The sequence below is a fragment of the Panthera onca genome, chromosome C2 (assembly GCF_046562875.1).
Source record: "Panthera onca isolate mPanOnc1 chromosome C2, mPanOnc1 haplotype 2, whole genome shotgun sequence".
Classification (NCBI taxonomy): domain Eukaryota; kingdom Metazoa; phylum Chordata; class Mammalia; order Carnivora; family Felidae; genus Panthera; species Panthera onca.
In genome coordinates, this window is record NC_138347.1 from 61,789,933 (window position 1) to 61,934,111 (window position 144,179).

Consider the following 144,179-nt stretch of genomic DNA (forward strand, 5'->3'; position numbering starts at 1 on the left):
CTGGAGGAGGAAAATTAGGAGAATGAGTGTCATTGAAACAAAGATAAAAGGGAATTAAAGAATAAACCAAACAAACACAAGGAGTGGTTAGTTTTGAAGCTGCAGAGAAGCCTTGTAAGGTAAGGAATGAAAAGGTGTGTGTGTGTGTGTGTGTGTGTGTGTGTGTGTAAGAGAGACAGAGCGAGTGATGGCAAGTATGAGGTTCTTGGGGACCTAACTGGAGCCAATGAACTGGTGACTACAAAGGCAAATGACCAATAACTGACAATTGAGAAGGAGGTGAAGAAGTAAAGATGATGGGCAGAATATGATGCAGGGCCAGGTTTGAAGGAGAATATTTTATCTGTGAAGACATGGGAGAAGCTAGAGTCTTTTAAAAGATAAGGCTTAGAGATTCAGTTGAGAGGAAGAGCGTGATACTATAAGAGAGGGACTAGGAGAGCCAAGATCTTGAGGAATTATGAGAAGACACTGTTCCAGATATAAGGGGAAACTTCCACCTCCACTTTGCCAGGCTCAGATTAAGTCTGAAGATGGCAAAGCAGCAAACGAGTGAAGTCTCACCCGAATGCATTCACTTCCTAAGTGGTACAAGATCCTGGTATTGGTCATGCTGAGAATAGAGGCGGGGGATGGAAGAGTAAGCCCAAGAAAAGTGGGCAAACTGGAATGTGTAATATTTCAAATGGGAAACAAAAGCAGAGTAGATAAGCAAAGGTTTTTCCGGCACTGTGTATATGCTATGTTTATATGCTGGTGGGATGGAGGTGGAAGAAGAGGCAGATTGAAAAGACAAAAGAGAGGAGGCATAATTGATGAATCGTGGAGAAAGTGATCAGCTTTGCATTGGGGGAGGGTAAACCTTTTCTCTGACATGGGACAGAAGAAAGTGAGGGTTTCTGCACTTTGTAAATAACCTCGTGAGTCTTACAAACAAGGTGGAGAGATTTGGACTGGATGCAAAGGCTATTATTAAGTAGACAAATATCTCATTGAATCGATGTTGATTAATGGTTTGATGCCTGTGTGGAGAGAGAATTCTATTTGCATGGCCAAGGATTCTGTCCTTGGCCCTGTCCTGTCAAGCATTTTTTTTTTTTTTTAATTCAGCACCTTGGATAAAATACATAAGACTTGCTCATCAAATATGTGGATGACATGAAGCCAGAGGGATAAAGATGACAGACATATGGGATGACAGAATTAGGATCTAAAGAGTTATTGACAGGGTAAAATAATTGGTTGAATCTAACAAGGCACAAATAAGTAATAATATGTATACAATATTTTACCCAGATGAAAAAAGAAAAGTCAACAATGGAACTAGACAATTTGAGGAAGGTGTGGAAGGAACTTAGTTTAGCAGGGTCACACATAAATAAATGTCACAAAATTTTAGTTGGAGTAAATAAGTGGTATGATATATGGCTGGATGAACTTTTGCAAACTAATTATTGTATTTCCAGGAATTTTGCAAATCAGTTTTTAAACACAGCCATTACTAAAAATTAAACTGTATAAACTTAAATTATATTAAAAACAAAGGTAACGAATACTGAAAACATATCTCTTCCTTTTTTTTTTTTTTTTTTTTTTTTACTATTATCTATACTCTTCAGATTATTTATTTCTATTGTATCTCTTGGGTGGAAATACTATATAATGCTGTTTTGCTGTTCATCTCTTCCCAGCTCTGCATTGAGTGATGCCACATTTGTAGCTTGTAATAGGACATGGTAGGAGTATTTACACCATGGAAAGTGGCAAAGGCTACAAATCATGTCTCCCTCACCCTTAGCCCCTTGAGAGCAAGTTGTTAAACATTTACCAGCACACCATGGAATAAGTTCACAATTTAATGGTATGGTGGTGGGACACACACAGAGATCTTTTACACTTCCATGATGCACTGATTGATATTTAACATCTAGAATTATGGCACTGACTTATTTCTTTCTCACTTCAAGTGTAATTAGTAGGTAGGGATGCTACATTTTAAGAATATGGATAAATTGTAGTATATTGAAAGGAGATAGGAGAGTAACCAGAACAGAAGGACTCAAAACATTGTTAAATGAAAAATGCTCAAGGGATACTTGGTACCCAAAAGACAGGGAGTATGGGCAAGTTGTAGTTAAGCCCTTGCTGAAATAGTATGTGAAAGAGATATTATCCTTAGTGGCCCAAGGGAATTCAAACATGATTAACAGGTGGACCTTATAGGGAGACAAATATCAGTATCTATAGGAAAGAATGTCCAAAACATTGTCAAAAGTTAAAAAATGAAAAGGTTTAAAAAAATTTTTTTCCTAATGTTTATTCATTTTTGAGAGAGAGAGAGAGAGAGAGAGCACAAGACGGGGAGGGACAGAGACAGAGATGGAAACACAGAATCTGAAACAGGCAAACCGTCAGCACAGAGCCAGACGCAGGTCTCCAACTCGGGAATGGTGAGATCATGACCTGAGCCAAAGTCAGATGCCCAACTGACTGAGCCACCCAGGCGCCCCAAAAATGAAAAGGTTTAGAAGTAACATGCTTTCCTTCAAGCACAGGATGTTTTAACATTTGGTAACATCAAATGGCGACCTGGGCCAGATGACCTCATAGGTATCATCCAAACCTTCTGGAATCTTTGAAGTTCAGGAGCATACAGTGCAAATGACTGGAGGCATGCACAGCCCAATTTCTATGAAGCTGATTATTTGAAGATTTGTTAAGAGGGGGCCCATATCCTCATTATTCTTCAGGCCATTAAACACATCCACTCCGATGAAGGGCTCCAGAAGATGACAATATGCTAACATACGGGGAAAAGACTCCTAATATATCAGACACTAGGAATGAGGATGATAAAACCTTAATGAGAGACTCCTTCATCTTAAAAAAAAAAAAGTAAGCAAAACTTTGGGGTCATTAGTTAGTGGCAGAGAGATAGATGAGATGACATTTTTGAGCTCCAATTTCAGGAATTAAAAATGCACAATGCTGTACAGTCTAAATAAATGTATTAAAATATACATAAAATAATATGAATATAATATCATATTCTTGTGATGGGTTCTTCTTCTGTGGGTTAAAGAGGCTATGGTGTGAACTGAAGTACAGTGCAGTTGTAGATGGTGTGCTATTTGGCCTGGAGAATTCAGAGAGGTGTATTTCAAACAACAAAGAATCTTTGAGAAATGAATAGTGGAATTTTTGTTGTTGAATTTTAGAGAAATTGAGGGCTTTGAGATGAAGGGAAGAATAGAGACTTGGAAATAGAAAACCAAATAATCAGCAGAAGAATTTTCGAGGACCTAATAGGTACTATAAGGGATTTGAAGGAATAGCAGATGAAGATTGTTGGAAATATATATCCCAGAGTTTTAAGGAGAGAGAATGGGGAAGTCTGTTCAAGAAAATTCTGTGGACAGAGTACATTAGCTCAATGTTTTGGATGGCTTCACTGTGAAGAATTTTAATGTAAAGACGAGTAGACTTGGATTTCAGATGGAAAAGGATCAAAGTTGTTTAAGCAAAAAAGCTCAGTTCTAGACTTGACAGAATCATGGTGGAGTGGGGAGAAGGAATAAGGAGAAAAATAAACCAAGGGATTGTATTACAGGATGAGCTACCCTGTTTGAATGAAGGTTGAAATTAATAATGTTTAAGTGAAATCTATCAATGCTTGAAGCCAAAATGAGCAAATTAAATAATATAAAGCTATATATCTGAAGTCTCTCTTACTGTCCAACTATACATTGGATGGTATACCACACCGCCTAAAATTCTGTAGTCTATCGGAAATAGTGAAAGAGGTATCACAAGACATGGGAGAAAATACAAGGTGGTGAGTTTAGCTATATAGTCTTTGGAGAAGGACACTTCTCTGATTCCCCACATAGTGGGAGATTAACATTTAATGGAACACATATGGGGAGTCTCCTATTTGGACCCTGCCAGGAAGGCTGCATTTTGTTATTTCTCCAGAAGGAAGTTTAGAGTGGGACAAACTCAGGATGTGAGCGGAGATGGTGAGTAACAGCCATGTCTGTGTAGAACAAAATAACAATTGCAGATTAAAACAACTGGGGATCGGGGCACCTGGGTGGCTCAGTTAAGCATCTGACTCTTGATTTTGGCTCAGGTAATGATCTCATGATTTGTGAGATTGAGCTCCACATAGGGCTTTGCACTGACAGCAGGGAGTTTGCTCGGGATCCTTTCTCTCTGCCCCGTCCCCACTTGCATGCTTGCTCTCACTCTCAAAATAAATGCATAAACTTAAAAAAATAAAAGAAAATAAAACAACTGGGGAATCCTTAAAGTTAATGTTTAAAATTTAGTTCGAGTAGTTTTTGAATATTTCCTCCCTCTTTTTTTCCCTTCTTGCCTTTTTCCCCCTTTCTTCTCTCCCTTTTTCCCTCCTTCATATTCTTATTTAACAACTATTTATTGAAGACTTAATGGCTCTGTATCAATACTAGAAATGAGAAGCAAATTTACAAAGAAGCTAATTCAGCTTAAGCTTTAGGGGACCTCACTTACATGGGCCATGAGCCATAAGTTTGTACGTTTGTGTAAAATAAGAAATAGTAAGATATTTTAATAAGAATCCATTAGACTTGTGTCTCTTTCCACTCAAATTTCCCCTCTGCAACATATCCCCTCAATCAGGTTGTGTGGAGTGGCAGTTCTGGGAACCAGGTAAGATGCGGTTGTATTGGTGTTACATTTAGATTGGGTTTAATGGGATATATTTAGGTTTCTTCTTGGAGCTTTTATGTACAGGTAAGTTATTGCTAGCCATTTATGGCTGCAAGGAATACAGTGAGCCAGCTCACTGGGCATGGTAACCTGAAGTACCAAGCCAGAGGTTGAATTCAAATATAAACATCACTTGGCCTATATCACGTCGCTCCTGAGTCATGTGGTAAAGATGTGAAACAAGATTTGAAATGTATGAACCAAAAGCTCGTCTGTGGGAAAGTTTTCTAATCATCAGCTCTATAAAATTTTAGGTGAGAGATTCAGTTTTCACCAAAGCCTAACCAAAACCAAATTTATTCCTGACAGGAATAAATTTGATAATGCCACATAATTAATAATTCACAATTTATAAATGTATCATGCTATTTTTTCTCTGAAATTTCTCAGAATTCCTGTGTTTTTGCATTATTGTTTGCACCCTTTACCGAAAGTACCTCTGTATGTGGTCTCATGTTTTAAGCACCCCCAACTGCCAAGAATAAAAACAAATCCAATCAACTGTGTGAGAGGAAGGACTAGATTATCTTTCCATTCTCTTTTAGAAGATTACATTACAAAGTCATTGTTATATAAAGAGATGATCAAAGAACAGGTAGCCAAAAACATAGAAATTGCATAGATGTGTCAGGCAGAGATGTGTGGTTTCTTTTTCCAAATAAATAAATATCCACTTTCATACTTAACTTGTATTCTTTTTCTTAAAGAAATCTCCCCTAAATCATATAAGCTTTAGGCCCCATAAAACGCACCTATGCTCCTGCTGGAAATACCAGAAACAAATTAAAAAGGCCAAGACATGGTGCTTGCCATCCAGGAATGTGCATTATAGGGAGGAGGTAGGCTGGCAAACAAGCTATCACAAAACTTCAGGGGCAATAGAGAAGAAGTATGTAGCAAGTTCCGTGGTCCCTTCAATGACCAAATCAAATGAAACTCTCATTTCAGCCTCTGATTATGTGTTGGTGGTAGAGGTTTGTGTAACCTGATGGAATTTTTCACATAGGCTGCTTAACACATTCCACAAGCTACTGAGTTAGATTTGTCCACTCAGGCAATCACACTTCCTCATGAGCTGCATGGTTACTGAGTCTTAGCTTATGGGCCACATGCCTTTCGTCTTCTCCTGTGCCACCAGCACACGGTTCCCTCCCTGAGACTTCCCTGGCTACTCACAGATTCAGATGGTCTCCAGAGCGCTGGAGAAACTCTGGACATTTGAGGCATGTTTGGAAAGATGGATAGACTTAGAGGGTCCTAAGAACCATCCAGGTCTTTGTCCACAAGAAGCAGGATTAATTCTGGCAGTGAGGAAGTACTGAAATGCTATCAGCCTAATTAATATGGTGACATCATTTCATAGAAGCTGGCCTCTCCCTGGAACCAGATGGAGCCGTGTCTGCCTGGAAACCTTTGGCAGGCTCAGACACCTTTTGCACCTTCTTTCTTACAATCTGATCCTGCAATGCACTTGAACCTTTCAATGCTTCCTTAAAATGAATGCTTTCCAAATGGGCTCATCACCTCCCTCACAGTACCAGCCCTTTTTCTGGACCTCCTCACATCTGGATTTCCTATTTTCATTCTCCAGGCTGCCCAGGCCCAATCTCCAAACCACTTTTGGTTCTTCCATTTTTCTCTTCCCCCAAGATATTCTTCTGTGAGGTGAATGAGACAAAATATGGGAAAGTACAGAATATGTGATACCTGAAACATACTGGGCAATCAGTGAATGACAGTTCACTTTCTCTCCACCTTTCCTCCCTGACCTAGGCATTAGAATAATTCTGTAATTCTCTCACCAGGCCCCAGTGAACCCTTCTCACCATTCCATACCATACAACATTACAATAGGCATTGTCTAAACTGTTCCGGTAACAAATCTTATGTCTAATCCTCTCTAGTAGGTTGACTTGTGTTCTTCAAAAATCTGTGTCTAAACCCTAACCCTCAGTTTGAGGACTGTGGTCTTACTTGGATAAAGGCTCTTTGGAGATGTAATTAATTTAAGGATCCTGAAACGAGAGCATCTTGGATTTAGAGTGGACCCTGTATTCAATGACAAGTGTTCTCATAAAAAGAGGGAAAGACTCAGAGACTGAGGAAGGGAGCCCATGTGATGATGGAGGCAGAGTGGACTGATGCATCTTCAGACCAAGAAATGCCAAGGACTGCCATAGCCACCAGAGGCTAGGAGAAAGTGATGGAATGGACTCTCCCTCAGAGGCTCCAGAAGGAACTAATCCTGCCAACACTAAATCTGGACACCCGGAAATTTGAAAGAATAAATTTCTGTTGTCTTAAGCCCCCACGTTTGCAGAAATTTGTTATGGCCGCCCTAGGACACTAATACACCCTCTTTGCCCGACCCTTAAGGCTCTTCCCAATCTGAGTGTGGCCTGCCCTTCTAAGGTTCACTCTTTCTACCCTCCTTTACAACTGCCCCTCTTCCGCATATTGACAGTCTCTTGATCATTCAGTGATTAGTTGTACATTTTGCCTTTTCCAACATGACCTCTTTCCCTTCTCTAAAACTCATTGTGTCTTCTGTACTTTTTCAAATCCTAATCATGAAATGAAAGGTGTACCCTATCGTGATTTCTCTCATGTTCTAAATTCTTGTAGCTCACATTTGACATTGAATCATGTCAGCATTCGTTTCACTTTTCACATATGTGTGTATCTCCTTGAGGGTGGGATGTTTTAGTAAAATGTTGCATAAGTAAATGATATGCAAAAGTACCAAAGGAGAATTTAGGTGTTAAGGGCTGAACTGTGTTTTCCGAAAGACATATGTTGAAGCTCTAACCCCCAGTATCTCAGAATGTGACTGTATTTGGATCTAGGGCTTTTAAAGAGGTAATTGAGGTTAAATGAGGTCACATGAGTGGGCTCTAACCCAATATGACTGATGTCCTTTAAGAAGAAATTTGGACATTAGGGATTTGCGTGCACAGAGGAACAACCATGTGAAGAGGCAGTAGGAGGGTGGCCTTCTGCAAGCCAAGGAGAGAGGCCTGGAATAGATACTTCCCGTAGAGCCCTCAGAGGAAACCAATCCTGCCGGCATCTTGATCTTGGACTTCCAGCCTCCAGAACTGTGAGAAAATAAATTTCCATTGTTTAAGCCACTCAGTTAGTGATATTTTGTTATGGCAGCTGTAGCCAAAGAATACAGTAGGTAAAAAGCTAAGACTAAAAGTTAAGAAAAATTAGCACCTGAAAGGGAAAATAAAAAGAGGTACATTACTGACACTCTTCTCTCAAGTGCCAGTACTATTCCTAAAATGGCATACAGCTGGACAAAGCCCTTAGTAAAAGCCAGAGACTTCTGCGTTTATTATGAAAACAGTATCACTTTAGTATGAAGTTCAAAGAGATCTGAGAATGGAACTGGCACCTGTCCTCCACCACTCTTCACCCTTTTCTAGAATGATGTTACTGCCTAACCTATAGTTAGGAAGTTACCTGACAGTCTCATTAGTTATTCTGCTAATTAAATTTATATAAGGTTTAACCATGGGGCTTAAGCCTAGGCATTTACTGGGATTGATTGTAAGGGGATAAGGATTAGTGAGTCCACTGAATATACTAGTAGGTATCAGGACAATACTGGTATCTCATCCCATCTCATCTCATCTCATCTCATCTCATCTCATCTCATCTCATCTCATCTCATCATCTTACCTTATCTTATCATTCATCTGTCTGCCAAGATCGGATCAGTGTGCTTTTCTCTTTCTCATTCTTTTACCATCCTATAACCTCCATTGCTCAGGGGGGAAAAATGTACTGGAATTGATTCCATAATATTTAAACTAAATTTGGAATTTTGAGCTCCCTTCTGGAAAGTAATTTTAGAGGCTCATTGACTGAATGTAGTATGTCCAAAGGGTGGTATTTCAAATGGTGAGGACCTTAAATATTGAGGCACCTTAGAGTGGTTGAAATATGTGATATTTGGTCAGAAGTATACAGAGGGCTTCCCGTTGGATGAGGGTATCAGCTTGTCCTCCATGGGTCTTAAGGCAAGGGCTGGGACTGTTAGGTGGACCTTGCAGAATGCTGATTTCATTTCACCACAAAAACTTCCACTGCATCATCTAATTCCCTCAGGACCAGAGGTAATGAGGTGTAGAGGACCACTGAATGCCATGTAGCTTAGTGGTTAAGAGGGTTTTGGAGTCCAAGCTTTACCTGTTATTAGCCGTGTGACCTAGTCTAGGTACTTAATTCACTTAGCTTTAGTATCGCTATCAAAATGGGATTAAAGATCATACCTACCTCATTTTGGGTAATAGATGAAAGCCTGAGTGTAAACCTGGGTGACTCAGTCGGTTAAGTGTCCAACTTCAGCTCAGGTTATGATCTCATGGTTCGTGGGTCTGAGCCCCATGTCCGGCTCTGTGCTGACAGTGCAGAGCCTGGAGCCTTCTTCAGATTCTGCTGTCTCTCTCTCTGCTCCTTCCCTGCTCACTCTCTCTCTCACTCTCTCTCTCAAAAATAAACATTAAAGATTAAAAAACAAAACAAAACATGGTTTAATGTATTTACTCACAGAGTTCACCCATGCCTATGCCTGGTTTTGAGCTCTAGGCTCTGTTTGACTTCATTATATCATGTTGTTTCCAAGGTTGCTTCCCAAAACAAGATATAATTGGGAAGGCAGAGGGGAGTGGATTGAAAAGGATAGGAGTTAGCCCCATTCTATGGCCAACTAGGTTGCCATAGTTGACAAAATGATCTTAATCAGTGAAGTCATGTGTCTATTTAAACACCAAAAGAAGCAATTTTCTTCTCCTTTGCCCCCAGTCTTCACCTCCTCTTCTTCCTTTCATCTCTAATCTCTAGTCCCCAGCAGGCAGGCAGGGTGGTCCTCACCCACAACTGGAATATCTCTGATGGAGTCATTTCTTACCCATTCTTTGCCCTCTTCACCAGTTACATCCATTGTTTTTGAAAGCTGACCCTGACTAGACTCATTATTACATTAAAAAATATTAAATTCAGGGGTGCCTGGGTGGTTTAGTTGGCCAAGCACCCGACTCTTGATTTTGGCTCACGAAATCATCTCACGGTTTGTGAGATAATAGCCTCATGTTGGGCTCTGTGCTGACAATGCAGAGCCTGCTTGGGATTCTCTCTCTCCCTCTCTGCCGCTTCCACACTCAAGCTCTCTCTCTCTCAAAATAAAAAAATAAACTTAAAAAAATATTAAACTCAGGATTTAATTGTTTCATATCATAAAATATGAAAATTAAGAAGCAAATACGAGTAAAAGAACAAGTAAGGCTGGATTTGAAGTAGATCATTCTCAGAAAGACCTCTGGGGATACTTTATAACCATCACCCCTTAAATATCTCTTGATGATAGTCCATTCTGAGATGGATGTATCTTGAATTTTGTAAAAATGTATTAAGCACCTATTAAGCTCAGTAATCCCAATAATATGTATGATAATAAGCTGTCTGGTTGAAATCTACTAAGTAAAGTTGTGTCTAGGAGAGACTGGAAAGAATATGAGGTGTTTTATTGGGGATCTTTGTCATCACTAATGAACAACAAGAAATAGTTTGAAAAGTTCCTTGAGATATTCACTTAAAAATGCCACCAAAACTTCAGAAAAGTACAGTCTCTAAGGTAAAGTTACTATGTATTAAGAATGGCTCCATTCCAATTTATGTACATTATATTATTTGGTCCTCACAACTTGTTGGCATTATAATTCCTGTTTTACAGATTAGAAAATTAGGTACAGAGAGGCTTAGTAACATTCTCAAGATCACACAGTACCATATATCTAAAAATTTGTGTATACTTTTTCTTAAAGTCATATTTTCCTCTACCAAATTATGAAAGGCCATAGAAGGAATTGAAGACATAAACATCACAATATAGGTGTTTTTTTTTTTTTTTTTCTCATAACAATTAAGTTTACTTTTATTCTTCTTGCCCAAACTGTAAACTATCATTTTGGGTACCATTGATATTACACAGACTTATTTTTCAAATGTGTTCTACTTCTTTAGTAAAATTAGAAGAAACCCCAATTTTCTTTTAAAAAAAAATTTTTTTTTTAACATTTATTTATTTTTGAGAGACAGACAGAGCACAAGCAGGGGAGGGGCAGAGAGAGAGGGAGACACAGAATCCAAAGCAGGCTCCAGGCTCTGAGCTGTCAGCACAGAGCCTGATGCAGGGCTTGAACTCACAAACTGTGAGATCATGACCTGAGCCAAAGTTGGATGCTTAACCAACTGAGTCACCCACGTGCCCCTCCCTTTTTTATAATATTTTTGAAACTCCAATTTTCAAACAGGTGTGAGTGCATTCAGAAAAGAACCACCATGTGATTTTAGATACGGATGCTAATTCCTAAACATTGGTTATCATTTCTTAACTCATGTGCTTAGAATGTTTAAAATGCTACATATTCATGTGGATTTCTCAAGGATATTGTAAGATACGTTTTTTTGTGCATACTTAAGCTTATATATGTATTTTAGATTATATGAATACTGAGAAGCATACGCATACAGTATATTTACATATTGTTTCATTTTTTTTTTTGAGAGAACTTCACCCTCACAATTATTAAATGTACATAAAATCTAAATAGCAAATATAACTTATATTGGAACAGGTCTGACTACTCATTGGGAATAGCTGTTCTTTGCTTTTATGATATCAGAAAAGAGAAGAGTTAGTAAAGAAATACAAGCGTTTCTCAAGCCCCTCTTCCCTAAAACACATTCCATCCAATCTCCAGAACAGGCTGGAATATCCGTCTCTACCCCCACCCCACCATCCTCTCAATGCAGTGGGAAAGTCGGTGGGTAATTGGGTCCAGATTGGAGATGTTTAAATATTCATGAGGCTGGCAGGGGACTGGGAGGGGGGTGCCTGTCTAGAAGGGGGGTGGGGGCTGGGGAAGTGATTAGTCATTGAAAGCTAGTGAACAATTCTCAGAAAGAGAAAGGGAAGAAAAAGACAGATAGACGGGGGAAAGGGGAGAAAAGAGGGGAAGAGAGGACAGAGGAGAGAGCCGGAGAGGGAGAGGGAGAGAGAGCGAGCGAGCATGTGCGTTGAGCAGTAGCTGTGGACCTTACAGTTGCTGCTAACTGCCCTGGTGTGTGTGAGGGAGAGAGAGAGAGGGAGGGAGGGAGGGAGAGGGAGAGCGCGCTAGCGCGAGAGAGCGAGTGAGCAAGCGAGCAGAAAAGAGGTGGAGAGGGGGGGAATAAGAAAGAGAGAGGAGGAAGGAGAGAAGGCAGGAAGAAGGCAAGGGACGATACAACCATGCTGTGCTGTATGAGAAGAACCAAACAGGTAGAGCTAAAGATTTTTACTTCTTGCTGTTGTGAAATTACCAGACTGCAATATTTCCCTGTAAAAGCAGGGGGGAAAAATATTTTAACTGCTTGTGCTCTGGCCATGGTGCCCGCGTTTCCTTAGCATATGGTAACTGATGGTTGCATCCCAGCTTTTATTCCAGTCTGTCTTTCATGCTCTGGTCTGGGAACGCTGCTACTAATTAGGATGAGGTTAGAAAAAAAGATGCCTGTTTGGCTAGAAATAAGATTTTGGGGGCTCTTAGTGAATGTTCAGCGTTTTAGGTCTCTGGTTTTGCGGGTGTGGATATAGAGAGGGGTGTGGGGAGAAGATGTGGACTCTACCTACAAGATGGGGAGGCAGTCCTTTAAATTATTTGCAAAAAAGCGGGGTGAAGGAATAATATTCAGTAATAAGTGTTGCTTGTTCTGTCGTACAATTTTCTCACATGTGCTGCGGAAGAAGCCTTATTTCGTCCATGCAGGAGCTTCAAATGGGCGCAGGTATTAATGGAAAAACATGGGAAGGATTTATTTATTTATTTTTCAATGAATGAATGAAACTGTGGTTTGAGATTTTTTTTTTTTTTTTTTTTTTTTTTAAGAGAAGCTAAAGACGACTGGGGCTGTGAGGGAAATTGGCCGTGTGGAAGGGGAAAATCCCCTTCCCAAGAACGGTAGCCGATTGTGCACCAGCTGGTCGGAGGAGAGGGTGGACCACGCCCCTAGGAGCTTTGGGCTGCGATGGGATGGGAAAGACGAGCCGAGTATTACCTGTTGGAAATCAGGTCTTTTCCCTTCTCCCTTCCCTTGCATCTTTCCTGGGGTTGTCAGTGACCGGAGACGGGCTCACATTTTGGATAATAAGCATGGTGACTCATTTTCATCAGGAAGAGGGACACAGACGGGATTAGCGAGAATCCGAGTCCCCTCGTTCCCTCCCCCACTACCCAGGTTTCTCTTCTATGGCAAATTGCTCACTTATTTCTTGAAAGACATTTTAGAAACTTGATTGGGCTGAAGGTGGGGAGGAATGACGAGTTCAGTATTCTGCAGCAACCGGCAGTGCCCTGGCATTCTTCAAATGAAGCTTTCAAACATTTATTGGAACGTGTTTGAGTGATTTTGGCGAAGGTGAAAGAAAAAAAAAAATGGGTGTGAGGTGTGGGGAAGTGTGTGTGCGCGCGTGTGTGTGCATACTCGTGGGAAGGGAGGCCGTCTGGGTCAAAAAAGCCCTTTGCAGGTTGATTGCCTTAGGGGTGGGGTGCAAGAGATAGGATTTGGGCATTATTCCTGTACAGGTATTGGGTATTGGGCAATTTGTAATACACTCGCTGAATCCGAAGGGGGTGGAGGGGAGTGGAGACGAAACAGCCTGCCAGCTTTGCACATTTAGCCATCGCCCTGGAAGGAGGGGTGGGGGGTGATAAGGATGGAGAAGGAAGAGGGAGGGGAAGGGAAACAAGCAGAAGAGCAGATCAGTGGGTGCAGAGGGTGGAGAGGCATGGGGAAAATAAGTTAAATAAATAAATAAATAAATAAATAAATAAATAAATAAAGCAGGTACCCCAGGGGTTTTGTGTGTGGATCCTATAGGAGTGTTTGAAGAAGAGCATGAGAGTCTTACATGCACCACTTTCCTAAAATGTTCTGTGGTTCCAGAGATTGATGCCTCCATTGGCTCATTTTTCAAACCAGGACATTTCCTTTCCTTGTCTTCCTTCATTCTAATACATAAATGCAATAGATACAGGTGGCTGGGTTAAGCACACTGTCAAGGAAAGGTTCTGAGGTTACCCCACTGGTGAGCTGAGGAAATAAAATTTAGGAAGGCGGAGCCCTAAGGAAGCCAATGCTATTCATTAGAAAAGCTTTAATTTCAGATAGAAAAATGTACCGGTTTATAACTTTTTGCCATCGTATGTATACACATACAAGTATACACACACACCCTTCAACAAAGGAAACCAAGTATAATTTTAGAAAGGGAACTGAAGCTAAAAGAATTCCCTTCCCAAAAGGGGACAGCTGCCTTTACTTGGGTTCTATCTCACTAACAGCCCCAAGCATTCACTGGGATGTGCAGAGTGATAAAGCTGAAATGGTGTGTTTAGGGAGTTGTAGAAATTCGCATGTAAATGCGTGTAGCATCCGCATACTCCATGTACAACAGTCATGCATGTACTCTGTATAGATTCCACATGCCCGCATGTGTCTTAGCATAATTCATATTCGAGAGAGAAAATGAAAGGTACAGATATTGTATTTACCCATGCATTTCATACATGTGTACTTCTGTGTGAAATGGTCATGTGCCCTCTTGAGTACTGTTGTGTATCATTCACGTAAGTCAGTATTTAGGGTACCATTAAATCAGACAGAAGGAAATGGTGTATTCAGGGCGTGGGCTCCATACTACACTGACTGGCATTTATATAGCGTGAGTACTTAAGTCTCACACAGGTTTCCTGCTTGTGCGTGAAATGATCCTATATCATTCAAGGCAGAACCCGATTGTGTTTATCCTTCTGCCATCTATTCATCATCCTCGTCCTTAACAGGGAATAAAACAAGGGCAAAAACCTGCAAAGGTCTAAACTCTGCCACACCCATGAAATCCAGCAGAAACGTGGGAGGGGGTGGAGGGATTGCACTTCCTTCCTCTTCCACTTGAGCCGCATAAAGAAGCAATCTTGGATTTCTGAGTTGTAATACATGGCCAGTGGGTGAGAGGAAAGCGTAAATGATCTTTATTAGCCATTAATTACCACTCTGGAATATTAGAGCAGGAAGAGAATGGGAATGGGGCGACAATGAGAGGATGGTAAAGGAGGAATAAAATAAAAGAATCCCGGAGATTGTATTGGTTTGTGATTTTCAAATATCTTGGGGCTAACTTTAAATAGCTGAATTACCACGCATATTGCAGATGATGAAAAACTTGCAAGACGGGATCTGAGTCCACAAAGCCAGAGAACTGAGGTGTTTCCTTTGTTTAAAAATAAGGATTTTAAATTGCAATCTAAGTGTAAAGAATACCGGGGCAAGCAAGTAGCCCCACCCCCGGCCCCCACCTCTCAACCCCACCAACATCTGCTTTTTTCCTCGTAAAACAAATAAATCTTATCTGAGAGAGTGTGAGCTGTGGTTTGGAATTCCAGCCTCACTGCGCCTTTCCCTTGCAGTGCTGGAAAGGTGTGGAAGGATGCCGCCTTGCCGCTTGGTGCAGAAGCTTCCTCCTAGTGATAAATTGGATTCCTCCTAAATCTCACTGAGCCACACCCAGTGTCACCCAGGGACTAAGTGAATTAATTAAATGGAGGCATTCTACTTAATATAATTGAAACTGGTTGTTTTTTTTTTAAATGGTGATTTCTATCACACATATCCAAATTTAAACAGAAGAAGCAATCATTTAAGGACATTTTTTTTTTTTCCTGCCAAATTATCTGGACTTGCAGGGAACCTTAGAAAATTCATGGTAAATCTAGAAATGAGTTCATATCTGGTGACTCTAATTCCTTCTAGCCCATGCCAGGGTGCATTCACAATGAGCCCTGTGCCCTTAGGCTGTCAGCCTGCAACTCAGGTCCCCCCTCCACACCCATGCGGAGGCAATTGGGATAAGAAAATGTAGGGTTAATTTTCTCTCTTGCTGGGTTGGCAAAACTACAGAAACCTCCTTTCATGTTTTATTCGAAAGGGCAGAGCTCCTGTTCAGAGAGGGAGAGTGGCTTAGGGTCTCCCTTTGCCTCCGTCATGGTGAAATTGTCAGTGTTGTGCCTGGGGCTGATTAATCCACAGACTTCAGTTTTACCTGGCTTCATAAAGAAGGGGGGGGGGGTGGTTCTATCAGTCAACAGTAGAGCATATATATATATATTAACCAAATGTTCCCTTGTTCTCATTGACAGAGTAAGATAAGTCTAAAATCTTCCTCTAATATTAAAGGAACATTTCAAATGATGCACATAGCAGGTCATCTCAAGAGAAGATACAGCATTTAATTATTCACTTCCTTATTAACTATCATAGAAGCATTCAGGCAGCCAAACGTGTCTGTTGTCCAGCAAAAAAAGTGATTATGGGCAGCTCTCCCTTTTGAAGTGTGGTCAGGTTGCCTCCGCAAAATTGTATTGAAGTCTGCTTAACATTCTCTGAGGTGTTGGGAAGAGCACTGTGCTGAGAGTCCTCAGTGTATGCCAATTAATGATTCTGTGATCTTGAATGAATCACATAATATTGAGCTTCAGTTTCTTCCTGTGAGATGGAGTCTAAAAAATAAAAAATAAAACCAAACTAACAAAAACCCGACTTCCTGACCCTAAAGAGTATCTGTAGGGATTAAACCAAACTCACGTGAAGACAAAATCAATACAAAAGTGAGAACATTTTCTCTCCAAGTTTTGTGATGTTGACTCTTGGCTTGGAATTGCCAGTTTGTCAGGATTGTTGTGTGCCTATTGTTAGCGAACAGTTCCTTCTGGTCATGGGTGATTCCTCTTCTTCATCACTCCTCATTTCTTATTCCATTTACTTTAATATAGCTTCTGTTTTCATATTCTGAAAAAGACACCACAAAAAGTGACTCTTCAGTTTCCATCTTACTTGATATCTCTTTGGTATTTTGTATTGTGGTCCCTTCCTCTTCCTGAAATTCCTCACTTGTCTCCCCTGGCAGCTACCCTGGCTCTCCTCCCTCTCAGATAAGCTTTTCTCAGTCTTCTTGCTGGCTTTTTCACTCTCTTCCCCCCAAATATCAATTATCTTCTGGTTAATGATCTTGATCCAGTAGATGGCATCCATCGACACACTAATTGACACATCCATTGATACATTAGATGATGTCATCCATGTTGGGAGTTTTAACCACTGGGTGATTTCCAAATCTGTAGACTATAGATATCTTTCCTCAGCACCTAATCCATGGATATAACTAGGTCTAGGTATTTCCAGACACCCGCAATAATGTACAGAACCAGTCTCAGTATCTTCTATGTTGTACCACTTAGTCTTCCTGTAGATTCCTACTTTTATGCTATAATACCTTCTATCCAGTTTCTGAGTTCTAGGAACCTGGGAGAAATCTTGGAGGCAGTCCATTCTATCAGTCCTCACATCCAGATAATATTTTTTTTGATTCTAGGTAAAAAGCTTTTGAATCCATCCTCTGCTTTTCAACTCCACCACAAATAACCTGGTTCTGACTTTCATTCCCTCTCATCTGGACCAAGGCAATAGCTTCTTGCATAGACTTCCTATCTCCCTCTTGGTCTCCTCCAATTCTTCTTGCATAGAACACCACACTTAATCTTTAACTAATGCAAATCTGGTCATTTTATTTTCCTTGTTGAAATACACCAGTAGTCTCTTGTTAATTGTAAACTAAAATATAAAGTCCTCAGCATGGATGACATGATCTAGTCTTGCCTACCTTTCTTTTTTTTTTTTATCAAAAAAAATTTTTTTTAATGTTTATTTATTTTTGACAGAGAGAGAGAGACAGAGCATGAGCAGGGGAGGGTCAGAGAGAGGGAGACACAGAATCCGAAGCAGGCTCCAGGCTCTGAGCTGTCAGCACAGAGCCCGAGGCGAGGCTCGAACTCACAGACCGTGAGATCATGACCTGAGCCAAAGTCGGACGTTCAATCGACTAAGCCACCCAAGTGCCCCCATCTTGCCTACCTTTCCAATGACATCCTCAAATACCTGCTCACACCTTATGACACCACGTCAGTATTTCAGGCCTTGGTGCCTTTGCACATACTGACATGATACTTTCTCCCTGCCTGGAAAATTCACATTTCCTCTTTCAGAGTTAGCTCTTGGAAGCCATTCTTGACCTTCCTAAGTTCCACTTTATTTGTGACTATGCTATATTTTATAACATCACAACATATCACCTGTTTTTTACTACATAGCATTTTTTTTTTTTTTTTCCCAAGCTGTCATCTCTACTGTGAGCTACTTGGGTGGAATCTTAATTCTTTCTCTACTTCCAGGCCTATCACAATGTTTGACACATACAGTAACTGGTTTTATCAGTGCGTTGTATGTTTCATAAATTAATACAAAACCAGGCTTACAAACTTTCCATAAATTGTGGCATATCTAAATGGATAGAACCACTAGTAGATTTTTGTTTAATCTGTTGGCATCCAATTTTAAGGTGAAGCTAATCATCATTGATTCTTAGTATCGACCTATACATAGCACAATCATCAGTTTTTAATGAAAGCAGGCAGAAAATAAGCCCATTTATATTGCAATTCTCCAAACTACTATAACTGGTACTATTTGAAAACCTCCCTTCAGTCTCCTCTTCCACCACCAGCCCAGCAAACTAGTCTACCCTCTGAGGTTAGCATAGTGCCAGGTTAGACATATGGCTACCAATCTTGGATCTTCAAGTATCCTTCCTTTAGGACCCCACAGTGCTTACTTACACATGTTGACTCAATCTCTTGATTACTTAGTTGATTTATTTCATTGATACACAAACTTCCAAAAGTACATGTAGTGTTGGCTTGTGCTCAGGGGGGGCCTGTGTTCAAGAATCAATTTTGTCTTCTTTTGGGTTTCTTTCCTTCCCACTGAAGTATCCACAGAATACTGTTCCACAAAGGGAAATCTTTCATGGAGGTAAAGGGGGGTTAAATGGTAAGTAGCTCCTCAAATGTCTGTTACGTGAATGAGAATCAGATCAACTTTGTCTTACATTTGAATAGACTGAAGGGATTTGGATTCTGAAGTCGACCTATTGTGGCTACCATAGGGCAAACTGCAACCACAGCTTTCTATGAACATGATCTTGGCCAGACTCTATGTAGTATATTTTCTCTGACTGAATTGGCATGGCCTTCAGAAGAGCAATAAGATAAAATGATTTATAGGTGATGTTGGTCTTCAGCTCCTAAAGCTAGGTAATATTTTCTAATCTCCACACCCTTATTCCATATCTTGCTCATTGCTTGCAACCTCTTTCAATCTCTTTCTTTGAGTTTTTCTTTTGTTCTTCTTTAGGTCCGGGTGGAGTTTTCTGATTAAGCGACATTGGCCCAGGCTAGTGTTTGATGTGTGAAGCTATGAAAAGAGAACTTCAAGAAAAAGTGTTCTTTCCAGCTTTCCAAATAGGTGTTTTAGACAAAATAGATATTTTAAGCTTTGTCTAGCACATAGTAGCTTCTCAATAAATAATATTCATTGGTAAAAGTAGGAAGGGAGAGATACCATAATGGGTCATTAGGGGAGATGTTTTGGAACAGAAGACCATTCTGTGGACTTCTTCAGAGCTGGCTTTGTGTAAATGCACACTCAATTCTACTGGTCCTCCTTACAAGGTGGTTGTGGTCAAAGTTACAATTCCCTTTCCTGTCTGCTTAGACCAGAGTGGCTCACTTGCAGTGAACTCAGGTTATAGTATGGGAGTGTGACCCTCCAGATTTCCTGTCCTTAATTATTTACAGATCTTATTCTCTTAGATGTTCTTTGTTTAATGTCCTGTTTCATGTCTTTGTAGTGAAATAAACCCTTCCCCTGGGTTCTAGACCTGGCTCTGCCACTTGCTTGTCGTGTGACCTTGGGTAAGTAGCTTAATATTTCTGAGCCTCAGTTTATCCATCTATGTAGTGGGCACATAAAAAGAACACTCCCAAATCCTGCCTTGCCTTTTTTACTAGGTTGCTGTGAGGCTCAAAATAAAGTGATAAAAATAAAAGTGTTTTGCGAACAATGTGTTTGTCAAGTGGAAGGCATTATCAATTGAGAAATTCCACATACTGAAACCCACAGTATTCATGGTTCTCTGCAAAGAGGTACCCTTGCTCTCTGTACGGAATGTGTCTATATATTTATCTGCCATTCCCACCCCTCCTCTCTTATTCTCCAGAGTAAATATTAACCATGCTAATGGATGGAAGCATAGTATATCGTTATCATTTCCTTCAACAACTTCAGTGACAGAATTTAAATAAGCCAATGTTCAAATCGTCATGAAACCCGAAGGATCAGTTCAAATGCATTTAGAAATATCCACTATTTTTCTTTTTCTTTTTTCCTGTTTTAGTCTTTCCTTCACATTTGGGTTTCTTCTCTTCTCCATTTGCTAAGCTGGCTCCTTCTCCCTCATCCCCAACCCCACCCCCACCTCACTTCTAAACTGGGTTCTCAGCACTAAGATAAGGCATGCTGTGCTCACATCCATCACATGAGGGCCCAGTCAGACAGAAGAATAGGCATATGAGGTTGGTTGGGAGACTGCAAATGGGGATGAAGCCTGACTTGGGGAAGCACAGTTCAAAGATTATCCCCTGAGCACCATTTTCATACAGCTTCAAGATTCCTCATTGCATCAGTTATTAACTGTGACCAGAAGAAGTGATATGCCATCCTGAACCTTTTCCAACCCAACTCTAAGGCCATGTATTATCTTTTAAACTCTCAGGATCTCTACAAAGGACATTTCTGTTTTCCTGTGTCCCTGATTGACTGACATAAGTTACCAACTTAATAAAATAAATTTATCAATTCTCATATAAGCAATTGAACTTTATAACCCAAAGAATTTGATTTCTTAATATATGGATATATTTGAAAATATTTTAAAGTGTAATAATTGAATAAGTTTGTCCAGGACTAGAAGTCTAATGTAGAAAAAATGTGCATATTTTGGAAAATCTTTTATATGTTGGTCTTATATAGAATTTAATAGAAAGGCATATTAACTACTAATTTTGAAATAAGTTGGTATAGAGAGGGAAACAATTATTTCTTTGATGATGTTTCTAGTTTATTAATGGTCAGTATCACCCCTTAATCCTTCATGCTAGCCACTGTCTCTCTCTTGTCTCTATCTCTCAGTCTCTCTGTCTTTCTCTTTACACACACACACACACACACACACACACACACATTTCCATTATTTATGTATACTCTGATGGGTTACAGGTAATAGAAATCAACTTTAAGTGTCTATGAAAGGGATCTATGGAAGGGAAACTAGCTATCACACAAAATTAAGAAGTTGAATAGCCAAGCTTATGGAAACTAGATTAGATCTGGTAATCTCAAGAGCAGGAATTCATAGACTTTACTTCTGGAGCCCTGCATTTAAAAGACTCAGTTACTAATAACCTTAACTATCTCACAATTCAAAATTCTAAATGAGAGATAAATACACATGTATACATGTATGTGTATATATATCATCTTTTCATACTCACAACAGAGAAAGACTGAGAATGAATGAATATGATGGATCCTTCTTGGATCAACTAGTTACCAATAGACCACTTATCTCTGATTGAAGGAAGGGCCAAGTCACACAGTTTAGACACAATTTGTGGAAGCCCACACCTGTGAATCTAGTAAGAGAATAAATTGGCTGAGAAAGATATATATATATGTATATATATGTATATATGATAGGGTAGCTACCCAGATCAGGAGAGACTTATCTCAAATGTGGTGGATCACTAATTTTCCCCATTGGTTGCTTTCAAGTTGTCTTGTATTGCATATTCCTATTTTTGGTAGGGTTGTCATCACTGATGATTCAAAAAGGAAGCAGCAACCACACAGATAACTGATCCTATGTGTTTTTATACATAAAAAAAAATAAAAGTTAAGGCAAATCTCCACACCTGGAGTTGATAAGCACCGGGTTTCCAAGGTCTTCCAGGAGCTGAACTCTGGCAGGTACTACCTGTCTAAGAGGAATGTCAGCTATCATATATTCTTGCTAATTTGACCTGGGCTGGCTTTGCTCTAATTTTTCTTTTTTAGTTTTTGGGATTTATTTCTATGAAAGGATTGGGCAATAATGGGTGTAAAACATCTCCCTTGGATTTGTATCAGGGAAATGCTACCCCTTGATATTAGTCATCTCATTTTGAATGTCCTTGAATCAATTCCAGCAATAATCATCATATTTATCTATTTTTAGCAAATTGGCACTTTCTAAAATATTGAGCTGTTGTCTCCATATGCACCAGTTTGCTCTAAATGTAGAATTTTGGTAATTAGCCTTACATCCATTATTTATAAACCCAGTTCCAATAACTATTCAGAAAATGTTATTTTTAAATGAATATTTGAAAGACCCTAATATCTTCCCATTAATGACTATATAAAAGAACTAGATGAGGCAAAAATAAATAAATAAATAAATAAAGTGATCTCCAAAGGTTAAGCAAAAATTGACTGCTTCAGAATCTAAATCTAAAGGGCTTCAGTGGTGCCTGGGTGGCTCATTCGGTTGAGAGTCTGACTTTGGCTCAGGTCAGATCTTGCTTGTGGGTTCAAGCCCCGTGTCAGGCTCTGTGCTGATGGCTCAGAGCCTAGAGTCTGCTTCAGATTCTGTGTCTCCCTCTCTCTCTGCCCCTCCCCTGCCCATGCTCTCTCTCTCTCTCTCAAAATAAATAAACATTTTTTAAAAATTTAAATAAATGAATAAATAAATAAATAAATAAATAAAGGGCTTCAGAATCTCTTGGCACAACTAGCCTAGGAACTAGCTAGAGTAGGAGCTATTAGAATTCAAATCCTCCTTCCTACTGTTACTTTTCTTTGGTTCGGAAACCAATTTACCTGCTTGGAGTATAAACTGAGAAGTACAAATCTCCTCCTAATCACCAAGTTGGATCCTTAACAGCTGTTGCAAAGATGCATTCCACAATTCCATTCAAACTCCAGTATAGGCAATTGTCTCCATTATTTCTTTACCTCCCCACCCCACCAGTCAAAACAGAATTTCTTTAAAAAGAAAATTCTCAGTTTCTTATTCTCAGTTTCTTAATGATTAACTTGTAGTTAAATGTCTAGGTACATGTATTGAGACAGCTCAGTTTGGCTATCCAGACTCTTACATAAATAGGTATTGGGTATTATTTGGTGGACATTGCACTTGCAAATTCTTTCTCTTCAAATCATGTTTAAAAAGGTATTATTTTATTTGAGAGATGTAAAGCAGTAGTGAGACTTTCTAAGTAGTCCATTGTAAACCTACCCCATTTCTAGGCATTTGGAGAATTTTTCTTCCAAAGTTTTATCTGACTAATATTTCTAAGAACTTCAGAGATTTTCAAAAGGAAGGAGAGAATTATATTATCTCACTTAAAAAATGTTGGCTTTTTCTTTAGTCAGATCTGACCTGGGGTTTTGATATATTCAAACTTTTTTTTTTTTTTTTTTTTTTTTCTGAAGAGTACCTTTTGCAATCTTTCACTAACTCTTGAATCTCAAGGACTTGTTTACTCTGATCACCTGGGAAAGCTACTCTGGAGAAATCAGGTTGGTATTTAGTATTCATTTGAATAAGTCTTTAATGCTAATATAAATTCAATGTTCCTCTACACTTTGATTGCTTTTGATTGAAAGATACAGGGTGGGGGTGCCTGGGTGGCTCAGTTGGTTGAACATCAGACTCTTGATTTTGACTCAGGTCTTGATCCATGATTGTGGGATGGAGCCCCTTATTGGACTCTGCACTGAGTGTGGAGCCTGTTTAAGATTCTCTCTCCCTCCTTCTGCCGCCACCCCCCACCCCCAGCTTGCACTCTCTCTCTCTCAAATGAAAGAAAGAAAGAAAGAAAGAAAGAAAGAAAGAAAGAAAGAAAGACAGACACAGGGTGGTAGCTTTTGATAACTCAGCCAGATTTGTGTTCAATACTGAGAGCTGTATGGAAAACATGAAGACCTAGTTTCTTGCATGTTCTTTCTTCCATTTTGAACTTCACACCTTACACCTCTGGGGTGAAACCAGTATAGAAGAGGAAATGAAGATGATTATAAATGAAAAGGGAGGAGGAGTTGTAAAATAGAATTACTCAGTTTGGAATTGGGCCATAACCTTCTAGTAAAAACTGTCATGGGAACTTTAATGACCACAGATGGCTCTGACTTCACTTCTGAACATCAGCTGAAAGATGCAGTAAGCCCATAATAAGCCCAAGAATATGTGTATTCAGGAAAGAATCTAAGAAGTTTGGGCCCTAGTATACTTTAAGTATACTCAAGCATCCTCAGGACCAAATTCAGGTTTATCCTCACTTAAGTGTGAAGAAATTATCAATCCTTGGCTTAAAAAAGAAATGCAATTTTGTCATCACACATATTGTCCCATTTTATGTAAGACTATATCTTTCAATACTTAAGCGTTTTTCTGCAGGCCTCTACAATTCTGCATTACCATTCTAGCAACATTGGAATCTGGCCCAGGTACAAACCAAAGTTTATTTTATTAAATATATTTTATCAATATTGTTACTTTTACTGATCTGGGTATACTGTAAAAATCCATCCATAAAGATCCAAACTGCAAGAACTATAGGTAAACCGAAAGAAAATTTAATTTTCCCATAATCCAAGATTTCCAGGTACTAAAAATATTTTTTTCCTTTTATTTTTTGTTGGTACCTCAGAAAGTCCCGTGTTAAACTAATTATCTTCTCCCTAGATTAGAACTCCAACTCCTTTACTATATCTTTTAGTGATACCAGAACATTCCCAGTTTCCCAGCTCATAACATGGGAATATTCTTCTTTCCCTCACAAAGGCCATAATATCAGTTACCAAATTCTATTTGCAGTATCCTTCACATCTGTCCTTTCCTTCTTCTGCCAGCCTTTTTCAGCCAACCATCTAAAAGATAACCAAGCCCTAAGACCTATGATTGTACATAATGAATTAACCTCTTTCCTGTGCATCTGGACTGACACAAGTTACATACCATCCTTGTGAGAATGGAGAAAATCATCACTCAGATCATTTATTTGTGTTCTGTGGTTCAGATGAGAAGATCCAGGTGAGAGGCTGGAGAGTCACCAAAATTCCTTGCATTTGGCATTGCCTTTGCACTCTGCCTGTTGGTTAATCTTACATTTCACCCCCCCCCCCCGCTTTTTCTCAAAATGTCAATGGTATTTCTTTGTTTACAGGGTTAATTCCAATTTATTTATTTATGATTGTTTTTTGGGGCTCCTCAGAATCTGGTACCAATCTCCTATTCTTGCCTTGCCTTTTAAAGGCTCTGCCATTGACTAGGCTTGTGAATTTAAACAAATTTAATCTCTCTGGGTTGTCATCTCCTTTATAAAACAAGAGTATTAGACTAAGTTGTGTCTAAGGCCTTCCAGCTTAGGAAGTAACATGTTCCATAGCTAAGCTCCTCTTCCACTTTTGCATCCTAGCCCAGCCAGACTTAATATGAATTTAAGTGTTACTTCCCCTATACTTTTGTTCATTGTCGTCCCCACTATTTGCAAAGTCCTCTTTCTGCCTAGCTCAGTCTCACCCAACCTGAGTCCTGAACCAAGAGTTCTCTTATTTGTGAAGACTTTTCTGACTACTACAGTTCTCTGTGACTTCTTCCCTGCTTAGATCTTCAGTAGCATATATTACCTGTCCCATTTCTTCAGCATTCATTTAAACAGAGTCTTACTTAATTGACCATGTATATTTATATGTACCTGATTTCTCCAAACTGGTTGTAAACTGTTTGAAGTTATCACATCCAGTGGCTGGCTCAAGAAACACATATTGATTGATATCTGGGTATCTATTCTGTAATAGCTCTGCATTCAACTCTGAGGTAATATATAATTCAAATAGAAGTCTCAGTAAACTCTCAGAAAGACAAGTATAGCTATCTTGAGTGAACTCTCTGGGACATTTGAAACCATGAAATATATCTTCTGTCTTGAATCTCTTTACTTTCTTGGCTTCCATAACACCTATTTTAGCTGATTTTTCTCTACTGCATCTCTGGTTACATACTCTTTCCCCCCCTCCTCTGAGTACCTTTTTCTCTACTGACTGAAAATTTGATATTACCCAGGTGTTTACCCTTATTCTTGCATGTTCTTCCTCAGCAGAAACTCCAGCAGTTTCTAATTCATCCCCACAACTCCTACATGGACTAGTGGGTCTCAAATTCTCCACGCTCTCTAGCCAAAACTACCTCATGTGCCCTAGAGCTTTATAAATCTAACTGTCCACTGAAAATCTTTGTCTCATGACCAACAGGATCCCCAATCTCCACATACCTTAAAAATCGGTCATTTCTTGTTCCAATGTCTTCTTTCTTATCCCGTCATTTAAATGGAAACAGAATCCTGCTTCATTCCCCCCATCTTTCTTGTATCACTAGATACTACTACTTTTCCCAGTTTCTATAAGTAAAAAGCAAAATATCCTTTCATTCCTCCTTTCCCTCACTCTCTACCTCAAAAATATGTCTTGGCTCTTTCCGCTTTTCTCCATCTCCTCTGTCATCTCTAACACACTCATCTTTCATGGAGACAAGTGCAATAACTTTCCTTTCTAATTTCTTTTCTTTTAACCTCAGTACCTTATAATTTTCTCCCCTCAATAGCCAGAGTAGTCGTTTTTAAAGTGCCTATAAGATCATGTGACTCTCCCACTTAAAAACTTTTCATAGCTTTCCATTCCACTTAGAATCAAAACCAAATTCATTATCACCAAGACTTATAAAATACACGCTTCGTTGCCAAGACTATTGGCCTTTTAGTTTTTTAAAACTTTCCCCTATGTTCATCTGTTGTGTTTCTTAAATTCCACATATGAGGGAAATCATATGATATTTGTGCTTCTCTGACTGACTTATTTTGCTTAGCATAATATACTCTAGTTCCATCCACATTGTTGCAAATGGCAAGATTTCATTCTTTTTGATTGCCGAGTAGTATTCCATTGTGCATATGTGTGTGTGTGTGTGTGTGTGTGTGTGTGTGTGTGTGTGCATCTCACATCTTCTTAATCCATTCATCAGCCAATGGACATTTGATAAAAAACAGAGATGGAGACAAACCATAAGAGACTCTAAATACAGAGAACAAACTGAAGGTTGCCAGAGGTAGGTGGTAGGGGGATAGGCTAAATGGGTGATGGGCATTAAGAAGGGCACTTGTTGGGATGAGTGTTATATGTAAGTGATGAATCACAGGATTCTACTCCTGAAACCAATACTATACTGTATATTAACTAACTTGAATTTAAATAAATACATTTAAATTAAAAAAAAAATTCATCATGCATATTCCTTTTTCAAGGCCTTTCTCTGGCCTTCACTTGAGAGGCCTTCTGTGGCAAATCCATCTGAGTGGTGTCTGGAAAATCACTTTCTCTCTTGCTTTTTTTTTTTTTTAATGTTTATTTTATTTTTGAGAGAGAGAGACAGAGTGGTGGAGGGGCAGAGAGAGAAGGAGACACAGAATCCAAAGCAGACTCTAGGCTCTAAGCTGCCAGCACAGAGCCCAATGCGGGGCTAGAACTCATGAACTGTGAGATCATGACCTGAGCCTAAGTCAGATGCTTAACTGACTGAGCCACCCAGGCATCCCTCGGAAAGTCACCTTCTAACACATCACCCCACCTCTTTTATTTTCTTTTAGTATTGCTCTTAATTTGATTCTTTTAAAAATATTTGTTAAGTTTCTGGTTCTTGTGTATCTCTTTGAACTTCAACATCCACCCCTCTTCACAACCTACACTCCACTGCAGTTGTATAATTTCATGGAATAACCTATATTGTTTCGTCTTTTCCTCCCTTCTAAACACCGTTCCTTTTGTCTGGAATGTCTTCCTTTCTCTTCTTTTTATATAACACATTTCTAATTTATTTACATAATGTGGCTAGAGTGGTTTTGTGGAGATTCCCTCATCCTCCAGGCAGATATGATGATCTCCTTTCTGCATTATTATGTTAGTATATACCTCTGCTACAACTTTCAACAGATTCTATTATAAATATTCATTTACATGAATATGTGGCTCTTTTGCTATACGAGGAGCTCCATTAAAGTAATAATCATGTTTCGTTTATTGCCTATGTGTAGCTGTAGTTCAATGCTTTGCACATACTAGGCTCCCATTAAATAAAAGTTGAGTAAATGGAGCCTACACAAATGAGCAAATATCAGGGTCTAGTGAGTAGTAAGTGAGAGCAAAATTTGGTTAGATCTAAGGCAAAAGTCACCCAGTTTCACTGATCAATCATGGAATCTGCTCACTCTGGCACAGTTTATAATTGGGCACCTAATAGATATCTCACAGAGCTAAGACTACACAGACTTGGATTTCACCCAAGTGGTGCCAGCTGGTTGCTTCAGCAAATAACAGTCACCATTTTGTAGAGAGATACTTCAACATAGACAGAAAGATAACCATACTTGACACTATGAACTTCTTATGATCTGGGCTAAGGGTAAGTAGCCATTTAAAATATACTGCTGTAGTCTTTTTAACCCATTCATCTGCCTCCTAAGCCTAGTGCTAAACATCCAGCCCTTTCCTAGTACCTAAAACTGATGTCTTCTGGTACTGTACCCACAGGAATCTTGGTGAGGTTTTATATCCTTCATCTTTGTTAATGATATGACCTATATCTGTATATTCATGTAGGCACTCTCCCTCTCCTTTCATTCTTTTAAATTTCTAGTTAGAGGGGCATCTGGGTGACTCTGTCAATTAAGAGTCCTACTTTTGGTTTCTGCTCAGATCATAATGATCTTGCAGTTCATGGGTTTGAGACCCACACTGGGCTGACAGTATAGAGCCTGCTTGGGATTTTCTCTCTTCTTCTCTCTCTGCCTCTACTCCACTTAAGCAGTCATGTACACTCTCTCTAAACAAACAAACAAACAAATAAATAAATAAATAAATAAATATATTAAAAAAATAAATTTCTAGTTAGAAAAAATGTGCATGTTTAATTGTTGTTGTTTTTCCTGGTCCCTGTATGTGTGCTATAGAAGCATCCATCTGTCTGATGTTGCTGTACCTATCCCCAAACTGATAAACAAACAGAAAGATACTAGTAGATTTACTTACAGGGGAATGAAGAAACAAATGGCCAGGTAATCATTGAGTTATCAACATCTAACTTACGTCTCTTACACACAAAAATAGGATTCCTTCTGGGGAATGAAACTGAGAAGGAATGGGCTCTTCTTTAGAATTCTGGAGAGGGAGAAATATTCTTCAATTTAGTCTGCCTCCTTTGTAAGTATACTTATGAGATTCAAGAAGGGAGAAGAATGAACCATGGTCATTAGTAGCCAAGTCCCTTTAAACCAAAGCTAAATAACATAGAGAGATTAAATATACATTTTTGGTCTGGAAAACTTAAACGCTCTTTCAAACACTCTTTCAATATCAGGAAATGATATTCTAAGTTTCAAACTGCTAACTTGCAAAACAAACTTTGGAAACACATCTCATTTATAGTTTGGGGTAATGCTCACTCTAAAATCAAAATTGGGAAGGACCAAAGAAATATAATTTGTCTGCTTAGGGAATGGATGAACATAAGGAAGGCAAGATGAAGCAGACTTCAGCTGAAAAAAAAAAAAATGAGTCACTTTTCTCAGTTGTACATTTTTTATTTCGGTAATGATGTGGGAGGTGGAGAAGATGCATGCGTAGTTTGGGTGGCTGAGAGAGTAGATGAGAGAAGCAAGTATTCAACATAAGAGAGGTTGGTTTGGTGGGATATGGTGTAACATTGGAAGACCCACCAGACATAGGTGGAACCACTTGGAACCATTTCTAGATGAGGATTTGCATTCCATCCCAGTGATCTAGTTACATAGTTTTTGCTTCCACTTTCCACAGACTTTTCCATAGGCTGCTCTCGAGAGAGAACCCTCAACAGGGTGGAAAACCATTTCTGCATCAAGGCTCTGGGTTCTCGATTGATATATACCCAGAAACCTGCAGTGTCAGGCTACTGTAAATTTTTAAGTTGCCAATAACTTATTTTATCATACTCCAGGAAGAGCTAATCAATCTGGGTTGTTCGATTAAACCAATTTCAGCCAAATTCTCTGAAACTAAGGGAATTTCTCTGGATTCCAGTGGGGGGTCCACAGGTCAGGCCTATGTAGGTACAAGAAGATTAGAGGATAGAATAGATGAGGGGCTAACAAAATATTCTAGGCATTCTACACACACAAGCTTTTATTACCTCCTAACCATAAGTGGTGCTATTTTTTCCACCTGAAATGCTTTCTTTCTCCTCCATTCTGCCAAACCATGTTTTGCTTCCAAAAATTCTTTTGAAGATCCCCTCCTTAATAAATCATTTCAGACTTTTCTTCATTCCCCATCTGGTCCCATACTGCAATCACTATAGTAACCTCCCTAATAATTCCTCCTCCCCCAGGTTGTTTGTGTGTATGGGTATATGTCGCATATATATACATATGCACACATACATAGTCAGAGAAAGAGAGCATTCATATATGTTTTATAAGTGTACTTGTGTATTGTCCTTTCCTATTTCCCTAGATGCTGCTTCAATGCCATTCATGAGTTCTCTTCTTCGATTTCACAAGGCACTGTCCAGTGCTTGCACATCCTGGGTCTGCAGTTTACCTTACTACCTTTTTATTTAATCTCCCAGGGAAAAGTTTTCATCCTTTTTCATGCTATGCCTGATGGTGATAATTATCATTGACTAGTAGGGCTAAGGGGATTTTACAATTTTTGTAGCCTTTTTGTTTATTTAATTTCTCTTTAGCCACAGAAACTTTTTGTCCCAGGTATTTCTTGGAATCCCAAATATATAAAACAGATGAAGTTGCCATTGTGGCCAAACAGCTTGGAGGCTCAGAGATCTGTCTGGTCAACGACGCCCTCCTTCCCCAGAGGCCCCTCTGAGGAAGCCTAGGGAGCAGAGTTTTGGCAACACTGATCTACATCCAGTCTTTCATGGTGCCAGTGTTGGCATTTGTGTGATCAAGGTCATTCAGCGCAGGAAGGGCTGACCAGGAATTCCTTCCTACATCAGTACTACTTCTTTCAGAGGATGAGAGAGTATCATACTCTCAATTTCCAGATGTACAAATTCCTAAATATTGTAAACCTGTGATGTCAGCATTTACGTGGTTCAGCAGTAGACAGGACTCTTTTACAAATGAAGACTAAAAGTTATTTTTCTCTTTTCTACCTTTTGACTCATTCATCTTATTTTTCAATTAGTCTTTTTTACCAGAATGAATTTGGGGAGATATTTTCTTCAAATATTATATGGAAGTCATTTATTCATTCAACAGACATTTATTAATCATGTCCTATGCCAGAAACTATGTAAGATACAGGAAACATAGAAGTAATTTTTTAAAAAGAAACACTCTTGGGGGTTCCAGTGTGGCTCAGTCAATTAAGTGTCCGACTCTTCATTTCAGCTCAGGTCATGGTCTCACAGTTTGTGGGATTGAGCCTCACATTGGACTCTGCACTGATAACATGGAGCCTGTGTGGGATTCTCTCCCTTTCCCTCTCTCTCTGCCCCTCCCCTGCACTCTCTCTTTCTCAAAATAAATGAGTAAACTTTTTTTTTAATTTAGAAAAAAAAAACAAAACACTCTTCACCCTTTAGTATGGCAGACCTATGTGTGTCTATTTTAAAGTCTGTGTTCTAGAAACTGCTCCTAGATAATTATTAATTTCAGTTGTATTTTCCTAATTGTTCAAGGAAGCTTCCCATTATAGGAATAAACAAGTGTTTTTTTTTCTCATTATGTATAACTAGCCAACTTGCCTTGGAGGCCTGGAGGTTGAGTTTTGTGAATATAAGAACATTCACAAGTATTAAGGCTTAAATGCCATGACTCTAAAAGATTTTTAAGGATTAAATGTGTTAATATGTATAAAATACTTAGAACTATATATAAGCACTGGCATATATAAGCACTTAATGTTAGCTATGGCTTTTTATAGTTGATGCTGTTGATAATGGTGTTGTATCTATGTTAAATGAATCTTATGTCTAGGTATCTTTTTGTAGGAATCCTTCAAGGATTAGTTTCTGGACTTTGGTGCATGTGTGTGTGTGTGTGTACGTGTATGCATGTCTGAGGTTTAGTGAACATACAACTAGCTAACTGAAAAATGAGTTATTAATGTCATTGATTTAGATTTTGTACACCTTGCACTCTCAATGCTCTTTAGGGCTAATCTGTATTGGTTCTTAGAGTCTAGAACCCAGAGATATAATTAGCTATCTTGCAGATGTGGCCAATAAGATAGGAATAGAACTTTGAGCCTGGCATACAGTTAGAAGCTAAAGCAGCCCATCATTTCCAGGTGACTGGAATGTGAGCATCTCAGGATCTAGACTCAGCCATTTTGAATCTTCAAGGAGCAATGCAAACATGCAGTGACAATTAGAAATTATCCTCAGCAGTGGGGGCATCCAGGATCTGGTGGCGGTGGTGTCCACAGACTGATGTCCTAACCAGTTGGTGGTCTTGGCTTGTCTGTGTTTCCTGGGTTCAGGTTGCTTTTCTTGCTTCCTGCCTGTTTTTCCAGCCACATTCCTGGCTTTCCCAATAACACTGTGAGCTCTGATATTGTCCTAATGCAGTCTAGCTTCTATTGCTTGCAGCCAAGAATTTGACTGATGCAACCCAATACTCAAGAAATCAGGCCCAAGCTACTCTTTTTCACCTGGATTACTGCAACAGCCTCAGGACTTTGCACTTGCTCTTCCTTCTGCCTGAAATGCTTTGTTTACACCTATTCTCTTGACTCGCTTCCTGACTTTCTTAGGGCTCTGCTAGAATCTCAGCTGTGTAGATCTCATCAAGGAGGCTTTCTCTCCTCACTCCATATAAAGCAACTCCCACCCCTATACTCCCTTTCTGGCCCCTTTTATTCTTTTCATTTTTCTCTCTAGACTTTATATCCACCCAAGATATTTATTTATTATTATCTGTTCACACCAGTGGCATGTAAACTTCCTGACTCTTAGCTACTGATATTTTCTGACACCTCGTACAGGGCCTGGCACTTATTAGATGCTCAATGAATCTTTCTTGAATGAATAATGAATTTAAATTCTGCTCAGATGCAGTAACAACAATAAGCTAAAAATGTGCTATAGCTAATACATCCATTCCTCTGTCCTCCACGTCTTTCTTGAGTTCTATCCCTTACTCTTGACCAGTAGCATTCTGTATATTTCTTTCTGCTGATTTGTCAGTCCCAGATACATGGTTAGATTACCTAAGAATAATTAAAGAGAAATTTTGCCCTGCCTACCACTACAAAATGCTTACTCATTTCTTCTTTTACATTTTAATTGTTTAAATATTTGGGGAGGATTTTCCTGCTGTGGTAAATTTATACTCATTAAGTTGTCAAATGTGACGGTATTAGTTATTTATGTATGGTGGGTGCTGTAAGGGGAAATGCTTGCTTTTGCCACTGGCACCATCTGGCTTTAACTGATTATTGTATTTTACCTGATAGTCTTTGGACAGGACTATCAGGGTGATGAATGGGTGAGAGTGGGAGGGGTTCAAACACTGGTTGAGAAAGGATAACAAACCTGTAGCAGAACGTCAGACACCATGAGGCATTCTAAACACTGAGTAAGATAGAACACCCATCGCATGTCCTATTTGCATTCCAGGTTAATCTTCCAAGAGCCAACATGGCAAAAACATTCCAAGATAAAAATAGCAAGATCTTCTAGAAAAGATTCAAGTTGCAAAGAAAAAGAAAAATCCTTTATGGTTGCTGAGTATGCCATGACTCCACATGATTGTGGTTGCAGCTAGAATTCTGTGTATATCTTTTAACAGCATTAGTGACTTATAAATGGATATATATATTTTTTTAAATGAATCTTTTAATGACATCCCAAGACATTGTAAGAAGAAATTTGATTCATAGGAATTGAAGATTAAAATGTATAATGGCAAATGGCACCATGTCAGGCACTGAATTCTGTGGTTATAAGCTGATCTTGAATCAAAATCTAGTCCCCCACTGGCATTCTCAAAGTCCAATTTTCATCAGAGGCTTTATTCCAGGCAGAAGTGTGATGATAACTCTGCTAATGTAAGGTGTGTTCAGCATGCCTAGGTCCATCTGACAGTCTTGTTGGAGCAGGAAGCCTAATGAAGCTATTATTCAATCTTATATCTTTCTCCAGAGAAAGATAACTTTAAGGTACATGTGTGGCTGGCCCTTACATTATTTTAGTTTATCAGTAGATCACTTACCTCTTTCATAGTATCTCAATGCTAGAAGGGATTTTAGAAGTCAACTAAATCATGCATCATTCATTTATTCATCAGGAAATGTTTATTGAGTACCTACTATAAACTAAAAGATGTAGGCTAAAAATATGAATCAGATATGGTTGTCCCCTCTCTAGGATTCATTAATTCCTTTTCATGATATCCTTGTGAGGCTGGAGTTCGGCCTTTGCTGGAGTATCTCTGATATTTCATGTGTTGCTATATATTTACAACATTCTTCAAATGAGAGAAATTAGATTAACCTCACTCACAAGGGTACAGAGGCCCAAACAAAATTTTGCTTACCCGTCATCATTCAAAAAGTCAGATACAGAGACCAAAGTAGAGTCCTTGAAGCTCTGAGCAGTTAATTTAGTGACCCCTTTTGCCTTTGTATTCTTGTCTTGATCCTGTCAACTATCACTGTGCCTGACCATTCTCTATGCCTACCAAGAGATGGGAGCTAAATACTCAATTTGGATATTTGTAATCCAATGAGTATTAGTCCCTTGTTGCCACAAAGAATGTCCCCAACCCCCTTAATGTATTTCAGACACTTTCTCTTATTGAATGAAGCCTCATTAATTCAATTTAGTTTTATTCCTCTCAAGTCATGATCTCATGGTTTGTGAGTTTGAGCCCTGCGTCGGGGTCTCCACTGACAGTGTGGAGCCTGCTTGGAATTTTCTCTTTCTCCCTCTCTCTCTGCACCTCCCAAGTGCACTCTCTCTCTCTCTCTCAATGAATAAATACTTAAGAAAAAGAGTTCCCAAAAAAATGAAAAACAAAATGGCATGCAAACACATACATAAACACACCAACCCAAACTATGGAATTTTAGGGATTACTGAGATTTCTAGTTTGTGTCTAAGGCTATGGTCAATTATCACTTGTCAGCATTCTGGTTTAACAATAATTTAGAAAAATTAAGCATTGGACTAACTTTTAAGGTTTAAAATTTGGTACTAAAACTAAAGCTATTAGATTATGCTTCTTGATGAGCTTAAGCCATGATTTCAGATTCTCCTAATATTTCCTCACTGTCAGGGTCCAGAAACTCAGGGCCAAGGGTAAGTCAGCCTTAGATAAACAGATTGTCTGGCCTAGGCCACCAATCTGTCCAACATTTGTGACCTATAAAGATTTTTCCTGCAAGCAGCTCTGCTTATGCCAACTGTTTATAGGCACAGTGGAAACTTCCAAAACTGTCATTCCCAGGTTTGCTTTGCTTATACAACTAATTACTACTGTGCTGGGTCATTCTTTCTGTCTTGTCTTTCTTTCTTTACCTTTTTTTTTTTTTTTCCTATGTATTGGAGCCAAGAAGGGCTCAGTTAACCCATGCGTTTTGGTCAAGGATAGAAGTCAAAGAAGCCATCAAGATTATAGTGTTCAATGGGGCGCTCAGGTGGCTCAGTTGGTTAAGCGTCTGACTTTGGCTCAGGTCACGTTCTCTCTGTTCGTGGGTTCGAGCCCCGCATCGGGCTCTGTGCTGACAGCTCAGAGCCTGGAGCCTGCTTCGGATTCTGTGTCTTCCTCTCTCTCTGCCCCTCCCCCACTCATGTTCTGTCTCTTTCTGTCTCTCAAAAATAAATAAACATTAAAAAAATCTTTTTTAAAGATTATAGTGTTCAAGCTTTGTATCATGTGCCTTGATCATGTAGCAAGGACTTAGGGATGGTTGCTGCCAATGGAGGTTCAGAAAGGGTATAATGAGAGAGGGAAAGAGAGTGAGCACATGCTTCAAATCATTCTGAAGAAATGGAAAACACTAGAAATAATTCAAGACAAAGGAGGGAAAGCTCAATAGGTATCCTGAATTAAACATAAGCCCTCAGAAATATTTGCAGTGCCCTAACTAGACTATCATTTCTTACAGTGAAGATATAATCAGGAAAAATCCCAATCACAGAGACCCCTCCACTGGGACTTATTGCCATTTGATACTATATTATATTTTAGAAATCCACTTCTCATATTTTTTTTTTTATATATCAAGTATCTTTTTCCAGGAAAATAGCAACCAGCTTGTATTTCCTGAGCTTGTACTGTGGGCCTAACTCTGAGGACATATTGTGACAACTGCGAGAATGTAAACCCCACCATTTAGGAGAGAAAAGACTTATGTTTAAGGAATCCGCACAAACTGTGGAATGGCACTCATGAAAATAATGAAATAAGGTAGTCTGTAATGAAAGGATACAGGGGCCATGACAGATGTGCACTGGAGGAGGCAGGGAAGCATGAGGACTTTAGGGATGAGAAAAGTAGAGTGTGGTCAAGAGGAGAGGAGAAGTGGCATTCTGGCTACACGGAGTGATAAAGAACAAATTGTGCAGCTTTGAGGGGAACATCCTGAGAAAAGTGCAGAGTGTTCAATGGTGAGAATTAGGGAGGAAATCGGTGTGTAGATGAGGCCTAGCCAAAAAAAAAAAACCAAAAGACAAAAAACAAAAAAAACAAAACTGGTTTGCCGTGGTAAGAAATTTGTGTCATTAGCAGCTTTTGGCTAAAGGCGTGACATGATAGAGGAGGTATTTAGGGCACATATGCATGAGAGGGATTGCCTAGGGAGACTGGAGACTGGAAGATGAGTTAAGAGGTTATTGTTACTTGGGGCGTCTGGGTGGCTCAGTTGGTTAAGCATCATACTCTTGATATCAGCTGAGATCATGATCCCAGGGTCATGGGACTGAGCCCATGTCAGGCCGTGTGCTGACAGAGCCTACTTAGGATTCTCTCTCTCTCTCTCTCTCTCTGCCCCTCCCCCTAACATGTGCGCTCTCTATCTCTCTCTCTCTCTCCCTCACTCTCAAAACTAAATAAATAAACACATTTTTAAAAAGAAGTTATTATTACTTTTGTAAATATGAGTGATGAAATGGTGTTCACAACTAGAGGAATTGAAATATAAAGCTAATTGTGGCCCTTTTGAGGAAAATGGACCAATTTCAGAGGCTAGAGGGCATGAAGCAAAGTCTCTGTCAATACATGTGGCCTGTGATTCTTCCCATTCTTCGGACCAGGTGACATGTGGCATAGGTTGTATGACAAAGCAAGTTATAAGAACAGCCCTTGTTTTAGGCATTTACTCTTCTACAGATAGACCTTTCTACAGATCTACTTGCTCCCCATTTTCAATTCCCTAGTTCTTGGAATGCTAGCTCTACTTCCCACACTTTCTGATTCTGACTCCTTCATGTGGACTCTATCAGGAATTCCTTCCCTTGCCTGAGACTGGGGATTCTCTTCTACTGGCCTCTTAGTCCTGTTGTCTTCTCTAGCCTTGGACAATATTTCTAACGTTGAACTGCATCGCCCATTTCAAACCCACTGAACCCGATAAGCCATGCCAATGCCCCTAAGTTGCCCTGGGATGGGTAGAGAAATAAAATATGATTGTAAGATTTCCAGCTTAGATAAATAGAGTAGAAATACTATTGGCAAAATTGATAAACTTGAAAGTAAGAGCTAGTTTGGTAAGGAAGATCATGGTTTTGATTTCCAGCATGGGTTATATGAGTGAGGTGTCCAGAAAACAATGCTTAGTTGAAGATTCGGAAGTGGTGGGGAAGGAGTCAGGAGCAAGTGACTCAAAGGGTGATTGAAAGTGTATTCATTTCCATAGGCTTCAGATAAGGGAGAGTTAGAAAAAGAAGAGCTGAGGGAAAGGCTTACTCTCCCTTCAGTGGCAGAAAATATTTCATTGAAAGAAAAGAAACATTGGTCAATAAAAATCTAGCATACAGAATCAAAGAAGCCAGTAAGGAGAAAACTCCAAAACAGAAAGGTCAACACTATTAAATCCGAGTGATCAAGAAGGGATTAAAATGGAGAATAGATCATTGCATGTGGGAGGACCATTGATAGCCTCCAAGCGGGTGATTTAGTAGAATGATGAAGACGAAAGCCAGATTGTAGGGGTGTAGGAGGGGACTGAGGTGGAAGAAATACAGGCAACTGGCAGAGACCACACATTCAAGAAATTTGGCACTGAAAAGAGGGAGAGAAATGAGATTGTAGTAAAAGGGTGCTATTTTTAGCTAGGGAGAGACCTATGGTAAAGCAGAGAAAATAGGGAAGGAGAGACAGAAAGGCTAAGTAAAGCGGGAAACAAATGTGATATCAATGACCAGATGGGTCCAAATTCCTAAATTTTACGAGAGGTTCTTTGTGGAGAAATTTCCTTTGAAAAAAAAAGGAGAAAGAAGGGGATGAGAGATTTGTTGGACTGGGTGGGTGTGTATTCAGCAGATCCTGTCAAGATTCTAATGCCCCTTCTTTTTTTTCCTGGTGAAAAACTGGTCAGTGGCTCAGAGTGAAAAGGAGAAACACTGCCAGAAGAGCTTACTAAGCAACAAGAGTGAGTTAAGCAGCATGCTCCCCAGTGACTTACAGATCACCTGACTTTGCATCACCTAGAGATTTTTAAAATGAAGTTTTCTGGAGGGAGAGAGACTTCATTTATGAGCTCCTCAGATGATGTTTAATGCATGAGAATTCAGGAGCCGTCCCTTACTGAGAGGTGAAGCCTCTATGTGAAAGGTGAAAGGTGAAAGCACTATGAATTTAGGAAGCTAACAGGAAGCTACAATGTCTCTTACCCTGTGGCCATTTTAATCTTCACATCCTTTAGAATGCTTCCTTCCCTAGGTGTATTTCCATGAGAAAGAGAGTGAAACTCATCCCAGCATAAACTGGCAAGAGCTCTTGGTTAGGTCCATAATATCTGGGAGAGTGCTAAGGTATCTCTACAACCAAGAAGAAAACCTAATATCAATTACGAACACATCTATGGTTTAGAGGGTGATGTAAACCACTTATTTTTTCCATTGAATTTCCTTTTAGTTCATTAGGAGTTTATTTCAGGTAGGCATCTGGGAGTCCCTTTCTCTCTCTAGCCTCCCTTATTTATTTATTTTTTTTCTTTCACTCATTCCCATTTTCTAGCCCTTTGTCCCTCCTCCTCCCCCACCCCAGTTCCATCCCAGACTTGAGGTGCCTGTTCTGTGCCTGTTCTATTCTGGGGGGGTGAGCATTAGAATCTTCAGACATTTGGTCCCTAAAATTTTCGAAGCTGCACATGTAGATCAACTGACATTTGCTTTGGTAACCTTGATCCTTTCTCTGTAGCATAACTCTGATGTATTATTTCATGTTTAAGAAGTCAGTGTTTCTTAATCTAGCCTTAACTCCTCATAAACTGTAAAAGGAAAGAAAAAGTGGGTGGAAGAAAGTAAAATTCAATTCTGCCACACTGGGATACCTTTAATTATGTGAAACCCATATGCCAGGAGGCCCACAAAAGGAGGAGCATAGGATTTGTGGTGGAGTTCTGTGAGTTGTAGCATTATTAGTTTCTTAGCAAGTGAAGTCTTAGTCTCTCTCTCTCTCTCTCTCTCTCTCTCTCTCCCTCTCCTCTCCCTCTCCTCTCCCTCTCCTCTCCCTCTCCTCTTCCTCTCCTCTCCCTCTCCTCTCCCTCTTTCTCTTTCTCACACACACCATGCACATGAGCTGTGATTTTATTTTGCTTGAAAAGTTAGGCTTAGTGTTTGAAGATTATCTCATTTGTTTTTAGTTTGGTTGGTTGGTTGGCTGGGTTTTTTATTTATTTGGTAGAAAAAAATTTACTACTGGGGCGCCTGGGTGGCTCAGTGGGTTGAGCGTCAGACTTCAACTCAGGTCTCATGGTTCATGGGTTCAAGCCTTGCATGGGCTTCCTGCTGTCAGTGTGGAGCCTGCGTTGGATCATCTGTCCCTGCCTCTCTCTGCCCCTCCCTCGCTAGTGTGCTCTTTCTCTCCCTGTCTCTCTCTCTCTCAAAAACAAATAAACATAGAAAGAAAAGAAAAGAAAAGAAAAGAAAAGAAAAGAAAAGAAGAAAGAGAAGAAAAGAAAAGAAAAGAAAAGAAAAGAAAAGAAAAGAAAAAGAAAAGAAAAGAAAAGAAAAGAAAAGAAAAGAAAGGAAAAGAAAAGAGAAAAGAAATTACTACCAATTACCTAGGGTGAGAGAACATCAACACTGAATGCTGGAAAATTGAATTGGACCCTGTCATCAAGAGTAAACATATCCTACATTCATTTCATATGTAAATTCTATATTTCCTTACAATGCATTCCATTTTACTTACGAACGCAGAAATGGGAAGTTTTAGTTTCTCAATTTTCTTCAACCCATATACCCATATCCTTAAAAGAGTATAGTAATTTCCTCCATTTTTATCTGGCCCATGCTTCTCTTAAACACATGTAATTGCCACCCTCTTCCCCTGTTCTAAAATCCCTTTCTGAGGTCCTTAGTGGCCTCTGCATTCCCATTTCCGAAGACTTTTTCTCAGGCTTCACTTAACATTTTCATTGCATTAGACTCTTCTGGACACTCCTTTTTAGGATTCTCTCTTGGCTCCTATTCTGGTTCCTTTCAATGCTTAATGAGACTGACTTTCACTGGATCAACTTTCTCCTTCTGTCTTCTATATACAGATATCCCCCACAGAACAAGATCTTAGTCTTTCTAACCTTTAATCTCTAATTTCTTTGTTAGAAATCTCATTCACCTTTTTAGCTTCATTGACTACCTTTTCATAAAGGGCTCTCAAGTTTATGTTTCCTGTATTAAAATGCTTCTTATCTCTAGGTATCTCTGGGTATCTCTAGTTGAACTCCCCTTCCAAATCTTTATGATTGAAACTGAATCCATCACCTTTCTCCAAAACCCATTTTCCCCTTTGAATTCCCCCCTATCTGTTGTTATTTCTTGCAGACTCAGTGATGATTTTCTCATCTGAATTTCTAAAGCACAAACTAACTGTGCCACCCACTTAATTCTGAGTGTATGCTACTTTGTGTTATTTAATTCTTTCATTTTATTTCTTGTTAGCATTTTATTGCTTGTTTACATAAATAGTAAATATTTTGAGGGCAAGAATTGCATTTTCTACATCTCTATATTCCTGATTCTAATCTAGTGTTCAATAAATAATTTTTATTGTTGACATGTTTCAGCTAAGTTGCTAATATTTTGTATATATCTCTTTCATTGTGGTCACTTTTGAAAGGTTAATAGATTTTGATAAAAATTAGTAGACATAAAGATGCAATTATGGTTCAGACCACCATCTTGAGACAAAATGGCAGCTAATAAATTTACTTAGAGGAGAATTTCTGTAACATTATTAACAGTGGATTCGTTACAATTTTATACATGTTTACACTGAATGTGTCCTGCGGTTCATAACCTCTGATAGAGGGAAGCTATGAGTCAAAACATTTATGAGTCAAGTTGAAGGATCTAGAGTTAGGTTAGGTTAAGCAGATAGCCAAATGAGAGGTGAAGCTGAACTAAAAATTGGCGACTGGATTTCTATACCTCATGTGAAAAAATACTGACATCAGGGATGCATTTTCTTATTTTTTTCCTTGACCAAATTATGGGATAGTTTTTCCAGTGTCAAAGGAGGCTAAGAAGGTTTTGAGGAATGGTTTCTGTTCTTACTTTGTGTCTACCCCTTAAACTCCTATTTCTCACAGGAGTAGGTTTAGAGATTCTTTAGAATTATCGAGCTGGAAAAAACTTGACCGCCTACTTCAAATCCCTTTTTTACAGATATGCAACCTGTTTCTTCTGGGCCTCATCTCTGAAGCCCGAACTTTGTACTAGTCCTAGAGTTTGGGTAATTCCATCCAAAATATTGCTATTATATTAAAAACAGCATTTAAAATTTTAAATGCCCTGTTTGTGTTTAATGGATTTTTCGATGAAAAAGTAGATCCCCTCCTCACTTCAGATACTTAACATTTGAAATTTAAAAAGTACTCCTAAAAAATATTTCCCCAAATATATGGAACAACAGTAGGAAGGAAATACTACTCTCTGTCTTTCTCCTGTCCACTCCTCCCTCTACCCCAAATCCACTGTATATAAGCATTTATGCATCGCCTCTGTGTTAAGATAATTCTGCCATTCTTAAAGCTGGGAAACTTAGCTCAGTTGACTCTCACTGGTTTGAAGTTTTCTGCTCTGTTGTGAAATAGCTTATATTTCAAGTTTTCCATTGTTTTCATTTTAATTTTTCAGTTGGCCACTATATGTATGAAACAGAATCGGTACTCAGAGGAAAGAACCAAGTGATTCAAATATTGACTATTCTATCCACTTTTAGTATGACTGTAAGCAAATCACAAACTTGTCCGCTTAGCCACCTACAGTGAATGAAACAGCAAATTACACAAGTTTACCTGAAAAGTTCTTCTCTGGAGAAAGAGACTTAGGAAATACAAACTGTCTCTTTATTGAAGAGCTCAGCTCTTCCCAGGAAGATCTGAGGAAATGGTGAGCAAACCCAATACTACTTCAGCACACCTCTCTCACAGTCTTTTTTTAAAAGCCCTATTTCATTTGAACACTGTGTTCCTGAGCCAAAAGAGTGCTTCAGCAAAGTCTGCCTTCCTGGGGGCAAAGCAATATCACACAGTAACACTCCCAGGAAAACAGATACTGCTGAACATAGACTGAACAAAAGAAGTTTTTTTGTTTTTTTATCTCCAGCAAAAATTACTCAAATTGCTTGAGAGTGAGACACAATATGATGTTTATCCCTGTTTACAGATGTTTAACCAGTGCCCCTTCAGAGGGTCATGTGCCTACAAACAGCATTGTGGTAATTATATCCGTTGCTGCAAAGAACAGATGTGTGAATTGGTGGTTTCTTGGGGGAAAATAATACCAAGTCCACTTTCCAGAAATGTACATAGTGCAGTGCAGCTGTAACACTCTGTATGGAGGTCTCTTTAGTGTCTATTACTGAATGTGCCTAAAGAGTAGGAAATTTCAGTGGGGCATCTAGCAGGGAAGTCCAGGAGCATCCAGAAAATGGTTCAGATTATTTGGTGTGTTTAAAAATTCCTAGTGATATTGGACAAATTTCCACATCCAGAGAAGGTAATAACACATCTCGGATTCTAAAGTTTTCAGGCAAGAAATATGTATTGAATAGAAAGTGGAATTAGGAAACCTCTGTGCATTTAAGATATAAAAACCAGATGTCAGTGAGGCCAGATTGCATTAAGGTGATCATACTTTTGACCTGTGAACACCAGAATATTCCTAAACTCACCACTGCAGGGGCTGGCAAGGATTGGGGGTCCCCAGATCCTCCCCTGAAAACTAGGATTCTATGGTTCCTTATTTTAAAAGCCTATGTTACCTTGGATATAACAAGAAGAATTCGATGAAACTATTTCTACTAATGAATTCATTGTATTGAAAATACTTTCTTTCCCTAAGGATGTATATTTGTTACTATATGAAAATTAGTGTTATCCCTAAAAATTAAAACAAAACACTAACCAAACAAGGTAAGCTTATTGCACTGGTAGAGCTTACTGAACAGGTCTGTTATCACAGATATGTATATTACTATAAGCTTTGCTACCTTCTTTCTGTATAAATTCTCTTTTCCTTTTAAACTATGTCAAATTTTGTGTGTAGAATGTTATACAGTGATTCAGTGTGTACCTAAAGTATGAGCTTTCTCTTGAACGCAGGCTATCTGTACCTTTGCTTGTACCAAAATTTTGCAGAAGATCACTATGTATCCCATGATTTAGTAAATGTGCTAAAACATTGTTAGTTAATTTGCTCACATTACAAACTATAATATGCAAAGATATCACGCCTACCTTTGGGAATTTTGCTTCTGGGGCAGAAGCATAATCTTTTTTTTCAGGCTATGCTTTTCTGCATTCATGATTCCATACTAACTACCCAGCAGCCCCAAACCATGGCTCTGTGATTGAAATGTAACAGGAACAATCTAGTCTGCTAATCTGGATCATTCAGGCCCAGAATGAAAGGATTATAAAGAGACCTGCCAGTTGCCTTAGGCCAAAGCATGCCTTTTGACAGTAATGATCTAATTCAATTCTCTACTTTGTCCCAAATTCAGCCTTCTCATTCTCTGTGACCTTGGGGACTCAAAACAAAAACACAGGAGGTGATGAAGGTTAGCCCCAGCTCTACCAGCGACTGCTTCACCTCTAGGCCTCAGTTCCTATGGCTGTGAAATGACATGGTTTGATGACCTCTTCTAGGTTTCATGTCTGTGTTCAGTGTGTCCGTGATGCTGGAATTTAGAATAGGAATTCCTGGTCATGTGTGTGGGTGAGTGCCAATTGTCTCCCAAATCAGCAGGCAATGGGAGTAGGAATAGAAAATTCTGACTGTTGCTTACTACCGACATTTTCAATAAAATCAAGGGAACTATTTCCAAACAGGAGTGTGGTCAGATTATAGTCCTTATTGTGGTCAAAGCCCACTAGGGGACTTATTAAAATGCATTTCAGGTGCTCTACAGCTGGTTCTACACCAGACTCCCTCTGTGAGCATGGTGGGAGGTGGGGCCATGAATCTGATTTACACAAACATCCTGCTGGTAATATGTATGCTGAGATTTGGAAACCCTAATCTCGATGAAAGAGCACTTTTTTGGGGGGCTAATCTGACATTGTCTTTGGGGCAAAATCATTGAATTTACCCTAAACCCCAGTTTTGTAATAATGGAAACAGTATCAATCTTTCCCAACTCCCCAAAAAGTAAAAGTATTAGTGTCTTAGTGGAAAGCCTTTTGGATAACGGCTTCTTGGAAAAAGCGAGCAATTTCCTAGTTACAAATGGAGAATATTCCTGGGGCACCTGGGTGGCTCAGTTGGTTGAGCGTGACTTCGGCTCAGGTCGTGATCTCGAGGTCTGTGAGTTCGAGCCCCGCGTGGGGCTCTGCGCTGACAGCTCAGAGCCTGGAGCCTGCTTCAGATTCTGTGTCTCCCTCTCTCTCTGCCCTTCCCCCGCTCATGTCTCTCTCTCTGTCAAAAATAAACATTAAAAAAAAGTCCTTAAAAAAAAAAAAACAAATGGAGTATATTCCAAAAATACAATGTTGAATTTGAAACTTAAAATGCTTTTGCATAGAAATAAAATCATCTGAAGATTTCTAGACCTGTCTATAAAATTCAGGTTAAGCCAATGTAGCTGAGATTCTGTACATGTGTAATGGAAGCAGAGGAGAAAACAATAATGTTACTGCATTTTGGAAGGGAACAGAAACAGTTTTTTATATTTAATTTCATTTAAAAAAAACATGTACAAACACACAACTTTTCTGGTAAGGTGTTTTGCTACCCCACTCAACAGTCGTGAGAATGAAAATTATAGCAAAATTCTTGTTTATCAAACAACTTTGGGTCGTAGTGGGATTCTCTTGAGGAATGAGAAGAGGGGGGGATAGAAAGGAAATTTCTCATGCTGATTGGGCAAAAACTAGAAGAAATGCCGTTGGGGGTGGGGGGAGTTTAGGGCAGGGACAAACAGCGAAAAAGAAGCTCAAGGAGGAAATAAGTGGTTTATGTGAGCAGGTGGTGACCTGAAGTGAAAGCATAGGAAAGGTGAGTTACTTAGGTCTACGGAGAAACACTTACTGGGTGTCTGTTCACCAACCCCAGACAAAAGGAACAGGGGGTAAGAGATTTTGTCAATTACCCAGATTTACCACCAGATGGCAAAATTGATCCAAGGCCTCTTGGGTACTGGTCAGTTTGTAGGGAAGAGGGGAGATTATGTGGTATGATTGTGGCAATTCACTTATTTCCTTCACAAATATTTATGGAGCTCCCACTATGTCCTATCAACTATGCTAGGAACTGATGTTGAAGTGGCCAACCAAAGCCCCTGCCCTCAGTGAACTTACTGTTGGGTATCAGGTTAACCAAGTGCAAGAGTGGCCTAGAATGGTAGTTGGTATATAATGAGGTGCACACTTGCTCCTTTGATGACCTGCCTCAATGTTAGCCCAGACAAAACCAAAGATAGGTCAATAATTCTTCTCCACTCAGCTCCCCACACCTGGGTGGCAATGCCTCCTGAGAGTTCTGTTCCAACCCCATCTCTTGGTCGTTCAGAACCACGCCTTCAGCCTTCTTTCAAAAAAATCTTACTAACCTTTTGCCTCTTGTCTTCAAAATATTTATCCTGGCTAGAGTGATGGGTATTAACCTGATTAACGAAAGAGAAGAGGTGTTACAGAATTCCTCAACCGTGGCACCATTTGCATGTTAGGTGTTTCTTTTCTTTCTCTTTTTTTCCTACAATGCCGCAGTCTAGTAACATTTAATCTCTTGCAGGGTAATGGTCACCTCTTACATTCTTAGTAAAGCTATGGACATTTAACAGAATAATCATATAAACAAACTGCATTGCATACTTCTTCAGATTCAGGAATCCATCCTTAGAGCACCCCAGACTTTTTCTAATATTTTATTTTTTAATATTTATTTTTGGGGGGAGCGCAAGCGGGGAAGGGATAGAGAAAGGGGGACAGATGATTTGAAGCGGGCTCCCCGCTAACAGGCTGAAGGCAGTGATCCCCATGAGGGGCTCGAACTCACAAACCCAGAGATCCGGACCTGAGCCGAGGTGGGGTGCTCAACATACTCAACCGACTGAGCCACCCAGGTGCCCCACCCCAGACTTAAAAAAAAAAATCATGCAATTCAAAGAACTGGCAAAAATCGTGGGAGTTTGCGGAACAGCATACTGGGGAGCACCGGGCAGGGTTTAAGCAAACTTTTAAAATTTTTCCTCAGGAGAGCTGCTCCTATCTGGTCTCTCCGCACTCCGTTTCTCCCAGCACCTACCACCGTGCGCCGGTTCTCCCTTCCCCAAGTGGGGCGTCGTAGCTCAGCCTTTGTCTTCCGGCCCCTCCCCCCAGCACTTGGACTCGGGTTTCCGTCCCACGGCCTTGCTCCGCTACTCCTCCTCCGCACCCTTTAGGCGTTCCCTCCGGCCTCTCTTCAGGGTGACCTCATCCCTTTGTTTCTCCCCGGCTACCGCCGCCGGCCCCGCCCCGCGCCCCCGCCCTGAGCCTCCGCCTTCGGGCAGGGCTGCGGGCGCGGCGGGCGGGGCCTGGCTACGGGGCGTGGCTAGGACCGCACCGCCTCTCCCCAACGCCCCGCCCTCGGGGGAGGCGTACTGCTCCTGGCTTCGCCGCGGATCGCTGTTCTAACCAACCTCCGCAAACTCCTGTTTGCGCGGTAATTGCTTCTTTCGGTGGCTCGGAGAACAAAAGCCCCGGGCCTGTCCACGGTGGAGGAGCAGCCAGGGGCGCCGCGTGGGCTCCCTCCCTCGCCCTTCATTAGTCTGTTGGCCTCCACTCCCGCCTGCCGCAGGAGCGGCAGCAGCCTGCTTGCGGGGACTGGGCCCTCTGTCACGTCAAGGTTACTCAGTGGGTGGGGAAGGACGGGAGAGAAAGCTGGGTCAACTGGAAGGCATTCTTGTCCCTCCCAGTTTTTCCTTGCTTGGAGGCAGCCAAGAGCATATTAGCATTCCTCGGGCGCGCAGCACCGGAAGAGGAGGAAGGCTTGTCAGCAGGCAAAGACCTTTGGAAAGTAAATAGGAATGCCTTGATTGGAGTGTAGCAGACATGAGAAAACCAGCTAGGTCAGGGCCAGAGACGATGATCCTAAATTATTAAAAAAGAAAAAAAAGTTTCTTAGGCTTCTTCATTTGAACTTTCCATTTCAGACCGCGATGAAATGCGGACTCCGTAGACAATTAAGGGAAGGAGGGTACCTGAAGCAGGTGGGAGGAAATGAGATGACTTCTGGAGGTGTGGCCAAGTTTAGACTTGGTGTGAGATTTTGTCTTAACCTGGAAATGCATGGTGCCGGCCGGTATTCATTCATTCATTCATTCATTCATTCAATAATACTGTTAAAAATGATTGAAGAAGGGGCGCCTGGGTGGCGCAGTCGGTTAAGCGTCCGACTTCAGCCAGGTCACGATCTCGCGGTCCGTGAGTTCGAGCCCCGCGTCAGGCTCTGGGCTGATGGCTCGGAGCCTGGAGCCTGTTTCCGATTCTGTGTCTCCCTCTCTGTCTGCCCCTCCCCCGTTCATGCTCTGTCTCTCTGTCCCAAAAATAAAAATAAAAAAAAAAAAAAAAAAAATGATTGAAGAAGTCATTTAGGTGTTACAAACAGGCTTTATTGAACCCTTCATGAGGCCAGCAGTCTCTGGTCTCAAGGATTCCAGGTAACTGCAAAATGGGGAGGAAAGCGGGAAGCTTTTACAGGATAAGGAATGAGGAACAAGGAAATAGACATGGATACCAGCCTTCGCTTTACGTTCGGAGATGGGCTGACTGGGTACACTGTTTCTGGTCAAGTGGAGCATTTACAGGGCCATAAAAACTGTTTGCTGACATGGCTCCAAGGGCAGGAGCGCCGCCATCTTGAGCCTAGAAATTTACTTTAACAATATGTATTGAACATTGAACACTTTGAACATTGAACATTGAACACACTCTGTGATGGACTTTGTCTTTGGCTGTAAGTGACCACAGATCCACCTGACCCGAGAGCTGCAGGGAAGAGAAAGGGAGAGCTGAGGTGGTTATTAGCTACTCTAGGGCCTGAATGGGCCCCGCCCTGGAGTCAGAGACTGTGAAGGGACCTGGAGAATAGAAGAGCTGCAGAAGACGAGCTGCACTAGTGAGGAGGGTAGGAAGCTGATGGGACTTAGAGTTCTCTCTTTCTCTGTTTTTCTGACCTCTTTTTCTTGGTTAAAAAGGTTGAACCCACTGTGGCAGAGGATGAGTAAACTGCATTTGTTTATTTTTAGCAGCGTTGGTTCCCCTCCACCCCACTAGTAAATTTCATTCAGATTTTCCACACGGACTGACAATGACGCTTTGAAAATTGTAAAGTAAGATGTTCCTTTAGAATGGCTTCACTCTCCTGCAAAAAGGCTTTAGGGAAGGTGGGGAAGAGGCAGTTTTTTGCTGACTGAGGAATGATATGTTCCTGCATTCTCAAAGGGTTGGAATTCGGTGCCTAAAGGAAGGTGGTGTCTGTTTTGATGAGGTGCATTGTTACTAGTTCATAGAAGCATGTAAGGAAAGTCATCCTGAATTGTACAGTTAAGAGTCTTGGTGCATGGGAGACTGGTCAGTGGACAAACTCTGTGCTCCCCTAGGTTGGTGATCCCCTCTGGGGATTAGCACATTTGAGAATGAACTTAGTCTCATGATATGTTCAATGTATATAACTAACTTTAGAAAGTAAGTGACAGTGTGTGGTGGAGACCTTGTCCATTGCAGGTAGTAGGACTGGATGATAGTCAATTCTCTGAAGGCTTTCTTTTCTAGGGAAATAGGAAAATGGAACATATATACATGTGTACACAACTAGGACGCTGAGACTTTGAATGTTTGAGTCTTAAATCTTCCTGTCAACTCCCTTAATGTACAGACACAGAAACTGAGGTCCAGAGAAGTGAAAAGACTTCCAGGAGGTTGCAAGTTTGCGATGTATCATGTTTATAGTCCTTGTCTCCTGATAGCTAAGCCATGGCTTCTGCTGCTCTTCCTGCTGCTTCTTATTTCTATGAGCTTCATAATAGAAGCACCTCTGAAATTATACTTTTGTGTAAAGAAATATTCAGAAGGAACTGTGGATTTCCTGGGACAGGTACGTTTCGTCTGGATGTCGTAGGCCAGTACCTTTCACACTGTGATGCGCAGAGAATTGGTGAAAATGCAGATCCTGATTGGCAGATCTGGGGCGGGGATGAACACTGCCACCCAGCTCTTGGTGGTCAAAGTTGAGCAGCAGAACTGTGAACAGCATTTCCTCCTTGTCTTTTCTTTCTCACTGATAGAACAGCCCTGGGGATTTAAAGAGCCCTTTCCCCTCCCCCTACCAAGTCGCAGTGTTCACTCAGCTAATCCAGATGTCTTTCACTTCCTTGTCCTCACTGAGACCTGAGACTTGTTAGAAACAGTCCCTGGAGGCAGGTATCTCGAGCTGGAGGGTGTGATCTTTTGTCTAGTGACTTAGCACCTTCTAACTTGGTTCCACAAAAGCTTTCACACATAAACAACCTGCTCAGTTCTGATGGTTAAAAAAAAAGTCTTTTTTTCTCTCCCACAAATGTCCTCCCAGCTGCAGCTCATTTCTCTTCTTCTGGGAGTGCAGCTGGTTTGCTGCTGGCTCACAGGCGAGGCCCTTCCCCTGGGGCTCAGCAGTTCTCCGTGCAGTGCATTTGCCCACCGCTCACTTCTGCCCTGTATTTCTGCTCAAGCCGCGTGTGATACCTGGATTCAGGTCTGAGTGTCTTTGTGCACCCTTTGAGTTGAGCAGGCAGCTAAGGGATAGCAGGACAGAAACCCTTCTAAGGTAGGCAAGCTTCAGTGCCACACATTTCTCAGTTCTCTGAAACTCACCTGCCCAGGAAGTGCCTCTGCCTTTGCGCTCTAAGTTGCCCTGTGAGCTCATTTTCAGTCTATGATTTTCCTCACTGTGAAAATAATACTATAGTGTCCTCACTAAAAAATAATAAAACCTGCCTTATCAAATTATTAGGGTATTTTCCAGGTAAAACATTTGGCTCAGTGCCTGCAACAAAGTGACCAATAAATGTTAGCCTCTTAAAGGGTCTTGAACCCAATTCCACTGTGGGGGTGGGGCTTCCCTATTGCAACCCCAGTTCTCTGGACACCAGCTGAGCGTCCTACAATTTAACTCAATTCTGACACTATGTATCCGGAGAGAGCATGGATTCCACAGGTAAAAGTTTCAGTCCCAAGAAATTGGCTCCCACTTCAGACACCAATGACAAGCTCAGGTTGTTACCTGCACTTCTCACCAGCTGTCTGCAAGTCAGAGGTTCCCTGACCCCCTCCTTGGGTTCAATTAATTTGCTAGAGTGGCTGGTAGAACTCAAGAAAACTGTTTACTCACTGGATCATTGGTTTATTATAAAAGGATGTAACTCAGGAACAGCCAGAAGGAAGAAACCCACAAGGCAAGGTTTGGGGAAAGGGCACAGGGCTTCCATGCCCTTTCTGAATGTGCCTCTCTCTGCAAACCTCCACACACTCAGCAACCTAGAAGAAACTCTTGAAACTCTGATCTTTTGCATATTTATGGAGGCCTCATTCCCTAAGCACAATTGATCAAATCTTTGGCCATTGGTGCTGGATTCAACCTCCAGCCTTGCCTCTTCTCCCCAGAGGTCAGGGGGCATGGAACTCAAAGTTCCAACCCTCAAATCACTTGGTGGTTCTCCAGGCAACCAGCCCCATCTTTAGGTGCTCTCCAAAAGTCATCTCAGTAACATAACAAAAAGACACCTTTATTGCAGTCATTGCAGGAAATTTACAAGGTTTTAGGAACTCAGTGCCAGAAATGGGACAAAGACCAAATATATATTTCTTAAATTTTTTTTTTTAATGTTTATTTATTTTTGAGACAGAGAGAGACAGAGCGTGAACAGAGGAGGAGCAGAGAGAGAGGGAGACAGAGAATCCGAAACAGGCTCCAGGCTCTGAGCTGTCAGCACAGAGCCCGACGCGGAGCTCGAACCCACAGACCGCGAGATCATGACCTGAGCCGAAGTCAGACACTTAACCGACTGAGCCACCCAGGCGCCCCTATATTTCTTAATAGAAGTCACCATATCACAGCCTCTACTAATAAGACAATCTTCCTGCCCTCAAAAAGCTTATAAAATAATGGAGTTTGGGGAACAAGTACTCCAATAACTGCAATACAAAAAATAATAATAGTAATAATAAAAATACAACCAAGGATGATGTGGGAGCTTAATGTAATGGTATATCTTGCCCCAGAGATTGGCAAACTACAGCTTATGGGCTAAGAGTGTGTTTTTCCTACATTTTTAAGTGGTTGAGAGAAAATCAAGAGTAACATTTTGTGACACTTTAAAGTTATATGCAATTCAAATTCCAGTGTTCATAAATAAAGTTTTATTGGAGCACAGCCATGCTCATTCATTTATGTAGCACCTATTGTTTTTTCACACTACAATGACAGACTGAAGAGTTGAGACAGACTCAACTGTCTCAGAAAGCCAAAAAAAAAAAAAAAAGAAAGAAAAGAAAGAAAAAAATTACTATCTGTCCCTTTGCAGAAAAAGCTCTGGACTGTTCATTTAGGATGGTGCAAGGAAATTCTCCTCCTGCCAAGGAGGTGAGGATTGGAATGAGTCATGAAGGGTGTGCAAGGTTTCAGCAGACACAGGACAGAAATGTTTGAGGGGGGCTACATCATATGTGAAGTCAGGGAACTCAGGGAGTGAGGTGAGTGTTCAGTAAGCAGCATGTGAATTAATTGGCTAAAGTAAAGGGTGTGTTCATGGGAGAAGCTGGAAGGGCAGACTGGGTCCATTGCACAAATTTCTTATGCTATAACAATGCATGACTTTCTAGTGTGATAAGCAACAGGAATACTTAATGTGTTTTGGGAGGGGCATAGGGAGGTTCAGACTGGTGGAAGTGGGCAAATGGTAAGACCTAATTCTATTTCTGCTTAATCTGCTAAAAGGTGTGGTAGAGAGTGGAAGGCAGACCAATTAAGAGGGTGTCTATGGTGTTAGCTTTCAGCGCATAATAATAAGGGAATAAGGGAATAATGTTTCAAGGTGGAATTTCAGACTTTCGATAAAAGGAGAATCTTTGTCTAGGTTCTCCTTGGGTACCCCCTCTGCTCCTGCTGCCAGCACCCCCATCATTACCTTAATTCTCCACAGGCTGATGACAACACACAGAGGCTGCAGAGGTACTAGCATTACCGTTTTGAGCTCAACGGGCTTTCTTTTCCCTTAAGATTTTATTTTTAAGTGATCTCTACACCCAACGCGGGGCTCAAATTTACAACCCTGAGAACAAGAGTCTCACACTCTACTGACTGAGCCAGCCGGGGTCCCCAAGATCACTGGGCTTTTATATGTGACTTAACTGTGAGTTCAGCCTGGATAGAAAGTAGGGAATTGTTCTAGCCTGGAGCTATTGAGCTGCCCCAGCCACAAGGGAAAGATGCTTACTGGACTGCCCTGGAATATTTTATTCCTAGTCTTGGGTCTTGTCCTGAGCAGACACAGGAATATGGGGAATCACTGACTTCCGATGGGTCTATGGGAACTGAGGGAAGAGTGGTGACATCCCCCTTCCTTCCGGGGAGCCTCAAGCTCAGGACCTTCTCCAAGGCCGCTCCAGGTTGTGACACATCTGTAAAGCTCTCTGTTTTAAAGCTCTCAGTTTCACACTGCCAGGCAGACCTGTTGCCCTGGGTGGCTCTTTGGGTCATGTGATATCACTTATGAGAGGATTATGGCACATCTCATCATTGTCTATGCCTCAAAAGGAAAGTAATTTTCATTTACCTCAAGATCAGAGTCAGACTTAATATTTCCTTATTTTTACCCAAGTCAGCCTAATTATTCTGGCTCGAAGATCAGATTATCATAAATCCCCAGACAGCTCATACAGATTAATTCAGAAGTTGTAGAATTTGCCTGCTCAGTTTCAAAAACAGAGAAGAGGGAACTTTCTTTCTTTGGTGGCTCCAAATGGTGCAGTGTTTCACCCTTCAGAACCACAAAGCGGGAGGTGTGCTGGTTCTTTGTACCATGATGAGCACTGTCACTAAATTCCTCCAGTGAACTACATGGCATAAATAGTATGACGTGTTTTTAGAATATAACCAAAACAACTAGTATGACATCCATGGAACATTCTAGATGGATTTCCCTGTTTCCCTACAATTGTGAGAAAAATAACAAGAATAGTTGGTTTGAGGAAAAGGCAATGTCCAATTCAGGAACGCTGGCTGGATTAAATCCTTAGATTTGGGAATAAGTCATAGAACCTGCTCTTTACCACCTGTTCAAGCCCTTCCTCCTGACAAGAATGCATATGGTTACTAGTTCATTCATCTGCTTTTCTTATGTCATTAAATAGCCCTAATTTATCCTAACCTGGGGCCCTCCCTTGCCACTTTCCCCAGTATTTCTTTCTCTGATCTCTGATATTTTCCCTCTCCTGTTTTCAGAATTAATATGGAACCTAGTCTCTGGGCTGTTCTCAAAATCTCAAGTGTGAATCTTCCCTGTCAACATCTTCACAAGGAAAATGAGTCATGGCATCAACTGGTGATGAGGTCATGATACCACAGCCCCTGCTTTGAAAATGTATTTGTACTTTTCTACTGTAAAGGAAATCTGAAAGGGGAAGATGAAATTGTAGTACAAGCTCTAAAGCCTGCTCCTTTAGACACTAGGAGCTATAGCCCAGCCCTAACAGGCACTGGCCCTGAGAAAGTCCTGCTGTGGGTTTTTCCATCTCCCTCTCCACGTTTCACTTTGCCTGGGAGCCTAAAGGGAAAACCTGTAGAGAGTAGATCAGCCCTGTCTCCCTGGGATGATCTTATCTCACATGCAACCTATGTAAGTAGTTTGAGTTCAAATCCTGGCTCTGTCGCTTACTAGCTATGTGATTTTGAGCAGTTATTTAATGTCCTTGTGCCTCAGTTCCTTTATCTGTAAAATAATAGTACCCATTGTATAGCCTTGTTAGAATTAAACTAGTTAATATATATATTTAATAAATATATTTGTATGTCTCTCTATAAAATATATATAAAGTACTTGGAAGAGTACTAGGCACATAGTAATATATAATTTTTTCAATTTATTATTAGTATTATTTCCTCCAAGGATCTGATGGTATTTTATAGTCTTTACCTTTATTATTTATTTATTTATTAATTATGTGTGTATAGTCTTTACCTTAAAGGGTTTTCTTTGTTCAGAGGGGGTATATTTTTATGAAATGTACATAGCCCTGAAAAAAAATTCCTTCATGAGATATCAAAGAGAAAATCGTAAAATGTTTGTCAAATAATATACTCAATCCCTAGCCTCCAGAAAGTAGTAATTTTCACTTCACTCATATTGTTTTCTTCCAAACAATTATTTATTGAGTTCTCAAGTATCAGGCACTTTGTGAATACCATTTTCTTTCATCCTAAAGAAAATTTTGCACAGTAGGTATTAATATTCCAATCTGAAGGTTAAGAAACTGTATTCTAAAGAAATTAGGTAGTTTACTCCAGGTCATGTATTTAACTAGTGGCCAAGGCAGGATTTGAACTCAAATCACTTGCCCCCCAAACCACACCAGGGAACATGTAATCAGTGAGTGTCAGTGACTGACAATCAAGAGAGAACAGGATGCCAAAAACAGAGCAAATGATAGGAAGAATGACAAAGACAAAAACATCATGAGCAAATTTTGACTCAGTTATGATTTACAGATTTTTCTAGGGTCTATGTATTTGTTCTTAAACTGTCTAGTAGCTTGGGAATAGAAACCCTTTAAAAAAATTTTTTTTAATGTTTATTTATTTTTGAGAGAGAGAGAGAGAAAAAGTGCGAGTAGAGTAGGGGCAGAGAGAGAGGGAGACACAAAATCCGAAGCAGGCTCCAGGCTCTGAGCTGTCAGCTAGAACCCACGAACTGCGAGATCATGACCTGAGCCGAAGTCAGATGCTTAACCAACTGAGCCACCCAGGTGCCTCTAGAAACCCTGTTAAATGGAAGTCTATTTGTCCTCAAACTGTATGCCCTTTACCTGACATCCCTGCTCCACCCCTAACAAAAACACTCCATCATTTTTTCCACACATGGAAGAACACAACAACATATCTTCTAGAATCAGAGAGAAAACATACTAGGCTTTTTAAAAGATTTCTCAGGTACTGCTGTAAATGTGCAATCACTTATGTGGTGATTGATAATAGTACATCAAGTACATGTGCAAATTATTGCTGATAGATAGATAGTAGTGATAGATAGATAGATAGATAGTAGTGTCTGCAAAATCATCCCATGGGCCTCCGCAGATAAATAAGCCTACTGTAAGAAGCTTGCCATGTTGGTGCAGTTTCTGGCAAAATCACCTAGCTCCCCCTTCCAAACATATCTCTGCCCCTAATCCCTCCTACATAGAGATTCCGGAGCCACCTCCCTTTTAAGATCTGAAATACAGACCAATTCTGTTAAGTAAAAAGTACTTCAGGTAGTCTTGGTGCTCATTGAGGATTGCTACTTATTTGATGATACCTTCTGAGTGTCTAGTGTTAAATTCTTAGATTGAATTCTTGGTTAAGTTCCTTGAAATGTGGGAGATTGGAGGCCTAGGGTTAAGACCCATTCTACCATTTGTGGGGCTTTCCATTTGGTTTTAATTTCTTTATTTTGCAAAAGGGATAGCACAGTTACTCAGCCTAGAGGAACAGTTTTATGAAGTTGAAAGTACTTCATAACCTGTAATATAAAAATTCAAGCTATTGTCTTTTTTTTTTTTTTTCTTAGCAAATGGAATCCCAGTTTTTTTCCATTTCCCATCAGCTAGGCTTTATAATGACATGCACTCTGACACATTCTGTACCCTCACTAGGTATTAAATACAGTGACATTCAGGAGGAGTTTTACTAACTATCCAGTGGGGGTGTGTTGGATAGAGTTGGAAATCCCAAATCATGAAGCCCTCCCTCCTCAGGACCAGAGGTTCCTAAGCTAACCCCCCACAAAATGTCTGCCAGCTGCATCCACAGTTTTACCAGGTATGAGTATTACCAAACACGAGTAACCAGAGTACTCTCAGAACCTATACAGACAGTTGTGTTCTCTGGATGTATAAGGTCTATCGCTTGATCCATGGGGTAGAGATAAGTGAAATAGTAGCTGAATGAGATTTGTGTGTGTGTGTGGGAGGGCTGGTGTCAGGTGAAGGCTATATGTTTTGAAAATGAGTAGACGTGTAGTTTAAGTGAACTTTCATCACCAGATGCTGGACCATGTGGAGGTTTAGGGCTGGATATGGTTAGGAAGGATTGGTGCATGTTAGTTGGCAGAGGAGAGGGATTATGGTTCATGCTTGACACTATGAACAGATCCTCCCCCTTCCCTAGGATGGAAAGAAGTGGATTGACTATTGTATACATTTTAGACAGACTTCTGCTTATCTCTTTGAGGATAGATAGCTCTGTAACACTGTAAAGTTAAGGAAATGGATTCTTCTCCTCCCTGGGTAGGGATACCAGCAATTGTGGAGATGAATAAGGTCTTAGGGTCAAACCTCATTTGTACTATAGGGAGGGAAAAATTCTTCCTCTACCCTTCAAGGTCTGCCAGCTGGACTAAGCATTAAATTTACATGAGACTGGAGAAAAAAAAAAAAGTTTTAGTACATGTGCATGGAGGCCCAATAATGAAACTGAGATCCAAAGAAATGACCAGGGCAGGAAGTTTTCATTACATTTTAAACAAAAAGACAATAAATTTGTGATTAATTGACAGGAAAAAGAAAACAAGCACTTGGAAACTTTAATTAATAAGGAATTCTAAGCAGAATTGAGGCTGACAAATTGGAAAAAAAACAACAACAAGATTTGTTTCTATAGCTTTCTCAATTTTAAAGTCACTATGGTGATAAGGATATCATTTTACTTCTTAATGCAGGGAAGGCATTTCTTATTTTTTTAATGTTATTTTTGAGAGAGAGAATGCACAAAAGCAGGGGAGGCGCAGAAAAGAGGGAGAGAGAGAGAATCCCAAGCAGGCTCCATATTCAGCACAAAGCCTAACACGGGGCTTGGGGCTCGATCTCAGGATCTCACCACCATGAGATCATCGCCTGAGCTGAAATCAAGTGAGATGCTTAGCCAACGGAGAGGTGCTCCAGGAGGGTATTTCTCATATGGGAAATTTGTTTCCACTTTTAAGGGGACAGAGTGTCCTTGAATTGGTTGTTTCCCAAGTAGCTTCAATTCAAAATAATATGCCAATGTGCTATGTTTTGGGGTGACCTGTCCTTGGCCCCTACAGATTCTATCTTATTAATATGTCTAAACTTAGTCTAATGATAATGTATAAGTTACTCTGGGATGATAGTGATGAGGACAGTGATTAAGATGAGAAAAAGTGGCAGCTAGCCCTTTTTGAACATGTGTACCACGACAGGGACTGTGCTAAGAACTCTATAGACACTCACTCATATAATCCTCATGATAATCTAGTGCGAGAGCCTTGTTCTCCCCCTGTCCTATAGGTAAGGAAACTGAAGCTGACTAGCCAAATTCGAGAGCTGGTGATTCAGTGGCAGGGTCTAGGTCCAGCCCGGCTATCTAACTCCATAGCCCATGCTCTTAAATGTCAGGGAATACTGACTTGTTGCATTCTTTAAAATGCATTGGGTGGGAAGTAGGATTGAGAAAGGGTCCTGTCATCTAGAAGCTGGATAACACGGGCCACTTTCTGTTTTCTCAGTTACCTAGATTATAAAACAGGCACAGTGATGTGTTCCTCACATGGTTCTGATGAGGACTGAATTGAAATACCACCTGTACATGCTATAAACTCATTATACATGTAAGAGGATAGATACACCCTGAGCATTCATTTCCCAGAGTGGAGAGAGGACACCTGGCCAGTTAGCTGGCTGCTGCTTACTGACATGCCGTCTGGTCACTGACACAGTGTGGCAGAGTCATTTGACAACAACTACAAATACATGTTTTTGGAGCATCAACTATGAACCAGCACTATTTTAGCTATGGAGGTTTTGAGGGTTGTATAAAACTGACAAGGTCCTGCTCTCAGAAAGTTTATAGTCCAAGGAAAGATTTAGTTAATAATGAAATAAAAATATGTCAGGTAACCATAAGCGCAAAGAAGGAAAAGCAAGTTAGGTAGACCAAGAGGAAGGGTGCGTATTACAGTGGATGAGGAAGGTCTTTCTCATTTACGTATCCATCGAACAAAACACATCAAGTACTGCTGACTTAGAAAGTAATTTATGAAAGAGGCTTAATCAAGAAATAAATCAATAATCACTATTCAGTATAATAGGAAGAATATTTATTTAAATACTTATTGTGTCTTGTGCTCCTGAGTGTCCAACAAGAGACATTTTGTAGTATCTTCTTCAGCAGCTTGGGCTGTGATTTGCTCTTGGGAAATCACACCTGGGAGGAATTCACCTGTGATGGTGGTACAAGGGACTGTCTGCTGGGAGACTGCTTTTCTATCTTTTCCCAGATGGATCGGCTGCGTGCTGTTCTCCTTCTTTGTCCAGTTGTTAGCAGAAGCCTCACAGTCCCTCTCACAGTCTCCTGTGTGATTCCAGCTTTTTCATCACTTGATGGGGAGTCCCTCCCTTTTGTTTCCTGCTCAGTGGCCTCTCCAAGATCAGAATATAGTGTCTCCCTCACCTTTCCTCCATTCAGTGTGTGCCACTTGTAGAGGCAGTGAGCACTTGTAGAGACAGTGAACTGCATTGGACAACACTTATCAGAGGGGCTGGTCCCGTTGCTCAAGAATGGCACCCCTTTTCCCCAGACCTGACTCTTAGTAAGTACTTGCTTGGGCATCAATGACTTCAACCCTTGATTCAGTCGGGCGACTTACACTCAAAGGTTTTCTAAAAGAGTTTTGTCAAATTCTGGCCAGCACATGCGCTGATAGATGGACCAGCATAAGTATGTGCTTCATCTCAACTTTAGGCTCTCCCCAGCTCCATTGTGTGGAGGCAGAACTTTCTTCTTTGAGTAACTAAAGGACTAGTTATCCCCAGCTCACAATCACAGGCCCTAGGGCTCAGTATACAGATTAAGTATAAATGGAGGGATGTGGGAGGGGTCTCCAACAATCCTCAATGAATATTTTCACCTGTTTTACAAATGGAGAAGCAGAGATTTGTATTTGAAAAATAATTTGATTGATATGACTTTAGCCAATTCATAGATAAGATAAATATAAGTCAGTTGTCTACCTTAGATTTATTTCCATTTTCAAGTGCCTTTTGAAATTATCAATGCCATTCTATAGGTTTGTGACTTCTCTTGTCTGATTTCTCCTCTTCCATTTCTGATTGGTTTTTGTGTTCAACCTCACCATATGAGGTCAGTCACTTAGGTATTGGGGAATATATATATACCAGTTTTAGTCCGAAACTATTGAATTCCATCCCTGGGAAAGGAAATATTTAAAAAAAAATTTTTTTTAATGTTTATTTTTGAGAGAAACAGAGCATGAGCAGGGGAGGGGCAGAGAGAGGGAGACACAGAATCCGAAGCAGGCTCCAGGCTCTGAGCTGTCAGTACAGAGCCCAAAGTGGGGATTGAACTCATGAACCATGAGATCATAACTTGAGCAAAAAGTCAGACCCTCAACCAACTGAGCCACCCAGGCACCCTGGGAAAGGAAAGATTTTAATGAAAGTTGATAAAATGGAACGCTGGACTTCCTTGTCTGTCATCATCTTTCTGAAATGACACTAATAGATATGTTCAAAGTTTGGATTTTTTCAATAAGCATTAATCAAACATCTATCATGTGCCAGACACCATTCTAGAAACTGGAAATTCAGCTGTAAGCAAAATGGACAAAGTCTTTCATATGCCGATTTAGGTCTGTTAGAAGCCACCAAGTACCATATGCCCTTTACCTCTTCTCTGTGTCTTTGTGGGACAAAAATAGTTACAAATATATAATACAAAATGGAAGGTAACTCTTTTGAAAGGAAACTGTGTCCTCTTCCACTAGGATACATATGCCACCTTGTATTCTTTTGGAAGCAGGTGGGCTGTACATGTTAAATAAATAGTATATGAAAGTGGGCTAAAGACCCATATTTTGATAACCAGCTCTTATCTGAAAAGTTAACGTTACTATTCCAGTTTCCAAAATGGGATATTTGGTTTTCTTATGTAGTCTGTCAACCAATGGACATGTCTTTCTCCTTCTCCTTCTCCTTCTCCTTCTCCTTCTCCTTCTCCTTCTCCTTCTCCTTCTCCTTCCCCTTCCCCTTCCCCTTCCCCTTCCCCTTCCCCTTCCCCCTTCCCCCTTCCCTCCTCCTCCTCCTCCTTCTTCTTCTTCTTCTTCTTCTTCTTCTTCTTCTTCTTCTTTTAATATAATTTATTGTCAAGTTGGCTATCGTATAGTGTGTACCGTGTGCTCTTGGTTTTGGGGGTAGATTCCCATGATTCATCGCTTATTCGTTTAGTATAACTCTGAAGTTGCAGCAATATGCTGCATCGTTTACTTGAAGGGAGAAAAAGAGTTGCCTCACTACCACTCTTCCAGGCTTTGCAAAATCACTCAATGTCCCACATTCCCCTGGAGATGTTCTTGGTCATTATATATTTGCTGTGCTCCCACCTGACCAGGAACTAAAAAAGGATTTTGTACTGGACTGAAAGTCAGAGTTTAAAAGTGTGATGTCAGGGGCACCTGGGTGGTTCAGTCAGTTAATCATTCGACTCTTGATTTCGGCTCCGGTCATCATCTCAGGGTCCTGAGATTGAGCCCTGCCTCTGGCTCCATGCAGGGCGTGGAGCCTGTTCAAGACTTTTTCTCTCTTCCTGTCTCTGCCCCTCCCCTGTTCGTGCATGTGCTCTCTCTCTCAAAAAAATAAAAATTTTTAAGTTAAAAGAAATTAAAATGTGATGACACTTGTTGGCAAAGGCACAGTTTCACTGCTTTCACCTCCATCTTGCTCCACCCCACCCACACCCTTAGATCTTCAAACCAGATTGAGTGTTGAGGGAACCGTGTGTAGCATAGCTGTGTCAATTCATCCTTTATTATTATTATTTTTTTACATTTATTCACTTTTGAGAGACAGAGCACAAGCGGGGGAGGGGCAGAGAGAAAGGGAGACACAGAATGAGAAGCAGGCTCTAGGCTCTGAGCTGTCGGCACAGAGCCCAACCCAGGGCTCGAACTGAGGAGCTGTGAGATCATGACCTGAGCCGAAGTCCGATGCCTAACCGACTGAGACACCCAGGTACCCCTTCCTTTATTAATTTTTGCATTTGTTTATTTATTTTGAGGGAGAGAGAGAGAGAGATCAGGGGAGGGGCAAAGAGAGAGGGACAGAAAGAGTCCCAAGCAGTCTCCACATGTCGAACCCCATACCGTGCTTAATCTCATGAACCTGGAGACCATGACCCGAGCCAAGATCAAGAAGCAGAGGCTTGATGGACTGAGCCACCCAGGCACGCCATTCATCTTTTAAAAACGACACTTTCTTCCTTATAACTGCCCAGAAAGAAACCCGAAGACATTTTATCTTCAGAACTGGAGGAGGTTGGTGCATCCTCCTTTTTTTCCTCCATAAGGGGCAGTTCACTGAATTTCTGATCTTTTTTTTTTTTTAATTTTTTTTAACGTTTATTTATTTTTGAGATAGAGACAGAGCATGAATGGGGGGAGGGTCAGAGAGAGAGGGAGACACAGAATCGGAAGCAGGCTCCAGGCTCTGAGCTGTCAGCACAGAGCCCGACGCGGGGCTCGAACTCGTGAACCACGAGATCATGACCTGAGCCAAAGTCAGACACTTAACGGACTGAGCCACCCAGGCGTCCCTGAATTTCTGATCTTTGACTGGGTTTAAAGAAATACAGAAGCTTCAGCATGACATCCTTTAATGCTTGGACATTTTTCTAAAGTATATGCTATCGATATATTTAAAATAAACTGCTTAAAAATAGAGTGAAATTTTCTATGTGAATTTTACCTCAATAAATTATTAATAAAACTAGAGTGAGCCATAGGTAGATGTCTGCCAAATTTTATATATATCATCACTACTTTATTTTGGTTCCTTTATGGATTGCATAAGATCCTGATAGGCATGAAAACTAGTATGAGAAAGAAAGGGTGGCTTAAGATATTTCTGGTCCTTCAATTTTGCTTCTTAGAAATATCTTTTGCTCAATCAGAAAATATTTTGATTAACTAAAGATGTTCTTAGAAGAATTGGTTACACCAATGAATTTTTAAAAGCATTTATAGTTCAATCTTGTTTAAGAGAAAATTTGAAATATTATAATAGTAGTATTTATGGCTGGCAGAAGTAGATATAGGGCCAAGTTTTTTGTGTTTGGAAGGTTGAGGCAGTCCTATGATAATTGGAAAACATTGAATGAATTGTGGTGTCCCAGTTGAACAGATGATGTTATTTTAGTTCTGGAAGTCAGGCATTCATAGAGTTTTGCCTAAAGTTTTTTTGTAACATAATTAATGCAAATGTTTGGACATCTTAGACTGGCTCCTAAGTTATACACTCCCCCTTCCCCAGAAGGAAAGGAAAATATTAACCAGAGCAACAATGTTGGATATTAAATAGCTACATCTTATATTTGGCTTTCTTACTTGTGATTTTTAAATACTGTTGAAAATTATTCCCCTTTCATCTAATCCATTTAGAAATTTGACTAGTTTCTAACAAGTTAGCAAAGTGGTATCCATCTTTTTCAGACCAGTATTCATCCAAGGTTTTAGCATTGGTTGAAAAGTAAAGATTTCACATACTTTGGATTCCTTTAAGACTTTAGAGCTCCCGAACAAATTTGTCAATAAAGACAATAAGCTATAGAAGTGAAGATTCCTGAAAAAGTGATTGTAACTTATAATGAGATTCTTCCTACATGTAAGGCACTGCATTGGAATGTCCTCCTCAATTAATTCACAGATAGCAACAATCCCATGTAAAAATTAAAGAGTTTTGAAATGATCTCAGAAAACATCAGAGGTCAGCCCAAAGCTTATTTGTTATAGGACTGAGCTGAAAAAGTAATTTTTTTTTAATTAAAAAAAAAATTTAAGTAATCTCCACACCCAATGTGGGGCTTGAACTCAAGACTCTGAATTCAAGAGTCACATGCTCTTCCAACTAAGCCAGCCAGGTATCCCAAAAGTAAATCTTTTTTTTTTTTTTTTAAGAATTTTAATTAAAAAAAAATTTTTGATGTTTATTTTTGAGAGAGAGCACATGCAGGGAGGGGGCAAAGAGAGAGGGAGACACAGAATGCGAAGCAGGCTCCAGGCTCTGAGCTGTCAATGCAGAGCTGGATGCAGGGCTCGATGCAGGGCTCAAACTCATGAACCACGAGATCATGACCTGAGCTGAAGTCAGACGCTTAACTGACTGAGCCACCCAGGCACCCTAAAAGTAAATCTATCTTGATGAGACTTATGAACTGACTCTTTAGCTATTAAATACCAAGATCCCCTTTTTCCAGACCTTCTGCACCTGTAACACTACATAGATTGTTGGCCTAACTTCTTTACAAAATGGGTGTAAAATCCGGCATCTACTGTGAATTCCTGAGAAATTAATGATTGTTAAAGCACCATGAGGTTTTTTCTCTCCCAAAAGCATACTTACAAAAGAATTTTATGGGGGCACCTGGGTGGCTCAGTCGGTTAAGTGTTCGACCTTGGCTCAGGTCATGATCTCACGGTTTGTGAGTTCGAGCCCCGCGTTGGGCTCTGTGCTGACAGCTCACAGCCTGGAGCCTGCCTCGGATTCTGTGTCTCCTTCTCTCTCTGACCCTACCCCACTTGTGCTCTCTCTCTCTCTTAAAAATAAATAAGTGTAAAAAAAAAAAAAAAAAAAAAGAATCTTATGTGGGTAGATACAGTACCATCTGTTCAGTAGTGTATCCGTAGTACCTAGCATAGGCACTCTGTATTGTTAAATGAATAAATGAATGAGAATGTTGACGTGATGCTTAATGGATTATCTGCCAGAAGAAAGGCTAAGATATTGCAAGTCACTAATGCAATAAAATTGGACTTGGGGTTGGGTGGGAGGAAAGAGGACCTGAGTCAAGTATAACCTGGGCCACTGACTTAATCACTCTATAAATTTAGGCAAGTCACTTAACTTCTCGGGGCCATTTTTAGAAACTGAAGGAGCCGTGCTGCTTTTACTGAGTGATCTCTGGTTTCTCTGGGCTCAAATAGCCTTTGTCTTGGGTAAGTTATTATATTTCCAATTAGGAAAAGGCCTATGTGGCTTGACACATTAGGTTACCCCGTAGCCGGTCTTGGGAAACGTCCTCTTCTTGTTTTCTCTCTCACCAAAATGTACTCCTAGTCCAATTACCTCTAGTACTGTGAAAGGAATTTTACCAGAAAATAACCTGTAGTTTAAGCCATATTAATAGAATCAATTAAAGGTACAAAAAAAAAAAAAAAAAAAAAAAAGGATATGCACACTTACAATCCAACACTGTCTAGCATAAGACCCAGTTTTTACTTAAAATATTTTTGTCTTTGGATGTTTCTATTCAGTCATTTAAGTCTGACCTTATGTTAGGCTCGTTTTTTTCCCTTGCCTCCCTTCCTTCCTCCCCTTCCCTTATTCCCCTCTCCTTTCATCTCAATCTGTCTCTTTCCCTCTATCTGAAACATATATTAGTGGTCTTTTTTCAACCAATCTCTAAAATCCAGTTTCCCTAAATCTCTAATGATGTTAAGTGGTCCAGCAGTTTCTCCAGAATGTGCTGCATGCCCATGGAACACTTTGATTATCTCTTTAGGTACACCTGCCTATTTGTTTGCCTAGCTCTTACAAGATTGCCTTCATCTCTCTCCCCTAACTTTGGTCTTACATGATTCTCTCCCTTCCTAGTACCCCTTCTTCTCTTGTGTGCCTTATACTCTTGGATTGTTCAGTTGAGGCTGGTCCCACAATCTTGGCACTCAAGCCCAGTCTGAGCCCTCTAAATAGATATTGTAACATAGATGCTATGTATAGAAACTTAAGTCCTGATCATTTGGAAAGCTAAAGTGGCAGATAATCTGAAAAATTGGAAGAGAGAGAGAGAAAGGGGGAGAAAGAGAAAGAGAGATGGGTGGGGTGGGGGGGGGAGAGTACAGAGGAGCCTTGATTTATCCATGTAAAGTTTCTTTCTTTATAGCACGCAGTCTCAGCTTTCTTCTTTTTATGTTTTCCAGATTTTTAAAAGAAGTTTCATCCCCTTTGCTTTGTGTTCTTGAAGAGAAAAGGGAGGCTGTAAAATTGTAGCTTTTTTGAATCATCAGAGGGTCTTTTCTGCACACCTGCCCACTCTGAAATAATTGGTTTGTCTACTTTCACAAGAAGCAGTATTTGTATTAAAGGATCACTTGGCATCAATGCCCAAGTACAGATGTCCTATCATATAAGACTGTGCCTCATTCAGAAAACTCAAGATAGAGTAAAATAAATTAACAACATCTTGGCTCTGTGCTCCATTCACAACTGTTAATTTAACAGGGTTATGCTTCCATCTCTGAGCAGAGAGTTCCTGGCGGGGACAGCTGCTCCCGTGCCCCAGATTGTGCTGTGTGCATCCCAGTAGGAGTTATCAAGGGCAGCAGGATGGAGGGAAGGTGGTATTGCCTTAGAGAACTGAACAGTGTCGCAGCATGGCATTGGGGGGAGGGAGCCCAATGGGCTCTCCAAAGTGCTTTTCATCCACTCTTTTGTTCTTTGTGTGGATACATGCACAGTTAACTGAGGAGGAACTTATCTTAAAAATTTTAATGGAAAATTGTTAACCCTGCTTTTACTCTCACATGTAGTTAATTTTCAAAACTACCATCCACTAGCATGTTGATGAACCTACATAGCAACAGGCCCATATGCCTGTCCAAAGAATGTCAAATAGACCTACATTATGATTAGCAAGATCTGGGTCACTGGGACAGAGCTGGTATGACAGATAGAAAATATACTCCTGTGTTGGTCTGCTGTGGCTTACCTCCTAAACTGGTGTAGAGGCCAAGATCAGGCCAAAGTCAAGATTGGGGCCAAACACAGGATGTAGTATATGATAAGCACTCTTCTATTGTTAGTCTTTAGAAGGACATTGGCTGCATTGTTCACTGTTGTATTTCCCCATTGCCTAGAACAGTGTTCACAAAAGTGAACAAAAGTTAAATGTTCAAAAGTTAAAGGAAGAATGAATGGAGACTATATCTAACCATATGAGGGCACATTGGCAAGCAATGGAGCTATGTAGAATTTTGTGTACTTGCTTATACATTTCTTTTCATGACTATACTTTTTTTGCCTATCTTATGATTTAATTTCCTTATGGAAAAAAAGTTATTTGCAGCATATTTTATTCTATAAATGTTACAACCAAATGTTAAAAATAATTTTTCTGTTCTAGTCTCTTGCCTTCAGTACCAGGATGACTCTATTAATGATAATATCAAACTAATTTTAGTTTTAAATTGCTTTGGGAATAAGAAATTGTGATTTAGTGAATATATGCTACTCTTTCAAAAGTGGAAACAGTGTTTTCCATTCTTTTTTTGTTTTTCACTAAAAAAAAAAAAAAAAAAAAGGCCATTTTCTGTATTCAAATATTGAAGGTCTCTGTGTTGACTATTGATATTAGACCACATACAGGTCAAAGTAGACATCATTTTGTGACCAGCATTCTGAGTTGTCACGTTCCGAACAAATCCCTCAAAGCCCTGAAACTCATCTGCATTTTGCACTAAACTCTGATGTATTTGTTGTCTAAACCTGATACTCTTTGCCTCAGTCCTACTGGTTTCCTGACCAGACTTGAAATCTTGGGGAAACAAATAGACTTTTCCATGATATGTGTGTGTGTGTGTGTGTGTGTGTGTGTGTGTGTGTGTGTGTATATCTATATCTATCTATATCTATCTATATATATATATAGATATAGATATATATAGATAGATATAGATAGATATAGATATATATAATGAAATTTATTGTCAAATTGGTTTCCATACAACACCCAGTGCTCATCCATGATATTTTTTGAAGCCATCACGTTTTTCACAGAGTCCCCTTTCCGGAACTCTGAAAAACCAGTATCTTTCACAGCTGTTTGATGAAAACCTAGGATGAATGTAATTTGAATTATCAAGGGACATCTTTAAAAAGGCTGGTTTAAGTTTGGTAATGAAGAGACATTGATCTGGGGAAAGAAATACATATAAAATAATGCCAGTCATTCTGGAAGGTCAAAAGGACATTGGTTTTCCCATCAGATAATGTGTTCTCTACTTAATTCTCCATCATGGAGAGAAAAAAGACTTGATTTGAATTTCCAGGGTATTGTTGACCTCTTCACTTCAACTATGGAGCCTGAGTGAAACTAAATCATTTGATGAATATTTGTTGAATGCTGTGATTTGAAGGAAAAGAATATCACTCCATCTCTTCTGTTTGTTTTTTTTTAAACCCCCCTTTTCTCCACAAAGGTTGAAAAAAATGATGAGGACCAAAAGATCGAACAAGATGGCATCAAACCAGAAGATAAAGCTCATAAGGCCGCGACCAAAATTCAGGCTAGCTTCCGTGGACACATAACAAGGAAAAAGCTCAAAGGAGAGAAGAAGGGTGATGCCCAAGCTGCTGAGGCTGAAGGGAATGAGAAGGATGAAGCCCCTGTTGCTGACGGTGTGGAGAAGAAGGAGGGAGAAGGTCCCACTCCCACTGACGGGGCCCCTGCTTCTGGCCCCAAGCCTGAGGAAACCGGCAAGGCAGGCGAAACTCCTTCCGAGGAGAAGAAGGGGGAGGGCACCCCTGATGCTGCCACAGAGCAGGCAGCCCCCCAGGCTCCTGTCCCCTCAGAGGAGAAGGCCGGCTCTGCTGAGACAGAAAGTGCCACTAAAGCTTCCACTGACAACTCGCCGTCCTCCAAGGCCGAAGACGCCCCAGCCAAGGAGGAGCCTAAACAAGCCGACGTGCCTGCTGCTGTCACTGCTGCTGCTGCCGCCACCACCCCTGCTGCAGAGGATGCTGCTGCCAAGGCAACAGCCCAGCCTCCAACGGATGCTGTGGAGAGCAGCCAAGCCGAGGAGAAGATAGGTGAGTAACCTCGAGGGTCCCATGCCACGGGTGGGTGGGCCAGAGGGGGCCTACTGGAAAGGCCAGGCCACCAGGGTCATTGAGGGAGAGGGGAAAAGTCTAGAAGGGTTTTCAAGAAATGAAGGGAAGCTGTGCTTAATTCCCCAAAGTGGCAAGACTACGAGCTAAGTCTGGCCACTTACATTCCCAAGTATCTCCAAGCCTTCGAGAGAACGCTGGCAGGTCTGTGTAGCTGCTGGTACTAGCGAGATGTGGCAATTATCTTGTTAACTGCATTGACATAAATAGTAAAACTAGGTAATCCTGGTTTAAAAAAAAAAAAGATTCTGTGTGCTGGATACACTTAGTTTAATAAGTAATTACTGAGGCTACATATATTTTATAGATGGGAATTAGCTAATGTGATTATTTGGCTCTAGGAAGTGCCTGGTTATAAGTACAGCCAACTCCCTATTGATCCAGATGATCTAGTCTGTGAATTGCTGGCAGCAAAAACATAATCTCAGACCACCTTTGCCTATCCCACAGTATGTTTCTGGGCATTCTCCCCACCATCAATTGGTGAGTAGTGTGAGTATGTGTGTGTACGCTCAGAGAATGTTAATTGTAACATTGAATCAGGGTCAAACTAATTAGGAAAATAAGTCTGTTGACGTTGCCAAAAACAAAAGAAAAACCCCAAATATAGAACATGGCTGTGAAGTCAAACATAAATTATCATTTTATTATTGAAGATGCGACTTTCTACCATATGCATAAATAATTGAGGATTGACTATGATTATAAAAAGGAACTGGATTCTCTTTGGTTTGGAGCTCTTACTTGAAAGCTGGAGTGTTTTCACTATTATGGCCCAAAAAGCCTGTGCAGAATTGGAGTAGAGCATTCTCAGAGCAAGATCGATTTAACAGAACTTCACCTCTGGAGACTAGACCCATCTCTCACCCTAACCATCTGTAGTGGTGAAGGAGGTCAACAGTCTCCAAGATTTTTCTCTACCCTAATATGACCCATGAATACCTTTCAACCTCAAAGATTTTAAAGATAAAGTTGCTTCTGTGCCAATTTAAAAGTTTGGGTTTACTTCTTTCAAACTTTGTGAACTTAACCCATGATGTGTCCAAGGACCCACATTTGGACCGGACCACATTGGGCCCTTGAGAAAGGACCTCCTCCAAGAGGGAAATATTTTGGCATCTGACCATTATATTGAGAAAGTAATCATTGGACATTCGCCTTGATATTCATTTTAGATACAAAATTAGATACTACAATATGGCAGATGTTTATTTTAGATATTTTCAAGTCAACTCCTTTCACCTTAACCCCTAAATTCTGTAAGAAGCCAGACTATATTAATTATTATTGTTATTAGCATTCCCTAGCCCCAGACAGATCACACAACTCTTTTTACCAGTGACTCATTTTAAATCTTTATTCTAACTACATACCTGCCCCAGGGGTCAGACCTTGTGGTTAAGAAGATGGGGATATTTCCCTAGAAAAGGTAAGGCACATGATGAAGAATGGTGTGTTGATTTTAATTTACTCAGCAGAACAAACCTCGTTAACTACTTTTTTGGTTGTTTTGTTTTGTTTTGTTTTTTATTGTAATTGCAGTCAGTTAACATATAGTGTTATATTAGTTTCAGGTGTACAATATAGTGATTCAACAATTCCATACGTCACCTGGTGCTCATCATGATAATAATAAATGTCTGCTGTTTATAAGCCACCTGGACTATGGTATTTTCTTAATCCCCATCATCTATTACACCCATCCCCCCACTCACCTCCCCTATGATAACCATCAGTTTGTTTCTTATAATTAAGAGAGTTAACTGTTTTTCTTTAGGTTTAAGGTTATAGTCTCAGATATGATGGCTGGAAATCACTTTATGTATGACGCACCACCTATTATGTTATTTTCGTAAATTTAAAAATTAATCATGATTTTAAAAACAAAATATTTGACATTGCCAAAGTCATATTTTTTAAGTTGCAATTTCTAACATTATGAGAATAAACAAAGATGTGATGTGATTTTAGGTTTGTGCTCATGATTTGGATCAATAGAAAGAGGGACTGCTTGAATCAATGAGAAGTCTAAAATTTTTAAGGAAATTCGGTTTCATTATTTTGCACATTATGGTGATTCCAAATGAATTAATAAAGTATTTTATCTAGTACGTGCTCAGTAAATGTCTAGTGATGGATGAATGAATGAAATTGACTAGATTTAATTTGTAGATAATAATTTGTTCACTCACTCTTATTCCTCCTGCAACCTGGCTTACTCTATTCACTATATTTGATTAAAAATGTGTTGGGTTTTTGTAAGCAAACAAAAACCTCAATTTTACAAATTCCAACTGAAAAATGTCTCAATTAGTCTGAGTTTAAAATGTACATTGAAAGGTAATTGAAACTGTGGATGAAGTACTTGAAAGTAATCACAAAGGACACTTTATTTTACACTGCTTCTGAGTTTGGGGCAGGCATTGTCATGTTGGTTACATTCTGAAATGCTGCCTGTAGTTTCTATCCCAACTGATGTGTCTATTAGCCTTGCCTGCTGTTTGTGACAAGCACAAATTACCCAGATATGTGAATCTCAAGAATCACAGAAACTAGAGGTGACAGGGAGATCTATCACGGCATAGCAGGCCTCAATTCCCAGGAGCCCTGTACCACGTTTTCCTCTATCTCCCATTGGATTTCATTCTAATCCAGGTTAAAATAACAGTATTTCCAATTGAGTTCCACTGTCTGGAAACAGATGGCTACCCTGGGTTGCTGTAGGATTCCACGGTTGTCTGGATGGGTATAGAGAGACAAGCAGAGAGGGTGGAGTGGGGTTCGGGGCAGAACAAGTCACTCAGTAGAATTCAGGACAATAATTTCTGTCAGCAAGAGAGTCAAACAATTTGGACTAAATCTCATCACTGCTTTAATACAAATGGAAATGCTTTGTATATTATAAATATGTTGTTTCACTTCTTTTACTATTTATGGGTCTATCACAGGTGGATGCTCTTTACATTAACCTTTGGAGTTGGTTAGGTTTTTTTTTTCTTTCCTTTTTTTTTTTTTTAAATCACCCAACTATATCTCCCTGTCTCTGCTTTGCCACTCTCCCTGCCCATCTCTTGATATGCCTATGACCAAGAGACTTCAGTGCTTTTCTGATGATGATTCTTTTATAGGAGGAGTATTTAGGCATATCTAGGACCCTGCTCCCCTTTAGCCATGAGGAGAGAACTTTCAAGCTGCCTTTAATGATAATGTTCTTGGTGTCTCCTGCTGAGCAATGTCACACTGTGTTCATTGGGCTCTCAGTGAAAGAATTTTGCTGTGTCTCTTCTCCATGATATCGTATTGACTTTCCCCAATAGGGGACTCCAGAATTTCTACGTGGCCATATGCAGTGATGCAACACTACCAGAGTAACCCATCCAGGTGGCTGGAAATCAGAGAGCTTGACTAGGTGGTTGCCACAGGGTACTTGACTGATACTACTAACAGGTATAACTCTGAGTTACCCTAGGTTTTCTTTAGGTTGAACTTGGCTGCATTTTATTTTCATAATTTCATTGCCTCTTTCTATCTGGGATCGTCAATAATGATCTTGGAAACGGGAGTTTTATTTGTCTGAACAGAAAAATTAACTACCTCTTTTTTCTTCCCTTTTTTGCTTCCTTCCTCCTTCCCCCTCTCCCTCTTTCTTTTTCTTCCTTCTTTCTTTTTTTTTTTCTTCCATTTATGTCAACTTTTTACTGTGTGTGGCATTAGGATCACAAAGACGAGTAGATATGGCCACTGATCTTAAAGAGTCCTGATCCAGTAGTGGGTGTGGGATGAAATTCAGAGAATGGTGTTGAAAACAATCACAGTAATAATATCGACTCCATTAAATTCTGCAAGAGGTATGGAGGATGCCAAAGGTATGGCAAGGCACTGTGGAGCAAAATATGAATGAGACAGTGCTTCGTGCAGTTTGAAGCATGATAAAAAAAAGTTTTTATGTAATGTGTGTCTCAGTTGCCAAACTGTTAGCAAAAATAATGGATGCAAAAGTTATAGTTTCTGGAATCATAATTAAGTGTAAGAAAATGAAATACCCAGCCTGTGTTTCTGGATTTGGGGCAATTCTTTATGTTCCTCCAAACAAAATTTTCCTAAGGCCCAGGGTAACCATCCATAATATTTTTAGCTCTCCAAAAGACAGATCCTCGTCCACGAAGCTCTGTGTTAGATGTGAGATTTCCAGAGGATATTTACACTTACTTGGCAGGGCAACTCATAAGCAGTTCTGATTTGAGATGTGGTTTCAACCACGTCCCAAATTTATACACAACTCATAAAGAGTGAAAATTTGGGTTGTGAAAGCCCATAAATGTTGTCTATAAAATGTGGGCACTCCGTCAGATACTCAGTGGCATCCTGCTTAAAAACTGTTGATTATTAAGTTTTTATGGAGCATTTTTATACTGCTAGAGTAATCATTTTTATTGGCTTTTCTTGACAGCAATCCACTGGCGTTCAGTAATATTTTCCTTTCTGCCTTTACATTCTGAGAATAGAGGCAAAGTAAATGCATATTCTGCCCACAGACACATTCAGTGACAAACCAAGGGGTCAAACTGATAGAACTCTAAATCCTCACCTTAGTTTTAGCCCTGGAGTTCTTTACATCTCTTTCAAGGTGCTGTTGTATCTCAGTTCCTGCATTTTCTCTTTTGCTTAGCAGTTGCAACCACTTTCTGATTATTGTTGGGCAATCCCAACCAGGACTTTCCTGGGCCATCCTATATCCTGTGTGCCCAGTAAGGTAATGTGGAGGAAAGAACGCTGGACTGGGATAAGGACACCAGGGTTCTATGTCAATGTTTCTACTAACCAGCTGTTAGATTTTAGGCAAGTCATTGCTTTTTGCCTGGCTTGAGTTGGCTCATCTTTGAAAGGAGGGTCTGGGAGAGTTGGTTTTTAAGGTTTTTTTTCGAGATTTGAAATACATAGTTTTTATCATGGGTAGCACTTAATGAGGATTTATCAAGTGCCTGACCATATGCTGAGTGCTGTCTGTGGATTATCCCATTTAGCCATCAGAAACACTCTGTGTGTAAGTACTTTTACAGATGAGGAATCTGAAGTTCAGAGAGATTGCAGCACCTGATGGTTGTCAACAGCCAGCAAGTGGCTGAACCAGGGGCTGAGCCCTGACGGCCTGATTACAGAGGTCATACGTTGAACCCTGACACTCCTGCAAGTATTATTCTGAAAGAAACGAAGATGAGAGGGATATCTAAGAGCCGCCTTCTCATTTGTATAATTAGACCTATAAGACCCTTGTCTAGGAATCATGAGTGATTACTTTTACAGATGAGTAACCAATAATTAACCATACTACCTGATCATAATTCCCTCACAGCTCCATCACCCCCCAAATTATTGGGAATAGTAAACTAGTTCTGAATCTTGGGTTCCTAGTGTGAAAATCCTTCAAGTACTGTTTTATTAGGCCCAAGAGAGCTATAAAGATCAGTCAAAATTGGCTATTCTTGACAGAAGTGCTACTAACTCCATTTCATATGCTGGGAGAGCTGAACATTGGAAAGTGAAATTTTCAGATCTCAATCAGACAGAAGCGATTTCATGTGTTCCAGGTGATCCCTACTCTGAATTTGGCTTATCAAAATTAGTATCTTTTAAAATTCTTATTTATATCTTTTTCCTCCCTTTTGGCAAGTACATTTCTAAAAGGACCCTGATACCTTTCTATTTATGATTAAAATAATATAAAGAACTGAAGAGCCATCACTCTCTCTTCATTTAAAAAAAATGTAAGCTGACAAAAGACAAGAGATGCTTTAGAGTCAAGAAACTCATACTACGAAGGCTTTTACGTATTCTATGACCTATTTTATTAGCTCGTATTAAATAGCTACTATTGCCTCATAAACAAAGCTAATAATCAGAAAGGCATGTAAGTAACTCTGCTAATTTTAAAGTGATAAAACTATATTTGGAGCAGAAAATGAAGCCGTATTTCTTAAAATACAGAATATTTTCAGATGCTAATGTATATTCATCAAATATATTTTCTTTTGTCTGCACATATACCCATGCACACAGATTCCCAGAAGGATTAAAAGGAGGAGGAGACAGAACTAAAAGCCCCAAGGCTTACACAGTCAGTCCATTTGGCTAAACATGGAGAGAAAGCAGAGCACTCAATCTAATGGACTAGAAAGCACTGAGTGGTCATTACTCTTATTTCCTTCTCACAATCATAGCTTCGTTAAATAAAGAAAGGAAGGCTTTCTATAACCAGACATAAAAGGGAAGAAAGAAGGAAACCAATGGTGCTCCTTCAAGCTACAGGACCTGAGCCCTTAAAGATCCCCCAAGATGATGTTTTTGCAACATGCATAAAGAGGAGGGAGAGGTTTGAAAGGATGTATAAGTTTTGCCAGCCCTCTTAGTCCTGGGTGAATTTTGCGTCATAATAAAATGACTGAATCAGGTGCTGAACCTCGTATCAATACCTATCATCAGGAAAACTTGAATCTCTGCCTTCTTCTAAATAGCTTTAGTCAGTTACTGATCTCACAGCAATAAAGCTTGGCTCCCTAAGCTAATAATTTATTTCTGGGCTTATTTAAAAGAATTGCCCATAAATTTTTTTCATAAGGCTGATGAATAGAATCCATGTTTTTAATAGATCTAATATCTTATAGGAAGTATCTGGTGCCAACGCTCTGTATTTTCAGCATAATAGACTAAACACCCCCTAAAATCAAGGGACCTGGGTTTGTGTTCAGGTCCTGCTGTGATTCCAGGCCAGCCCTTCTACCCACTGGGCTTAGTTCCAACACCCACAAAGTAAGTGTTGCTCAGCTAGGTTTTCTCTGCCTCTTAGCTCCCAAAGGCAAGTATGCAATGATTGACTAAAGAGGAATCTTTGAAGTGTGGGCACATGACCTCTTATTCAACCATGCTTGATTTCCTGCAGGGCCTTATTTTCTAAACTATTAGCCAAGTGGGTTTAGGGGACAGAGCAGTAATAAACAGCTCTAAAAAGAGGGGCAAAGAATCCAGGAAGAGTCAACTCTAAGAAAGCTTATGGTTATACTGGAGGCCCAGGAGACTGCAAAACAAACTCAGTGAAATTTTCTAACCCACCTTATACTTGAGATTGAAAATGAGGAGTTGACAATGATGTTTTCTGACATGGTTAGACTCTTGCTTATACCCCTGCTGACTCTGTCTCTGAGATGAAAATCTACAGCTATCGTGGCCATAATTTACTGTCAGTAGTTTCACTGTCTTCTTAGACGTAATTCACTATTTATTTTGATACCTATCTTATTTATTAAAATAATTAAAACCACTTCAAGAGTATGTAAAGCCTTGGATTCCTGTGTACAGCAATGGTTGCATCTGATAGGCAATTGTGGTTGATAATTTTAAAAATTTTGTCTGTAGAGTGTCACTAAAACATAAGAATTATATGGATGGGCCTAATACAACTTTCCTCCAATTCTTTTATGTATTCTACAATCACAGTAATTGGATCTTACACCATTAGTGAAATTAGCTAACAGGCCTAAGTGGTTAGAATTGGGCTATCATATATTCCAAGAAAAAAACAGTTTAGATGACACACAACTTAGTTGTGATTACTTAGCAGTTCTCACACATATTTTCAATCCTCAGATCACAAATTATAGGAATGTAGAAGATAAAACATTCCAGTTTGATCATCTCATACTATTCTATTTGGAATAGAGACTACCATTCCTAAATATCTTCAAGGGGAAAAAATACCGTAGGAAGGCTAGGTGCCTTTTCTTGTAAGTCATGTATAGTATTCTTTCCTGGAAGTGTCTATATAGTCAAGTAAGTCCTGAGGCTAGCTTTTTTTTTTTTAAATATATTTTTCCAGTATTACATAGTAGAATAGTTTGGATTTTGTAATAGAAACCAGAAACCATTCACCTAAAGTGATCCCTTCTTGCTGGTGCATGGTGGATGTGTGCATTTCTCAGATAGAGTGGGGATGAACATTTTTATAGCCCTGCCAGAATATTCTCTTTGGGATATGAAAAGGTGAAAGATTTAACTTATATATGCTTAAGCATTGTATCTATGCTTGTAGCATACTCTTCTGCCAACGCACTAGCACATGTGTGTACACTCATGCACACACACATACACACACATACACACACACACACACACACACACACACACAGATCTGACATGTAGGGAAGGCCTGCCGGTGAGTTCAGGCTGTCAGAGAAAATCTGGAAAAATAATAAACTACATACATGTGTTTTCACTCTTATGACCGTCAAGAAGTCAGGGGTGAGGGGAGGAGGTGGATGGATGGCTGGGGGAACACTGTCTTTCCGAAGATATGTGTAGAGAGCATCTCTCCTTTCTCTACCAGTTGTGTTATTGGAATGTACAGAGAGATGGGGAGAGCTAGGAGTCAGGACTAAGGCTATCTATGATGAAATTTATAGTGTGTGAAAATTAAACTTCTGTATAAGCTAAATAGGAGGAAATAGTCCGGGAAGACTTCTTGATGTAGAGGTTACCTCTGCTAAGTCTTGAAGGACAACATGTATCTACTAAAAAGGGGGTATTTTTTATTTAAAAAAAAAAAAAGCAACTTGAGAAACTACCTTTCATTCAAACTCACACAAAAATCACAATAACTTAATTCAAGTCATAATTCAGCAGCAGCTATTGAAGATTAATCCTTAGTGGGAAAGGTAGCTCCATGGTATGTTCCGTTTATTGTCGAGTCCCTGACACCTATAACAATGATTGGGAAATAGAAGGCAGCCAGTAAATACTTGATGAATGAGCTAAGAATGAGTGAACAATGTTATTACAGTAGAGAAAGTCCTAAACTGCCCTAAGAGACTGGATTCTAACCTTAACACTCTGGGCAGGCAAATTCCTTGCATTCTTTGGGAGTAAGTTTACTCTTTCCTAGAACAAAAGTGTTGGACAGAGGATCTCAGGATCACCACTGTTTCTAAAATAGCTCAACAGTGCCCATGTTATGACACATCCCAACCTCTATGCAGATTCTAAGTGACAAGGGGAGGCAGACACTGGCTTAAACAGAAAGCTGTGCTGCTGTCAACCTTTCTTGCTATTTTGGAAGCTGAATACAGAGCTTGCTGGAAATTTCGCTGTTACTCAGAGGCATACGTCATCCCTGAGGTAGCTAGATTTCAAACTGTTCAGAGACCAGAGTGAGCATTTTGCATTGTGTTCAGAAGCATATTGAGAACTAGAGGAAACCAAAGCGGCTCCCTTCTGAAAGCAGGTGATTAATTTCGTTCCAGCCCCATGAGTGACCTGTGTGGGGCTTGTGCCAGCGTGTGACAGGTACAGCCGGAGAAGGAGTGATCTGCCAGGTTCTTTGGCTCCTTTTCTTCATCTGACATGTTTAAGTAATTTTCACAGGGTGTTAAGAGTCTCCTGAACCTGCTGTGCCCCCACGATAGGATGAATTGTTAATATGTTCCCAAACCCACAGTGTTGGGACAGAGACCAGAAGACAGGCTTCCGCACTCCTGTTGCTTCTTTTCCTTCCCCACGGTGCTATAAACATAATTATGTATAGCTTGTGAGCCATTCAGGCTATAGGCCATGAAGGATGTTGGAGTGGGAGTCTGAATAGATTTTTTCCCCACATATAAACTCAAACTTGAAGCAACTGTCATGTATTTGATAAAAAGAAGGCAGGCCCCCACTGTATGAAACTGTCTCTAGTCCATTCGAAAGGGCTGAGAAAGCCCAGAGTTTAGTCATGAGTTTGCAGTATTTTCCCACTGGTGTAATTAGATTGTTTTGGAAAGAAAAGCAGCAGTGGAAGATGTTTGTTTCCCTCCTTCCTTCTCTTTGAACATGGAGGGCTTACCTATACTAGGTGGAGAACAGAACCTGGCTTCTGTTAGAAAATACACGTCAGTTTCCTCTTTCTTACCAGTTTTTAAGAAAGGAAAAGCAGAGGGTAAAAATGAAGCAAAATCTTGTCACTTTCTGGTTTGCTATTTATGCATGTTTTTCACCCCAGCAGAAAGGTAGACCTTTAAGATGTAACACTGTTTGGGGGCTACGCTGAGAGCCGTCTGGATACAAGGTTCATGCAGTTGTCAGATTACACATTGCTTTTGAACTTCTTTAAGGGGAAAGCCTCTCTACTTCCCTAACATCCTGATAAAGCAGGCTTTTGCAAGAGTACCTCACAATAAATGAAGAAATCGGTTTTCATGTTCAAAAGTCTGGAACTCTGGGTGTGTCTATCACATCAGAAGTCACCATCATAGGATTTGTTTGGTATATGAGCTAGAATGAGCATTTATCATATTTTAAGGTATTAAAGAATAATCTTTCTCTTTCCCACTCTCTCCCTATCTGCATTTTAGTCACTGTCTGGCCATTGCCATCTGAGTTTCCTGATGATTGTGCATGGATATATATAACAGTGTAAAAAACAAACAAACAAAACAAAACAAACCCAAAACATGTATCATTCGGGATTCACGGCTCTATCAGATATCTGCAGTGATATGCTGGTCAGCTGGCTCTCCAAAACAAAACAAAACAAAACAAAAACAAACACCCAAACTCAAAAAGCCTTGATTTGTAGTATTTGCCAATTTCTGTGGTACAAATACCCTGATTGTAGCTGATTTCAGGCTACCAATGTGTTGTCATTGAACACACAAATGGGCAGCGATGCTAACAGCTTACTTTCAGTAGCCAATGTGAGCCAGCTCTATCATACCCCAAATCAATATATTCTAATAATGTAATAAACTTTACTTTTGGTGACTCTAAAATACTGGGACAGTAGTTATCAGCTCCCAGAGAGTGTGTCAGTATAGAAGCACATAAATATCTGTTTATAACACTCACAAACATATATAGGTATGTATATATATATATATATATATATATATATATATATATGTGTGTGTGTGTGTGTGTGTGTGTGTGTGTATATATATATATACACACACACACACACACATACATACATACACATATATATGTATATATATATCACATACATGTATGCCTTGAGAACTAGTTTTAACATTTGCAGTAATTTCTGTTATGCATTGTACATTTATCAAAGGTTAAGGAAAAGGGTAAAGTTTAGAATTGTACCTGCTATACAGCTAGAAAAATAGTTGTCACTGAAAGGATAGATATATTGCCCTCAAAAGTGTGATCTGAGCTGCATCCTCTTAATGAATTGAAGTTTTTATCTTTTCCGAGGTGAATTCAGGGTTTGAATTGAGTTGTGATCATTGCTGACATTTCCAGCCCTTAATGGAGAGGAAGGGTTGCCTCTTTCCTTTTTAGTGAGCATGATGCTTTTAATTCTAGGCAAAGCTCTGTGAAACAGTGAAGTCATAGAAGGTAGGATCAGATTAGTGAGTAATTATTGAAGACAGATGTTTTCAAAATTTTTAGCCAGGTTATCATTTTTTCAAATGAGTTTCAAATATATCTGTAGGAAACCCCCACACAGAGCTGAGCCAGTTGACAATGGCAGGGGGAAATGATGGCTGGAGAGACCCAGGGCTCCTTTTACTTTGCATCTTTCCTTCCCCTCTAAATAGACCTCCGGGCTCTGAAGTGTAAGTTTGAAAAATACATGAAGAAATCTCTCTCTTATTGGCTTTCTACACATGTCCAGCAAAATGGTCGATGTCAGGTTCAAAACTGTTGATCTCACTCATGGCAGCTGGTCTTCACAAGTATGGATAACTGGAGCCATATTGATTAAGTAGTAGATTATGTGTATTATTTAGAAGGTCAACATAACTCTCCCCATTCCCACCCCCCATATTATAGTCCAATTGTTTAGGCACAGATAGAATTGGTCTGAGTAACCTCTCAGCATGGTGTTGGGTACATTAAACAATGTCCTATTTTATTTTGATTCCAAACAGTGTTGAAGTCATTCAAAACTTATAAATAACAAACCCAAGGAGAATTTATTTTCTAAAATCTTGTTTTAAAACCTTAAATCGGTGAATTTTGAATTGTGTTCTTTGGAGCCCTGAAATTCCATGGAGTAGCACCTCAGAAATGGTTTCTGAAAATTGGGTTGTTTTGCGGGGCCAGGCTGGCACAAAGATCTGGGTCCTCCACTATTCCATAATCTCCTTTACCTCCACTAATGGTTTCTGGATCTTGGTAAAATTTTGACATTCTAACTAATAATACCTGAAAATTACTGGTCTAAACTTAGGGCCAATTTCAAAAGTCTTTGAATTTTGGCATGATTCAAACTCAGTTGATTTTAATCAGAACTCCTCTTTTCATTCAGGCATCCACTCTATATGTAGCCTGAATTCTTTATTTTACCAACATATGATCTTCCCAGATATATTATGGGAATTGCTCAAATTCTAATTGTTTGCATTCAAATAGGAGTTGTTGAGATTGTTCAAATTCTATAAGAATTTGCTCACGTTGCAAATTCTACACAAATGGAAGTTAGGTGACTCACCTAGGGTTACTAACCAAGGCTAAGTAAAATTACTGCGTCTATAACTTCTGGATCTTATTTAAGGGGACAGACTAACAATGCTGTAATATTTTTTCGTTCTTCAATTTCTAACATAATTTTATAAACAAAACATTCTCTCTGGTGAGAAACCACTTAAGGAACTCCATATATGTAGTTTTGAAATATCTACCAAAAAAAAGATTTCTAGAAAGCCAAAGTCTGTCTCAAAAATTCTGAAACAATCTGCCACCCTTCTTTCTTCCACTTCTCAGCCCTAGTGTATAATAACTGTTTGTGCCTCTGTCTAAAAGGATGCCTGAAATGGAAAACACCCATGGGTAGCCAGGCCAGTTCTTATTTTACTCCAGAGATTAACATCCTAAATGTCACCTGAATGATTAAAATCACAATGTGAGATAACCCACCTGGCTAAAAGGAGTAGATCCAATCATGGAATGATAATCTTAGGTTTAGGGTTTCAGGGTTTGATTTCTTCTTAGAATTTCTAATAGATTACTCTGAAAACCACTCGTACAAAGCTACAAATGTATACCTATCCATATAAATACCCTATAGAAAGCCTTCCAGTGTATACCTTTAGAATGAAATCTAAAGGATTACCATGGCCTACAAGGCCCCGTATGATTTGACTTCCGCTTATTTCACTGATCTGATGTCTTTCTACTCTGCCCTTCTTCACTCTTCTTTAGCCACACTACATTTTTAATGTCTCTAGGACACACTTCTTGTTCCTATGTCAGGGACTTTGCACTTGCTTTCTCCTTTGATCTTCCCTAGCTGTCTCTTAGCACTTAAGTCTCCATTTGGATAACCCTTGCTCAGAGAAGACTTCCCTGACCATTTGACCAGAGCAGCACCACCCTGGCCAGCCCCATCAATTCTACCACATTACCCAATTTGTTTTTTCCATATCACTTTCGGTGCCTAATAAGATGTATTTATCTATCTAAAATGAGTTATTTAACTCTCTCTAGACTTCCTATTCCTTGAAAGCAGGGACTTGGCATTTTTCAACACTGTAGTCCCAGTACTCAGGATGGAGCCTGGCACATAGATAGCCCTTGATGGACATCACTGATGAACTAATAAGACAAATTTCACCTATGGAGAGATTTCTCTTTGTAAACAGCTTGCGAAAGAGAAAGAATTATTTCAGTTTTCAATTTTGAAGACCCACAATAAAAGTTAAGAATTTTTAAGGCAAGAGCCCAGTTGTATTGCCTATAGGCCGACTTGTTTAGGCTTTATAAATCAGGAACCTCCTTTTGATGACCTATTTCTGAATATCAGCCAGTCACCCAAGCAGTTTGCATCTGGATGAGGGTGTTTGGCTCAGAAGAGAAATTGATTCAAGTATGAGAAGAAGTTTGGGCCCCAGAAAAACCAGATGAGGTGTGGGTGACGATCCTTCATGGAACAAAGAAGAAAGAAGAGGCAGAAGGGAAGAATAGGAGAGGCTAGAAAATAGGAGAGGAGAAAAGAATAAGAAAAGTCAATGAGGACCAGAAATGGAAGTATCAGGGGACCAGAAAGAATAAGAAAGGAACTAGAGGAAGAAGAGAAGGTGGAAAAGAGAAAGAGGAAAGTTTGAAGCATGGTAGATGCAGGACTTGAGGGGCAGAGAAGAGCAGAGGAAGGGCACTGAGCTAAGGCACAAGAGATGGGGGTCCTGTAGCAATGGACGGAACATGTTTGCTGAATAGGCAGGCCACATTTACCCTCCTCTCTGATAAAAGGATATGGTTTTGAAGGTGTCTTCCATCTCTAGCTCTCTCTATTCCGATGTCACAAATAACAGGCCTAAAGAGCTTCTTAGCAAATGGATTTTCTGTCTCTGAGCAGATCTAAGTGGCAGATGGGGCCAGCTCCCCAAGGAGAACCCGCCCCCACCCAGCCTGGGCTCACTATTGTTAGAGCCCTTCTACGGCAGAGTCAGTCCCCAGCCAGTGCAGGCTCCGCCACCAAGAAACACTGCCTCCGCTTGCTGCCAGGCAGCAGAAGGAAAGAGGAGTTGAGAGCTTCATTACTCCGCAAGTTTAAATGGATGGCTACTTTCATACTGACCCATTATGGTTTCCAAGGCATATTTCTGAAAATTTTTTTATGTAGAATGCCCCATAGGCAAACAGTATTGAGTCCTGGGTTCATTTCCAGGTTTCTCACAATGTGGCTTTCATGATTTGTTTAACCCCCAGTCTATTCATTCATAAGATGGAGATAATGCTACCCTCAAACCATTGTTGTGAGGATTTGGTAATGTAACATATTTAAAGAACCTGGTAGAGTGTAAGTCCTCAGTGAACATCGCTTTGCCTTCCCTCTCTTCTGATAATCTGAAATAAATCGTTCTCATGCTCCCCTCTCCCCATAGGGACATCCCCTGGGCAGATCTTCAAATAGAAGCAAGGATTGTCTGTCATCTGTCCATAGGTAAAATAGTGGAAGAGATTCTTTCATCCAGAAAATAAAATCTTTTTTTTTTTTTTTTTGGCAACCCGAAATAAATTATCTCAGAGTATAAAGTACTACAAAAAAGTGTACTGCTTCATAGATACTGCAACAGTAGACAGACAATTGCAACAGCCATGAATTTAGCCAACTCTCTTCCTTAGAGACTTGGCAGTGCAAGGGAAAATCACAGGTGTTAGAATTGGACTTGAATGAAAGGCCCAGTCTCTAACTTGCTTTATGCCACTAGCTCAGTATCAGTTTTGTCAGCTCCAAAATAATATAATACCCTCATTGCTGAACTTTGTGGTTGTTAACATTAAATAGATCACATGTAAAGTGCCTATTATGGTATTTTATTGAACACATAGTAAGTACCTAATGGAAAGTCACCATCGTTTGCTTTCAGCTAAAGCTATCAGGAAACTTTTTTTTCCCATGGCATTACATTTCCGATTTTATAAAGGAAATTAATGGGCAAATAGGACATGTTTTATGGCCAGCAAGAGAGACACATAATGATTTGCAGTCTCTTCTGGGAGTCAGAGACTATTCTATTTGGTCTACCTTTTAGCTCAGCAAGATTACTGAGTCCTTACATTATCAGTAACGATTGAGCCTGGAAGTCAGCCAAGGCCACAGGTAGTGATGTTAGGATTAATTTAGGCTCTATGTAATTGGTCCCTTAGAAACTGTGATCTAGGGATTCAATAGAAACTGTTGGGGTCCCTTAAGGGAAATCGCTAATACACTCTTTCTAGGTAGATACCAGCTATAAACTGTGACATCTTGGATTTCAGTCTTATAATAATTCTTAGACCTAAAAGGAAACTTAAAAAATCGCCTAGACCTGGCAAATGAGTGGGCTTCATGAGGGTCTTTTAATCCCCTGAAATCATTTGCAACATGTTATATTAAGTGTATATATGGATGACATTCTTGTGTCCTTGTCTTTCATCAGATACTCAGCTGGGACCATCACACAAAAACATTAAGATCCACTGTACTCAAACAATCTTCAGGAGAGGTTGTGTAGATGTGTGTTTTAATGAAAGATGAAACATGCTAAGGGATTCAGGTTGCATGGTCTGCCCACGGTCACACAATGAGTATCATAATAGAGGCTATAAACACAGATGTCCCAACAATTGAATTTCCCTGTCATTCAATTAATTTTTATTTTTAGTATGTATAATTTCCATACTGCACTAGGCACAATGGGGGATATAAGTGTATAAAGGGAATAGTTGCTGTCAAAGAAAGTTACAGTCTGATTGAAAAAAAAAGGTAAGGATCAGTAAAGAGCAATGTGTCTGCCTGCAAGCTGCAGTCTGTAATTGAAGAGAAGGAATTCAGAGGTCAGATTGGTGAGTAGGGTCCAAAGGAAAGAAATGAACGTCACTATGGAGTATTGGTGAGGATATTGTCCCTAGTAGTTTGTGTCCATGTGGGGAAGGTGGATATGCTGGACCTGCTTATTAAAAAACCTTAAAGTGCTCAAAGGACTTGACAGTGCAAATGAATGGAGGGTGCATAGAGGGTGGTTGAAGGTTCCATCTTACTATTATTATTTTTCACCAAGAATGACCCTGATGTTTCTCTACAAGAGCATCTACACAAAGCACAATCTACACTTACTAATTCACTTCAAAGACTAGTAATAATTTTAGTTTATTCCTTAAAGCAGGTTAAATGAACAGTATTTAGTCTGAGTGTTTAATCATTTCAGAAGGACTGAAAAATAAAAATTAATTCAGGACAGCTTAAAAGTAGGACCCAGTCACAATAGGTTGTACCCACCCTACTGACAGCATTGCTGTCACTTGCCCGGAGTCATTTCTTCCTGGAGAGGAACTCCTGACTTAGCATTCCACCCAGGCTCCAAGTCTGGGAACAGAATTACACTGGTGCCCTCTGCTGGGCAGAGATGGGAAGTTCAGCAGGAAACAATGGTGTCCTGGTCTTTGCAGTGTAGAGACTTAGTCTCTGATTCTGAGCCCAAGGCAGCCTCCCGGCTGGACCCATTTAGTGTTCCTTACAGCCATCCCAGTCAGGTATGCTCTGGGATCATGCCTGAATTCATTAACCAAAAACAGTAATCGGATTTTTATTGTAAGGAGGTTGTCAGCTAATTTTTAAAAGTCCAAGAAAACTGTCCCCTTTTCCTTGACAGTTTGAGAGCTGGACTCTCCTTTCATTGCACACAATACCATGACTCATTGTGGGTGGTGGCCATCTTGCTACAGAACAATACCTCCTGAGAGTCCAGTGAGAGACTCTGAGGCCATTTTTTTTTATCCTGTTCAATTATTGTGTTTTTGTTTTGTTTTGTTTTGTTTTGTTTGTTTTTTTAACGGTGGGTAAAGCACATTGATATTCATCACTGATTTCTTGGCTCAAATAATTAGAATTAATGCCATGGTGTTAAATTAAATTTAGAGTGTCTACTCTGGTGTTCCTGTAGTACCCTGCTCAGCTGATTTTTCGCTAGAGGTGAAAACACATTCAGTTGTAATTAAGAAAGGGGTGGGGAAGTGCTGAGAAGGGAAGCAAAAGAGAGAAGAGTTGTGAATTCTCATGTGTGCAAATTGGAGGTGAACTTCTAAAATAACACGATGGGGGGAGTGGAATGAAATGATCACTTCTAACCCTCCACTTTTATTTTATTTTATTTAGGATCAATAGCAGGGACATGGAGGCCTGCCTCCGGTTTCCATAACAACCTGGCTATTGAAAGACTGCAGGCTCCACAAATCCCCAATTATCAGCCTTGCAGGGCTTATTAATGGAGCTGAGGATCTCAGTGAGGCAGGCAGCTCATTGCTGGCACGTGCCTGGTGGGCTGGCGGGAGGGTGGAGGCGATAGGAAGGGGAGATGTGTGGTGAGACAGCAGCCATTTGTCCCCCTGTCACTTAGGGGGGGTGCAGTCATTCAGGAGGCTGTGTGAGCATCCCTGACGCCTTGAGTGGCCGAGGCTGCTGCTGCAGGCAGCCCAGAAATCAAAGTGGAGACAGTTTTTTTTCCAGCCCCACCCCGAAAGCCATCCATCTGGAGTAAATCCATATGAATATATCATATGCCCCGTATGTTTATTGAGCTCCTATAATTAATTGAGGCTTCCTCAATGGTGACTTTATTTTTCTAATATTAATACAAGCCTTAATTAGCATGTGAAGCCAATGTGTATTTGCTTCGAATGCATATTTGGTAGCTCTGAATTACTCAATCTTTGGTCTGATGCTCGCTTATTAGGCCCTCACCAAAGAACAACTGCGATAGCAACAATAATAGTGATAGCAATAACAGTGTAGATAACATTTATGTGTTTTGTACCAGACTGTCTGCTGTGACCCTCTGATGAGCGGTATCACTGTCCCTTTTTAGGAAGAGAATTTAAACATCTCATCTCAGACACATGGCTAGTGAGTGTTAATACATCAGGGTCTCATTTCTGCTTTCTCTATATAATTACTTTTATTTTCCCCTTATTGTTAAACTTGGGTGTCCTCAAGATAGAAAAGGAACAACACGTTTATAGTAAATTCTGTGTTCTCCATTGTGATTGGGGAATGGAACATTCTGATTAATCAAATGTTTTGATTAATAATTGCCATCTGAGTCGTAATTGGATTTTCAATTGGGAAAGGTTTGGGACATAATAAAATACACACAACATTAGAAGTGTAGTAATTATAGTCATAAAATGCTTCAGGATCATTATACAAATGTCAATTTTTATTGTAATGCAGAAGTCTTAGTTGATAAAGATGTCTATTTGACAGAATACCAGATGAGCTGTTTTTGTAGCATAGACATATCAATGCCTTAACACTTTTGAGTTTTATATATTTAGAAGTACTTTATGAGAATCACCACTGAAGCCTAATGTGATCAGAAAAAAAATATTTGGGGATCTTTCAAAGTTAAAGAGTAGTAGTGCTTGGAAAAGCTCAAACTCATTAAACATTCTGGATCACTGTGTATTTTATTAAACTGTTTTTATTGCACCAAAACGTTACACTATGTGTATGACACATATAAAATATGTGACACACATGAAATATGACATTCCCTTGAGGTATGTTTGATCCAAACTACCTTGAGGTAGTTTGATCCAAATCTGTCATAAAGCACTATAAGTAGATCAAGGTTAGCAGAGTTTCCCTCATAGCTGCTCAAACAACAATTTTTATTATTTTAGGTTCCAGAACTGATGATAGAACAAGGACCCTATCTTACTGAGAATTGTAAGAAGTGACGATAAAGACTATTTTAATTAATACTTAGTACATCATCTATGCATTTTATATGTCTCATACACTTTACAGCAACCCTATGAGGTAGGTACCGTATCCCCATTTTATAGACAGAGAAATCAAGGCACAGAATGGTTGGGAAGCAGTAGTTACCAAGGGCTGTTTATCCCTTGAGTCTGTATTCTTAACCAGAGTTATCTATACTGACTGTCTACAAATTTCTTCTTAATCTCTCTTGAGTGCACAACAACCACACCTACCCTCCCACCCTCCACTGAAACAACTTTTACCAAAGTCACGAATGACCTCTACTTTGCTAAAATCCAGTGGTGAATTCTAAGGCCTCACCTTCTTTGGCCTACCAAAAGCATTTGGTAGTTGATCACTCTCTACTCTTTGAAGTAAGTACTTCATTTGTTATTTCTCTTCCAGCATATTACCTCTTCCCGATTTTTCTCCTAACACGTTGTCTATTCCCTTCCAGTTTCCTTTGCCTTCCTTCTTCGTCCCCTGGCTTCTAAATGTTGGAGTACCCCACAGCTCAGTCTTGGACCTCCTCTTCTCCATTCACATTTAGTCCTTTGGTCATCTCTCCTGGTTCATGGCTGTAAATATTGTCTATAATCTAATAAATCCCAGTGTTCCATCTGCAGCCCAGACCTCTGTCCCCACTCCAGGTAATCGCTTACTCTACATCTCAACTTGTATATCTAATAGACACCCCAAACTAAACATTTCTGAAAACCAAACCCTTGCCTTTTCTCCCTGAACCTACTCTTTCTCAAGTCTTCCCCATCTCAGGAAATGGCAGGCCCATCTTTTCCTGAGGCTCAGACCACGTATCTTGGAATTATCCCTGATTTTTTTTTTTTTTTTTTATGACATTAAATCTGCCACCAAATCTTCTTGGCTCCACGTTCAGAATATGTCTAGAAACTGAGCCCATCTCAATTTCCCTAACACAAATCTGGCTTCAACAAAAGCCCACTATCTTAAAATGGCCTCAAAGCCCTTGACAATTAACATCCCCTTAGGTCACTGCTCGGATTTCCTGTTCTTTTACTCTCCCTTTCTTGCTCTATTCTAGCAATACTAATGCCCTTGCCACATCTCCAGCAGCTACATGTGCCCATAGCTAGGGGATGGGTGCACCTCCTGTTCCCTCTGCCTGGAAATCTCCCTCCTCTAGACGCTCATATAGTTCACTCCCTAACTTTCCTTGGCTTCTGTTAACATGTCACCTCCTCAGAGAGACTTTCCTTGTTTGATATTGTCACCTCAGCCTCATCCCAGCATACTGTATTCTTTTTACCCTCTTTATTGCCTGTCACTGCCACCTGACACGCTATACATTTAACTTATTTATTTGTAGTATAATATAAGCTCCATTGGGGGGGGGGGGATTGTTTGTCTCATTATTGTTTTGTATACTACTGTATCTCCAGCAACTGGAGCAGGTTGTGAGTGCTCAATAGGTGTGCTTAATTCAACAAGTGAGGAAGAAGATACCTACTTAGTAGGAAAGAGTAGCTGAGTAATCCCGATGGTCAGTGCATAGGTAACAAAGGTGACCCCAAATCACTCTCTTATTCAGTTGGTTCACTCCTTATTGCCACTAAAGAAACTTTTTCTCTGCCACCTGGGCAGATGCTCCCCCATCTTCCTTTGTTCCTAAAAGTTCTTTGGTGGCTCAAATAGTTCTGACGTGCGATGTCATCCCTCCTATTGACCAGAAGATCTTGGCAGCTGGACAGCGACTGTAACTGGGCTATGCTAGAGGTAGCAGAGGACCAGCCCCAAGTCCTAGTCTCACTGCTTCTGTCACTGCCTACATGGTGCACAGGTCACAGGGAATAAACTGGTTTTATCTCCCCATGCAAAGTACATCTCTAAAAGCAGAGAACCATTTTAGCAATTCAAAACCATTGGAAATTCTGCCCTGACTGGAAATAGATGACAAAAACACACCTTTGCTTAGGAGTGAGCTGCCTTTTCTCATAGGACATCATCCAATCAAATCCAGGGAAGCTTTTATGTCTAATAAAGAGTCCCTGGTGGATTAAAATGTTCTACTTGTCATAAATTATAGTTAAGTAAGCATTTACCTCTTAGTGGCCCTTTTCCGAGTATGTTGAATTTGCCTAATGTTGATTACAGCTCAATATGATAATGAATGGGGCATTTCTTTTTCACTTGGGAGCATTTCTCCAGAATAACCACTGCATAAAAACCTGCAGACTGTATCTTGTATATGTATATATGTATATAGTTTAGGCATCTCTATTAGTTTTGATTAAAGTGACAAGGATTAATTCTCATAACATCTATTATCTTTGCAAAATTGGAAAACAGTATTGTGACCTGATAACTCTACTAAAACCAGCAGGTCTTATGTTAGATTCTAACTATAGTGGGTAAGGATGCCTGAGTAAAGGAAAACCCTGGGAGACAAGAAAATCGAGTCTGTATAGTCTCGATGAACTTTGGTGAGAAAGGACTGTTCTGTACTAGCAAAAAGCCTGGAGGTCCCCAGGGGTATGTTTGTATGTGGTGGCGCTCAGTCAAGGAAGTGAAGTGGAGACATGTGGGTAGAGGGTGGCACTGGGAAAAAATTAGGTGATGAGACTTGTTGGGGATATTGCTGCCTAAGAATCCCAATCCAAAAGGAATGTGTGGTAGATGGGACCAGTATTATAGCATACAACTGCAAAGCTTTAAAATCTATGGATTGGAAACCTCTGATGATAGGAATCTGTTTATGAAGAAAAGAACAAAATATATTTGTATGATTGATGATTTTGTCCCAGACTGGTAGCTCTTCATTTCTTACTCATTCCTTCAAGACCCTTCTTTATTTGAACAGCAGCCCAACCCTTGCGTATAACAAGGCAAAATGGGGCAGCAAAAAAGGAGGACAGTTCAGGTATAAAGAGCTGTGATCAATCTTCATTGCTGAGTGCTTATAAAAGCGGCATCTAGTCTTGGGGATTGGAATTTCCTACGCCTGAGACTTCCACTGACAATTGTTGATCATGTCTGTTTACTGTGGAAAGCTTTAGTTTACTGAGGAAGTACTTTGGCATGGCAGGAGATTGATGGGAATATAATCATTCCAGCTCAGCTATTCATCTTTAGCAACCTGTGTCCTGACACCTGCTGGGTATGGCAGATTTCTACTTGTTGCCATGTGTGGAATGCACATGAGAAAAACGGTAACAAGGTTAATGCCACCCTTTCTCAAAGAGAGTTTTGTTTGCTCTTGCTTTCTCTGATATTACTCTCACTCTCTGCCATTACTCCCACCTTCCTTCTTCCACTCCCACCACCATGTTCTCACTGGATCTCCTGAGAGCTGTTACTCCTCAGCCCATCAGCCAAAGTTAGTGGGTTTCCATGGATACTAGGCAGCTGGTGTCTAGACACTGAGAGATGCCTTGCAATTGAGCTGCAAATGTAGCTTCTATCATACACACCCCTCTCTTCCCTCCTCCTCTTTCCTCCCATTTCTTCTGTATTTACAGCAGGCATTAATGCCAACACAGGATGGAAGTTCCTCTTGACAGGCCATTAAAGGAAGGAGGAGAAGAGAGAGAGGGTGGTAAAGCCAAACTTGCTGTCTTATCATATCAGTGATGTGAGAGAACACTGAGGTGACAGATCCTGATCTGACTCTTCTTTCTTCCTCACCAAGGATTTTATATAGTTAAAATATTTTAATTTAGAAAACAGTGCCATTAGTCCACTGGGAGCCATAAGCATCTTTAAGAGCCAGTAAAAGCATTTCAGGATCAGCATCAGCTGATGGCACTGGACCGAGGTAGAATCTTTCACTGTTTCTGGACAATCAATGTTATTTCTCTTTCTCTGATTCTTGAGGGAATCATACGTCCCTAAGTATTACCAGATGGATGGAGTGGGATACAGGCAAATACAAGGAAGGGCCTTAACAGCTACACATCAGATCTGGAAATGTCAAATTTAATCTCCCTTATTTCTTCTTAGAAAGAGAAACCAGCTCCTGACAATCAGGTGCTGGCCTGGCACTCACAGGTGGGCCTTGGTATTCTCTTGCTGACATAATCAATTTTATAGAACACCAATATCAGACTTTGTGTGATGGCTCAAGACAAGACCACCATAATTGTGTCTGAATGCACATTAATTGTGGGCATTATCTAAGTCATAAAATGGCCAGATATTTCCCCAGCCTGGCTAATGTGAGTGCCGATACTTACCTCATTCCTTCTTCCTCCTAGATAATGTTTGTTGAGATGACCAGTCATAAAATGACCCCTGTCTCATGTAAGCATTCAATTCAGACCAAAGCTCTGATTCCTTGAATCCTACTCCAAATTGACTAGCACAGGCCCAGGTAAGTCTTTTCTAACCCTGTCTTACTGCAATGCCACATGGCTATGTTCTCTCTAGGAGCAACATGTCAATAAATCCAACTTTGTTCAACTGCAGGTGTGTTCCTGGTAGTCCTTGGCTGGAAGTGTTGATAATTCATAGAATTTCTATATTACAATTTATAGTAAAATTGAGTTAAAAATCTTTTTTTTTCATTTTCTCCCATATCTTCTGAATATTTTCAATGCTATCTTTATCCCCAAATTATTGCTACATCTCCATGAGTTCACCAATTCTTCTAAGGTCTCATAAAAATCTAACTTAAAAAACAAAATTAACTCCTAATTTATTTTTCCTATCCCTAATATTTTCTTGCTTTTGGTCTCAACATGAGACATGATGGCCTAGGCCCCTGGATGAGTTTAAAAGCCTCTTTGGAAATTTTGTAACCTGAGTCAGTAGTGATGGCAAAGACATGTGGGTCAGACAGAGTGCAAACATCAAACATGTCTAAGCAAAATTATAGTGAGACTATGACAAAAAAAAGAAAATGTGATTTTAGTACATTCTCATTAAAACATGAGGAAAGTCATGTCCCCTACTTTAAACTCCATGATGTCAGAGAATTTGTTGCGGTATGATTCTGGAATCGATGTTGTTCTCATTCCTAGGCTAGGTAAATTTAAAGAGCACTATACACAATTAGCTCGGCATCAAGTCAAGTTTGCCCAAACACCAATAATTGATCTCCTACTTAGGAACAGTGCCACTAACTAGACTTCTGCTTCGTTTGCTTTACCTAGGTCCCTGTCTCATTCATCTCATTTGTACACTGGTTTCCTGAGACTAAGTCTCTGCCTTATTCTCATTCATTCTGTTAGAGATGAGAATCTTGTTCTTGGATGTATGATTGGAGGGCCTGTTTCTGGCTAATAAACTTCCCCAAATGTCCATGGTCTATCTATACTGGCCTCCAACACTTGTTGACTACTCCTGTTGTTGACCTTCTACTGACTATTGCCCTTAACCATTTAGTCTACATACTGTGTTATTCTTACCTACTTATACTCCCTTTCATTGCTTACTACTGGATCCATGCCAAGGCAGTAGTAGTATGGCTAGCCTCTATTCCCTTTGAGTTTGGCACATATTTCAACAAGAGAATCAATACAATTTTTTCTTTCCATTTCATGGTCTCAGAGAGATGTGTTGCTGAGCAAGAATAATCAACAGATTATTTATATCTGTATATTTGGAGAGAGAGGATTTTAAGGAATGATAAGGCCAACCTGGTTATATTTGTAGTGATAGTGATTGTATGATGTCCAGTAGAGATTGAGATATAAGATTGGAGCCAGGAGTAGAGTCAAGGATATAGAGAAATATTTGGCTGTAGAATTGGAATTTAATGTGTATGAGGGCAGGAGTCATTAAAGTTTTGTGATAAAGAAAGTAATATGCTTACAATAATGTATAAGTATTAACAATAAGACAGTGATGATATAGATAGGGTGGTTACCTGGTTATGAGGTCAGGATTGAAGTCATTAGAGAGAATGCATTTTCTGTTGCAGGGTCTACAAAAAATGTAGAATTGAGTCTTGGATTACAGTCATGTTAGGGGACAGGGAATAAAAACTAGACCCATAATGGCAAGAGAAAATCTGGGAAACAGCAGAAATAAATCCAGAACATAGTTTCCATTAAAATTAGGAAAGAAGGAATATTTTAAGAAACAAAAATGCACCAACAATTAAAGAGATTATTTTATTCAAGCTATTGCAATAGAGACCCCCAGCTCCCAAGATTATGGTGTCTTGGTAGGGGGGGGGTTTCCTTTAGATTTATGGGGAGGAATGGTCAAGCTATATGCGGGGTGACTTACAACCAGGGTTGTTGTGTAGTCAGAGGAGGAAGTGTAGTCAGTTATCTGAACAGGATTTGTTTATCTCCATGTCTAGCTTGTTTCAAAGGGATGAACAATTGTAATCTCAGCTACTCAATTATGAGACAAAGAATGGGAAATATGAGGGTCTGTGTCTGGCTTTGTCAACAGGTGCAGGCAAAGTGGGGAAAGAACCAGGTTTGGCCTTGTTACAGGTAAACAAGGAATCACCCACAAGTCTGGGAATCATGAGAAAGAGTGGATAGCGAATCATGTGAAGAGTGTTTTGCAGTAAGACGTTTTCTGGAGCACAAAAAAGGTGCAGAGACTTCAGAAAACAAAAGATTGGGGAAATTCCTTAACTGACACTGTATTCTGGAGCATAAAGCTCAATACTGTCAAAAGAAGTTGTCAAAAAAAGATCAAGAACAATGGTAAATGATAAAAGGCCTTACCATTTGGATTTTTTTCTTTTTTGGTGAATTTGAGGAGAATACTGTTAGAAAAATAACAGTTAAAGTCAGCTTATAGAGAAATAAAAGATGAGGTGAAGAAACGATAGCATAGCTACAATTTAGCTTTTCATGCAGTTTGAAGAAGAAAAGAACAGATTTGTAAACTTCTTGAAGAAAGAACCTGTTATCTTTGTGTTTAGGGATTTCTTGTACAAAAAAATATATATTTAGGATATATTTTGTTCTATGTTATTCTAGAAAAAGCTCCATGAAAGCTTAGAGGAGATAGATTTTAACTAAATATTAAGAATAAGTTACTGTTAAAATTGGAATGGCCCATTGAAACAGGCTGTCCATCTGCTAGGAGTGTTCTAGGGGAATCCAGTATATAAGGTGAGGCATTGCTGGAGGGTCTCCAAAACCCCTTTCTACTCGAAGGTTTCTGTATGTATATAGTTTGATTATTTTCAAATAAATAGGGGTTTGAAAGAAGGAAGATAGTAGAATGTAGATTTTAGACAGAAAATGTGCCTTGAAAAATGACTTTATTAGAGAATGACACTGGGTGGAGAAAAGAGAGAAAGCCTTCAGTGGGATGATCTTTCAAGTGGGAGTATTATACGACAGGCAGAACATATATGATTCTATAGTTCTATCCCAGGCAAGCTTCAGACTCACTGTGAATCTTTATTCTTTAATTGCTTATTGTCCCAATGTCCTCAAGAGCCAAAGCTATTACATTCTTTGCCACTAAGTAAAGAACTTTCAGCTCTTTGACTAAAGAGAAAAAACAGTACAAATACAAATACTACTTTTTTGATACAGTTCTGGTTGTGTTCCAGTGAGTGCTATTGATTTTTAAAGCAATTTTTTCATTCAAAGGCAGTGCCATAATGTGACAGGCTCCAGGAAGCCAAAACACACAATGAGTGCAAAATGAATTGTCCCGGTAAGAGATGGGGATTGCATTTATTTATCCACATGCAAGCATATAACACAAACATCTTTTGTAGGACTTTCTTATTACAATAATATTTTTAAAATTAATTTCAAAATTGAGTTAAACCTTCTCAGTTGGCTTGTTAACACTCTGCTTCCATTGGGAAGTGAAGGAGGTGGTCAATGGGGAACTGGCATGCATTTTCATTCTCTCTTCTTCAGGACATAGTAATGGTCTTTTACAGATTCCTAGATATGACAGCACTTGTAGTAACTTTAGCAATTCTGGACTTTCATTATCTGGTAGCTAGTCATTTAGTTTATGAAGCCTACCCTAGTTGACGATAACTTTTCAACCCAAGTTACTAATTTTAGAGGTCCTCATTTTCCCCCTGTCTGCGTAGAATTTCTGCTTCACCCCTCACAATGTGTACAATATATTGAAGTTTGATGCAACAATAATCCATAGCCTGGTTCTGAAAACATCCAGAGTATCTAAAAGTACTTCTGGTAGCCCTTAAAGCAAAATTATGTTAGGTTTACCTTTCATTTCACAAAGGAAAGAAGGAATGGGGGAGGGAAGGAGTGGAGGAGGGAGGTTAGAGAGAGTAAAGGGGGAAAGGATGAGGGAAAGAGACTTATGCAGTACACTTAGGACCACTGGAGAGAGATGCAAGTTAAAATCAAGCAGTAGAATCCACTCATCCCCAAAGGCTATGGGAGGTATTATGGTATTGTGGGAGGCTCTGAATTCTTTTTTTTTTTTTTTAAGTTTATTTATTTATTTATTTATTTATTTATTTATTTATTTATTTAGAGCACTAGCAGGGGAGGGGCAGAGAGAGAGGGAGGGAGAAAGAATCCCAAGCAGGCTCCACACTGTCAGAGCAGAGACCAATACAGGGATTGATCTCATGGCGCTTGGCTCCATTTCCACTGTGGGATCATGATCTGAGCCAAAATCAAGAGTCAGGCATTCAACCGTCTGAGCCACCCAGGTGCCCCAGGAGGATCTGAATTATCTGTTGTGACTTTGGGCAAGTCATGGAGACTCTCCATCCTCAGTTTTTGTGGGAAGGAATTAGGGGCTGAGATCTGATCATTTCTAAGACCTCCTTCAGCTTCCACTATGCTGTATTTTTATAGTCATAAGCCAACTCTATGACCATATATACAAATTTTGTATTTTTGTCCTGACTCATGTGTTTTATCCATTTGCATTGATAAAATTAGCAAGACAACTGCCACATCTTTAGTTTTCTTTGTGCTGTATAGATATAGCCATAAGGGAAAAATTAAACAACAAAGATAAATAATAGTCAAGTACCACCCAAACACATCATAACGAGTCATGGCAAGGCACAAGCTGAACATGATTCATAAGTGTAGTGCTTTTATTTAAAAATCTGAATGTTACCGAAACAATAGATATTCACAAGTAGGAAACATTTTTAGGCAGCCATAGTCATTATTGGAGTGACTCTTATACAGTTACAGTTATGTCTAATTTGGGTTTCTGTATTTTAATCCTGGAGTCAGATAATCAAATCATTTACTCAAATATCAGATCTTGGGATTTGACAACCCAGGATATGTTTTTGCCTTTTTAAAAAAAATTTTTTTAATGTTTATTTATTTTTGAGAGAAAGAGAGAGACAGAGCACAAGTGGGGGAGGGGCAGGAAGAGAAGGAGACACGGAATCCGAAGCAGGTTCTATGCTCTGAGCTGTCAGCATAGATCCTGACTCAGGGCTTGAGCCTGTGAACTGTGAGATCATGACCTGAGCCAAAGTCAGATGCTTAACTGACTAAGCCACCCAGGCGCCCCTGTTTTTGGCTTTAAAGACAAATGTTGAAAATATGTAATAAGCATATTAACTGACTCTGTATTAAAACATTACTGATGATTAGTTGAAATTTTTTCTTTCTTTTTTTTTTTTCTTTTGAATGTTTACTTATTTTTGAGAGAGAGTGAGAGAGATGGATGGACAGAGAAAGGGAAACAGGATGTGAAGCGGGCTCTAAGCCTACAGCAGAAACCTGATGGAGGGCTCAACCTCACAAACCATGAGATCATTACCTGAGCCAAAGTCAGACATTTAACCCATTGAGCCACCCAGGCACTCTGATTAGCTGAATTTTTAAATGAAAACCAGTATAGCTTAGAAGATTGTTCTTTAGATTTCTTAAGGTCTGAGAGACATTGATCATTAAATGGGACCTAGGGTGACTACAATAGAAACACCTAAGGAAAAGGCTGGTATAATGCCTAAGCAGCCTGTTTGAATGAAATTGGAAAATTGCAATAAAGGAAAGCTAAAAAGTAGTCTCAATGAAAAATGAGCAACAAACATAACAAGCCTGTTTAATTTTTCCCATCTCCTAAATACAGACCTCATTAATTAATATCAAATACCTAAGGTCTGATTTTGTTTTTTGGGTTTTTTTTTTTTTTTGAAAATTATTAACTTCCTCCAAAATACAGCAGGAGAAACTATAGGTAAATTTTGGGGGTGGGGAATGCTAACTTAACAATATTAACAAGATTCCAAAAAGTATGGTATTTCTTTGCCTGGAATTTTTAAAAGAGAACTGTCCTTCTTACTCCATCTTTATACTATCCTTCAAAGTCTGTTGGAATTCCTTTCTTCAGGAGGCCCAGAAATGAGAGAGTGTTGTGCACAGGTAAGAAAAATAAGCCATCAGAGCAGTCCTTGACACAGCTCCAAGGACTTCTCCCCCAACATAAGCCCTGTCCCCAGATGACAGCAAGTCTACTTGGAAATGAAAAGATCTTTCTCATAATGAAGTTAAAATTTTCAGTGTATCTACTTGTTTTCCTTAAGGTTAAGGGATGGGAAGTCTTAGGTCTCTTTCAAGTCTTGGATTTGGTGATTATCAAATAAGGAAATTTTTCTTAAAATTGGAAATAATTCCTTTTTTTTAAGTGTATTTATATGTTGAGAGAGAGAGAGAGAGAGAGAGGAGAGGGGGAAAGGGAAAAGAAAGAGGGAAAGAGAAAATCCCAAGTAGGCTCTGCACTGTCAGCATGGAACCCAACATGGGGCTTGATTCCATGACTGAAAGATCTTGACCTGAGCTGAAATCAAGAGTCCAGTGCTCAACCAAATGAGCTACGCAGGCACCCCAGATATGATGTCTTATGCCTGGAGAATTGCCATCCCCTCTGTAACTTGCCTATTGGATGCAAGATTTACTACACATCTGGGATGGGGGTGACTTAGTTCTTGTTCATTCAGTGTGGTACATTTTTGCTACAACATTTATGGAATCAAATGACCAAAGATAAAGGACGAAGATAAAGTTATTTCCTTTTGAAACCAATAGGCTGCTATTCTTTGGGTATAAAATAGAGGAGATTGTTCTGTTCTTAAGTAGAGGCAATAGCAGAGAAGCTCCTGCCTTTTGAAATATTACTGTTTAGCAGCCTTGATTTTTGCATCCTACATCATAGAATCATGCCCCTTAAGTTTGGCCAGTTATCATCTTTGCTGATGTCATTTCTGGACTTTGGCCTTTGACTTCAAAGCCTTTTTCAAAGAATGATGTTTTTTTTTTTTTTCCATTTTATAAGCAAAAAACTAAATAAGTCACAGGTTTTTCTCTCTCCCTTTCTTGGGATATTGAAAAAAAAAAAAAAAGGGAGGGCTGTGCATTAAGATTGGATAAGCATGAATGTATCATTTATTAGATACACAGGCAAGCAAGGTAGTGGCAGGGAGTTAGGTTTTGTTTCCTCTCATTTAATGCTCTTTACAAATCTATGAGATAGATATTATTATTATTTCCACTGATGGAGAAATAGAAAAACAAGGAAGATGCATATTGAATGCCTTTATCTGAAACTCCTTAATACAATGCTTGACACATAGTAAACATTAAGCCAGTATTAGTTCCAATTCAGTCACTAATACTATAGCCAACACTTATTGAGCACTTACTGAAATATACCATTCAGTATTAAATATCTTAAATAATTAACATACTTAAATCTTATAACCACTCCATAAGGTGAGTAACAATACTGCCATCAATTACAGATAAGGAAAATGAAGCAGTAGGAAGTTAAGTAACTCACTCAAAGTCATGGTAAGTGTCAGAGATAGAATTTAAATGCAAATAGTCTGACCCTAGAACCAGCTTTCTTATTCATTACTCTACGCCATCTAAAAATAGTTATGCTTTTAGTAAATATCTATTTTTTACATTTGTTTTTTTAATCTGAGTAATTTGTTATAAACTTAGAAGATAGACATAAAATTCAAATCAGCCAAAAGAAAAAAAAAAAAAAAGAAAAAAAAAAAAGGAGGGTGATGGCATAATGCTTTCCATGGCTCTGAGCCAGAATAATGTTTCGGTTCCTTTTTATTATCCAACATTTTGAAATTCAGAACATCATTACAAGTTCACCATTCATCATTACAAGTTTTTCTGCTTGGGGTTTAAAATTAAGGTTTTATCTACGTGTCACAAAGCATTTTTGGGATTTTCCATTTTTCCATACTTTCTTTCCCTTAAAAATACCAAATGCTCATCTTGTGATAAGCATGATACTAGGAGTTGGGGTTAATATAAATGAATTGAGGGGAGCCTGGGTGGCTCAGTCGGTTGAGCATCCGACTTTGGCTCAGGTCATGATCTCATGGTCTGTGGGTTTGAGCCCCGCGTCGGGCTCTGTGCTGACAGATTAGAGCCTGGAGCCTGCTTCTGATCCTGTGTCTCCATCTCTCTCTGCCCCTCCCCTACTCTCACTTTGTCTCACTCTGTCTCTCAAAAATACATAAGTGTAAAAAAAAAATTAAAAAAAATAAATGAATTGATTCATGAAAGTAATAAATTCGTATGAATATGAATATGAATATACATATAAATATTTGCCAGGCAGTTTTCTAGGCATTTGGGATTTATTAGTGAACAAAATAAATTTAAAATAATCTCTGCCTGAGGATCATGATGGAGGAACTGGTCTAAAGGATCATGGATGACTTTCTTGAGAAATTAACCTGGATGCTAAAACCTACAAGCAGTAGCATACTAAGAATGGTGTGGGTGGGTGGGTGTGCACTTCCCTGATGGTGGGGAAATGCTTTATTACTTACATTATCTATGATTGTCAGAGCATGGTTTTAATAAAAGGTAGACCAACTAAAAAAAAAAGTCTCTTCCTTAGAGAAGTTTGAAATCTAGCAAATAGATCCTTTTCCTTTGAAAAGTTAGTTCACAGTCAAGAAGACACAAAAGGATACCACAAACTAATGTATAATGCAAGAGATATAATTTCCATATAAACAAAGAGAAGGAACTGACTAATTATGCCTCGGATAGCTTTGGAGGTATGGAAACAATATTTGAGCTGCGTCATGAGAGACAATTAAGCAGCAAACCCAAATGATTCAAACCCTGAAGATTTGCTACACACATTGACTGAGGTAATTGAGTGGCCTCCCTTCCAACTCCAGTCCTTAATTTTTGGTTAAAGGAATAACTTTGGTCCCATTCTCTAAAATCTGAGCCTGATATGGGACTCTTATGTGAATACTTTATTGGTGGAAATCTGTAAGGGGTGAGAAAGAGGACAGACCAAGATGCGGGTTCTGGAAAAGTCAAGTCTCAACCTGATCCCACAGAGAACTTTGAAGTACAAACTGCACCACCAATAGATGGTTTTGCCCAAAAACAAGGGCCCTGGAGTCTTGTGGGGCAGGCAACGCATCACTTTTCAGACACTTCTGGTTGAGGTAATTCACAATTCACATCCCCATTCCAGGGGCAGAAGTGGGCCATTGGCAGCCAACACCTCCGGTGGCTGGAAGATGGCAATGGGGACCTTGAGAGGGTACCAACAGCATCTGAGACAAAGAACGTAGGACATCTCATCTGCAAGGCATAGGTAGGGATGTAGTGAAAAGTATAAGTAGGGATGTAGTGAAAACTTGACTGACGAGCAAAGGGAGAGCCAATATTGTGAACTAATTTTTTTGCTATCTCTTTTTGCTTTGGTAGGCCATGTATAAAATCTGAAATAGATACTACTTTTTTTTACTTCATTCACTAAAAAAATCTTGAAATATGAATACAGATGATGCCTGACTTAATAATGATTTGGCTTACTATTTTTTGACTTTATAATGGTGTGAAGGCGATATGCATTCAGTAGAAACTGTAATTTGAAGTTTGATCTCTCCTTAGGCTAGCAGTATGTGGTACGATCCTCTCATGATGCTGGGCAGTGGCAGAGAGCTGAAGTTCCCAGTCAACCAGACGATCACAGAGGTGAACAACCGATACACCTGAGACAATTCTGCACCCATACAGTCATCTGTATTCATACAAGCATTCTGTTTGTCACTTTCAGGACAGCATCCAATAAATTACATGAGATATCCAACACTTTTATTATAAAATAGACTTTGCGTGAGATGATTTTTGCCCAACTACAGGCTAGTGTAAGTATTCTGAGCACGTTTTAGATAGGCAAGGCTAATTTATGATGTTCAGTAGGTTAGATGTATTACATGCATTTTTGACTTATGATTCTTTTTTTTTTTTTAATTTTTTAAACGTTTATTTATTATTGAGAGACAGAGAGACACAGAGCATGAGCAGGGGAGGGGCCGAGAGATGGAGAGACAGAATCTGAAGTAGGCTCCAGGCTCTGAGCTGTCAGCGCAGAGCCTGACGTGGGGCTCAAACCCACAAACCACGAGATCATGACCTGAGCCGAAGTTGGACTCTTAACTGACTGAGCCACCCAGGCGCCCCAACTTATGATACTTTCAAATTACAATGGGGTTTCGGGGATATAACCCCATTGTAAGTCGAGGAAGATCTGTAATATAAAATTAGCAAAATGGAAAAGGCAGTACTATTATTCAGGGCTCCTGATTTGAAGTTGGTTCTTGAAGATGAATATGACTTTTATTCTGATTAAAGGGAACCTCTTCCATTTTGAAATCAGAGTCCACAAATGTATCTTCTCAGTACAATTAAAGAGTCTTACTCCAGATATCATGCTCCCTTTTATTTTTCCAGTGAGAGTGTTTTAACATTTTTTAAATGCCTTTTGATCTTACCACTGGTTTTATCTATTGTCAGATTTTTCACATTAATGTTATCTTCCTAGCCTCTAAGACAATGGAGTTTATAAAGGCTAGAGACATGCAGCTAAGCCTTTCTCCCAGCTAGGATTCTCCTCACCTGGGCTACTGTGAAGTGAAAAGGGGGCAATGCAGAGTTGAACTCCTATTAGATGGCATTTTGAACTATTTAAAAAATTCCCCACAAAAAAAAGGGGAAAAACTTAATTTCTAGGCTGAACTGTTTCTGATCATCATTACTAGCAACACTCAATATCACAGCATCACTTTTCTATCCTTAATGTGACCTTTCTCCATATTTCTCAGTGTCCGAGGAGCCATGGATTGTTCATGCTGACTCCCAATCTTCCATTCCTCCTGTGGACTAACAGAAAGCTGTGTCTCACTAGATCTCCAGCTTCCACTGCCCATTTGGCACGTAGTTTAGCTGAGGGGAAGAATGAGGTGGTGAATTGCCTTGACTGTTATGCTAGAGTAAAACTCCTCCAATTTTGTTGTCACTTTTAACTTTTAAAAGTTGACTTATTCATTATGAGAATGGTAAGAAATGCTAACACTGTTTAATTTTATTCATTTATACCATCTTTTTCCAAAAATGATTTAGGGCAACTATGCAAGACACATAAATTGCAATTTTTAAAATCTTTCTGCATGTTTCTAATGGGGGCAGAAGCTAGAACACTAATTTTTGGTGGTTTGGCAGACATTTTCCTTTTTTTTAAATTTTTTAACTTTTTAAATTTACATCCAAGTTAGTTAGCATATAGTGCAACAATGATTTCAGGAGTAGATTCCTTAATGCCCTTTACCCATTTAGCCCATCCTCTTTACCACAACCCCTCCAGTTTAAGTCTCTTAGGTTGTGTCCCCTCCCTATTTTTATATTATTTTTGTTTCCCTTCCCTTACATTCATCTGTTTTGTCTCTTAAATTCCTCATATGAGTGAAGTCGTATGATTTTTGTCTTTCTCTGACTAATTTCACTCAGCATAATACCCTCTAGTTCCATCCACGTAATTGCAAATGGCAAGATTTCATTCTTTTTGATTTGGCAGACATTTTCTACTGAGATTGTTTAAGAAGTTTTCAAGGCCAGTCAACTTGTATGTTCTTTGGCTTTTGTTTTAATTTTTTCAAAACAAAAATCTCTGGGTCATTTTTTTTTTCAGAAAAGAAAGAACGAAGGGAAGGAAGGAAGGAAGGAAACAGAGAGACCAAAAAAACACTGACTTTCATTTCAAACGTTAGAGATCCTAGATTCTTTCCTAACTTCTGTAACTGAGTTTATTATTTATTAACACATCTACTAAATTTAACTAAATTTATTATTATTTATTAATACATCACGTGTATCCTTATTTTCTGATCAGAGTCAGAGACTACAGGAATATTCTAGTGGAGAAGTCCTCTTAAGCAATTATCTGAGAAAGAAGTTTTGTTTTTTGTTTTTTGTTTTCCTTTGGGAAATGGTTCTTATCTTCCTGGGATAAGAATATTAAACTTGATGGGTCTTTTTTACCCAAATCTCACAGGTTGGATTTAAGTCTCAATGTACTTCATTCTGCATTTAAAATTTTATGAAGTCCTTTCAGATTTCTTGTTTCAACCTCCAAACAACCTGCCTGCAATAAGGTGGAATAATCACTATTCATGTTTTTATAGAATTTGTATAGATTTTATAGAAAGGAAAAATAACTTCTCTGAGATCATATGACTAATTGGTGGCAAAGTCAAGGCTAGAATACAAATCAGCTTGGTTCTAGGCCTAAACTTTTAAGAAAAGTAAACATGTGTATGTAGTTTCAGATATCATTGGGACCCCACCATCATGCTGCCTTTGAGTTTTCTCTTTGATTAAATTTTTGCTTGCTACTCTTTAAAATCCTCAAGTGAATAGTGTTAGAAGCAATAGAATTATCCTCTCTTTCGAAGGCTCAAAAAGCAAGAGGTGGGGGGCATAGGTAATATTTGCATCATTCTGCTGACATGAAAATGGTGTATCCTGGCTCAATGCTTTGAAAGAAATTTAAAATGTAAAACAAGATTTAAAAAGTGGCCAAAAGTGAAGGTCAAAATGTGGATCCCAGTGCCCACCAAAAGCCATGATCCAGGCTCCAGATTGACATCTGGCACACAGCTCCAGCGGAAGACCATGTAAGTGACAAAGGGATATGTGTGAGTTAGCTTCAGAATTTTTTTTGTTACTTTCCTTTGAGCCTTTGAGGTGATAACGTTTAATATTTAAGAAAAGTGAAAATAAAAAGGGAAAGCAAACACCCCAGCCTGGAGTGGTTGGTAGAGTAATTGTAGGCATGGCCCCAGGATGATAGCAGCTTCTATTTAATCAATGTTGACAAGGCTGGGGAGAGCTGGGCAGGTCCCAAGAGATAATGTTTTACTCGGAAATCCACTCAACCTAATTTCAGTAATGTAGGGCTGAGGAGGGGCCTGGACTGGAGCCAGTAAACAGGGCCATTAGAGCTCAGGGTAGGCAATAGCAGCTGGGAACACCGCCATCCCTCCAACAGCACTGCAGCCGAACTGCCCGACTGAGCACGCGAGCAGCCGCTGCTGCATATGCTCCTGGTATCTGCTCCCGACAGAATGTGCAGACGTGCTATTCTCACCCTTTCGAGGAAATGAATGGGATGCATCAAGTCAAGAGCTGCTTCTAGACTCTATTTCAGTAAGGATCAGAGAGCCAATTTGCATACATCTTTCAAGCACCACTGTGAAATCATACACCTGGGTCCCCTTACTGTTTTAAGGCTACCACCACACTATTTCAAATACATAAAGAAATGACTTCCATCTTTATTGCTGGTTTTTTTTTTTAATGTTTATTTATTTTAGGGAGAGAGAGTGGGAGGAGGAGCAGAAAGAGAGAGGGAGACAGAGGGTCTGAAGCGGGCTCTGCACTAAGAGCAAAGAGCCTGATACAGGGGCAAACTCATGAGATCATGACCTGAGCTGGAGTCAGATGGTCAACCACCTAAGCCACCCAGGTGCCCCTTTACTGCTGTTTTAATGTGGTCTTGATCTTCCTTAGGAATGATGGTTGTGGATTGAGAATGTGAAAGTTACCAGGGTTTTCCGTATTTAGAAACTTATTAAAGATACTCAACTTTACAAATCCAGGAGAAATTACACCCCTTTGGGCTGAGTGCTTCTTGTCCAGCTACCACTTTTTCCTTTACCACTCCTTCTCCAACAAACAATACACTGCCATATAAATGTGCTAGTGATTAACTGGTGTATAATTTCCAGGAAGGTAGGGATTCTTATCTTACTTGGTGTTTTCATTGCTATAGCACCACTGCTATATTTGAAACATGTAGAATGCACATAGGCTCAGGACCTTTCACTGAATAAATAAATGAATAAATGAGCAGCACACTTTTTCTTCCCTTTTTTAGTGTGTTTAACTCCAGAACATTAAGAATACATGACTTTACTTTCTATGGTGCTAACTTTCTTTTTAAGTTAACACAGAAATGATAAAATTCATGGAGACTTCTAATGAACATGGTCATTTCTAAGAGGTCTTTGGGTCTGAAAGAAGTAATGTTTTTGTCAAGGTTAAAATGCTAGTGCCAGAGAATTTTATAGGTCTTTACCAGAAGCTAACATCACCTGTTCAAAGTGACTATATATAGTTTTTGAGAATTTAAATATTTAATAATTATATATAATTATAAAACACTGCCCAATTTCATTAAAAAAAAATACTCCCCCCCCTCCCCCCTTAGACCAAACTACTAAAATGCATCATCAGTTTTTGGATTTGGGTGTTTGGTTTTTTTTATTTGTTTGGGAGGATACATTATGCCTCATAATAAAACTGGATTTGTGGGGCTGATTTCCCTTGGTGAAGACTGATTTGGGGGGGAGAAACCATTACTAGGTATTGAATAGTAATGACTGTTAATGAAAATACGTTCACTGGTCATCTGGTACATGCATAACCTATGATTCATTTAATCTTGCCTTTCTTGTAATGTCTTAATAATATTAGGTTTCCATGTTTAATATGAGCAAAATTGCTATTCAGAGCTAAACTGAAAAAGAAAAAGCACTTTCTACTCTTTAACTTGCTGACTTTCAACAATCACATTAATGACTTCAGCCTTTCCCCTTTTGCCAGTTCTGGGCCCATTTACTTGCACTCACTTGTTCTGTGTCACTTGGTCTGAAAATCTCATTCAGTCTTTAGCTTCCACTGCCTCTTCGCCTCTTCGTAAGCAATAACTGTCTCAGAGGGAGGTTGATCCTCTAGATGGGGAATGTGATTATTTACCCTAATTGGATCATGATAATTGGAGTGACCAGCTGGCCTCAGCCATTCATTTATCTCTGACACTCACCATGGTGATCAAAGTTTTTGCACAAAATACTAAAGATTACATATTAACTCATCTCTAGCATTTATAATTATGTAATTAGTGCCAGAGAGTGCCAAGACCAGATTTCATATTGTTCAAGACTAATCAAGATTCTTCCCTCCATTCTGAGCTGCTTGTATTAAGACCAGTTTTTGAACTGTGTGGGCTGCAGACCTAGGCACCTGTGGACCCCCTGCTCTGGTTCCCTCTCTGAGCCCACCCATCCTTCTTGGGCAAAGATAAGGGCAGGGAGAGGAATCTAAATTAGAAGCTGCCTAGATGTCTCTGTCCTAGTTTGAAATTCACTGCTGCCATTTACAAACAGTACAGACTTAGGTAAGTAACTTCATCTCACTAAGTACCTCAGCTTCCCCAACTGTAAAATGGACTGATTAAAGAGCTGTAAGGATTAAATGAAATGACACAAATACATGTAGAATTGTTGTGAGCTTATAGGAGGTGCTCAACTATGTTAGCTATAGCTAAACACTTTATACAAAGGGCCAGGAAAGTTGTCATTTGTGATTCTTTCCAGGGAGTGAGGTTGCTGAATAGAACAGGTAAGAAATTGTAGATATATAAGTTTATGGTCAACATCACTTATTAACTACAGTGACTTGTTTAGAATTGGCATTCGAGGGAGAAGGAACAAGTTAGCAATATCCAGAAGTTCTCTCTGGCATTCACGCTCAAATGGACCCATTTATACATAACTTGGATTCTGTTTCCAATAACTTCCCTTTGTCTAAGGTTAAAACTTTTCACAAACTTATACACAGTCTCCCTTCCAAGTGGATCTGGTTAGAGCAGGCATGTGCTTCATATTGTTGTTTGCTTGTTTCTGTTTTTGTGTATGCTTTAAAAAATATATCATTATGAGTTCTTGTTCTGCTTTTGTGGTTGGGGAAGATTCTTACTTTGTATTGTTTCCTTCCTCCATATTTTTCTCTCCATAATTTCCTGGTGGCCTATAAAAATGTAGCTGAATCCACTGACTTGACACATATTATTTCTACCAGCTAGTCATCCCTACATCTAACACAGAGATGACTCCTTTGTTCAGTATTCAGTAATATCAAGTAAATAAAAAACTAATCTTACCTCGTATAAAATATAATGTGTATATAATTATATGTATTCAGTTGAGTTCCAGCTAGTTGACTGACATGGTCCCTTTTGTAGTCAACTAATTGAACTTCATCAGTTTTAATCTTATGTTTTTTATTTTAAATTTTGGAGCCAACAGTTTGTTTTTAATCTCAGAAGTTTTTTAGATCACTAAAAGCCTGTGGGCCCTAGCTACCTGTTTCTAGTGCTGAATAAAACTGATTTGATCTTGACCCTCTCTGGTCGAGTTTGACCACCTGATGTAATGGGAAACTGAGACTAGTAGAAGTTCTAGGTTTTTGTTCTGGCTAGGTCATGAGAAAACTGTATGATTTAGGGAAACATCTGGACTTTTGCTTCTTCATCTATGAAGTGAGGATGTCTATCCATTCTTTCATTCAACAAATGTTTATTGAGGGCCTTCCCTGCACTAGGTTCTGTGCTAGACACAGGGGGTTCAAAGTTGAGCAAAAATGAAATTGCTGTTACCCTTAAAGAGTTGTGTCTGGTGACTGGATGTTCTTTGAGGCCTCTCTCCCTGCCATTCTATGATTATGGATTTCATTGTCTGTTAAAGGTATATTGTGAAAGACTTAAATGAGTCTTAAATGTTTTTTTCCACCTCTTCTCAATATCTAGAAAAATGTCTGGCACATTACAGGTGTTCAATAACAACTTATTGAACAAGTAAATGAATAAATAAGTATATTTCAAATATTTTGAAGCATTTAAAGGAAAGAATATATAGATATTGAAGCTCTCTTAACAGAGAGTGGACAGCAGCACTTCCTGCCAGAATAAAGAGATGGGTGCCATTTTCACTCTTTCCCCCAGGCCCAGGCAAAGGATGACAAGAGAAAGTACAGGCATTTGGGAGAATTTAACCTGATTCCACTCTGACAGAAGACAGAAAGTGTGGCTGCTTTTCAGAATTACCTGAATCTTTGTTCTTTTGTTTTTCCTTTTGGAATGTTCTTTCCTTTTCTATAAACAGACATTCTGCTTCCACCTTTTCTCTCAAGTTCCCCAACCTCCCTTAAATCTACCTCATAGCTCCCAAGTTTTTACTTCAGGTAGAAAGGCTTAAAGTCTTGTCTTGTTCCTACACCTGAAACTTCTATATGCTTCAGGCCAGTTTAAATTAATGTTCTGTTTTTTTTGCAGTTTGAAGAGGGCACTAAATTCATTGTTTCCTGGGTGATACGGATAGTAAACCACCTTGGGGATACCTGTAGTATCCAAAAGTTTGAGTAGAGCTAAGGAACTAAGTAAATTCTCTGAGCAAATTCCAGATTGCTATAAAAAACAAACAAACAAAAAACCAAAAACAAAAACAAAAAACTCACTGAAATAAACCTGAAAGCTTTCTTCTGGCAGAAAATTAGCTGATTCATTAGTTCACCAGAGTTCTATAATCCACAAGGGACAATGCTGGTACATAGAGTATTACAATGATCAGAACTGAGTTAGTTTTATACAAAAATTTTTCCTGAAAAATATGATTGGTATCCCAGTTCTTTAAGAGTAATAATGGTCGCTTAAGAAGGCTAGGCCCAATAAAATGGCTTTATGAGTAATAGTAGGTAGCCTTAGTATAATAATTACATTTGGAAAGTGACTGATAGTCAGCTACAAATTCCCAAAATAAATCAGACTTAAAAATTTTGGTCAAAAATTAGTCGTTGTAACATTAAAATGAACCATCATAGCTGCTACCTTATTTACCAGTCCAGCCTCATTTGATTCTAAAACTCAAATTTATTTTCAAGGAGATAAACATTTTCTGCTGCTGACAGATTTAAAAGAATATTATTAGATGGTTGTTCCAAAGAAAGAATTCCAAAAATATATTTCCAGCAGTTGTCTTATTTGTATGTAGATGTTGAACTTCATCTGAATATAAATATAGAGTTGACTGATTTGAAAGAAACATACACTTATGTGAACTGTTCTAGCGGTCTCCTAAAAGGCCTCGATTTCTTTAGTCTCAAAATCTCTCACTTCTTAGGATGCCTGTAAAGTTGATCCTAGGCTGGAATCTGGGAACTTGAATTTTGAGAAGGGTCTCACCATTTCCTAACTAAGAGTCTTTATTGTGCCTAAACACTTGTTGCAAACAACGTGGTTTATGCTGGACATCCATTTTCCTTCTGGGAGTCTGGAATTGGTACATGCTAGGCAGAGGGTGCCTACATGACCAGCCCCCAGTAAGAACTCTGGACTTGTGAGCTCAGATGAGCTTCCCTGTTGGCTGACATCTCATACATGTTGCAGTTTATTGCTGGAGGAATTAAGCACATTCTGTATGACTCCATAGGGAAAGGGCTCTTGGAAGTTTGTGCATGGTTTCCTCCAAACTTCACCCCATACAACTTTCCCTTTGATGATTTTGTTTTGTGTCCTTTCACTGTAGCAAATTATAGCCATGAATAGGACTATATACTGAGTCTTGTGTGTCTTTCTAGCAAATTATTGAAACCAGGGATAATCTGGGGGACACCAAACACAAGGAATTTAGGTTAGCAATATGGGTGATTTCAGGGCAAAGGAATTCTCTTTCCACTAGCTGGCATCTTAGTGAACCATCTGTCACATGAAATCAATTGACTGAGTTCTATCAGGAAACCAGGCAGAAAAGTTAGAAAATTTGCCTGCTTCCTGAGGAAGAAACTATCCTTTAAAAAGACACAGTCTTCCATGTTAAACAAAGCACACTGCCTTATGGATAAGTATATTCAGTTGGAATATTCTTGACTACAAGAAACTAAAAGCTACTATAATGGTTTAGTTTAAAGTTTATTTATCTCACATAACAAGAAAAAGTCTGAGGTAAAGTTATCTGAGACTGATAGGTCACTCAATGATAGTTTTTTCTCCTTTCTGCTCCACCATTCTTAGTGTATAGTCTTTGTCCTCATGGTCACAAGATAGCTGCTATACTATCAGGTATCGTTTGATGTCTCAGTTATCAGGAATAACAGAAAGTAAAGCAAAGACCTTCTCTGGGGTCCTCCTCAAGGAATTCTGTCTCTAATTGGCCATCACTGTGTTACACGGATACCTCTAGCTTCAAGGGGATCTGGAAACGCAATTATTTTACTTTCCAGCCTTTATGACACCACTAATAAGAGGTGAGAGAGTTGGAATGGCTGTTCAACGATCCACAGAAACTATCTGTCACAATCAGTTTGCCATGGATTGAAAAGAGATACAAGCTTGTTGTCAATTCCTTATTTGAAGAGCCTGTGTATGGATATCTTGATTGCAAGGCTGAGAGATTAAAGACTGTGGTAATTTCTGTTTAGTGGCTCCTTCCCCCAATATCACAGCTTTGTTCCTGAGCTCTTCCATACATGTCACTGAAGAGCCTCCTGGAGGTAAACCCTTCTGAACTTGGAAATTGTATTACTGAGATAACAATAATCTCTTTTTATCTTAAATCTCTTATGAAATGGTATGAAAAAGAGACATGCATTGCACTATCATATGAAGAGATGAGACAAAATACTAACCCCTTTCTCCCCTCCCCGCTCTTGTTTTCTTCCTCAGAAGCTGTAGATGAAACCAAACCTAAGGAAAGTGCCCGGCAGGATGAGGGTAAAGGAGAAGAACGTGAGGCGGACCAAGAACATGCCTGAACTTTAAGAAATGGCTTTCCACGTCCCCACTCTCCCCTCTCCTGAACCCTGTCTCTCCCCATCCCTCTTCTCAACTCCACTCTGAAGTTCCCCTTCCTGTCCTGCTCACGTCCGTGAGTCTGTCCTCTCCTACCCACTAGCCCTCTTTCTCTCTGTGTGGCAAACATTTAAAAAAAAAAAAAAAAGCAGGAAAGATCCCAAGTCAAACAGTGTGGCTTAAACATTTTTTGTTTCTTGGTGTTGTTATGGCGAGTTTTTGGTAACGATGATCCAATCATTTCGGGAAATTCTTGCACTGTATCCAAGTTTTTTGATCTGGTGCGTGTGGCCCTGTGGGAGTCCACTTTCCTCTCTATCTCTCTCTGTTCCAAGTGTGTGTGCAATGTTCCGTTCATCTGAGGAGTCCAAAATATCGAGTGAATTCAAAACCATTTTTCTTTTCCTCCTTTTAATGTGATGGAATGAACAAAAAGGAAAAAAATCAAAAACCCAGTTTGTTTTGAAAATAAATAAATAAATACATAAATAAAATAAAGCAAATGTGCCAATTAGCGTAACTTGCGGCTCTAAGGCTCCTTTTTCAATCTGAATATTAATAAATCATGAGAGTAATCAAACTCCAGTGGCTCTGTGTTTCTTTTCCTCATTAGTTGATTTGACATAGTGCCGTCTCACATTTCATCTCTCTGGCTTCCCAGTCTGACATCAGTGACCCTGATAAGGGAAAGAAGGATGAAGCCTAAGCCTCCAGTCAGGACCAATTGCTTTGGTCCTTGATGGGATTGTTGTGTGCTGTATTAGTTTGCTGAGGCATTATAGCGAAGTACCACAGCCTGGGTAGCTTAACCAACACACATTTATTTTCTCACAGTTTTGGAGGCCAGAAGTCCGAAATCAAGGTGTTGGCAGAGTGGGTTCCTTCTGAGGGCTGGGAGGGAAGGATCTGTTTCAGACCTCTCTCCTCAATGTGTAAATGACCACCTTCTCCCTGTGTCTCTTTACATCACCAGTGGATATCTCTATGTTCAAATTCCATCCCCTCCTCTGCCTTTTTTAAACACTTTATTTATTTATTTTGAAAGAGAGAAAGCACAAGTTGGGGAAAGGCAGAGAGAGGGAGAGAGAATCCTAAGCAGTTTCCTTGCTGTCAGCGCAGAGCCCGGTGTGGGGCTCAAGGTCACAAACTGAGATTGGTAAAGATTCCAATCTTACTGAGTTCGACCCCATAATGACCTCATCTTAACTTTATTAACTCTGTCAAAAGCCTATCTCTAAATAAGGTCACATATGCATTTGGGGAGGAGGGGAACAATTCAACTCATAACAGGCACTAAGACTTAAATCACTTCAGAATATTTTCATGACTCTGGAGAAGTATCCAATGGAAAGCTATTCTAGGTTTTGCTAAGTTAAATATTATAGAGACATACATAATTCCTAGAAACTGCTGGCTTTTTTTTATGTTTATTTATTCTTAGAGAGAGAGAGACAGACAGACAGAATATGAGTGGGGGAGGGACAGAGCAAGAGAGGGACACAGTATCTGAAACAGGCTCCAGACTCTGAGCTGTCAGTACAGAGCCTGATGCAGGACTTGAACTCATGAGCCATGAGATCATGACCTGAGCCAAAGTCGGATGCTTAACCTTAACTGACTGAGCCACCAGGCACCCTGTCCCTGGCTTTTGTTTTAATACATGTATTGATGCAGTACATTCTATCTTTTTCAGTTTTAATAAGTTAATATTTCTATTGGATGTATCTCCACACAAGTCAGCTATCAGATTCTTGATTATTCATAATCATTGTTCCTGCAATGGTGATACTATATTTTAAAAAGTTGTACATTAGCACCCATCCTTTTCAAATTTCCTTCTAATTCCATTTTCTAAGTACCCTGTATTAGAAGGTAAACAGCTCCCATGAGAAACAGCAATGTTCTTAAATCCTGAAGTGTCTGATTCTGTTCTTTTTTACTCTATATTTTCTAGATCAATCCTGGTGCAAATTCCTAACAAGTCATACTTTGCCCTGACCCTGAGTCCCCACCATAGACAAACATGGCCAGTGGACTCCCTTCAGCTTCTGACACTCATCTGCACATAGAATTCCCTAGCAAGGAAAAGAAAATTATGTCAAAGCCTTCATGATAATGAAGATCATGGAAATAAGTGATCTGAGGAGGAACAACTTATACCTTAGGAACTCTACTCGGCTCTGTGTGGAGCTGGTGCCTATTTAGTGTTTTGAAGAAAGCTGATGTCACATAGGCATGCATCCTTACTGAATCAAAGGGTCTTTCCTTGCCACTGATACTGAGTGAAACTTTTAATTGGGAGAAAAAACCACACAGAAAAGGGTCAGGAAGCATCATTAATATAACCAATTTAAAAGAGTTTTTTACTTCATTCTGAGTTGGTGTGATTTCCACAGAAGACTTTGGAGTAAGTATCCGGGACTTAACCATAATCCGATTAGGGTCTCAACAGGTGTGGGATATGATGTTGATAAAGGTCTTTCATGGGTTGGAGCCATATTGGCAGTATATTGTTTAGGCATTCTTTTACCTTAAAGTTTTTTTTGGTAGGATAAATGCTTTTACTTACCTCCCAAATCTATACCTCAAAATAACATCCTTGTAACTTAGCACAGAGGCAAACCATAGGAAATTCCTAAATACAGAGAAACAAACTGAGGGTTGCCAGAGGAGTGTTAAGTCGGGGGATGGGCTAAATGGGTGATGGGCACTAAGGAGGGCACTTGTTGGGATAAGCACTAGGTGTTATATTTAAGGGATAAATCACTAAATTCTACTCAAAAGATTCTTATACTATGTTAACTAACTTGGATTTAAATAAAAGTAAAACAAAAATTAAAAAATCACTTCTTTTTCAAATGATAATTCTAAACTTCTTCCACTGAATTCATAGTCACACTGAAAACAATAGCATTGTAAGTCTATATTAATATACACTGTTTAGTGGTCTTCCTGGTCAAAGTTGGGATTCTGGTTTTTTTACATGTGAATACATGTTTGTTTTTTTTAATTTTTTTTTTTTACATTTTATTTATTTTTGATAGAAAGATACAGAACACAAGTGGGGGAGGGGCAGACAGAGACGGAGACACAGAATCCAAAGCAGTTTCCAGGCTCTGAGCTGTCAGCACAGAGCCCGACATGGGGCTCGAACTCACAAATCAAGAGATCATGACCTGAGCCGAAGTTGGACACTTAACCAACTGAGCCACCCAGGTGCCCCTGTGAATATCTGTTTTTATTTGCTTTGTAAACTCTTGGCTCCTTAATAGAATTTTTAAGGTGGAGAAGGACACATCAGAGAAGCTCATAATAATCCTAAAAGACATCTAAGGCTAATTGCAGCTTCACATTGATACAAAACAATGTGATTCTAACTTATACATAACACACACAAAGTCAATGTGATACTAGGAAGTATAGACCATTCAAGATATGGAAATAAATAGATTCTAAATTCTGTGCAGAAAGCAACATAATTTGTTGATTCTAAAATATCTACATCTGGGGGAGCCTGGGTGGCTCAGTCAGTTAAGCAGATGACTCTTGATTTCAGCTCAGGTCATGATCTCAAGGTTCATGAGTTTGAGTCCTGTGATGAGCTCCATGCTGAGAGTATGGAGTGTGTTTGACATTTTCTCCCTCTCCCTCTCTCTATGCCCTTCCCTGACTCTCTCTCTCTCTCAAAAATAAATAGTATATTAAAAAAAAAAAGAGCAGAAATCTTTAAAACATCTACATCTGGAGTACTTTAATAAAAATTAAAACTAAGGTGGTCTTTCTCTTTCCACCATCTTGGAGCCTGTGGATGCCTTTTGGGAACAGGACCCCTAAAATGACAAATATGTTTGGAAGGCTGTGGTCCAAGGCCACTTTTGTTGGCCATAAGCAGGGTCTCTGGAACCAGAGGGAGTGCACACAGTTCTTCTTAAAATTGAAGGTGTTTATGCTGTAGATGAAACTGAATTCTGTCTAGGCAGGAGATGTGCCTATGTGTACAAAGCAAGGAACAACACAGTGACTCCTGGTAGCAAACTGAACAAAACCAGAGTAATCTGGGGAAAAGTAACTCATGCTCATGGAAACAGTGGCATGGTTCATGCCAAATTCCAAAGCAAGCTTCCTGCTAAAGCCATCGGCCACAGAACCTGTGAAATGCTGTATCCCTCAAGGATTTAAACTTACTGAAAAGTAAATAAGTAAAGGTGTAGATTTGTTGTATTTCTTGTATTTTTGTTAAAAAAAAAAAATTAAAACTACATTGAGGACAAGTAAAAAAGGCCTCAACACCAACAGGTGAATCTTTCAAATGGTAATAAAATAATATTCTGGGCACTATTCCTGATATTCTATTGATAGCAAAACTATGGCCATGTCTGCATGAAGTAGTCTTTTGGGTCTAAAATGTTCAGTCATGACATAATACAATTCCTATCATTCTGCTCACACTCTGCTCATCCTTCAATCTTTTCCACCATCATCCATCCAGTGACTCAGTTCAGAAACTTGGAAAGTAGGCTGATTTCTCTTTCCTCATAAAACATTTAATTATAAGCAAACATGCTAATGTGGATTCCAGAAGAAAATTAAGATAAACTTGTGCCTGCTGCTCTGACCAAACCTTCACTTCCCTTGGTCAGTTTGAGGGGTGCTATGGGTCTTTCACAGAGGCACCTGCCCATATTCAGCTCATAGAGAGATCAGGGAGGGATTATCAAACTCTCCTTCTCAACTCCTCAGGAAAAAGGCACAGTGAAGCTCTCAGAAATGCATTATTTCCAACATCAGTCAGCCCCAGAAAATCCAGTTCTGCAGTTGGCAGGGAAGCCTGAGAAATAGGAAAATCAAATTAATGAGTGATTTCCATAGAGCATTACTGAGATCACCACAAATCCCATTAACTTTTTTTTAACCTTTCCATACATTGTCTGTTGTCATGGAAACACAGCTTCTGCTAAGCTGCCTATAAAAATAATTTAACGATTGGTGACCCTTCCAGCTAAATGTTAGCTAATAAGCATTAGAAATGTGGGCTTGCTTTATTTAACAACAACTCACCTAACTTTTTTCGTAGGGGATTAAAACTCATGCCTGCCTATCATGTAGGTAAGGCTGGCATCCACACCCACTACCTCTTTCAGTCACATATTTACTCCTGTGTAATTGCAATTTTGTCCTGTTTTCCTGGAAACAAATTTGTAGTCATCAGGAAGGAGGGCAAGGTTATAGCTATGAGATGACGAGTTAGTAAATGCTCTTGGAGAATTCTATTAAAGTGGCAAACACATGTTAAATGTACATTTTCCAGAAGACTGGCTACTTGATTTGGTTTTTTTTTACAGGTATGTGTTATTGGTAATTACAGCATATTTAGTGTTTCCGAGATGGCACCAAACCAAGAAAAACGTCTCTGGTTAACATCTTATCGCATGTGATCAGGCTATGAAAGCACATAGGGTTGTCAAAAGAATCTTAAAATAATTTTATTGTTTAATTGCCCAAATAATATGGGTTCATTGTAGAGAGGTAAACAATATAAATAAGAAAAGGAAGATAAAAATAATCCACAATTTGCTACCCACAATTGAACATTTTAACATTTAGAGATACAGTTTTATATAGTTTGTCTGCTTGTTTATCTGCCTTCTTCTCTTCCTAAAGGCCATCTGCTTATCTATTTATCTACATCTGTATCAATATATAGGTAGATATTTAAAATGGGCTCATGCTGAATATATTTTGTAAACTGTTCCACACAAGACAGACATTTTCATACAGACTGCTAAATTATAGACAGAAGACTTTAAATTTGCTTTCCTGGGGGGTGCCAGGGTGGTTCAATCGGTTAAGCATTCAACTCTTGGTTTTGGCTCATGTCATGATCTCATGGTCGGTGAGTTCGAGCCCCACATCAGGCTCTGCGCTGACAGTGTGGAGCCTACTTGGGATTCTTTCTCTTTCCCTCTCTCTGCCCCTTCCGCATACTCTCTCTCAAAATAAATAAATAAACTTAAAGAAAAAATAAAACTTCTTCCCTGTGCCTTAGTGAAGCCTGAGGTAAAGGGGAAAGTGTGCAATTTTATGCATACATACTTACTTAAACATTATCCTACATCCTGAACCAAGTGGGAAGGTTAATGAAAGGTCTAGACATGAGTCTATAGAAAGCCCCACGTTCGTTGCCCAACCTGTTGGCACACCATTGTCACCCATCATAAACCTGCCTGTTGGTGGCCATGGGTTTCTTTGCCTTGTTGGGTCAGGGAATGGAGGCTGATTGAAAAGGACTGATGTTATTGTGCAGTAATGCAGAGTCACAGACATGCAGACAGAAACCTGTCTTTATTTGAAATTTTGATATTTTGATTATCACAGATATTTTTGCATTAACTTTGATTTTGCAAGTACTGCATTATTATTTATCTCAGGGTGCCTGGGTGGCTCAGTTAGGCATCTGACTCTTGATTTTGGCTCACAGGTCATGACCTCACAGTTTGTGAGGTGTGCACGTTGGGCTCTGCACAGACAGCTTGGAGCCTGCTTGGGATTTTCTCTCTCTCACTTCCTCTCTGCCCCTCTCCCACTTGCGCTTTGTCTCTTTCTCTCAAAAATAAATAAATAAACTTTAAAAAAATATGTCGTTTGTCTCAATTACTGATTTTTTTTGATGTGACCTTAAATTTCACCCTTGAGGCGAGCACCCACCCTAATCCTGTCCTTGAGACTCCCAAAGAGAATGCTAGAATTGTTGTTTTCGAGACAGACATTTTCTGATGACTGGCAAAACTGTCACTATCTGGGCTCTTAGTGATACCCAGGGACTATAAGGCTTGAGAGCATGTGGGCCCATGAGGACTTCAGAATTAAATGTCTAATATTCCTAGGAAGTTAATAGAATTACGATAAGATGTTTCCCTGCTTTCAAGAGAAGGTAGAGATGGTGAAACATGTGGATATAGACAATAGGGAGTGGTTCAAAACTGGTCCGTGCTGTGGCAAACTGAAAGATTCATGCCCTACCTAGACACTCTGGAAATAAACTGAAGAGTAAAGGAGAATAACACTGGCCTGTCAAATCAAACCACCAATTTGTGATGCCCCCTGGGCTTTCACTACTCCTCACGGCTATGTTTGCCTGGGAAGCCTACAGCCCTGAAACTACTTTGGTCACTTCAAAACTCATGTTCGTGAAAAAGCTGATCAACCAGGGCCTCTTATAACCTGGAGCTAATGGTTACTAAGTGCTATGAGAACCAAGCATTCATTTAATTCATCATGAGTGCAAATTTATGTTTAAACTATAGATAAGATGAATATTTCATTTTATACTTGGGGTAAAAAAGAAGGTATCTTTCTTGCATCGAATTTTATAAGCAAAAGAGGTAGAATTATGTTTTCTAAAAATTTCTTTTCCAACATGTTGGGAAAAGAAGATGCAGGGTGGAAACAAAAGGAGACATTTTGTGTCCAACTGTCTTTGTTTTCTACCCTCTATAGCCCTCCTCCGCCACCTTTAGTAAGTAGAGGCAGGGAAGAGCCTGGAGACCTTGGGATGTTTCATCAACAAGGGGAAATGCCAAGCGGCAGCCAGAGGGAGGCAGTGCCTGTGTGCTGACCTCAGCAGTGGCAAGAGTCATCTCCCCACCCCCACAGGGTAGGCAGCCTCTGTCTTTGCATGGGAGGTCACTGACATTGCTCCCCTTGCTGACTTTCTGACCTCCTACCGGCCTAGGCCTATGAATCCTGCCTCCTTCCCACTCCTCTTGCCAGTGTAGCGCGCCCAGTCTTCTTAGATGACTCCTGCTAGACTGTAAAACCACTTAGGCGAGCGAGTTTTGTCCTACTGTTTCGTGCTCTGGTTACCTGAGTGTTTGAAAATAGCAAGTGGATATCAAATAACGCTTCAAGAATGCACGAATGGATGAAGGAAATGAATGATGGACTTTGATTCTTGACTGTCAGTGTCTACCTCCTTTTCCCTTCCTTTGGCTTTGTAAACTACCCACGGGAGCTCCAAGTTACAACTCAGGCTCCTATCCAAGAAGAGGGAGAATTCAGCACTCTCACATATCATACCTGGTGATGAACTTGGGGCAGCAATGGCTTTGTGACTCTCACAGGTTGTGATTCAGTCACTAAATGATGGCTAAGAGATTCCAGCAATGGCCTCCTCATTATCCCTGCTTGCTCACACCTGACGGCATCTTGGCCCTCGGTTACTTCATTGTCTCCTTTGCATGTGCCGTTCCCTCTGCTTGGAATGCTCTTCTCCTAGATACCTCCGTGGCTTTTTCAGGTCTTTTCTCAAACAGCATCTTCTCACCAAAGCCTTGCATGCCCAGCTGACTCAGTATTTTCTATCACAACAGCAAGTGAATGAATCCCTCTCAAAGCTGCAACCACAAATTTTACTTAAGTCTTTTATTTGCTCCTTAAATTTAGCACATACTTTTTGACCTTCTCACTTTTAAAAACTGGTTTCTCCTAACTATAGCATTCATCCATGAGCTACTTTCTCACAACGTTACTTAGCAGTGGACATGTGTTCACTGCATCTTTTCACAGTCCACTGGTAATAGACTACCTCTTTCTTGTGTTGACTCTATGCCATTTAATTTGAATACAGCTGACTCTGAATCTTTTCTCTTCTCAACAGAGACTAGATGTAGGAACCAGGCCTGGCCAGTCAGCCCAATACATGTCCTGGCTTTGGCAATTAGCTTAGGCACCAGCAAGTGACTAAATCAGGTCCTTCCCTGGAATTTTCTTCTATAATGGCTGTTTGCTCACCATCTGGAAAGAGCCTGCCCAAGAAACGGCAAGAGACAGAGTCCTGGTAACATTGTCTGGTCACCTAGTTCCAGCAATGCTTGAAACAAGTACTGTTCTTGGACTTTTCAATTCTCTGTTTGAATTTGTATTTCTGCCATGTGCAACTTAAAAGACTCCTGATATATCATCCCCTCCATGCTTGCCCCAGCCCCAGTAACCTCCTACACATAAGTAAGCCCCTGGGTGATGCTTCCACCCTACTGGTCCTGGTTTTTGGCCCCTGGACATTTTCACAACATGTGTGGCATACATTTTCACAACATGTGTGGCATAAGCATGGCGATTTGTTATCCACTGTATATAGCATATCCCTTTGCCCACATGTTGATCGCATATTTTCAAGATTTAATGCCTAAACTAAAAATACTGAGAGATAACACCATTATGTCTACGGAGGAGGAAAACATGAGGTTGGAAGGTTGGAAGTGGGGTTGTGGGTTGTGATGCCAATAACACTTTTCCCATCCCCAAACTCTGAGTGAAAGTCATAAAGCATGTTATATGCTTACAAGAAAAGGTTATTGAGTGTGATCTAATCTTGGAATCATAGGTGTCTCTTTCAAATATCAAACCTTAATTTATATCAGAACAGCATATGGTATGAAAGTAATTATACATCTTAATGAACATGAATCCTTTGCAATTGGCAAACTATGTTGAACAAATATTTAAAAATATTTACTCTGGTTATATTACTGTTATGCTACAATAGAGTGGGTATTGAATGAAATAAAAATTAGTATAGTTTTGTTACCTAGGGTAGAAAACACTGCATATGTGTTAGTATGTATGTATGTATGTATATACACACAGACATATAATATGAATGTGTGTATATATATACATGTATATGATAATTTGATAAGATGCAGAAAGTGGGACAAGAAATAAAAAATTGAAAACAAAAGTAAAACAAAAACAGGAAACTCACCTTAACAGCTATAACATAGAATCAATTGTCACTACTGTCTATCTTGGAACTCTTCTGAAGATATTAGGAAATAAAAAAGAGCTCATTTTGCCAAAGTATCACCTAAAACAGGGATGATTAGCCAGCACCCTGGAAGGGGCTTTATTATATATATTTTTAAGTTTATTCATTTATTTTGAGAGAGAGAGAGAGCATGCATGAATGAGGGAGGGGAAGAGAGAGAGAGAGAGAGAGAGAGAATGAGAGAGAGGGAGAAAGAATCCGGAGCAGGGTCCACACCATCAGCGCAGAGCCCGATGTAGGGCCTGAACCATGAACCGTGAGATCATGACCTGAGCTGAAACCAAGAGTTGGACTCTTAACTGACTGAGACACCCGGGCACCCCTATTCTATTTTTGAACAAAGTCAAGTTTCTTTCTTTTTCCCCTTTGCTTACCTTCTCTTCAAATAGTCTTTGTGAGGCTCAAGTTGGAGTTACTACATCATGTTGTGTATTATTAAGCAAGTCCTCATCTGCTACTTTAAAGCTGTTACCAGGGCAATTCACATGGGATGATTTCTTCTATTTATCCATGCTCAGTCTTTGTTTTCTGACTATTCCACAGAAGCCTCGAAGCTACCCTGGGTTCAAGTCATTATCAGTTGATTACACAGAAATGTATTAAACACTTGTGCCCTAAGCACAGGAGATAACACAAGAAATAAGAAGCCATCCAGATAATTAAAGGGTGCCAACATAAAACAAGAGTAGTGCATTGTTGTGATGGCTGCTGTATAGGAATGTTTCTGTGAGAACCAGGTGGAGGTATACTCGAACTGTGCAGAGAATAGGGAAGGCTTCCTGGAGGAGGGGGAGAAATTAGAGACACTTAGTCTTTAGTAACGTGAAAGTTTGTTGGGTGAAGAAGTAGGAGAAAGAAATCCCACACAGAGAGACATTTACAGACCTAAACATACAAGAGAGCTGGAAATGGCAAAAAGTCTGCATATCTATAGAGTGCAAAGGGATGCACGGTTTTTGTACACATAAAAGGCTTGGAAAAGCGTTGGAGATAGTTGTAAAGAGTTTAGAAAACTAACTAAGGAGTTTGGACTCTTGTATAAATTATAGTATATAAGCACTCAACCACTAGAATTCGTCTGGGATAGAATTGAATGGGTTTGTAAACTTAGATGAAAAATACAATAAATCTTTATTTTTACTGATTATCATGTAAAACACAGTGTCTCCTTCTGTCTTAGTTGGCTTGGATTGTTATAACAAAATACCATGGACTGTGTGGCTTCAAAAACAACATTTATTTCTCTTAGGTCTGGAGGTTGAGAAGTCCCAGATGAGAGCAGATTATTTGATTCTTAGTGAAGGCTCTCTTCCTTGCTTTAGATGGCCACCTTCTTGCTGTATCCTCACCTGGCAGTGAGAGAAGGCACTCTGCTGTCTCTTCCTCTTCTTATGAGGGCACTGATCCTATCATGGGGTCCACCTTCATGACCACATCCAAATCTACTTGCTTCTCAACCCCCACCCCTCTTAACACCATAATGTTGAGGGTTAGGGCTTCAGCATAAGAATTTTGGAAGGAGACAAGGATTCAGTTATAACACCTTCAGTTATGAAGGTAGCTAGCAAAACATTATATTATTATTTTCAGACAGTATTCTGAGAAGGATAATGGATGTATATGTTTAGTCAGCTGTCAAAGGATCTAGGGAACAAAAAAGGTTAAGAACCTTATATTACAGAAATTTTAGAGACTGGATTTGTGATTTAAAAATAAACTGCCCATAATGCAGAGTACAAAGAAGTTGTAAAGGTGAAGATTGGTCAGGAGGCTAAAGTTACTGTTTAGATGGGAGATGAAGGGGAATAAGCAGAAACACTGGAAAAAGGGGTTGAGGAGAAGGGAGCTGTGGGAAGAAGGGAGGAGAAGATGAGGCAGCAGAAACAGCAAGTTCAAGCCCAGTGGGTAAGAGCTGGCTGTGTTCCAGCCAACTGGAAATGAGTGGCTGGGAGGTGGCAAGTAAGGGAAAGTGGGACAGTTTGAGACTGTCAAGTAGAAGGGCCACGTCATTAAGTCACTGTAGCCTTGATAAGGAGATTGTACCATCTGTACAATGTGAAGCCATTTAAGAACTTTAAGCAAGGGAGTCAATGTATTTGATATATCTTATAAAAAGGGAACTCTGATTTTCTGCAAAGTCAGGATAGAGGGCAAAAATAGAAGTGGGAGACCAATGAGAGATGATGGTGGCTGGGACAGGAGAAATGGTGGTGAAGGAGGGGAGAGATTTAATATGGTATAGTGGTTAATTTAATTTGTTAACTTGGCTGGGCCATGGTGTCTGGATAATTGATCAAACGTTACGGTTTCTGTGAGGATATTTTTGGATCAGATTAACACATAAATTGGAAGACTTTGAATAAAGCAGATCAATTTGAATAACAAGGTTGGGTTTCATCCAAACACTTGAAGGTCTAAAAGCATAAACCATCCCCAAGTAAGAGCGAATTCTCCAGTAGACCGACTGGACTCAAACTGGAAAATTGGCTCTTCCTTGTTCTCCAGCCTGATGGCTGTCAGACTCAAACTAGAATACTGGCCATTTGGAGTCTCCAGGCTCCCAGCCCATCCTGCAGATTTTGGACTGGTCAGCCTCCACAATCATGCGAGTCAATTCTTTATAATCAATCTCTTCCTATGTACATACCCTATTGGTTCTACTTCTCTGGAGAACAGTGACTAATATATAAGATATGTTTAAGTGTTGATTCAACAAAACTTACTGACAGACTAGCTGGAGAGTGAGGAAAAGGAAGATATAAAATATATTTCTCAAACTTTTGTCATGAACAACTGGGCATACAATGATACCATTTAATTCATTTTCTCGGAAAGCAAAGAGTGAGGGAGGAGCAGGTTTGAAAGTAAATGAGTTTAGCTTGCATTGGTTAATTTTGAGATGCCTATGATACATTTAATTGGAGATGTCAAGTAGGAAGATGCATTTACGAGTCTCCAACACAAAAGAAAGAGCTAGGCTGGTGGTATTAAAGTTAAATATTATAGAGACTATTTCTGAGAGAGAGAAGAGAGAGAAAGGCTGAGGATCAAGCCTCAGGACACTCACAGGAACCAATAAAGGAAACTAAGAGGCAGCAACCAGAAAGGCAGGGGAAAGACCATAAAAGTGTAAAATTCTTGAGAAAGAAAAGTGTTTCAAGAAGGAAATAGGAATCAACTTTATTAACTATAAAATCAATTTTATTTATTTATTTAGAGAATCTTAAGCAGACTCTATGCCCAGCATGGAGCCCTACTCAGGGCTCCATCTTACAACTGTGAGATCATGACCTGAGCCGAAATTGAGAGTCAGATGCTTAACTGACTGAGCCACCGAGGTGCCCCTAAAATCAATTTTATTGATGTATACTATACATGTAATTAAATGAACATATTTTAACTGTGCTGTTCAATAGGCTCTGGAAAATGCATACGTTTGTGTAACCCTCATCACAAGGTATAGAACATTTCCATTATTCCCCAAAAGATTCATTTTTTGTATTTTCCCAGTCTAGTTCCAACCTTACCCCAACTCTCCACCACCAATGAATCTTCCTTCTATCACTACATATTTGATCTTTTCTAGATTTTCATATAAACTGCATTGCATGGTGTCTGGCTTCTTTCAAGAAGCATCTTTTAAAAATTCATCTACATTGTTTAATGTACCAAATGTACCAGTAGTTCAGGCTTTTCTGTTGCTGACTATTATTCCACTGTATGGATACAGTATAATTTGTTTATCCACTCACCTGTTATTGGACATTTGGGTTATTTCCTATTTGAGGCTATTATGAATTAAATTGCTATTAACATTTATGTGCATATCTTTGTGTTAACATATGTTTTTATTTCTTTTGAGCAAATAACTAAGAGTAAGATGGCTGGGTCACATAGTAAGTGGATATTTCATTTCTTAAGAAGCTGCTGACCTGTTTTCTAAAGTGGTTACACCATTTTTCATTCTAATCAGCAACACAGCAGAGTTCCATTTGTTCCCTCACCAGCACCAGGTGTTGTCAGTTTTTGTAATTTTAGCCATTTTAGTGGATATGTAGAGGTATCTTATTGTGCTTTTAATTTGCCTTTCACAGATTATTAATGATTAAAATTCCAGCAAGCTTTTTTCTTTTTTGGAAAAATTGGCAAGCTGATTTTAAAATTTATTGGAAAGGCAAAGGACCTAAAACAGGCAATGTATTTTTGAGAAAGAACTAGCTTGTACTATTTGATTTTAAAATTCACTATAAAGCTACAGTAACAAAGGCAGTATGGTGTTGCCACATCTCAAAGGAAAAGAATAGAGAGTTTAGAAATACACCCATGGTTATATATTCAATAGAGTTTTGATAAAAAGCCAAGGTCATTCAATGCAGAAAAGATAGTTGTTTCAAAAAAGGGCACTAGACCAATGGATATCTATATAGAATAAAATAAACCTCAACTCTTACATCCAATTATATACAAAATTTAATTCAGACTGCATCATAGACTTAAATGTAAAAACTAAAACTATAATATGCCTAAAAATATAGGAGAAAATCTTTGTAATCATAGGATAGGTAAAGATTTCTTATATAAGATAAAAGCATGATTTATAAAAGAAAAAAATCAATAAATGAATGCCAACAAAACATTTGATCTTTGAAAGACAATATAAAGAAAATGAATACACATGTTACATATTGTGAAACAGTTTATATATATATATATATATATATATATATATATTTCATATGTATACACTTTTACTGAGTTGTAAGAATTCTTTGATATATTCTGGACATACACAAATATAATCTGATAAAAGACTGTATCCAGAATATATGAAAAAATTCTTACAACTCAACAGTAAGAATATATATATGTATATATACATATATATGTAATATTATATATAATATATATGTGATTCAATTAAACATTGGCCAAAAGATTTGAACAGGCATTTCACACAAATGGCTAATAAAATAGTTATAAACAATTGCTCCTTTTAGAAAAAAAATAATAAAATTCACTTTACCATATTAAGTATATACATCATTGAAAATGAATCTTATTTTAGAAATATTAACATATGAAAAAATCCACATTTTAAGATTCAGGAAACATATACTATGTTCCTGCCAAATTCTCTACCTCCAGAGTATTACTGTCCTACTACTCAAGGATCCCCAATCCTCAGTTTCTCCATAAATCTTTTAAAAATAAGAGAGGACCTTTTTTCCTCACTAGCTATGTGGATTCAGAATCAATAATATTCCTCCCCTTAAGACTTTTCCAAATCTCATATTGGAGAATCTTCCAAACATCTCCAACATAATTTAGAGGCCATCTTTCAGTGTTATTATAACTACTTTATAGTCAGTTAAAATGAAATTGCTTAGAAAATTTAAATAAGTATAATGCTACCTGCAGAATGTCACCTCCCTGCACATCTTTGGCCTCCTGCTGGCTAAATCTTAACATAGTAAGCCCTTTTTGAAGAGATTTTCAAGTCATACAAAGTACTAGCAAACTAAACAATGCATCATTGACACATTTCCAGATCATTTCTAATTGTTTGTTTAGTCCATATTTCATCATAAGTAAAAGAAAGAATCGCTGGATTTTCTGTTGATGATAAAATTTATAATGCTGACCCCTGGGAAAAAGAAAAGAAGATGTTCTGATTTGGTATAACCAGGTAAAATAGTTAAGAGACTGAGTAGTACAGGGGTGCCTTGGTGGCTCAGTCGGTTAAGCGTCTGACTTCAGCTCAGGTCATGGTCTCACAGTTTGAGAATTCAAGCCCCATGTCAGGATCTGTGCTAACAGCTCAGAGCCTGGAGCCTGCTTCAGATTCTGTATCTCTCTCTCTCTCTCTTTCTCTGCCCCCCGCCCCCAGCTCATGCTCTGCTCTCTCTCTCTTTCTCAAAAATAAATAAAAAACATTTAAAAAAAAGAGAGGCTGAGTAGAACATAAATCCAGTGTCTTCAAAATATATATTAATATTCTTTACTTATTCTTTCTCCATCTCTTCTATATTAAGTTGGCTCATTTAACAAATGAAAATGGAATTTTCTTAAAAAACAGAAAATTCTTCTCTTACACTTTTGTAAGGAGCTAAAAGAGGGAAACATCTGCAGGGAAAATCTGAAGTAGGGTTCCCTTTACTATTATTCCAGCTTTAGCTTACACCTTCAGAAACAATCACATTTCACTCTTCCTTCTTCCTTTGCCAGCACCAGGCAGAGCTAAACTGGCACTTGCTGAAGCTGGGTGAGAAAAACGGCTTTGCCCTGTTCCCACGACATTGACTTCAGATTTGCTGACAGTGGAGAAACATGTTTATTTCAGCAACGTAAGCAGATAGGAGATCTGTGATTACACCAGGAAACGTTCCTGTCCTCCAGACAGCCACCCTCTTGGAGATTTGGTTATTTAGTGCACTCTTTGGAAATAACACAAGGAAGAATTTGTCAGAAGTTGGTGATAGATTGCCAATGGGATGGAAAGGGTGAAAAAGAGAGGGAAATGGAGGGTGGCTGTAGGGTTATGAATCTGACAATTTAGAAGGATGCTGGTGGCAAGGAAGACAGATGGAAATGTGTGATCATGGGGACATTTGACGTTAGATAAACAACTTGGCTGTTTGCCTCTTTAAGCCCCATTTATTACTACTTAGACTGAATTGATTTCTGCATGGCAAATATTGACTCATCTTTCAAAAGCCCCAGCTAAAATGTCACCTCCGTGGAGAAGCCTTTCAGATACTCCCCAGGCATTTAGTTGCCTCTCCAGGGTGCACAGAATACACACTGAACACACTGTTCATGCTGTTATATTTCCCATGCTGTAATTTGCTGCTTATACATTTTCTCTCTCTGACCAATGAGTTGGCATGCCATGGTAAAAGAGCACTGCTTTTGGAACAGACAGATCTGGTTCCAATTCCAGCTCTGTCACCATAACATAGGGACCTTGGAGATGATCGGGTTTCATGTAACATGGGGACACTGGCAATTTTGTAGAATTGTAATGAGGATTAAATACATCCCTGAGCTTGGCACAAGGGTGACAATTCATGCTCTTTTTTTCTCTTTCTTTATTTCATCAAGGCCATGTGATCCTTGAAAGCAGGAATTGGGTTCTTGGGATCCCTGGTTCCTAGCATAATATAGGTGTTCAATAAGTGTTTCTTGAATGAATGAATTAGTCTACTATTTATGTCCCTTAGCTCCATGAGGTCACCTTTTCTTATAGTCACTCTGCAGTTTTTATTTGTCCATCTTCTTTACTCCACTGTGAGCTACTCAAAGGCAGCAGACCATTAATACCCAGTACCACCAGAACACTCCTGCTGTTCATCAACTCCCTAGGACTCTATGGATTGTACTTCTTATGGCTGTGTGTGTATCATACGACTATCTCTAGTTATTGAGTTGTAAACAGTAGTGACCTCCTGGCAGAAGCATGTGTGTGCCCATGTGAGATTCTCAAATTCTTTCTTTCTGTCTTTGCAACTGGGAGTACTAAAGAAGGTATTTGACCACTTCCTTGTGTCCCTGAGTGACTATAAGAGCAGATATCCCATCCTCCACACATTAGGGGGACAAGTTAAATAACTAAGGATACACCTTAGTTGATTTCAGTCACTGAGATTTGAGGGATGTTCATTACTGCAGCCTAATCTCACCTATCCTGACTGATGCAGATACCAAAGTACAGAATGTCCAGCATTATATTCAGTAAAAGGCAATTATCAGGGGGTATGTTCAGTAAGCTAATTTTAGAGTATTTTAAGAAGGATTTACAAGAAGCATTTTAGAAGTATTCCATCATTAACATCATATCATCCCATGTAATGACTGAAAGAGGGATATTATTCCTACTTTATGGATTGGGCAATTGAAATTAGGAATTGTTATTCATGAAAACTTCAGCAAATCATGCAAACAGTTTCAGAGTCAGGAGTAGAATCCATGGTCTTTGTCTTCGATAGATGACCTTTGACAAAACCTCACATGAAATATTGGAAATGTAAAATTCACATTGCTAAAACCGTTACTGTCAAGAAGCCTACAATTTTGCTGGGAGTGAGACTTGAAATAGTTGTAAAACAGTTTAAATTCTAAATTACAGATATAAGTGGGTCAGCTATAGAAGATAAAAAATAGGTGAGATTAATTTTCAGTAGAATAGCTGGGGGGAGTCATCACAAAAAAGATGAGATATGAGATCAAGTATGTGGCATTTTATTTGAATTTTCTCTAGTTTCATACCAGAAAATTGTGTCTTGTGCCAAGCAATTGGTTAATTCTTACACTTCGGGACTCAATTCACCCACCACCACCTTCGAGAGGTCTTTCTTGATTTCCCCACCCCCCCCCCCCCCCACTCCCGCGGCCATCCGCTTATAGGCGTCCTCCCACATGTGTCTTGCTATGGAGTTTAACTTCTATGTTAGACATCCACTGCATTATATTCACCCATTTAGTTGTCTACCCAATTAGTTGCCTATTTAATGCAAATTCAGTTGTCTATTAGACTCTAAGACACTAAGGGCAGGGACCACTAAAATGTTTTTTGCATTGCCAGCTTCTAATACTGAGACTGACTATTAAGTAGTCATGCAATAATGTTTATACTGTGGACTGTGTTTGTGCCCCCCTCTCCCCACCACAAAAAAATTCACATATTGAAATACTAACCCTTATGTTATGGAATTAGGAGGTAGGGCCTTCGGGAGTTGGTTAGGTCATGATGGTAGAGCCCTTATGAATGGGATCAGCGCTATTACAAAAAAGGCCCCGCAGAGCTCCCCTGCCACATGAGGACACAGCAAGAAGTCAACAGTCTTAAACCTGAAAGAGCATCTTCTCCAGAATCTTATACTGCTGGTGCCTTGACCTTGAACTTACAGCCTCCAGAACTGTGAGAAACAAATTTCTGTTGTTCATAAGCCACCCAGGCTATGGTATTCTGGTATAGAAAACTGAACAGAGACAGTTTGTGAGCAGAAACTGCAGTATTTTTCAATGACTCAGAGAAAATTCTGTAATCTTTAGGAGGATGCTTTACTGATGAACTGATTCCAAAACATCTTGGTCAGTGTCTCCACCATCTCTGCCCTCAGGGAGTTTACACAGAGCTCATCACTGGGAAAATAGTTCCCGTTCCTCCTACTCTAGCAATGCCAGAGTTCAAGAGATACCTGCTTGGGCTCTGAGTTGATAGTGGCAAATATGGAAGGTTGGACAATTCAAAAGTGATTTTTATATTGTGCGGATGTAGCTAAAGAAAGGGAACGAAAAGAGGCATATTTTCCTGCCAGACTAGAAAGCAGAAGGTATTGCCTTACTGACTTAACTGATCTTGACAGCACAGGGGCCATTAAGGAAGGCTTTCTAGCCTGTTGCATGCCTGTGTGGGCTTAAAAGCCTTGTTCCCCCAGGGCCATTAGACAGAGGACTGAGTCTGCTGCGTCTGTCAGGCAGATGGGCTGCTTGCCCTGGAAATGCCAGAACCAGCTGCTGACCCGACCGACGGGTAGAGGCCTTGCACAGCTGTGGTCTGGTGAGAAGCTGGAAGAAGATAGTTTCCAGGCATGTAAGAAAAGAATGCGGAGGAGGAATACATAAAAAAAGGAACATTTCCTAGGCAAGTAATCTGTGCTCTGAGATTTATGTGTTTTGCCGCACTTGATTCTCATCACACTATTCTAATGTGGGCACTGTATCATTAGCTCCCCGATCCTGAATTTCTTCATCTTGACATGTAGGTAAAGTACCTTCCAGAGTAATGCAGCCAGTCCCTATGAGAAACCAGATTCCAACTGGGACTCTTGGACTGGGAAGACTTGTGTTTAGCCATTGTGCTATTTGGCCTCCCATGCCCTTTTGTGGCGATAGGCACAAAAATGTTGGAGGTTTGAAAAGAACTGGCTGAGGGAGAAGGCTGGAGAGGAAATGGAGTTTTTATCATGGTGAGAAGCATTTTATTTTATATCTGCCTGTTTTGCTCTGGCATTGCCTCAGCAGCTCTGAGCATTTCATTATTCAGTCTCTTTCCCCATTTACGGAAGAGTGTACGAGGTTTAATGGAGTCCCTTGGCTTTTCCCTTTGAAATATTCATGGGCCTTTAGCAGTTTCTTCCATGCTCACCTTCTCCTCAATTAGGGAAGAGACGTTGAGGAGACAAGGAGAGGAAGAGAGTCTGGAAGACATGGGCGGGTATGGTGGGTACGGCGGGTGCTTACTCCCAGCTTCAGGAGGGGAGAGGAAGTGCTCATCTCCCAGGAAGCATGCCTGTTCTCCCCAGATCTGAAAGAAAGGAAGTGTAGAAACAACCTATTCTGGGACACGGGATTTGACTGTGTCATTTCTCTGCCTGTGTCTGCTGTCTCCACTAGATAAGAGTTTTCCAAGGCTCAAAAGAACATTGAGAAACCGCCTCCGTGGAACGACTTGGTGAAGGGTGGCAAACAAGAATAAAGCATGAACTGACTTCACACTTCTCACAATAGCACCTTCACCTGTGGCCTCAGGGCTCCTGCTCAACCATCACACCCACGCACCCAGATCCCTTCTCTGCTTCTATCCATCTGCCCCTCTCAGTCACAGAAGTGATATAGCAATCACATAGGAGCATATCAGGGCCACCAATGATCTTTAAAAAAAAAGGTTTATTTATTTATTTTGAGAGAAAGAGAGCACAATCAGGGGAGGAGCAGAGAGAGAAGGGGAGAGAGACAGAATCCCAAGTAGGCTCTGCGCTGTCAGCACAGACCCTGATTCGGGGCTCAAACTAGCCAGTGGTGAGATCATGATCTGAGCCAAAATCAAGAGTTGGCACTTAACTGACTGAGCCACCCAGGTGCCCTGGTACCTCAATGGTTTTAATCCTGGTTTATGAAAGTGGAAACAGAAAAAAAAAGATAGATAGCTAGATCTATATTGATACAAAGATTGATTTATAACGCTTTTAGTTAACAACTACTGCCTCTCTACCAAACCCGACTCCCTTTTTAGACCAAAGGCTACCCCCCTTAATAGGTATCCTTTACAAAGTATCTATTATGTGCCAGGTACCATAACAGTCTTGAGACTGTCAAGTACATACAACCCCCTTTAGAGAGAAGGAGATGGAGGCTGAGAGAAATCAAATAATTTTAAGCCTCTCCTGGAAGAGCTGAGATTTGAACCCTAATCTCATTCCAAAGCCCAAGCTCTTTTTATTTTTCTGCCCCTTTGCTAAAGGTGGTTTCAGAGTTCCAGTGCTTAATATCACTTTTTAAAAAAATAAACCAAAAAAAGTGTATTGCAAGCAGAACATAGATACTCTGATATTAAGCTTGGAGAATCCACAAATAGCCCCCAATTACATGAGTACATTAAAAATAAATTAAAAGCATAAATTAGGTAAAAACTATAATAATTGCTCACTGTAAGCTTATATAAATATCATGTAATCAGACTATAAATCATATGATATGGGAGAATTTCTGTGGGAAGGAAAGGAACTGAAACCGGATTTATGTGCACAAAGGGAAATCTACATAAAATGTAAAGTTGCAGTACTAGGAAAGATAGAAAAACAATATCTAGTAAAAAAAAAACTAGATTATTTGTTTTTTTAATTGTTTTTTTTAGTTTACTTTTTAGAGAGAGAGATAGAGAGTGCATGCAAGCATGCACACATGTGCACTGGAGAGGGGCAGGAGAGAGGGAGAGAGAGAATCCCAAGCAGGCTCTGCTCTGTCAGCATAGAGCCTGACATGGGGCTCGAACCCATGAACCGTGAGATCATGCCCTGAGCCAAAACCAAGAGCCGGATGCTCAACTGACTGAGCCACCCAGGTGTCCATAAATTATTAATCCTGTTTCTTTAGGTCCTAAAAATTATACTCCTTTTCCCTAGGAATTCTTCCATTTAATATAATCTATAGTCAGATTATATGATACTAATATAACATTTCTTTCTACTTACTGAATGTATATTTATTAAGGAATGATAATATTTGTTAAGTACCTAGGGCACTCATTTCAGTCTTTTATGTGTATTGCCAAATTTAATCCTCATAATGATATAATGATATGAAATAGACATTACTTGTGTCGCCATTTAGAGATGAATACACAGAGGCACAGAGATGTTATGTAACTTGCCTGAAGTCCTCAGCATGTGGCAGATACGAAAAACAAACTCAGGAAGTCCATGCTCAGATGCCAGTCTCCGATCTCCTGTCCTACACTTCTCGCCTAAGTGTCAGGCACTGAACTAGGCCACAGGACGACAAAGGGAAACACAGCTCTTTTTTAAGGCTCGCACGCTCTCATAGGTGATAAATCCTGCCACCAGGCCTCTCACCTATGACCTCTGACCCAAGCCCCCCAAATATCCAGTCAGTGCTCTGTTGATATGTCAGTGAAAGCAGACCCAGAAGCCCAGGAAAAAAATAAGTTCACTCCCCAATAAGAAGCTAACACGGAGTTGCTACAAAATTGTGTAAGAGATGTCAAATAAGTACAAAAGAACATTAAATTATCTTACTCCATTCTCCTGTAACGTATCTCCCAAGGTAGAAAAGTAAAAATTGACATTAGGCCTAAAAATGAGCTGTGATTTTATCTGAGAAACCATTTTGTTCGCTTGCCCTGATATGCTGAAAAGGCAGTTCTACTTGGCCACATAAAAATAGAGCTTTCCCCTGTCTGTCCTGTAAGGAGGGGGTAGAGCTCCTGCTTTAACCACTGAGATAAGAGAGGCAGAGATGAGAAATAGCACAGCAGGTTAAATGGGGCTGGTGCAGGGCCAGAAGCATAGTTCTTGTCCCTCATTGCTATGCATTCCATTCCCTTTATACAAGTTAACTTTTCTTGCAGAGCTTTTAAAACACAAAACGATATTACATAATCATCCCAGCTGGGATAGAGGTTTGATAGTTTTCCTTGCAACCTCAATTAACTAGATCACCAGGCAATTTCTCCCCAAAGGTCAAATGAATATAATCCTCCAGTTTCCCATTGCTGAGGCCTGAGATGGAGCTGAATGTAAGTGCCAGCCATCGCTGCATCAACTGCATATGCCCCACTGTGTCAGAATCTGATAAAATAAATCAGGATTAGGGTTCAAAAGAGAGCCGTGAAATCTAAATGAAACAGAATCTTGAATGCCACCACTTCTTTCATAAAATACCTCCATCTCACAATATCAGCACATTTGTACTTTAATCCAGTATGCCTGCCAAACTGGTAATGATCTCATCTTCTGCTGCTCTTTTAAGTTAAAATATTTATCTGCAAATTGTACCTGAAACCTGTCCCTACACATCATTAGCAATTGTTTTATCATCCCCTGGGATCCCTATGGTCCCTTGTTTTCAGCAAAACTTGGCTAATACTACACATTTCATCAGATTATTGTGACAATTTTATGAAATACCATATGTAATAATGATAAAGAAATAGATGCCTGGATTTGTTCTGTCTGTTGCAAAAATGGCTGCAGTTCTTGACCTCTCTTCGTGTCCATGTTCTTTGTAAAATGACTTTAGAACTGCTTCTTATAAGAGGTAGAGTCTATTTTCCAATCTGGGCATCTGGACTGGCCTTGTACTTGCTTTGGCTAACAGAATATGAGAAAAGAGATGGTATGTCTTGTAGGCTTCTGCTTTCTCTATTGCTCTGTCTCTGGGCCATGAGAAAACCTGGGCCAGCCTCATAGAGAGACATGAGGGAAACATGGAGAAGACCCAAGGCTGTCCCAAACCGAGTAACAGAAAGCCAGCCCCCAACACTTGACAGACTCCAGCCAACTTCAGCAAAGCCAATACTCAGATCATCACAGATGCATGAGTGAGGCCAGTTGTGACCAGAAGAAGCATCCCTACACTTGTGAACAACAATAAATGGCTGCTGTTTCAAGCCATTATGTTTTCAGGTAATTTGCTATGAAGCAAGAACTTAACAATATATTAAGCCTTACCTAGATTCTCTGGATCAGAAAACCCAGGAATGGAGCTCAGGCCTCTGTAAATTTATAATATCCCAACCCCAAACCTGTCATGTTGGTTAAAAAATGCACATTTCTAGGAGCTATCCCAGGCAAGAATCAGAAATTAGGGATAAAGGAACCTGGAATTGGCCTATTTAACAAGCTCATCAAATGATTTTTTTTTTTTTAATTCTTAATGTTTATTTATTTTTGAGAGAGAGAGACAGAGTATGAGAGGGAGAGGGGCGGAGACAGAGCGAGACATAGAATCCGAAGGAGGCTCCAGGCTCTGAGCTGTGAGCACAGAGCCCAATGCAGGGCTCAAACTCACAAATGGTGAGATCATGACCTGAGCCAGCCAGGCGCCCCTCAAATGATTCTTAATTACTAGTAGCCAAAGCCCTAAGGCAGCCCTTTCATCTTGGAAGTACATACCACACTTTGAGTGGACTCATCTCTAGCTAGGGTCATGGAACTTAGAGTTTCAAACTTAAAAACATGGTCCCTTTTAATTGAGTTTGGAAGAAAAAACTTTACAGCTAAAACTATGCCATAGTTCACAAACCTATGTCTTTACATAAAAAAAATTGATGAATCCAATTTGGCAAGCTTGAGTAACAGTGTTGGAAGGCCCTGGTTCTGAAGCGTGGTTGCACATTACATCATTTGGGTGGCCTTAAAAACTATTGAGCTTGAGTCCAAACTCCAGAAATTCTCATGTAATTGGCATATGGAATGGCCTGGGCACATCATATTTTAAAAACATCCCCAGATGCTTTTAATGTGCAGCCAAGTTTGAGAACCACAACTCATAATTTTGCTATGCAGTACAATTTCCAGTTAAATGAGAAAAAAATATAAAAATAAATCAAACGAAATTGGTGTATATGATGTGGTCATTAAGATTCCCTGTGATGGTCCAAATGGCCTACTCTTCAGGAAGCCTGTAGCTCAGCTGACATCATTTATTAGCAGCCTGCCTTTATCCTAATACAGATTTAGATTGGAAAGGATCATGGGACACAGAAATCCGGGCAGATCCTTCTTACATTACAAACACATTAAATTCTCCCTCCAGGTTGGATGATTTGGTGTTTGGATATTCTACACATATTTTTTAAAAACATGCACTTATCCTGGAAGTAGTTTTCACAGTACAGGTGCTTCACATTAAGCTTACGGTTCAATAACTGGAGCACATATTTGATGACAAACCTTTGATTGAACAAAGAGCAACCTTGCCATAGCCTTGAATGGTTTTAGCCAGGGTTGACAATGGCCCAACTTTACAAACATCATGATGAGTAGAAGCCTTGATCAAAGTGTCAACACTGTCACTGGTACAGTATGTTGATGTAATGCACTGGCCTTTACTACCCCCTTTTCTTATTACTTGAAATCCAGTTAATTCCTCAACAAAAGCAAGGATAGGAAAAGAAGGAACATGGCACAAAAGTTGATGCTTAAAAATTTTGCCTATTCATTGGCTCTTAACTAAGCAGTTTTAAAGCTATGATTTTAATTACTCAATCAAGCACAGTCTGAAGCAGCTCTTCTTCTACTGGACTGGCTCTTTCCTGCTGAGTCCTGATTGTGAAATCAGAATCTAAAGATATCAATGCTCATAATTGCCTTATCTGTGATGATTATGATAATATCACCTTCAACAAATACAAAAACAATTATTGAGCACTTACAATGTTCTAGGAACTATGCTAAGTTCTTGATAAGCATCAGCTTCTTTAATTCTTCCAATTGCCTTGTAAGGCTGGAGATATTATTATCCGTATTTTATACATGAACATACTAAAAGCACAGAAAAGTTTGATAATCTCCATAAGGCCCTTCAACAAATAAGTAAATAAATGCACTGGAGTCTGGATTGGATCTTTTGCTGATGAATTCATTAACCACTAGACTATATTTCTGTGTGTAGCATGCAATGTTCTATAAGGGCACTTAACCGAATCAATGTACATAGAGTTGGGTAGAAACCTAGAGATATTTCCAAACCCTCTGTTTTATTTTATGGATGACAAAATAAAATCCCCAGGAAGATGAAGTGCTTTGTTCCAGGTCATTGTACAAGTTTCTGGCAGCAATAAATTAAGGGCCACAATTCCTCAGGAAATGTACATCTAGCTCCACATTTCCATAAAGAGCTCAAATCTTGAATTATTATCCATAAAACCCAAATTCAGGAATGTTTTCATGTTCCAACACATATGCAAAATGATTACCTCAGTGCCTGGTACACAGGCAGTACTCAAAAAATATTAGTATCTCCCTTGGCATTTTTATTGAGATGCTTTTTTCTCTTTATTAATTATTTAGAAGAATAAAAAAATATATTTGCTCTCTACCATGCACCCTCTTAACACCCTATCTATTTTGGCTTCTCCTGATTATGTCTCACCTCCAAAAAGATCATTTCAGTGATATTGCCTTCCTGGTCTGTACATCCTCCCTAGGCATCTTCCTCTTTTTCTATTGCTTCATCTATTTCCTGTGTGCCAATGAGTTCAAAAACTGTAACTTGAGGTTAGATAACTGCCTAATATATGCCTAAATGTCATCCTTGCTGATGATTAGGGACAATATGAATTAACACAGAATACTTGAGGGGATGGTGATGGTGACAGATATTTGTTTGGGACAACTAAAGTTCCCATCCAGTTGTCTGAAATGGATCACCTGTTCTCCATGACATTTATCAGCAAAAGCAGAATAATTCTAATCTGCAGAGATGTCTAGTGGGTAGGCCTGCCCTGCTTGCAGGTTGCGTCCAGAACTCACCATTTCACATATTTATCTCATGATAAGATATAAAAGATATAAAATATCTTTTAAGATATTTAAGATATAAAATAAGATATAAAATATCTTTTAAGATATAAAAGTTTCTTTTTTTTCTTCATTTTTTTCTTAGGCACAACTATATATTATTTATACATATGTGGAAGCGTGTGCATATTAACATGCATATCTGTATACACACATATACATTTATATGCATATGCAAGCATATATAAATACATATATACAAACCTATGTATTTCCCCCTCCCTTTCTCTTAGTATGGTTGAAAGGGAGTGGGGTGGTAGGCGGAAGAAGCCATAGCACTCACACATTTATTTGTAGCATGAAAATATTCATCGGACCTCCTACACACTCTCCAGGAGTGAAATGTTCATCAAAATGTTCACAGATTGTGCCATGCTGCCATGAAATCATACTAATGTGCCCAGAATTGTCCCAATTACCAGGTATTCATATGCTTCCCACAGTTCTTTCTACAGGGGCATGTCATTGACTTAGGCATGTTGTTTCTGTCCGCTTGCCTTCCACAGACACAGAGCCAACCAGAAGCCAAATCATGTGAGCAGTTATCCAGAGAAGTGGTAATCAGGCGGAAGGATGCATTTTCCTGGTGAAGGCTGGAGTAAACTCCCACCTGCTGCCATAGTGCCTTAGTTCACAGAGATGGAAATGGCCACTTGTGGGTGGCATCTAGTACCTATCTTATAAAGGTATGATTTCTCAGTTAGGTTTTCATTTTCACTCTGTGGTGACACACATTCCTAAATTCAATTTCCTATAGGCATAAGATACATTACCTTTGTTTTACCATACTCTGGATATGGAAACACATACAGAGAAGGGAGACATGTTTTATTTCTACTTACTACCTCAGTTTATCAACCAGCTATCCCACCCTAAAATAGAATTGTCTTAATATTAGTATTATTTCAAATTCCCCCTGAATATGGATCATTACCTATATAATTGAGTGCTTAATTAGCACTATTATTTCGTAAAATTGAGAAAACTCCACGTATAAATTCTATAATTAAAGATCTCCGTGAATTAGCATTTGTTATATGTATATAATTAAAACTTATCCCTTCATCAGGTTTTCAATTTTTACATATAAAATTTTACATTAATTTTAAAAGCTTGAAATCAGTGTAGCATAGTAGAAAGGGTATGAATCATGCACGGCCTGGATATTAAGCTTCTTTCCCATTCAGGAGCTGTGTGACCTTGGCCAAGTTACTTTCCAACTTTTAGCTTTATTCCCGTCTGTAAATTGGTAAGAACAATGCCTACATCTCAGGTTGTTTCTAAGATTACCTTAAACGTCTCTCAGAGGTTAGTTCAGAGCCTAAAGTTAGTTCACTTTCCCCAGGACATGGGAGAAAGGGTAAAGGGAATCCTCACTGTGTTGTGCACAAATAGACGTTAGAGGCAGACACGGACAGCTGAGGGACAGAGATGGCTTTTGTGCCCATGCGCCAGGACCTCTGCCAGTAACAGTAAGAGTCATTTGCTTCATCCTCAATTCTTCATGTCCTCGCAGCACTCAGAATCTCTCCTTTGCTAATCTCTGGAGCTCTCACGTGGGCTGACCCCTTCATCACGGTACCTGGCTAATTTCTATGAATGGCTCTGGATGGTGGTGCAGAACCACCTCTTTACTTTTTCTCCATCTCCCACACCAGGAGGATGTGATGATACAGGGAAACACAATTGGTAAGAAACTCTTCAAAACAGTGGTGTTGTTTTCTTACAAAAGAATTTTGTTAATGTGGACACTTTGGAAGTAAACATGCTCTTAGACTATAGCAAGAACAGGGGGACCGGGAGTCACCTCAGGTTTTGCTCTTGTCAGGTAGAGTTGGAGGGTGATTTACATGGGAGCAAGATGGAAGAAGTGTAAAGAGCTCAGCTTATGGCTTAGCTCATCTCTCCTTCTTGTCCACAGGGCACAAAAACAGTAGATTCTTCAAAGAGTTAGAAGGACCAGACAAGGAAAATCTGCAAAGGAAAGTCTTCAAAAAGGATTTGGCATAGTAACGGGCTGTACAAAGCTGATTGTCCCTGGTTTAAAATATCCTCGTGGCACAAGGCTTTTTATTCTGGATAAAGTGGGCTCTAGAGAAGCTGATGTATGATTCACCCACCCTGACAGATTGGAGCTGATGACGATACCCTGAAGTAAACCAGAAAAGATTAAAAGATGGGAAAAGGTGAGGCCACTGTTAATTCACTGCAGGGGCTTAGGGAGAGGATGGAAGGGGCCAAGGTCTCAGTGAATTCTTTTTCTCACGGTAACCACTGGTGTTCACATTGAGCCCCAAGAGCGAGAAGCAGACAGATCAGAAAAGTGATTTCTCATCCCACTCTATTCAGCATTAATGGCATAAAATCCCATTAGTGCACTCTAGGGGTTCATTTCAAAAACAGACAATGGCCTCTGAATCAGCCTGCCATGCATAATCATCTGGCAATAGGGAAATTACACAATCAAAAATTTAGCGAGAGACCATGAAAGGCAGCTATGTGAGGTCATGCCCACTCCTTCCTCTTTTGTGCAGAGGAGAGGAATCATTTTTAAGGCCAGCAAGACAGAGTTCTTTTTCCCAGCCCTAGCTGAAATCTCATGATCAGGCCAGCAAAGGTACCCTATACTCTTTCGGAAGAGAAAGTAAGAAGAAGGAGTCTTATAATTATATGTTTTAAATTAATATGTGAAAATAAATTTTCCCACCTTAGACATTCCTATGTTCCCTACCAGTTTTTTAAGGAAACTCACTCTCATTCCCTTTTATTATGATCCAGTCTGGGAGGACTACCCTTTGTCCCTATCTTTGGCCTGTACTCTCCCCTGAGCTCCAGATCGGCTTTTCCACTAGTTTGTCAGACTTTATCACATGGATTTCCTGCAAAGGCAAATCTGGTATCAAAATAGCATCATCATGCTTCTCATTCTTTATTTTCAGACATGTTTGTTGCTACATTTATACAGTTCCTTTCTGTTCTTAACATGCATCCATACACATTATCTTGGTTCCCACAACTAGGGTGTAACAAATTCTGTCAGGATTCTCTCAAATCCTTCTCTCTGTTTCTATTTTCACTGCCATCAGCCAGCTTAAAATCTTATTGTGCCAAGCTAAGGTTATTGCCATCTTTACTCTGGTCTTTGTCTCTTCAGTCATTCCCTTCTTCAGTTTCTCCTGCTGCTGGAGTAATTGTATAATAGCAATTCTTTGTTTAATTCTCTTTGCTTAAACGGCTTAAAGGATAGTTTAAATAAGTGCATTAAATTATTTGCCATATAAGAATAAAAACCCTTCAGTCTAGCATTTAAGGCCTTCATTGAGAAAGAACAACTTACTTTTTTTTCTTTTTTAACTTTAATTTTGTTCACCATTTCCTACCTGCTTCTATACTCCCTTCTGTAAAAGGTCTTTAAAGAGTTCACTGTGCCAGATCTTCCTGATTAGCCCTGCGGTCCCACCCATCTGACCACAGATTATTGAACAAGGGGTGGACCACTGACTCAGCTGGACCAATCACATCTTCTGTTTAAGGAATTTGGATTTGGTAACCAACAGCTCAGTTGGTTACCTAATATTACCGGGCTTGGATGGTAATGTTGACCAAGGCTGTGTGGCTATCATTTCACCTCAGCTCTACAGGGCCCATGGGTGCTGAGCATTGGACAACAGGAGCACTCTGCACAGAGGAGCAGAGAGAAGCAGGCAAATGGAACCAATGTGCAGAAAAGTGCTTTAGGCACAGCCGGATCAGCCTTCTTGCCAGGCCTGAAATACATCCTGCCATTTCTCGCACCATCTGTCAGAAAGGCCCTAGACTTTGATTTTCTCAACATTCTTCAGCATTCACTTCAATGCCATTTCTTTTATCCTCGCTTTTATAACCACCCTCCTCCCAAAGATAAAACAACTTTCAGCAATTCTGTGATCTGAAAGTGCCAACAGAATTTCAGGAATTGACTTCTGATCTATTGGATCTTTTCATACATTGTTCAGGAGAGAAAAATGAGTATAATCCTGTTTTGTTTCAGAAGAAGAAGGAAAATCCTCTTTCACTTACACTGAGGGACAAACCAACTTACATTAAGAGACTTTGGGGCCGTTGAGCAAAATCTTCTGTCTTCAGTCCCCAATCGCTGATGCCTTGCCTGTACCCACTGTCTCTAGACCAGAATTTTAATGAGGTAATTCCATGATCTCACTTCAGTGGTATTAAAGGTCTGGTGAGAGTACACTTTCCCAAATACAACCTCCCAGGGTTGACTGGAAGGAGCCACACGGTTCCCTCACCTCTCCAGTTATGCAGCCCAAACTGGCTACTTCTGATTGTCGACTCACACTTCACACCTCACACTGAATTTGCTGTCCACTGTCACCTTAAGGTTTCTTTCATTATTATCATTGTTACATGTGCTCCTGATCATTGACTATATGGTGCTTTGGATATTTCCCCCAGATAATTTAGTTAGCATTCATTCAAACTGAAACTCATTTTCCTCCTATTTTCACGGATCTTGTTTCATACTGTACAATGATTTCTTTGTATTTTTCTTTATACCTTTTCTCTTGTGTGTTAGAGAAGCCTACTGAATTATGTGCATAAAGGTTTTGGCCCTAGCTTTGCCCTGACAGATCTGCAGTTATAATCTGAACCAGTTTGAAACTGATTGTTGTAATTTCTCCTTTACTGGGGGACTCCACTGAAGAAATTTTTTTAAATTAATTAATTAATTAATTAATTTAAATTTACATCCAAGTTAGTTAGCATATAGTGCAATAATGATTTCAGGAGTAGATTCCAGTGATTCATCCCCTATGTTAACACCCACCATTCATCCCAACAAGTGTCTTCCTTAATGCCCCTTACCCATTTAGGCCATCCCTCCACCCACAGTCCCTCCAGAAACCCTCAGTTTGTTCTCTATATTTAAAAGTCTCTTATGTTTTGTCCCCCTCCTTGTTTTTATATTATTTTTTCTTCCCTTTCCATATGTTCATCTATTTTGTATCTTAAATTCCTCATATGAGTGAAGTCATATGATATTTGTCTTTCTCTGACTGGCTAATTTTGCTTAGCATAATACCTTCTAGTTCCATCCACGTAGTTGCAAATGGCAAGATTTCACTCTTTTTGATTGCCGAGTAATATTCCATTGTATATATATACCACATCTTCTTTATCCATTCATCCATCGGTGGACATTTGGGCTCTTTCTATACTTTGGCTATTGTTGATAGTGCTGCTATAAACATTGGGGTGCATGTGTCCCTTGAAAACAGCACAACTCTATCCATTGGTAAAATACCTAGTAGTGCAATTGCTGCGTTGTTGGGTAGTTCTATTTTTATTTTGTTGAGGAACCTCCATACCCTTTTCCAAAATGGCTGCACCAGTTTGCATCAGCACCAGCAGTGCAAAAGAGATCCTCTTTCTCCACATCCTCGCCAACATCTGTTGTTGCCTGAGTTGTTAATTTTAGCCATTCTGACTGGTGTGAGGTGGTATCTCATTGTGATTTTAATTTGTATTTCCCTGATGATGAGTGATGTTGAGCATTTTTTTCCTGTGTCGGTTGGCCATCTGGAAGTCTTCTTTGGAGAAGTGTCTATTCATGTCTTTTGCCTGTTTCTTCACTGGATTATTTGTTTTTGGGTGTTGAGTT

General features: G+C 39.6%; 1 protein-coding gene, 1 long non-coding RNA gene and 1 pseudogene across 2 annotated transcripts; 2 read left to right on the forward strand and 1 right to left on the reverse strand.

Annotated features, from left to right (window-relative positions):
• The first annotated feature begins 11,720 nt into the window (after nt 1-11,720).
• Nucleotides 11,721-112,038, forward strand: GAP43 (growth associated protein 43). The gene is made up of 3 exons (XM_060639949.3): nt 11,721-12,079; nt 68,067-68,676; nt 111,743-112,038. Exons 1-3 carry the CDS (start codon nt 12,050-12,052, stop codon nt 111,829-111,831), a joined length of 729 nt encoding a protein of 242 aa, XP_060495932.1. The 5' UTR covers nt 11,721-12,049; the 3' UTR covers nt 111,832-112,038.
• LOC132683698 (uncharacterized) lies at nt 44,824-47,439 on the reverse strand. Its single transcript, XR_009612345.2, has 3 exons — nt 47,190-47,439; nt 46,122-46,175; nt 44,824-44,989 (listed from the first exon to the last, which is right to left on the reverse strand). It is a non-coding gene; the product is annotated as an uncharacterized LOC132683698 (long non-coding RNA).
• Nucleotides 112,039-115,703: 3,665 nt separating the features above from the next.
• Nucleotides 115,704-116,047, forward strand: LOC132682754 (large ribosomal subunit protein eL33 pseudogene; annotated as a pseudogene).
• The last annotated feature ends 28,132 nt before the right edge of the window (nt 116,048-144,179 follow it).

Excerpts from the sequence above, each read along its gene's own strand:
- GAP43 (XM_060639949.3), top strand. The coding sequence starts at position 12,050 with ATGCTGTGCTGTATGAGAAGAACCAAACAG. Across the intron at positions 12,080-68,066 it reads GTATGAGAAGAACCAAACAG|GTTGAAAAAAATGATGAGGA; the intron begins GTAGAGCTAAAG and ends TTCTCCACAAAG. Across the intron at positions 68,677-111,742 it reads CCAAGCCGAGGAGAAGATAG|AAGCTGTAGATGAAACCAAA; the intron begins GTGAGTAACCTC and ends TTTCTTCCTCAG.